The 144,179-nt window shown below is 44.0% G+C and overlaps 1 protein-coding gene across 1 annotated transcript; it reads right to left on the minus strand.

Annotated features, from left to right (window-relative positions):
• Positions 1-616: 616 nt before the first annotated feature.
• On the minus strand, positions 617-109,092 carry LAMC1 (laminin subunit gamma 1). Its single transcript, XM_080917791.1, has 28 exons — positions 108,328-109,092; positions 41,409-41,713; positions 36,847-36,977; positions 34,086-34,252; positions 30,787-30,975; positions 29,951-30,068; positions 29,469-29,567; positions 29,242-29,378; positions 28,662-28,784; positions 28,387-28,576; positions 27,880-27,992; positions 26,087-26,308; positions 25,788-25,976; positions 23,335-23,580; positions 22,780-22,933; positions 22,193-22,335; positions 20,729-20,907; positions 19,759-19,915; positions 14,822-15,027; positions 14,098-14,177; positions 12,217-12,354; positions 11,206-11,350; positions 9,717-9,866; positions 9,414-9,528; positions 8,263-8,462; positions 7,245-7,403; positions 5,103-5,202; positions 617-3,408 (listed from the first exon to the last, which is right to left on the minus strand). Exons 1-28 carry the CDS (start codon positions 108,737-108,739, stop codon positions 3,152-3,154), a joined length of 4,824 nt encoding a protein of 1,607 aa, XP_080773917.1. The 5' UTR covers positions 108,740-109,092; the 3' UTR covers positions 617-3,151.
• Positions 109,093-144,179: the final 35,087 nt, after the last annotated feature.

Below are 144,179 nucleotides of genomic sequence, written 5' to 3' on the forward strand. Positions count from 1 at the left end.
AACATGGCAGGCCAGTTGGCTACAAGCTTGAGCAGTCTCCGGTCTCTTCTCTCGACACAGGAGCACAACGACCCAGATGATGCACCAAGTCCCACTTTATAAAGGTCCTGGAGATTCAGCTCGTGTTCTCAAGTCTATACCGCAAGTGCTGTACTCAGTGAGCCACCATCCCTGTATCCCCACGGCCTCGGGTTCAGGGACTGCACACACAAACCACCGCACCCACATCCTTATAAGCAGTTTTAGACACTCAGGGTCCGCATTTGCTTCTTGCTGTTCCCAGGCCACTTTTGTGCTAAGGGCTGAGTTAACACTCACGGTCTAGCTCTGTAAGAGAAAGACTGCTAACTTCTGAATGACAATGAAGATCACAATTTGATTAACGTAAAATTATAAAGAAATAATTTTTTTTAAAGGGAGGGCTATAGCTCAGTTGGTAGAGTATGGGCCTAGCATGCTGGAGGGCCTAAATTCAAGCCCATTACAAGCAACAGCCAGCCAGCACTGGGGGGTTCTCTAGGAAACAAGCCAGTCAAAAGCACCACAAGTAGATGTCCATCTATTAAACCTTTTAAACAGCTAATGTTCTAGCACCACATTTAGGCCACACAAGATATGAAGGGTTACAAATATTCAGATTTTATTATAAATAAAATACTGTTTTCTTTTTAAACATAAAAAATGCCAAGTGTTGCGCTTTCTTGACCTCCCTGGGCGGGAGACTGTAGAGATTAAGGCAAACTGCTCAAGTGAAGGCATGCTTAAAGGGCCACAGTTGGAATCCAAGGAAACTTCCATGGGGGCGGGGTTGGGGGATAAAACAATCTCTTCTGTGTGTGACACCCAGCTACAGCAGCCACCCTGTCCATTTTATTACAGAAAATACAGATTATTGGAACTATACAATAAAACAATGGCTGTGTCACAGGAGTGTGATAAGGTATCATTTTGTAAATAACTTTCATTTTTAAAAATAAAATTCTGTTTAAAAATATACCACAAAGATGGAGAAGACAAACCAAAACACCCCACTCACCAGCACCTCGGACCTGCTGAAGTAGAGTTGACCCAAAGGATGCTATGCTGGTGGTCTGTTTCAGCCATTTTCTTGCAACTGTGACCAAAATGTTAAAGCTGGTGAGCTCGTAATAGAGGAACTAGCCAATCAGCACTGAACTTGGTAAGGCAGCACCTCTGCAATAGTAGAAAAGGCCTCGGAGGAGCAAGTGTAGAACCTCAGGGATGCCAAGCTGAGAGAGAATTTTTGGTAATCTCTGAATGCCCAATGGAGATGGAGACAGGCTGAGCAGAGCCTCCTCTCTCATCAGCAGCACTGTGCTGACGCCTTCAAGTGCTCAGTCATCACATGCTCCCTTACAAACCTGACCCGTGTGGGAAGGTTCCATCAGCAAACGTTCCTAATCCCTTTACCCTGTTTGCTTGGCTACTGCTCTGGGGCAGGCACTGAAAACCACAGGGAGCAGCAGCTCAGAAGGTCAGAGCTACAGGGAAGAGGGCCCTCTTCGGCCAGGCTGTGGAGGTGAGCAGGCTGAAGGTGCTGCAAACACAGGTAGAGGCAGAGTAAACATGGGGACCAGGCATGACTCGGAGAGGGATGGAGAGGAGGTTCCTGAGCCAGCAAGAAGGAAAACTGGGCAGAGACGAGCTCCGACAGTGCCATTCTGAGAGGACCGGGAATATTTACATAAATTCCTTACTCTATAATCATGATAAACAAAATCCATTCACACAAAAAAATATAAATTTCAAATAATTAATAGCACCAGTGTGTCAGATAATAGTTTCTTTCCCCCGCTACGCAAAGTACAAAATTGCATAGTGTTAAAGGCTAAATATAAGTCTCAGAGGCAGGTAGATAGGAGAAAAGGGGCGTGTGGCAGGGAACTGTCACAGTGTGGTCATAAGGAAACCACAGAGCTGAGGATCAGAGGTTGAGAAGCCCACTAGGAAATGCCAGGCATGGGTCTTCCCTCTCCACACAGAGGAAAGGCTTAGAGTGGGCGGGGCCACAAAGCGCAGGAACGAGGTGGGGCTGAAGGCCTTGAGAAACACTGTGACAAACATTGATGTGTTTTGAGGAGTTCTAGAAAGGATGGAAACTTTGGAGGAGAACTGGAGCCAAGGGCCAAATGTCACATCTATCCAACAGAGAAAAAGTAATGCATCTACAGAATCCTGATGACACCAGTTGCATCCAGTTTTATCTGCTTCCCAGAGAATACAGGGAAAGGAGATTTGCTTTTCTTTCATTGGGACATTGTCTTTCTTAAAGGACAACTGTTTTGATAGATATCTTGACAATAGTTCCAAGACTAAAACACTAACAAAGCTCCAGGAATTAGTAAGGTTTGGGGGAAAAAACTTGAGTGGTTATCACATCTCTGTTTCTTCTGCATTAAGTCCTGCTTATAAAAATATCAAAAGCTACCTAGTGTAGTGGTGTGTGCAAGCTGCCCATCCAGACTTTTTGTCAGCTGCCTGAGGATTTGGAAACCGTTCATCTTCCTAATCAACTGATACAGGAGAAAATTCTAAGCATCTTTAAGCCATGTTCTCTTGGAGACCCACATGTAACTAACTACACTGTTACCCACAATGGCTCAGTGTCCTATACTCAAAGAGCCAGAATGTCTGTTGGATGGCTACCAACATTCTAAATGACCAATACCTTTGGCACAGGATGTTTATTTCCTTTTGTTTCAAAGAGGAGGCAGAAGATGCAGATGGGACATACCGACCATCTCAATGCTACTGTGAGGAGCCAAACATTTCCTTCATAGAAATATGAGTTCTGAGATAGGTCCTGCTGGTGTTGAGAGAGGGGGGGACTGGATCTGCCCTGGCATACAAAGGTTCACATCATGTGGTATGCCACTGGAAGATGCTATGACTTCAGGCAGACAGGGAAAGTTCCGGTAGGGTGCTCATAGGAGTGGAGGAGAGACTTTATTAGGCAAAACCCTTTGTTCCTGGTTAAGGATGTTTAACTTGCTTCTCTTTAAACTCTGACTTTTCTTGGGTCAAAAGGACAGTGACAGAGAGCAGCAGAGAAGTGGGGGTCTGAAAAGTGTAATTTTTGTGTCAAGGCACTGAGGCCTCACAGGGACACTGCCTTACAGCCCTCCGACCACTAGGGCTTCTCAATGGATGGGGTGTTGAAGCAGCCGGTCGGTAGGGTCTTCTTGATGTCCTCCAGGTTGTGAATGTCCTTTATGATCTCTTCTATGTCTCGGTTATAGTCCATGATGGCCGCCTCCTGCTTTCGAGCCTCATTTTCCAGGTCAGACACCTTCCTGTCCAGGTCGCTGACCTTCATCTCATCTTTGGCTTTGTTCAGGGAGCCTTCGATCTCGTTGAGCTTGTTCAGATCCACTGTTTCCAAGTGTCCTGTAGAGTCAGGAAGTGCACAAAAGAGAAGGAGCTCATTCCGTGAGAACTGGAGCTTGACTCCTAAGTGCCTCTGTTCTGTCACTGCTGCAAAGGCAGCCTGACACGCAGGCACTGCCGTGTTCAAGAGCCTGAGTGGTACTGATCTACCCACCATAAGTACGCAGAGTGTATCATTAATACTAAAACTTTTTTTTTGAGAAAGTGTTTTTCACAGGATATTTTAATTTTTAAATATTTATTATTTACCACTGTGCCTGTATGTGTACAAGCGTGTTGGCATGAATGCCATAGCATGTGTGTGGAGGTCAGAGAACAGCTTGAAGGAGTTGGCTCTCTCTTTCCACTATGAGGGTTCCGGGGATTGAACTCAGGTTGTCAAGCTTGGCAGCTAGTGCTTTTATCCACGGAGCCATCTCTCCAGCCCTCAGAGGGTGTTTCTAAGTGCACAAGCACCTCGCTGATGCTGAAGAAGTGAGTTGGTAAAGATTCAGTCCTCTGCAGGTTTCTATGTGTGATGTAGGTATAATCTGTGAAGTATCTCAGTACCATCAGAGAATGCCAACGTGAGATAGAAGTATGCATCCTCAACTCTGAGGTTTCAGGGAGACCAGCTTGGGGGTCATTTCCTGATTGAGTTAGACACTACTAGGAACCTTCTGATAAAAAATGACCAAGGTTGAAATGCCAAGGTAATGTGTGCAAAGCTTTGCTCTAAATGTAGCAAGAAACAAATAAAAGTTTCTTTTGGAAGAAGATGCTCTATGGAGAAATCAAATCAGGCAGAAAGAAGAGCCTTTCCTGAGCCCAGTGTGCCTCACTGACTCTCAGATGGTCAAGACTTATGTACACCTGTATTCATGCAACCTAACAGATAAAGTGAGGTGTATAAACCCGGCCTCAGCTTGCTCTCATTCTAGGTTCCTCTGCAGCCACATCATTTTTATTATTGGTCTCTGAAACAGATAAAATATTATTCCTTTCCCATTTAAGGAAAAAAAAACATAAAATACCCGGCCTTCAGCAGCCAGTCTCTTATAAGAAAGTCCGGTGACAAAAGGACACAGGTACTAAAGAAGATGTGCTTTCTACCAAACTGGGTTAAAGCTCAGCATGCTTATATGTCCTTGAAAACAAAACAAAATAAAAGTTTTGCTCTCTTTTAGTGTGAAAGTTTTCACTTCATCAAACTGTTCTTTGGCTGGCGAGTGGAGAAAATTCTGCGCTCTGAAGTGCAGTTAGCTTCAAGTATCATTTTACTCTACCACTGAGCCTTTCTTTTCAAATCCCTTCAAGACGCTCCGCCAGTGGGCGGAGCTGAGGGGAAATGGCTGTTTAATTGCATGCTGGACCTTGGCCATACCTGCACCCCTCGCTGGCAGCTCATCTGCAAAGGAGAAGACTATGGTGTTCTCCTCAGGGCTAAGTCCAGAGAAGGCACCTTAAGAACTTGAACTTAATGGAGTCCCCAGCTCACTTTCACTCTAATGGACAGCCTGTCAGTGTTTCGACAATGGGAGCTGCCCTTACAAGGTTTGGCCAAGCAAGACACAGTGTACAGGTGTCTCTACATAAGAAGAGCTGAACAAAGCGTTAATACAGATGCATTAACGAACACTTTTAGAGAACTCGCACCGATGTGCCTCTGAACCAGTGCGCTCAGGCCTGTGAGCTGAGGCTGTTCCTTTACTTACCCAGCTGCTCCAAGAGCTCGGTCAGCTGGCTAAGGAGGCTGCTCACAGAGTTTTTGGCTTTTCTGGCATTGAGATCGGCTTCCTGAGCAGCCTGGGAAGCCTGCGGTGGACGAGAATAAACAGCATGAATTCCTCTGACTGTGTTTTCTTCTTCTCTAAACATTTCCCTCCGGTGAGCCAGTAGGTCTATTTTCAGACGTGTTCCCCTTTTCTAAGTGATGAATCAGAGTCTCTCACTGTGGGGTTTTTGGGGTGGTATCTTCAGGTGGAGGATGTTATTTCTACTGCATAGAACAGTATACAATTTTTTTTGGTTGTTTTGGGTTTTTGTTTTGTTTCTTTGAGACAGATTTACTATGTAACCTAAGTTACACAGTAACTCAAACACAAGGTCCTTCTGTCTCAGCTTTGCAAGTGCTGGAACTATACTACCGTGCCTGGGTACCCTTAGTGACATATGTAGTCAGGAAACCAATACTATCTCATTTTCTCTCTTCTCCGACTCGAGAATATCTGGGGGCAAACACATGATAAAATGCATTAAGTCGAAACAGGTTATTATTTTTTAAGTACAGGTTGAGTGTAGGAATTATTATTCTAGAATGTGGATATTCTTAGGGCCCTGATTATTAGAGGTGTCTGAGTCTTGGAGAGTTTTCTCCAGAAAACAAGGCTTTTCTGAAAATTCTCTGCTCTCTCTCTCCCTCCCTCTATGGATATTTGCGGAGTTGACCAAAGGTAAACATATTTGGGAAGGTTCCACGAAACCTGAACAAACACATAGGGCATGAGTCACAGGAGGCAGCAGAGGAAAAGGAAGCATCTCCGTATCAGAAAGCAGATGCTTCCCTAACAAACCCAACCAGGACAGAAAGGAGTGGCTCTGCACTCCTGGCCAGCAATTATTTTTCCTAGTTTGGGGTCAGGACAAAGCAAACATTTGGGGATCAAAACATTGTGAAAAATTTAAAAACAGCAATAAAAAAAATTAACTCAGCTCAAATTGCAGCTGTTCTTGGAATCCATGCAGGCTTCCTGTGAGTTTCTAGCACTGAGACTCAGGACTGTGCTGTGTCTAACCTGTGTTTAGCCTTTGGCATCTTCTAGAAAGAAACACAACCCTTCTGGTTGAAGAAAATGTTAGACTTGGGCAATACTAGTTGAATTCTGGGCTTTCAAAACTGATATAATTACAAAGAGAGAGTATGTAGGGGATGACTGCTGTTCTCAAAAAGCTGTGAACCAAAAATAAGGAGAGAAACTTACTTTTCACTCTTTGAATTAAACCCATATGTATCCTTTATTGTTTTCTGTGCTTTAAATACAATGCTTCCCTCAGGGTGACATCCACAGGGCTGACGGTGGCTGAATAGGCAAGAGGACTTGCCACTGAGAAATGTTTTGTACAAGGAACTGGCCTCCGCCTCTAGTGAGTGAACAGCTGGGAAAACTAAGAAACTGGGTTTTCATTGCAAACCTTTAAAAAATCTACCCTATCTATGAATTATCCATTCAAACTACATTAAAAAACATCACATACACACAACTGTGCTTTGTTTGGGTTTTGTTTTGTTTCAAGTGTTCTGGAACTGCAGGTGCGCGAGAAGCTTTGGGACAGGGCAATTGTGCAACATCAACACCTGGCAGAGAAGCCAAATTCTTTGTCTTCTATGTAAGCTACTGACCCAATTCCTGACCAGGAAACGCGATACAAATTGAACCATGGAAAAGGTGTTGGGGGGTCTTTTCCGGTGAGCACTTACCTCTTACCATGGGGGGGTCCTTCCCAGTGAGCACCCCTCTCTGCCTCTTACCATCCCGGGGGGGGGAGTCTTTCCCAGTGAGCACCCCTCTCTGCCTCTTACCATCCCGGGGGAGAGTCTTTCCCAGTGAGCACCCCTTTCTCCCTCTAATCATCCGGGGGGGGTCTTTCCCAGTGAGCACCCCTCTCTGCCTCTTACCATCCCGGGGGGGGTCTTTCCCAGTGAGCACCCCTCTCTACCTCTTACCATGGGGGGGTTGTGGAATTCTCTGCCTCTTACCATGGGGGGGGTTGTGGAATTCTCTGCCTCTTACCATCCCGGGGGGGGGGATCTTTCCCAGTGAGCACCCTTCCCGGTGAGCACCCTCTCTGCCTCTTACCATCCCTGCCATCATCATGTCCTGGTCGGCATCATCTTGTTTCCTCTTCAGCTCATTCTCTGCTTCCTCTAGCTGCCTCAACATGCCGGTCACCTCATTATCCAGATCTGTAACTTCTGCGAAGGTTCTTTCCGCGTCTGCCTTGGTACTGGTGGCATTCTGGGTATAGAAGAAGCAACTGCTCACAGAGGCAAGCCAAGGATCCCAGAGCAGCTTTCCCTGTTCTAGAGCACATTTCTGCTCCTTTTATGTTCTGTAAAATGCCTCAGGGTGCAGCCCAGAGGAACTTCACAGGACAACTCTCATCACTTATTAGGTCCTCATTAAACAAACTACCGTCAAATACAACAGCATTTTATACAGCTTCTCATCTGTGCTCTCTTCTTTAATCTTCAGAATTTCCTGTCCCATTACAGCCATGTTTGGCTGAGGTCACACACAGAACAAACACAAACACATCTTCGAACACTTTCTGCCGCACTGTAGGGATTACACTCTTTCACTCGGACATATGAGAAACTCAAAGGTTTCCTGACCATTCTTGTGGGCTTAGCATCATGTACAAAAGACCTGAAATATGAGCATCTCAGGAAACCCTTTTAAGGAAATTAAAATTTTCTGTGCTTCTCAGACACTTAAGTTTAAAACAAGCCCTAATCTTTCCTTAAAATAAGTAAGATGGGTCTTTAAATAAAAAGTGTTGGCCTAAAGAAATGCCTCTCTAGAGTGAAGAGAGCCTGTGCAGTGCTGGCCACAGCAGCTCCAGGAAGGGTCTGGAGATTGCTTACTTAGGAGAGAGCAGGAACTGTTGTGGGCGGGGTCTCTGACATACACTAACACCACCCTATTCACAACTCAGACCCCACACCAAGACAGTCAAGTCCTCTTCCTGATTCGCTTCCTTCTGTCAGCGTACCTACATGTTCTCATTAGTACTGGAAAGAAAAAGACAAGGATGGTTCCAGAGAGTTCTGTGTGAGATGCGCGAACAGGGGCTGGAGAAGACAGAAGCGCTCACCTTCTGCACAGCGCTGGCGATCCTCTCCGCCTCATGGGCTTTGTTCTTGGCCTCGGTGGCGTCGGCTGCGGCATTGCCCAGAGCCAGCTGTGCCTCCCTTGTCTTGTCGTTGGCTTCAGCTATGGTCCGGTTGATGGCGGGAATTCTCCTCAGAGCTTCTTCAGCAGCTGTCTTGTTATCATTGACACGTCTGTCAAAATCTAAAAGGAGTTCAAGATACGAATTTAAATTAAACTGTTGAGAAGAAAAACCTTTCACGAGACTGCAATTGGCTTTTGTTTTATAATAGATAAACAAAATAAAACAAAACACCAAATGACCATGGGGTGAAATCTCCAAAGAGGAGGAAAAGAGCACTGTGCAGATTTTCCAGGTCTCAGGTCCCACAAATGCGCATCTGTTTCTCAGAAGAGTCCTACTTGAGAAGCCACTTCCAAGCAGAGCCCGAGCGTGTCACTGCCGTAGTCAGTGTCTTAGTGTAAAGTGTGTGTCAGGCTAACTTGTGAGGCAGAGCTGTGAACAGGCCCGCTGACACCAAAGCTCCCGCTTGTAGCTAGCGTGCCTGCGAATCTTCCTCGTTTATTGGGTCTGTGATTGCTTTTACCAGACGTGAATCAGTCCCTCAGTGGACTGGGCATGTATCAGAGTGTCACTGTGTCACAGGTAAGTCAGCTCAGCAGGCAGACTATGGTGACACGTGGCTTTTGGTCTTCAGTGAAGATGGAAGGAACAAGATAGAAGCATCCTGATTTTCCTTTCAAATGCATCAGCTCCAGGTTTAGTGAGAGATCCAACCTCAATAAACAAAAGTGGAGGGCCAGCAAAGAAAACACCTGAAGTCTGTTTCAGGTATACATACATGGGACATACCCACACATACAAACATATATATATATATATATATATATATATGCATACGCATCATACACATACATGCAAACACACACACACACACACACACACACACACACAGAGTGTAGAGGATAAAATAAAGATGGTAAAAGATCATGGCTAACTACTGAATCTAAACAGTCTACGGGAATTCCCACTCTATTCTGGTTTGAGAGAATGCTAAAAACAAAATGGAAACAGAAAACGAGTGACCGCCTCCTTGGAGGGCATGCAGAAGGTGCTGCTCTCTGAACTCATACCTTTCAGATTGTTGAGAATGTCATTGGCTTCTTGCAAGGTATTGCGTCCCTTTTTAGCAGCTTCTTCAGCAAGAGCCTTGGCAGCATCAGCTCGAGCTAGGAGTTGGTCAGCGGTCTGCAAATGCACAGCAGGTCAGAGGACAAACCTTCCCGGGTCAGCCTTTCCCACTTACAGACAAGCCCCTCCCAGCTACAGCCCAGAGACTGAAGCATGCAGAGGCCACGTGCCAGACATGCTAGGCTCCCGCCCGAAAAGGTAAATTGTCACCTCAAGAAATGCAGCCAGCAGCAAATCAAACTAACCTGCTGTTCAGCTTTTCCCTTCTCTAGAAGATTCTTTACTTCATTTTCCTTTCCTCTCATGTCTTCCCTAAGGTCCTCATAATCCTTTAGCTTCTGGTCAATCAGACGGTCCAGATCTGCAGCTTCTTTCTTGATTTTATTTGCTTCATTCTGTGACAAGCACGAAAGGTCATTGCTTTTAAATGGAATGATGACAGTCTAGCCACAAGAAGCTAGCTCCTTGGGGTCCCCTACCTCTCCCTCCTGCCACTGCCCCCACGATACCCCCAACCGCCACCATCCAGTCAGTCTTATCTCTCCACATTTCACACAAATGGACTCAGGTGGCATTAGGTGTCCGAAGAGACCTCAACCTTGTGATACCAGTTGGCACCTCAGATAGAGGCAATGAGACAGTACATTTCAAGTGTAGTATTAAAAATATTGATACGGAGCCTTTGTTTGAGGAGCCACGGTTAGAATGAAGAAGCGGAAACTTCTCCTTTCTTTGGAAAGTTGGTTATGTCAAACGATGTTTTGCTGGGGCACGCGGATGAAAGCAAACACGTGCGAGAATGTTTTCCTGAAGCAGACACAGGTGAAAGGACACCTGATAAAAGAGTGTAATAAGTATGACCCCACACACAGCGGGAAATGAGCATTGGTTTGGTTTGCTCTGCCTCGCTACTTTTCATTAATGAAACACGTGTAGTGGTTTGCCTCACGGAGTGTTGTTGAGCTCAACGTGTGCTAATGCCACCATTGAGAAAAACTTGCCCGAGAACTGTTGATGAGGTTCCTGTGGCCTCTCCTTAGGCCAGTTGGTGAGCCTGGCAGTTTCCTTCGGGATTGAACTACAGCTGTCTGGTGTCTGCCTGCTGAAAGGACTGGACTGCAGCTGCTGAGTCATACTTGGTGTTTGCTACGGGACTGAACTGCTACCAAAGACTGAGCTTGCCCCTAAAGAACTATTGCTGAACAGGTCCACTTCCACCACATCCTAATAACTTTTCTCTTCCACTGCCTCTGCGGGGTGATGGCCTAGAGGAGAGGTCAAGCCCTTATTAAAGTCAGTTGCAAAAATTTATGCCTACAGAACGAAATAAAACACTACCAACTCCTGAATATTCTACCTGCCCCTGAGGATGCTGGTAGCTCTTGCAGGCTGGTATGGTTCTTGTTTCCTAAGTTTCTGCTACATGATGCCCAGGAGGAAGGCTCTAGCCAGACTGTGCTCCAAGTAACTCAACTATACCACATAATTGGATTTACACGGGGCATCTAGACAAGTATTCACATTCACCAAGTAATCTTTAATCCTTCACATCGATGCTTCTTTATCTCATTAAGTTCTATTTTTACAGGTGAACGTAGAACTCGCCTTTACAAGTGAGTGAGTCAGGTGCAGGTCTAGAAGGGAGAGGCAGGGCACTGTCAAAATGGGTCTTACTCAGGCTAGAGGAACAGGGGTGTGATGGGGTTCCAGTGACCAGGGCCTCTGCACACATACCTCCAGTGCCTCAGAGTCCACAGGAGTCAGCTGGGACACACTGGCATAGATCTCTACGGCTTTGTCACCTGCTCGCTTGGCTTCCTCATGGACTCTGGCAGCCTGCTTCTCCAGGTCCTGAGAGATGTTTTTTGCTTGTTCATACCTAAGAAACAAATGATAGAACTCAATTTTTAAAAAGCTGTTCTTTTTTTAATATCTTTTTTTAACTTTATTTTAAAAAACAAAGATAAAAGAAAAAAATTTTAAACATTTTTGCATAAATGTATACTTTTTAACATCTTAATATTAACCATAAACAACCTAGTTACTATCACTGGGACATCTTCAAACACCTCACAAGAAATGTTGTGCCAAAGCTCATACTCTGATAGCAACACTTAGCTTAAAGTTACATTTCAGTTTTTTCAATTCTATTTAGCTCACTGTATACAGACTGGCCATCCCTAACCCCAATTTCCAACCTTAGTTTTTAGCACTACTATAATACCACAGGAGGAGAATTTCACACCTGATCCCATGTGAAGGCTGCTCTCAAACTGCAGACACACTATAAATGTAACTATGTAACATTTTCGGCTTTGTGTAGGCCAACATAAAGGAACTGTGTGTTTATACTTGAATCTAATCCATAATCTCATATATATTCAAATGTTCAAAAATATACCGCTTAAGTCCCATACACTTCTGGTCCCTAACCTTTCAGCTTAGGGTCATTCAATCTACATATTCTCCCTTTAGGTCTGTGGAAAGGATGGCAGCTCACCATACTTTCTCCGCCTACTCTGGAATTTCCTCTCTCCAGTTTCTATATATGAAGAATCTTAAGTTCGTGGCTAGTGTACTACCGTCTTGTGCAGTTACAGAGCTTGGTGTGGCTACACATCCCCTCCCCCAGTCACACTACCCCTCTGAAAGCAGGATGAACCTCATGTGCATGAGTGTAACCCCAAATCCACAGCACTATTCATCACAGAACAAAACTGTGAGCCACGTTCCAATTACACTCACTTCCTGTTAAGCTCTTCAATCTCTAACGCAGTTTGATTTTCTCCTGCCAGGGTCCTCAAAAGCAGATTATATGCCTCAGCCGAAGTCTCGTTGGCTGTCTTTGCCACTCGTACGATGTCATCGGCTTCCTGTTTATGACTGCACATGTAGGAGGAAAAATAAAAAAAATAGCCATGAAACAAAGCATGCAATAGGGAAAGAAGGAACGTTTAGGGACCATTACTTTGTTACATTTACATATACTAATATAGGCAGAGATCTAGGAATCCTGCAAAGACCCATTTGGAGCTGCACAATCATTTCAGGCAGCTAAATTTACAATAAGCATTTGTAAAATGAGAAAAGAGTATTTTCTAAGAAAATCAGTGGCACAAAACTTCACAGGGACAAATGTGTGTTTTCTTAGAAAAACTGCTTTTTGGTGGGTGTGCTGTGGTAGCTTCTGCACATAAACTAGCACTGAGGCAGGAGGATCAGAGTTCCAGGCCAGATGAGTTAGGAAGTGAAAATGTCTCAGAGCACAGGGAGGGGATAGAAGGAAGCAGGCAACTAACTTCAGAATACTAGTAATTTACATTTGCAGGGTGCTAACCAGAAACCATGTACCTAGTCAGCCACATAAAGCCTGGGCTTGATCTTTATCATAAAGTCTTCTGGTTTACATGCACAGTCTCTACACAGACACTACAGAGTTGCTACGGTCACCGCACAGTCTCCATGGTCACCCAACAGTCTCTAAAGTCACCGCACCGTCTCCGCGGTCACCGCACTGTCTCTACGGTTACTACAAGTACTACATAGTGTCTACACAGTTACTACACAATCTCTACACAGCTTCTCTGTTTCAACTTTGCCTACGCTCCCTAATGACTAGCAGAAGAAGCAACACAAATAGCAATGACTGCATCAACAGGGACGTCAGCCACGCGATGCATTTTAGCTGGGTAGCATGCTAATGGATTTTCCGCTTCTAACGTTCCATGTTGAATTGTGGCACCCGTTCTCCTTGGCATAGAAACTTTCATCCAAAGTCCTTGCATTAACCCCAGCAGATCAGTAAATCTTCAAAACCTAGCTTAATTGAGAGACTCCATGTTGTCAGCTATCTTCCTTTATTAAGAAAATCCAGCTATGAAACTATGAGTGTTCTGCAAAGCCGACCACACGGCTCACACGTTTGCCCTTACCAGAATAGAAAAAACCCTTCTAAGATCAACACAACCTCGAAGCTGTACAACGGCAATGCTGCTGCTCTGTGCATAGGGTTCCTTCTGTGCCCCACACGACTGAAGGCCACTGAGTGTTCTCGACTGGTGTTTCATACACAGACGCTGCTCTCAACCATGCTTCAGCCATTTAAAAATTTTTTTTTAAAGTTTGATACCTCCTGCAATTTAAAGCCTTCCAAAAAATTTATCTTCTAATTAATTTAAAAGTGCAAAAAACAAACAAATCAGGAACAAAATGGTCAGTGTCCTTTGGTTTACAATCAAATGTGTAATGAGTTAGTGTTTTTTATTAAGATCTGAAAGTTGAGCATTTGTTGAAAAACGAATGGAACTTTTTAAATTAATAACTTCTGTTGACTTTCTCAGAGATCTATATATTTGAAGAGTTTAAAGACAAAAATATGATCTATGAAAATATAAGTATAATTTTGTTCTAGACTATTATATTCTAATACTTAAGGTAAATATTCTAATTTCGAAGTGGAAAAAAAAAAAGAGTATGCACATCTGGTAACATTCCAGAGAGGGTAGCCGTCAGTGGACAGTATCCGTGGGAGGGACAAGGCGACACACACATGTCATCTGGGGTGCTGTGTCTGAACCACGAAGCTTTACCCACAAAGCCTGAACCGCGAAGCGCGCTGTAGCTCACCGTTCTGCAAGCCTTCTCGCTTCTTCTGCCAAGAGGGTCATGTTGTTCGGCTCCCCTGTAGACTCTGGCTGAGTGATTGACTGAGGAGGAAATAAAACATTCTCAAAAGACTGACTTAAGTTCCATAAGGCAAGCATTAACACTAAGTTTTTGTTAAAATCTTATGCAAAAATGCTTTTTATTTTTGGAGATCTTTACTTCTGACTGTCACCTTTGACTGGAAATTATTTCTATTTTGAATGATGCAGAAGAGCCAAGTGAGAGAAAGAACCTAGACAGCTCTGTTTTTATCCAGTTCCTTCTGTTTCGGGGCAATTGCTGAACTTTGACCCTGAAGTGACCCCCTTAGGCTCCTGTATTTGAACACCTGGTCCCCGTTTAGGAGAAGCTATGGAACCTTAGGAGGTGGGTCACTGGGACGGGCCTTTAGGAGTCTGTTCTGCTTCTGCCCCATTCTTGGCTTCTAGATCTGCCTGCTATATGAGAAGCCACCATACACTCTGCCCTACGAACAGCTATCTCGGTGCTTTGCCCACATGTCTTACCCTGTTTCTGTTCACTTTGCCACAGCAAGGAGAAAAGCAACTGCTCCAATGATCGCGAACAGCATGGCATGGCTCTCCTGCTCCAGAATGCCAGGTAGGAGGCTGGAGACACGCACACTCCACAACAGCTACAAATTACCCAAGGACCCATCCAGCCCACCAGAACTTGAGTCACTCACCACGTTGGCAGCAGCCATTTTTGCTTTCTCCAGCTCCCTGGAGGCGATCTCGATCAGCTGCTCTGTACTCTCCACTCGGGACCGCGCTCGATCAGCCAAGATCCCAGTCTCCTCGATAGTGTTCCGGATGCCCTGCAGCCGGCTAATTTGGCTGTGCAGACTGTTATTTACTCTCTGAAGGCGATCCATCAAGTTTTGATCTACATCTGAAAGGGCATTGCAGAGACAGTCTGTAAACGATCTGTCCCCTGCGTGAAGCTGTGGCACTGTATCTTTAACATCCCCAACAGCATCTTTTAGACACATCTTCCCTAGTATCTATTGTACCACATGCTTTCTTGGTTGCCAGCCTCACTGCACTCTGTCCCGGGTGACTCCTGAGTGCCTTTCCTACCCATCACTGGGTCCACAATCTTACACAACAATCAGCAAAGCAGAGACAGACAAGCATGCAGATGCTTGACGAAGAAAGGCAAAATTATCGTTATATTTGACACCTGGCATATTTAACCATGACTATATACGATTAACGTACTGTCAGTACTAAAAGCCTAAGATAGGACTATTAAAAAGGACATTTGAAACAGACACTAGGAATGGTGCAAGCCTTTATTCTCAGCACTCAGGAGGCTGAGGCAGGTCACTCTCTCTCTGCTCTGTGTGTGTGTGTGTGTGTGTGTGTGTGTATGTGTGTGTGTGTATGTGTGTGTGTGTGTGTGTTCCAGGCCAGTCTGGTCTACCTGGGAGCTCCAGAAGAGCTAGGAATACAAAGCAAAACCTGACATGAAATAAAACAAAACCCTAAAAATGAAACAAAACAGATAAGCAAACAAACAAAACAGCCCACCTAAAACCTGGAGTGTGGCAAACTCAACTTCTCTGTCCTTTAAACTAAGTATAGTTTCTGCCTGTCCCAGCACATTAAGCAATTTTCAGTTGAATCTCTGCTTCTACATAGACGCTCATGTTGAATGTGACTATTCCATTCTTCTTGAACCTCATGCTTGGGTCCTAATAAATCAAGCAATAAATATAAACCTGTGCAAATATATAAAGCCTGCCAGTATTAAATTCTCATGTCACGAGGTTTTATTAATACAGAAAATTTCAAGTTCTATTCAATTTGACTAGTTCTGGGAACAGAAAAGAGCCTAGAAATAAATCCACACATCTGCAGCCAGCCAGCTTTCAAAAGAGTTGCTAAAAACATGCACCCGTTAAAGGTTAGTCAGGAATAATGAAAGGTTAGGCCTGGGATAATGGAATCACTGAAAGAAAACAAAACTGCTCAGGACACTGAAATTGGCAAGAATTTCTTGGAGAAGGTCCCAAAACATAGGGAAAAAAAGGGAAACTAGCCATCAAGTTACATCAAACCGAAAGACTACACAGCAAAGGGGGCCATCAAGTCTGCAGACAGCCACAGACTGGAGAGTGCGCATACACAACCATACACCATGCAGTACTTAACACGTTCAAGCCCATTATTAGTCAATGGGCAACACTCGCAAGCGGACGTTCCTCAAAAGAAGACATACTAATGGACAATGGGTACGTGAAAAACGTCTTAATGGCATCAATCATTAGGAAATCCAAGTCAAAAGCTCAGTGAGAGAAGCCCTGACCTCAGTCAGCATGGCCACTGTCAAGAAGACAGGCTAGAACAAGCTCTGGTGAGGACAGGGAGCACGGGAAATCCTGCACACTGCTGATCCGGGTGTGCGTTCGTGCTGTCATGATGGAGAACATAACGGGAACTCCTCAGACTAAAGCACGATCCAGTAATCCTAATGCTACAGACATGTCCCAGGGAAAGTCAAAGAGACAGTGGAGTCCCGTCATAAAGACATGATTTTCCCATGAATATACGTGTCACTGTATGTTCAATCTAGTACCTGAACTTAATTTTAAAAAATTGAGCGATTTTAATTTCAGTGTGATGCTGTGTTGAAATCTAAATTTTCTAAGGAATGTAAAAGTATGGAAGTTCCAAGACAGGATCAAATGAAATGTGTTTGGAAAACAGCAACTTGACAGTAAGGTTCTGGCACACACATGCGAAGCAATGTCTTGAACCCATGCCTAGCTGCGCACTGGACCCTGTTCAGAGGACGCCCTGCACAAATCTTTGATAATCAGTTTTTAAGAACCTATGAAATAGAAACAAATCTGCCAACACTGTGAGAGCAGCGTGTATGCTTTAGATCACCACTGTCACTCACGCCCGTTCTCAAGAATGGCAGAGAAGACAGCAGAGACACTCACTGGGACAGTCAAGTCAACTGTCTTTCAACTCGCAATGTCTACCTGTTAGCCCTAAACGTTATGATCTTCCAAATCTGCAGTATAAGCACATCTCAACTACAGTGAGTATCTACAGTCTCAAAAGCCAAAGCATCATGAAGGCATCTCATTCTTGGCAGTTGGAACCTAAGCAGGAAAGGTCAGCTGGGTGTTCCCAGAACTGAGGGGCCTCGGAAAGGGACTTTAACCCCAGCCTCGGAGAGGCTCCCAGGTCCAGGAAACAACCTACTGTGCATCCAGCCAGCAGAGCCGTCTACGTGGGCACAGGAAATGTGGTTTCTCTGGCCAGAGGATGCTCTCAGCAGCTCAGCTACACCAAGAGGTGTGGAATGATGGTGTCCAGACTTGCTGCCCTTCTTTGGCCCAGGGCCCACTCCTATGTGCTGGTGGTGTTGGCCCAGAGCTCTCTATCACATCCTGGTGAGCCTAACTGGGACGTCAGAATATGACCAACCTCATGATATTTTGTATACAGCACACAACATGTGGACTTATTGTTTTAATAAAGCATGCCAATGGAAAACCACATGCCAAAGTGGCTGACGAAACGAACGTCATAAATGGGCAGGGTGTCCCTTCGTCCTGGGCAGTGTTTACCACTTAAAACATACACACAACCAACCCCAAATAAATACATAGAAACATCTAACATTAGAATAAATCACTGACATCTTAAGTTTTTCAATATCTAAAAAGGTCTCGTGTGGCCTCTCATTACAAAAAAAAAAACAACAACAACAACAAAAAACCTTTGCCATAACCAGATATATCCAGTTACTTCCTTTCCTAGTTCAATAATCATAAAAAAAATCAAAATTTTATACATTAGTGATATTTATATGAAGAGAACAAACAGCATACTTAGTTTCTGACCTGTATTCTTGGACAGGCTGACTTCTCCATGTAACTCCAAATGAATACATATGTATAAACTCAAAGAAAAGTTGGTTACTGTTGTCCCATGCTTGCTAACTTTAATGAACACGTATTATGTTCATGTAGGAACACACACCAAGTGGGCTCAGTTTAATGAGCATCCTGCAGATGGGAGACTTTATTTACCTTGTCACTGGCACTGAACTCAGAACCAGGCTTACTACAGAAAAGAGTTTGCCTATGTTTAAGGGGAAAAGGCCTAGTTTAGAGTAAGGAATACAAACAAAAAAAAAATTAAATGATCTAAAAAGCAAGTATATGGGCCAGCCGGTGGTGGCACTTGCATTAATCCCAGCACTAGGGAGGAGGCAGAGACTAGTGGGTCTCTGAGTTCAAGGCCAGCCTGATTTAAACACAGAAACTCTGCCTTAAACAAAACCACACACACAAAATCTAGTATGTGATTTAAAATAACATTTCAACTTCAAAGTTTTTAAAAACAAATTTTTTTTGAAAGTTGACAAAGTGTTTTAAAATAAATTGCCTTCTATGTCTTAGGCAATTCTTTATTCAGTCTTATCAGATTATATGCAAAAGCCTGAGGTAAGTGCGGAAGACCTCAGGATGGTGTGGTACATACAATGTGTACTTTTATACAACGCAGCACATTAGTGTGCAAACCAAACAAGTTTTCATTGCTAAGGTCTATTTTTACAAACGCCAAGTACTGCATATGAAAGAGCCAGCTGTTCAACCGATGCTTGAAGACCATAATTTTTCCATTCTTAGAGTCATGCTGAAGACAATAAGGATACACACAAAATAAATTCCCACTCTCTAGAATAGTGGGGGAAAAATAAAAACTCTAATGTTCTCCTTAAAGGTGTTTCTTAGGAAGTTGGTTGCTGAAAATCAAACACTCTCTCTCTCTCTCTCTCTCTCTTTATCTATCTATCTATCTATCTATCTATCTATCTATCTATCTATCTATATATATATATATATATATAAGTGATATTTTAAACTTAGAACTATTTGTATATAAAGGAACAGATTCATAAAATACTTTAACCCTAAACATCAAATAGTTTTTGACATAGTGGGAAGATACGTCTGTATATTACATCCATTTATTCATTATATATGGGGGTGCACTGCAGTTGTCTTCAGACACACCAGAAGAGGGCATCAGATCCCATTACAGATGGCTGTGAGCCACCATGTGGTTACAAGGATTTGAACTCAGGACCTCTGGAAGAGCAGTCGGTGCTCTTAACCACTGAACCATCTCTCCACTCCTGTAAGTTGGTTTTTAAAGTGTTGCTTTTAAAATAAAATAACTTATAGCCAGGTAGAGAAGTTCATGCCTATAATCCAAGCACTTTGGAACCTGAGGCAGGAGGACTGCCACAAGTTTGAGGCCTGCTTTGGATATATATCGTGAGTGCTAGGTCATCCTAAGCTGCAGTTTGAGACTCTGTCTAAAATATATATTTTTAAAGAAACCATATTCTTCAAGTAATTTAAAAACCATGATTTTGCTTGGCAGTGACGGTATACACCTTTACTTCCAGCACTTGGGAGGCAGAGGCAGGAGGATCTCTGAGTTTGTGGTCAGCCTTGTCTGTAGAGTGAGTTCCAGGACAGCCAGAACTACACAGAGAAATCCTGTCTAGAAAAACAAACAAACAAAAACCCTGAGAATTTTACAAAACTATGCAAATTAGAAATGAGATCGCCCAGTTTGATCACGATACCTTTGACTTCCTGAGCCTCACGGAGGAGGTCTGTAACCTCCCTCTCTGCTTCCTTCAGTCTGTCCTCAAAGGCTTGATCTGTCACCATGTCATCCCCAGTCCCAAGGTTTGCTATGAGGCTCTCCAACTCCTGGAGTTTCACTCGATGCTCAGCAACCTAAGGGGGAGGGAAGAAGAGAGGTGGGCTGAGCATGCTGCAGCAAACGGGAGCTCTGTGAAGAGGAAGGTCTGTGCTGCTTACACACAGCGTAGGCTGTTCCTCTGGCTTCCGAGGGCAGCCCTTTGTTCCCGTATACAGCTGTCCAGCTCTGACCCCTCCCTGACCATCATTTAGACCTCTGCTGGGCATCTCAAAGTGATCTCTAGAATCTGTTCTCCCTGGGGACTTAAAACCAGCTCCAGCAACAACCCCAAGGCCCATTCCTGATTCTTTTTCTCTGTCCTGGTCCCTCAACACACATATTTATCTTACCCATTTAAGGAGTTCCCCTTAAACCCCACCCTGATAATCACCTTCACACGGCAGTCATGACACACCTCCTACTGGACTTCGGCACATTCCCACTGGATTTGGAAACAATTCCCTAAACTCCCCAACAGACCACACAGTCCTATATAACTTGCCACGACAAAGTTCCTCCCAGGGCAGGATCTAGGCCTTTGCCTACCACAGTTCTCTCATGGCCTCTCCTCTGTACCCTTTGGATCTCACATCACAAGAGTTTCCTTACAGAGGCTTCCACAGTTTCCCCCAGTTATGACGGATTCCTATTCCTTCAGCTCTTTTTCTCAACAGTTCTCTTACGCATCAGTTCCAGTCACCCCTCACTAGAGTGTACGCCTCTGAGAAGAGAGACCCAGTCCAGCATGTTCACCCTTTTCTCCGGAGCTCAGAGTGGACCGAGTTTCTACTTCGCATCCACTGAAGGAATGAGTGAATGAATGAACGAGTGGATGAAAGCCCCCTTACTTTATCCTTCACCAGCCGGTAACAAGCTGGGCACTCCTGGCAGCCAGGCCACGACCGATTGTAGAAATAGTTCTCTTCACAGTGGTCACAGCGACTGCCCACAAAGCCTTCCCTGCATTCACAACGGCCGTCGTCTTTACACTGCAGCGAAAGGGATCCTTCACGGTGACAGTCGCAGGCTATGAAAGGAGAAGACACATCATTTTGAGTACTTGTGAGAAATTCATTTATGAGATTTTAAACGGATAAGTCCACGTAGCAGACAAGATAGACGTTTAAAAGGGAAAGTAAGTTGTGAAGTAACGTGGCCACACATTTTATGTGTGGTATGTGTGCACACACGTGCATGTACATACCTGCAAAGGTCAGAGCTCTACACTGGGTATCTACCCTCCTCCATTTCTGTTGTTATTTATTTATTCTTTTTTTCAGACAGGGTCTCATTATCCCTGGCTGGCTTGGAACTCACAATGGAGACCAGAAAGGCTTTAAACTTACAAGAGCTCTGCCTAATTTACTTTTGAGTCCTTGACTTAAGGCAGAGCCGCCGTCCCTTTGCCAGCAGTAAAGGTGTGTGTGTGTGCCACTGCCTACCTCGGCACTCGCTACAGATACACACCCACCTTCTTATATGGGTGCTGGGATCTGAACTCAGGCCCTCCTGATGGAAAGGCAAGCACGCTACCAACTGAGTCTCCTCCCCATCCCCTTGGGGCACATTTCATGTAATAATTACACGAATGTCAGGCGTGGTGGGGAATGTGCCTCTGGGAGGGAGAGGAAGTGAGGGCAGCCTGAGCTACACAGAGAACACACACACACACACACACACACACACACACACACACACACACACACACACACCCCTTTCTCATATGCTTCAGGAATTCCGCTCTACTTTCATCTTTCCCCTGCTTCAGTTTCTCTAAGAAATAAGAAAAGCTAAAAGCTAACACTTCCTGCATTTCTTCGCGGTTTGTTTTCTCACTTTGCTCTCTGATCTGAGTCGATGGCTCATTCGACATTCCACAGAAGAAATGAAGGAATTCAGAAAGGAAAAAAAAAATCCAAACTGTTCTGATTTCCAGGCAAGTGTTTATGCCAAGGAGAAGCAGATGTTTATATGCAACCAAACCAAATAGGCTCCCAGGGTGGAAAGCAACCACTGTAAGCCAACAACGGCTGGGCAGAACCCATGGCGGTTCCCTTATCTGCAGTGACAGTATCATCAACAACAAGTCTTAGTAAGCAGAGTGAGCAAGCTCAGTACTGAAGGGGAGATTTTCTTTCCTTTAGATTAGAAAACAAGATTACAAGGAGGAATAAGTATAAAAAACTAGGAGACATCAACATGGTGACAAAGGAATCAAGGGCCCTTGATTTCCAGGGTTTTCTAATATTCACAGGTCTATTCTGTGGCTAGGGAGGCTAACGGGCCTGTAACACACTGTCACCAAGTCTTACGTTTGCAGCCTTCAGGTCCAAACCCAAAGTGGTTGGTCTCACAGCGCTCACAGTGCTGACCGGTGATGCCAGGCTGGCACTCACACTGCCCGGTGCGGATGTCACACTGCCCGTTGGTGGAACCCAAAGCGTGGCAGTCACACCTGCAAAGAAACACAGGACACTTCCAGGGTAAGAGGAGCAGAATGTCCGCAGCATTCTCTGCAGAGAGGCTGCACGTTAAGGACTATGAGCCAGTGTTAAGGGCCGTTCCCTTACGTCCAGGCACTCTGCGTGATGTTCAGAGCTCTCTGTCAAGCCTCACCTACACCAGCCACGCCCACGGTAAACCCGACTGACCGGGAACTGGACGGATTCCCAGCCTGCATCCCTGATGAGTATGTCTCAGAAGAAACCTTGCAATCTGCATTTTCAAGTGTCTGACGCACCAGGACTGCCACTGAGCTATCCCTTCTGTCCACTACTTAAACCCTCTTACACGAGACACTGAAAACAGTTCCTAAACCTCAAGCCAGCTGTAAAGAGTAAGTTGGAAAGATGTTCTTATGCCACGGACAGCAAGGGTCACTTTACACAGACAGTCTCACCTCTCGCAGCCTTGCCCGCTCTGCAGGTTGTAGAAGCCAGGGTCACAAGCACCACAGTCCCGGCCAGACACATGAGGCAGACACTGACACTGCCCGGTCACTGGGTTACAGCTGCTCTGCTGCTGAACTGTCCCGTAGGGATTGCAGGCACAGGCTAGGGTGGGAAGTCAGAGAAAAGACACCTGAACAGGTTCTTTAGGCCTGTGTCGTCTTGTACAGAAGCTACCCAGATAGTATGGTCTTAGTAATCTGAACAGAAATATGCTATCCATTAAAACACACGCTGACTTTGTAAACATAGGGTGAAAAAAAGAACCATCTTATTAACAGTTTTTAACTATTACCTGAAGAACGATAAGCAACAAAACGTCAGCCACATTATTAAACATGATAAATTAATTCTTCTGTTTCACTTCTTTTGGTGTGGAGAGTAGTAATTATAAGTTATGGAAACGGTGCACACCGAATGTGTGCAAACTTCTGTAAGCACTGAAAGACCCCACACTCGATGTGCACATCAAGGCGTGTGCGTGACTTATCTGGCCAGTGGCTAACCTTTGCATTTGTCCGCTGGATTGGAAGCCAGGGGATTCCCGAAAAACCCTTCTCTGCAGCGGTCGCAGTAGAAGCCAGCCGTGTTATAGATGCACTTCAGGCATTCTCCGGTCAGGCGGTTGCAGTTGCCAACCGCATTGGGGTCTATGTTGTCGTTACACTGACACGGGCGGCACAGCCTCACAGGCCCGTTGCTGCCCAGAGGGTCTCCAAAGTACCCGTCGTCACAGAGCTCACATCTCTTGCCTGGGAATGAGAGGATCCGCCGTCAAATCAAAAGGTCAGAGGCATTCCTGCTGTAGATTGGCAAGGTCTTGTGGTGTGGTGTGAGCAGGGGACCCAGGCTGGGGCACGGGGCCAGAACAGTACAGTGGCTTTCACAGACTTCCTCAGTAGGACAGTAGTCCCAGGTTTGCCTACCTCATTTCAAATTCTCTGACGATTAACCAAGATGATGTGTTAAAATTTTTGGTAAATGAGACAAGCCCAAGGCTTACCAGCCTCTGCATTCCCAAGGAATAGCATATCCACACAGCTGTTAGCTGACCTTATTTTTACCTTATAAAAATGTCCACTACCCTAGTCAAGCACTGTCAGCTTATGCTAAACTCTAGAAGAGAACGGGGTATCAACCATGTCTGTTTTGGAGTTAGAAACTCAGAGTCGGGCTCTCTGCACCATCCTCAACGCTCAGCTCCATCCCTCCCCACTTCCCTGCCACTGTCAGCTCGAGATGGGCTCTTCCATCTGTGCAGCCAACAGGGCCTAAAAGAGCCCAGTGCTTCTCACAAATGAGGTTTGTTTGCTAGCTCACTAAACAACTGCTGGTGGGCATCTCCTATCCACACCGGCGGTCTTCCAGGGTGTGAGCAGGTGAGTGTGGTCTCTGCTCCCATGAAGCTGCTACTGCACTGTGGGGTCAGCACAGACTTTAAGATGCAGACAAGCACAAGGACCAAACCCAGTGGCTGAAGCGACATTTAAGGCGAAGGCCACTTAACACTGGGGAAGAGGCAAGAGGATTAGAATTCAGAAGTCTGTCAGGGGAACACCTATGAGGACACTTTTGAACAAGGTTACACACCGAAATAGAACCAATTCACCCAGGCTGAGCTATGGTGACAGAAAGATGTAAACTCAAGTGCAGTGACAAACTAACAGACAAGCTGTGTGTGTGTGTGTGTGTGTGTGTGTGTGTCTGTGTGTGTGTGTATGCATGTGTATGCATGTGTGTGTACATGTCTGTATGTGTTCCTGTGTGTGTTTATGTGTGTGTATGCATGTGTGTATGTGTTCCTCTGTGTATGCACGTGTATGTGCGTGTGTGTGTGTGTGTGTGTGTGTGTGTGTGTGTGTGTGTCCATATGCCATAATAAGCCCAGGGCTTCGATACAGACTTGGAAGCCTGAAGAGACTGGATCAACAAATTCATGTGAAATTCTCCAGCTGAAATAAAAAGGTGATCAAGGGGTACCCAAGAGGAAAGAGAAGAAAACCCAGAAGAGAGGGAGGTCAGAGCACAGACCAGGAGATGGCCATACTGTCCAGCACAGCCGCGACACTGACTACTAGACCTGACAAACAAAAACAAGGGTCAATAAGCTGGCTGGAGGTGGGGCAGAGGGGAATGGGGGACCCTCCTGGCCCTGCTGTGGGCAGCCACCAGGCTCCTGCAGAGCCATTGCCACAGGAGCCCCCAGGCTGCATTCCAGCTATAGAGCCTCCCCTGATAATGTAGCTAGTCCGTATGCAATCCATACTTCAAAGCTTGAAACACGTTTGAATCAGACTAAAACAGAGATACCAGGTAGCCTCTATTGAACTCATTCCAAAATGCAGTTTGCTTTCATCTTAAAGCCTAGGGTCAAGGTTCAAACCCCACACTCCTTACACGCCTTGAACAACTAGCATGCTGTTCAGCCCTGGTTTTGTCTTCCTGCCCTTCACAGTTAAGGCAACGTAAGCTAACAAGGGGTAGTCTGCCAGTGAACCCAACGCTTTCTGTGACCCTTCTGTGGTCACCTAAGACAGATATAACTTTATTTTCTTTGGGAAATGAATGGAGGGGCCAGAATAGGAACACAGGTCTATCCAAAGCTTTTTTAAAAGGCTCATGTTTCCAATCCAATGTGGGAGGCTTCAGAGGAAGAATTTAAAAATTGCTACTTGACGTTAACAATTCCAGACAAGCCAGCACCGAAAGCCCAGTTTGGGTTCTTACTTTATGAGAGGTAGCATTACAGTGACAGTTCTATTTGGAGTCACAAAGTTGTGTTGCAGCCCCAGCTCACCAGTGCCTTGGATACGGCACTCACTGTTGCTGTACCTTTCTTAGTCACAGCAAACAACAGCAGACGTCCCATCTTGGGGGTTGTGAGGTCACCCGAGGAAGGCTGTGTAAATGCTGACAACAGTGCAGAACTCTGCAAGGATGGGGAGCAAGGCAGACTCACCCGCAGTGCCAGTTGGACAGTGTGTGCACACCACTTCCTTTGTCTTTGGGACAATGGCACAACTTGAGCCCCCAGGGCAGGGACAAGGCTGGCAGTCAGAGGAGGTGCCCAGAGTTGAGTCTCCGTAGTACCCTTCAGTGCATTTCTCACAGTGGGGGCCGGCTGTGTTGTCTCTGCAGTCACAGACACCTATTGGCAGAGTAGAGATAGATGATCAGGTAAGTAACAAGAAGACAGTGAATGTCACTGCTCACGGCAAAAGGACCTGCAGGACCAGCGGTGGCCTCAGGCCTTCTTACCTGTCTCGGGGTCACAGGTCTCACTGTGTCCATTACAAGTACAAAGCACACATGGGCTGTAAGGTCCAAGACTTGGAGTTTCTCTTCTGTAGCCTGGGAGGCATGTCTCACAGAACTGCCCCCCGTACCCCACTGGGCAGGTGCAGGACTCCACCCACGTTGCAGGGACTCCAGGCCCAGGACGAGCACTTTGCAAGGTGACATCATCCAAATACCCAGCACCTGTTTGTGGTATAGAAAGAGAGGTCATCAAGCCTGAGGTGCTCATGAGTAGACAGACCCACGAGTGCAGACAAAACTAAACTAACCATCAGCTTAAGTCATTCACCGGGAATGGCAACCAGAAAATAGCATCCAAGACAACCATGCGGTTCAGGGTGCACGTGGAGTGGAGGTATGGTAAACCTCTGTATATGTAGAAACATTATCTTTCTCTCACACACACACACATACATACACACACACACACACACACACACACACACACACACACGACTGTATAGCTCTGACAAGTGTGCAAAGCCATTATGCCACGTGCTCCTGCATTTCCATAAGGAAAAATAATGCTACTCTAAGACCAGTGGTCCATTCAATCTAGTAGAACCAGCTGCTATGTTCTAAGGGTGTAAAGCGGGTACATTCCTCACATGTTACAAAACATGACTTACTGTTTATATCAGTCACATGGAAATTGACCACCTAGGCCGAAGGAAACTTGTACTGCTGGCTTGAACTTAACTTTTAATAGGTGCATGGCTTTTTTCCAGTCAGATAATGAGTTATGATGTACTTCCAATCTCTAAACATTCTTCTATCTCCCTGGCCTAAAAATATTCTCCCTTCATTCTTGCTCCTACTCCCAAATGATAACTCATCTTGTTTCCACTCTTTCAAACTTCTTGAAGAGAATATTCTCTATTTCACTTTCTCATGTTTAAAATCACAGTTCAGAGTCAGCGAGACTTTGCTCAGTTTCCACACTAAGCCAAAGCTCAACTCCTCCCCAATCCCATCTAAAACCTAATGGTGCTCTTGTCCTAAACCTACAATTATTCTTTCTTCTCCAAGTTTTCCTTCGTGGGCCTCAGGGTACAGACCTCAGCTGTTTCTAGGATCCTATTCCCTTTCTCTGTTTTCTGCCATTTTTCCAAGTTCAAAGGTAAACTACCAAAATGTAGACGACTTCTAACCTACATCTGTAACCCAAACCTCTTCCAAGGGCCCAGATCCGTATTAGTAATTACTTAAAAAATATTTCCATCTGGACACTAATGCAGGGATTCCAAAAACAAGCAAACAAACACACCAACACGTCCAAGTTACCGCCTTTACCTTACCCAGGAGGGGGAAATTAAAAGCCCTCCTTAGTTAGTTCTTGAAGGCATATTTCTAAACCCTTGTTTACACAAAATTAAAGCAAACGTTTACAGGATAACACATAGTTTCTGATAATTTAGCCAGTAGCTCACATCACTTGCTAATGACATGGTAGTAAACAAAAAGAAACGAAGGATAAAGGCCATGCAAGCTGAACCAGTAGTTAATAATAAGACTGAGAAAATCTATATACAATGGCACTTCAATTGGCTTATTAATTATAAAATAAGAGTGTCACCAATTTTAGTGGATGTTCTCCAGATCCTTGAAGACAGTTTCAAAGTACATTTTAACATACAGCTGATAAGACTTTGCATTAGTGTGAACACATCAGAACAGAGCCTTCCTTTACTATGAACCCTGCCCAGGCACTGTCTCGTCTTAATGAACTCCTGAATCAGTAAGTTACAACTTACTCCTCTCACTGTATGTACCACGAATCTTGATAGAGGTCAAGTTGTTTAGGAGCTTCTGAAATTCAAACGGGGAGAGAGCGGGCCTCCAAGGGTAATCTGTTGCTTCGTGGAGCCTAGAGACAAAGAAAGGGCACGTAACTTCCGTAAGGATAGTTTCTTGCACCACAGGGAATACTGACAAGCTAACCAAATAAAGAGAGAGCTCCGCCAGCTCCTCAGTACAACTAGAAAAGAGAAAGATGGAAAGGGCTCATCTCGATAATCGGAAAGGGTTTGTTTTTTTGTTTTTTTTTTTAAACAGAGAATTTTGCTGTAATCCAGGCTGGCCTTGAGCTTCTGGCAATCCTCCTGCCTCTACTATTCTAGGACAATAAGCATGAGCCACCACATCTAGCCCAGAAGTTTTTCTTTAACACACACTTTGAAGCCAAATGAACTCAGATAAAACAGAACAACAGAAATCCACCTTCTCTTTCTCACAGGCCTGGGCTGACAGAACAGTCTCACCTGAAGATGTACTTCACAGTGGTCTCACTAGGGTAGGAGTTACCCTGAGCGATCAAGGGCACGGATACTCTCAAGCCAGCTCCTTCGAGCACAAGATCCTCTGCAGAGAGACGAGTGTCCCGCCTGTCCACTCGGAAGGAGAAGGAAAGGTTCTGCCCATAACTCAGGACCTGGTTCCCCAGGAACTTTGCTGGAAGGCAGACATTAGGCTGGGTCAGAGTCTGAGGCCTGAGAGAAGAGCCCAGAAAGCCATGTGGCTCTGCAGCCGCACTTACCAGGGGCTATGAAGTACCGAGGAAAGTAACTGTCTGAGATCACGGCAATATCCTGCCTGTCTGAAGACCACTCGAGAGACGCCTCCGAGCCATCCCTCTGTTCCACACGCCAGCCATCTTCATCTGCAGGTAGGAATGAAGACCCAAGCACATTCAGATGACAAACGTCCTCTATGCAGGCCCCATAAAACATATGAAACCTCATCTTCTATAGAGAAAATCACCACCAGAAAAAAGCAAAAAACAAAAAAACCCTGACCCTACAATAGAACCTATGTATGCTATCCCCTGAAAGACACATTTTGCTTTATTTTTTATAAAACATTATAAAACATTTATAGTCACTGCTTGCTACAGTACATTCTCTAAAACTATATGTATGTTCTCATTAAAAGGCCACACACACACACACACACACACACACACACACACACACACACACACAAAAGCCACAGGTATTAATAACATCAAATGTTCCTAGAATCAAAAATCCTCCTAAGTTACTGATTCAAAATACCCATATGGATAAGGTCTTGGGAGTTCTAGAAGTCAGTGAGGTGAAGGGTAAGGGCTAAATTACCAATCTGAAAGGTGGAGGAGATGTCATAAACACTGTAGCCAACAGCATTTGTGCACACGGAAGAATGCCCGAAGCAGAAGCAGGGTGTGCACCCCTTAGGATTAGAAGATTCCAGATTAAAAAATCCAGGTTTGCATCTGAAAGAGATGAAGGCACGGTCAGCACTGCTGTCTCAGGCAATCTGGTACCAAGAGACACACAGCACTACTGGAGAAGGCTGGGGCTACCTCTCGCAGCTGAAGCCTTCAACGTTCTCTTTGCAGACACATCGTCCTGTTTCAACATTACATTCGTCTGTGCTGCCAGAAGGATTGCAGGAGCATGGCCTGTGTGAGGGGAATGGAAGTAAATAAAAAAAAAAAAAAAAAAAAACCGAGAGGAAAGAAGCCCCCCCCTTAAAGTTGACTTGTTTCATACAACAGCAGATTCTACACACGGTGCAACTCTAAAGGACGGAGTGAACTCATTTTGTTTTTATATTTGGATTTGGTTTCAGTCAAGAATACTCATCACCTGTGATGAAACCTAATACTGTTCACAATAACTTAAAACTACTAAAAACCACTTTTTTTGTACTCTCCAGAACCCCGGGGCATCATCATGTGTAGTCTGGAAGCCTGTCGCCATTCCTCCTGGGAACGCGTCCCCACGACAGTCACTGCTTCCCTGTGCAGATTCAGGACCAGTCTCGGATTCTGAAAACAATTACCTGCATCCTGCCTCAGTGAGGGAATGGAACCCAGGCTGGCAACGGTCACATTTGTCACCCATAACTCCGGGCTTACAGCTGCACCTGCCGTAACTGTCACACTGTGTGCTGAGAGAACCTAAAATGTAATGAGTTCATATTCAACCCCAAGCCTGGGCAGATGAGTATTTACAGCCAGTGTCAACGCAAACAACCAGGATCGACAGTAATACCTGAAGATCATTATGTCTTCTCTAGATGACCAGAGAGAATAAGGACTGAATTCCAAACGGTAACTGTAAATCACAGTTTTATGAGCTATAACAGTCTAGCATTTCAGGCACACCCCAAAGTAAGTCTTCCCACCACTCTCGAACAAAACTGTTCCCAACGGGACAGTTCACACAGACAAGTCACCTCTCTGGTAATCAAATGTTCCTTAGGGCCCCTGTCTAGAATTTAATATACAAAGGCACAAACAACAAAATATTAGCCCAACTCTCAAAGAAAAAAAAGATTACAAGAGTCTAAATGTTACACATCTCTACACACACACACACATACACACAGCTGTACACAGTTCAGCTCTCTAAGGACATCAGACTAAACAAAATCATTAACAAGAAGAAGCCTTTCACAGTCAAAGTTCAAACAGTCTCTATGACCCAGCTGCCAATTATTTACAGAACTGCTACTTCTTCTATACACACGAGACAGAGCGAAGGAGGCGGAAGGAGGCATCTGTAAGCCAGAACAGCATCCGTGCTGCCACATCTAACTGTGCGCATGCCCAGGAAGCAAAGCTCTCTTTCCTGGGGGTTCAGGAGGCCCCACCCAGAGGGATGGATGGTACTCACCAACAGGGCTGCAGTGGCACGGAGAGCAGGCTTCGGTGTTCCCCAGGCGGAAGAAGTTCTCCCGGCACCTCTCGCACTTGGCACCGTCTGTGTTATCCCGGCAGTTGGTACAGTGGCCACCATGTCCAGTGGAACGGTACAGTTCAGGGTCAAAGTAGCATTCTTGAGATCGGCCATTGCAGTCACAAGCTAAATATACAAGTTATGCCAGGTAAGTATACCTTTGAACAGAAAACGTATGTGTGCATCTGGGTGAGTGAATGCCGTGTGTGTGTGTGTGTGTGTGTGTGTGTGTGTGTGTGTGTAATGCCTGCAAAGGGTGTCAGATACCCTGGAACTGGAGTCGGGCAGTGGTGAGCTCCCAATATGGGTGATTTATTGGGAAATAAACACTGGAAGATGAATGTGTTCATAACCTCTAAGTCATTACTGTAGCCTCCAAGACCTATATAGCTCTAAGAGAGCATTTTAAAAGACCCCTAAGAAAACCAAACCACAGTTTTCTCTATCTCTGTGACAGGTAGTATAGAATAAAAGTGACTACCGGGTACATTGTTTATTAAAAAACCCAGTATGGCAACACATTTAGAAAGCCCAACCATCCATCACTTTACTAAGAAATACCCATCCTTATAAAAAAAAGAATATATAAGAACTCCTATCCTCGGAAAATCTGTCTCCCGATGGCTGTTCATACAGAAGAGCCAAGTCAAATGATCATTTTTCTGGTTTTGTTTGTTTGTTTTTTGAGACAGGATTTCACAGTGCAGTGTTGGCTGGTCTAGAACTCACTACGTAGACCTGGCCTTGAAGCCATATATGTGCCTGCCTCTGCCTAACCAGTGTGCCCCAGGGATAACAGCGTGTACCACCACACCCATTTTCTAACTCTTTATCCTCTACTTCTAGTACTAACAGTAAAATAAAGTTAATTTATCACTGTGATGGTTTGCATATGCTTGGCCCAGGGAGTGGCACTATTAGGTGTGGCCTTGTTGGAGGAAGTGTGTCACTCTGGGGGTGGGCTTAGAGACACTCCTCCTAGCTATCTGAGGATGCTTAGCCTGTTCTTGGCTTCCTTTGGATGAAGATGTAGAACTCTCATCTCCTCCTGCACCATGCCTGCCTGGATGCTGCCATGCTCTTGTCTTGATGATAATGGACTGAATCTCTGTAAGCCAGCCCCAATTAAATGTTGTTATTTATAAGACTTGCCTTGGTCATGGTGTCTGTTCACAGCAATAAAACCCTAACTAAGTCAATCACACATCTTTTCTTTGAACATTTTGCCTCAACATTTCAAACTCATTAAGACACCAGCTTCCAAGGCAGAGAGAACTTGAGACTTGTAGGTTTAAATCACCATGTCTGATGACACAAGCAGAATTACAGGGACATTAGACACTTCAGATCCATCTACTGGGGAACCATAAGTAGGTCATCTGTTAAACACAACCACACTTTAAAACTAAGTAACTGGCTGGCCTTGGCAGCATGAACTCAGAAGTCCATTTTCTATGTGTTTGAAGCTAGACTGGTCTCCACAGTGAGTTCCAGACCAGGCTACATACTGAGATCCAGCCTCCAAAATAAACAAACAAATAAATATTTGAGTCTTCAGTCCTGCTTCTAGTGAGATGATATTCTCACACTTAAATCTGTCCAAAGCACATACAAGCTCTTGGCCATCACATAAAAACAAAGCTTTGCTTGATTTACGATAAATGCTTTTTAAACTATTTTAAAAGATATTTAAATATATATTCTCTTTCTTTGTACAATATATTCTACTACAGAATTATATTACAACTGAAAACACTTTCAGAAACTCAAATTGTTGGAGCCAAGTTTGCTAAGCTGGTGCTCCTTTTCAGTAGCTGCTGTACAGTGCCTTCCTCTTCACTTGCTATTTCTCTCCCCCAAGCTGTTCCATGTCACCCTGCAGTCAGCCTGGCTTCTGGAGTAGTGGTCCAGTGCTGGGACCATCAGGCAGAACAGGTCTCATGTCCACCCTGCTCCACCCCAAATCTACAGCATGTGCTGCACCTCTCCCAGGAACAGCTAGGATGAGAGGAGACGGCTGTGTTCTGACTGTCCTGCTACAGTCAAGTCACCTCATCCAGAAACTACTCTGAAGGGTTAGTCCTGAAGAGACTATGGAGGAAGGGCAAATCCAGTGAGCTCCTTATCAAAGCCGGTTAGCAGCAAGCTAAGAGCATTTTGCTTGTTCTTACTTCCTAGATGAACTAGAAACATAGCAATACTTTCATGAACTGTACATGCAATACTTTCAAACGCACGTGTGTGTGACATGTGTTAGGAGTGATTCATGTACCTCTTTCTCCAGTCCTCACTTCCAACATCCAGTTACATTAGTGTGTTAATGATTAAAGGAGCTCCCTGGAATGCTTAGAAATGCTAGAGGAGGCTAGAAAGTTTATCAGCAGCTCTAGGGTTTGTTGAAAGAAATTAAAGATGAATAATACAATCTGCTCAAGACAGCTCAATAAAAACAGTCCTAAGTCAGAAAGTAGTTCCTTTTCAAAGGGCTGTGATAACTGTTCTAAGTTCCAAGTCCTTCTCTCAGTCCTTCTATTTCCTATGAAGAACTGGAGACCGTTGCAGTTGCTTTAAAGTTTGTTCCTATAAAGCCTTCCACCGTCACGACTCTATGCTCCCTCTCTGGAGTCCTCTCTCCGCGCAGAACAAGCACATTATGAAGGACACACGTATTAACGTCTTCATTGTGACCTTGTATTAGGGCACAGGACCCACCCCTTCTCCCAAAGCCACCCAGATTTGCAGGGCGGTGGCTGGGCAAGTTCTTCCTGCTATTCTCATTGGTCTGATAAAGGAAAGGTGAATTAGTCAGGTATGACACATGCTAACCAAGCTGACTGCTCGAGTGAAGGAATATGGACGAGTGTACTTAGGGGGATACACACCCACAGACCCCATCAACTCTCAACAGAAACTGTCTAGGGGGAATAATGTCCGTACATACGTACAGGTTTTTCTCTAAGATGGGATAACTATTCACACAGCATCTTCACTGTAACCAGATAGTGAGGAATGGTTCATTCTAAAGGGCCACAGTGACTACAGAGGCACTACTTTGGTCCAGTATTTGAATCTAATCAAACTCCTGAACCTTCGAGATTAAGCTTCCTAGCTAATGTTCATAAAGGAAACAAAACCAGTGGGGCTTATTCACAACCAACTTCTACCATTCTACCAACAATCTCATTTTCCAGCTTTAGTCCTTAAGACACAGGGCAGACGACAGCAGCGGTACTCACGCAGACACTCGCTGGCGCTCTCCGCGGTTGCCCTCCTCCACGGCCGGTCATTGAAGAATGGCAGGCACTTTTCACAGTCCACTCCGTATGTGTTATGTTTGCAGTTGCACACAAGTTTGTCAAACTCGTTCTTTACACACTCGCTGGCATGTCCGTTACATTTACACCTGGAGAGAAGAGAGACAGGAATCACTAAGAGTGGAACCGCTGTGAGGTCCAAGGAATGATGCAGAAGACATGTGTATATAGCAAACCAAAAGCAACCTAAGCAGTCTTTGAATTGTACCAATCAAAAATAGTTTGGCAAGGGTAAGCTGAAACACACACACACACACACACACACACACACACCAAAAATACCAAGATGGGACATCAACTAGATAGGAGAAAGTCCTTAACAGTTTCTGAGGCACCAGCAGGATGTTTTCTGGAGTCAAGTCTGCCGAGAAGCAGCAGGAAGCAATGGCCAAGAACAGCATAAAGTCTGACACCAGGCCATGTGGGTTTGAAACCCTTCCCTATCATTTACAGTGTACCTGAACCTCACCTGTGAAACAGAGAACACCAAAGCTTCTCTCAGAGTCACTGGGAGTCGCTCTATTTCTGCTCACAGAGGACTGCACAGAACACAAGTTAATACACGTATCAGTAATTCGCCCTAATGAGTGCGCCTCCGACTGAAGGAGGTGAAACGCTGATTTTGATGCCCCATTTCCCATAGATGTCCAGTCGTTAGATGGTCCCCTTGGGCCCTCTGTGGGCACAGATGGCTGAAGGATCACCCAGATGAAAGTACAGCAATGAACTGAGGGCCGAAGGGAACTTGGAGACGTGAGCGTGGCTGGAACAGTCATGTCTCTCACTTGCTTCCTTAAAGACAGCAGTTCTATAGCTTCACCGACATCTAAAAATGTCTGCACACTGGGATCATTTTCACTGTGCAGAGATGAACTGGCCTTGATAATTCTATTCCTATCCTTCTCTAAGGCTCCTGTCCTTGGTCATTATACAAAGTTCATGTGTCCCAGGACCTAAAACTGTACAAGTCTATGAGTAAATGCATCATCCACTCCAAGTTAGCCCATTTTCTTAATTTATCGGTGGTAGCACTGTTCTCTTGATCATTAGACCTTAAGATCATCTCAGACTAAAAACCTGGTAAATTTGCTTCCACAGTAAAATGTATCTACATGTCCCACTCCCTCTGCATGGTAGCAGGTGTGTGCTGTTCCTATCCAGATTCTACAGCATCAAAATATGGATGGAAATTCTACTGGCCACGCTGTCTTCACACCACCTAGGACATTTCTTTTGAACTGGTTCTGCGGGTTGGAATATAAAGTAATGGGCTTCGAAGTGCCTTCCTAGCAATCTATTGTACCACTAGCCTCTACTCTCGACAAACACTCGTCTTCCTCACCATATTACAGCCTTACGCCAAACACTACCCAGTTTCTCAGTGGTTACATTTCAAACCTACCTCACTGAGCCTGCCAGGAAAACCACACACAAAAAGAATTTTTCTGCTCTTGAGATCTCATGAGCTAACACAAGAGAAGAAAATCTATGATTCTTAGCCTGTTGTCTCTGGCCATAAAGCAATCTTTCTGGTTTACAGTTGCGCCAAGATGTCTTCTTCCCATCAAGTTAACACAGCCATCCTCCTGCCTCCAGTCTTCTACTCAAATCTCTGCCCAAATCCTACCTGTCCTTAAGGAGCCATCCAGACCCTGCCTGCTCCTCTAGTCTTGTTTTGAACACACAGGTGTATGAGCACAAGCTGAGAGCCCAACACCCTCCCCAAGGGCTTGGGAATGGAAGCTTCTGGATTCTTGAAAGCTTTCAAAAACAGACTGCTGTATCTCGGGAGTGGGACCAAGTCACAGCATGAATTTCATGGCCCGGAGGCAACTTTACACAACACTTGGGAAGTAGCACTTTGACCATCCACTTGTGACATCACATGAATACCAGAAAATATTCTATTTTGTAACATTTCAAGTATTGTACGCTGGTTAGTTTTCTGTTGCCTTGGCACGGGCATGGGGAGGCTAGGAGGACCCTCAATGAGAGTGAGGCCTCTATCAGATTGACCTGTAGGTAAGCCTGTGGGCATTTTCTTGATGAATGATTGATGAGGGGAGGGTCAGCTATTTGTAGGCAGTGCTATGCCTAGGCAATGGTCCCGGATTGTGCAAGAAAGCAGGCCGAGCAAGCCAAGAGGAAAAACCCAGTAAGCAGCACCCCTCCGTGACCTATGGCTTAGTTCCTGCCTCTATGCTCCTGTCCTGCTGGAGTTTCTGCCCTGACTTCCCTCAGTGATGAACTATGATCTGGGAGTTTTAAGATGAATAAATCTTTTCCTTCCCTAACTTGTTTTGTTTGGGTCAGGGTGTTTATCACAACAACAGAAAGCAAACTAGAATACCTTGAGATAGTAGCTCAATCTGTACTTCAAATTTTGCTTATTTAAGTATTATCCTTAATGCCCTCCTAAGATCCTTGAAACTCAAGGCTTCTCCCTTAGGCAGCAGCTCTGCAGAACCCATTACTGGATTCTACACTTAAATGGCCAAGAAGTGTAGATTTATTAACAAGGCTTAAGAAAACCCAGTTGCTTAGCTTCCAGAATGAGAAGATCTGGTAAGAAAAGTCTTCTAGGTTAGGGCTTGTCTTTCCAGATCCACACAGTCCCTAAATTCTAATGCTATAAACGAGCTATCATCAAAGTCCTTCAAGGCAGATTTAACAGTTCACTCACCTTCCGCCCACAGCAAAGTCTGAGATTGCATAATAATAAGACTTGAGGACTTTGGGGTCGTTAAACACTTCATCTCCAAAGGTGTTCAGGCGATTGAGTGTCACTCTGATGTCCGTGGCCGTCACCCATTCCTGCCAGGGAGCAAAGGGAAGGCAGACACATGAAGAGCAGCGGAGGAGCTGACGATGAGAAGCACGTTTGAGAAAATCCTCTAAACAGTTCCTACGCTAATCAAGATCGTCTTTTGCTAGATCAGCAAACTACTGAACTATCGTTAATTCCCTGATGTTCCCCTCCCTGACTGTTCCGTGGTTAACACCGTCGCTTTACAACGTGGTGTTTCCAAAGGTAAGGACACTGCTATTTCTTCCTGAGGTGACTGAAATGTGTGCGCATACTGACCCAAGCCAACTGAGCGCAGTCTTGCTTGTTGTGATCTTTTGCACAATGTCACCTCCATCAGGTCTTCCATGGCCATTCTTAAAATTATCACCTCTTCACTGCTTTGCTGATGTCACCCACTTCCACACTGCCTACACTACCAGACTGAACGTCTCAGAGGGTAGGAATCTGTGTCCATTTAGTTCACTGCAGGGTCCCTCATGCTTGGCACAAAGTGAATGAATCTATGTCTGATCAAGTTGAAAGGTGTATCGTATGGACAGCAGACAAGAATAGAAGCTTCACTACTGCCCTGGTTTTTATGATATCTAAGCCCTTATAATAACTGTGCTTCCACTGAGATAACTTTATCAGATGCTTACAGAGTGGCTATAATAACAATCCAAACGACCCAGTCTGCCAGTGCCACGCCCTGTGCCACACCCTTTCCATGCTGACTCTGAGCTTGCATGTACAGAGGAGACTACAGTCAATTCAACTCAAGTGGAGGCTCAACAGAGACTATTTGTGATGCCAAAGAATTTGTCCTTACTATGGAAAAGCCTGTTCTGGTCTCCTGAACATGGAAGACCACAAGGGAAGAGAAAGACTCGGCTCTCAGTTGAGCTGCCTGGTGAGTGAGCCCAGACCCAAAGATGGCACTTCAACTCAAGTCCAGGAGACTCTTGGGCACTGTGTCAGACTCACCCTCACAGATGTACAAGCTGGGGGACTGAGGCAGGCATCTCTGCTGCCAGAGGGCTCTATGAGACTAGCACTCCCGATAAAGAACCACTGCCTGAGGCTATGCCAAACACCTGGCAATAAGGAGAGATCATAAAAGCTAATCTTCGGGAAGCATCGAGTATAATTAGGATGGAGAAGATGATTTCACTGCATCCATCCTTGGAACTCAATAACAACTCCCACTCATGACTATAATGGCAGGAATCTGTTAGTTGTCCATAACAGCTAAACACGCCTCTGCTTAATGCTAATAATACCTTCCAAGGCTTCATCTTTACCACAGCCCCCCCCCATCTTCAAAGGAGAAGGAAAGCTCACAGGGTGCCACAGAGTCAACTGCCTCCAATATCTGGGGCTCGACTGAGCAGAGTCCCAGTGTGGGCTCTGCCACTTACACCTGGAAGCTGGGACAGTTTACATCCTCTCTGAGCTCTAGTTCAGATGAGGATCTATAAAGAGGAAGATAATAAAATAAGATAATGATAAAAAAAAACCCAACTTGTGGAGTTACGAGGGCTAAAAGACTTAATATATCTAGACATCAGAAGGCTGCTCAGGTACCTACGGCTGAAAACACAGTGCCTTACAGTATAGCTAAGTGTGTAACAGAGGCTGAGACCCACAAATCACAGATACTCAGCCAGAGAGACCAGAGACCTTCTCTTCTGTCTCCTCAGTCTCCTCCTCTCCATCAGAAAAAAGGCAGCTTACTCTGATCAGCTAGACATCAAATCTGCTCACCCAATTTGGCCCTGCGCTATGAGAGCCAGGGCTCTTACATCCACACACACATAATTAAAGCTACCACACAATGAAATGAACGCTCAAGGCATTTTTGACATATAGTCTCACTAGTTTCTACAACATGAAGAGCAGCAAACTGCAGAAAGCCCTACAGGGGAGCTGCTCAGGACAGGCTGGTGGGCATGCCGGCAGCAAAGGGGCCAGAAAATCAGTGACAACCTCAAACACCATTCTTTCCTGGTCCCACTGCAGACTCTCCAGGTCAGGAAACACAATCAATCAGACAAAGAAACCAGTGCGGCAGACTGGTCTGTTATATTGTCTCTCCCGAGGCTTTCTTTCTGTCTCCAGCTTTTTCGTCTACCTAAACCAGCTGTCCTCCCTGCCAAATCTCTTCTCTGCATCACAAGAACACTTCTCTGAAAGGCGTCGCTAATGGATTTACTTTCATGCCCGACAGCCTCAGAGAGTACAATGTGTGGGGAACTGGACACAGAAAAATATGTTCTAATCAAATCAGGTGTCCTTGAATATAATAGTAAATTACGGAGCTGGTGAGATGTCTCAGTGGGTAAGGATGTCTGTTGTCAAGGCGGATGACTTGAGTTCAGTCCCCAGGTCCAACATGGCAGATGGTCTTGCATGTTGCCCTCTGACTTACCAGTGGGTGTACAGTGTACACCTGTGCTCTTACATACACACACAAAATATGTAAATGTAAAATAGTAATTATAAAAAATTCTAGAGACAAAAACTGAGAATCCAGAAGTAGAAAGCCCAGAAGAACACCTTTGATGAAATGGGAGTAGCATTTTCAAAGTCATAGCTGGTCCTTCCTTCTCTCCTTGGTCAGTGAATACAGACTGCCTCCATTTAGGTACTAATGTGACCACGCAAATAGATGTGACATCAGTGTCTATATCAACATGCTAAGGAGGACACGGGATCCTCGGTCTTCCATGACCACATAGAAATCTGAGCAATACACAGAGACTCCGTATGAGGGCGTACAGGGATGTGCACACAGAACAGAGAAAAGGGATCCTTGATTTGTTCCACTACTAGATGAGGAAAGGTTTTTAGGGTGATTTGTAAGTACAGTGCCAAGGTACTGTTATCCCGCTTCTAGAACTCAACTTCTCAGGTGATGAAGAAAGCCTTCTCACAGTGACATCAACAGCACAGATAAGTGTCCTCCTCTGATGAGGAAAGAAGACAATCTTAAATACTTAAATACCTTCCATCAGCTGTTCCCTGTTGCTAATTTTAAAAACATACCTTTTAGTTTGTCAAATTAAGGAACAGTTATGAAAGGATGCAAGAAAAATGGAAGATTATTTCAACTACCTTATTATATTTACTTGGGGGATGGGCAGACCGTGGGAAGGTTCAGCAGGCAGAGGCACCTCCTGTCAAGTCTAATGACCTCAGATCAATCTCTAGGACCCACCAGGTAAGAACAAACTCCCACGCAGCCTTCTGACCTACACACATACTATTGTGCTCTCACACACACATAGACACAAAATAAATTTCAAAATGTAAAAGAATTAAGATCTTTTTTGAGGCAGATTTTATGTATTTTAGGTTGGCCTTGAACCAGCTACGCAGAGGCACTGGTGAGTAAGCAGTCTACCAACTAGGGTGTACACTCACAGTCTACCAACTAGGGTGTACACTCACAGTCTACCAACTAGGGTGTGTACACTCACAGTCTACCAACTAGAGTGAATACTCACAGTCTATCAACTAGAGTGAATACTCACAGTCTACCAACTAGAGTGAATACTCACAGTCTACCAACTAGGGTGTACACTCACAGTCTACCAACTAGGGTGTACACTCACAGTCTACCAACTAGGGTGTACACTCACAGTCTATCAACTAGGGTGTACACTCACAGTCTACCAACTAGGGTGTACACTCACAGTCTACCAACTAGGGTGTACACTCACAGTCTACCAACTAGGGTGTACACTCACAGTCTACCAACTAGGGTGTACACTTACAATTTACCAACTAGGGTGTACACTCACAGTCTACCAACTAGGGTGTACACTCACAGTCTACCAACTAGGGTGTACACTCACAGTCTACCAACTAGGGTGTACACTCACAGTCTACCAACTAGGGTGTACACTCACAGTCTACCAACTAGGGTGTACACTTACAATTTACCAACTAGGGTGTACACTCACAGTTTACCAACTAGGGTGTACACTCACAGCCCGACACCAAATATCTTTGTGAAAAAGTCAGAAGTGAAATGTTCCCTCCTAAAGAACATAGACTAAACTTAGAACTCTTTAGGTTTAATAAGGGTTGTAGGAGTGTGGTGGCTTACACCCATAATCTCAACACTGGGGAGGTGGAAGCTAGAGGGTCAGGGGTTCAAGGCCATTCTCAACTGCATATGTGGGTATGTGGGCAGACTTTGTCTCAAAAAACCACTTTAAACTAATGTGTGTTTTGTAAAGGTTACACCCTGGGATACATTTTTAGGAGGGAAAAAAACGTAAGAACACATGTTCCCCAGGCAGTGGGAAGAAAATGACTTTTTTTCACTTATAGATAACACACAGGAGAACGGAATGAAGTCTAGCTGCCCACGTGACCACTCGCTTGGGTTATTTTCATAGGATTATGGTCAGGGCAGAACAGCCGGCTCCCACACCACCCTGTTTGCTGACCTGTAGCACGGGGCTGTTATCAAAGTTGTAGGCACTTGGCCTTCCTTCCAGAGTTGAAAAGGCCACGTTGCCGCCGGTGAGAGGGGAGATGTCACTGAATTCATCAGTGCACAAGGCCTGCTGCTCGTCCCCTCCTGTCCTGATGAAGCCACGGTTAGCCTTCGAGTACGTGTTCTCACAGGAGCCGCTGTAGTACTGGTAAGGAATCCAGGGCCCGTCTTCCCGGGTGCGCTTATAAATGGCGAAACTCTCAGGGCGGCTGGTGTGGAACTTGAGACGCACGTAAGTGATGTCAAAAGCCTTTCCTACGGAATAAATACAAAAAAGTTGGATTAAGATAAGAAATGACCCCGTTCCTAATTAGGTTTGAGGCTTGAGGAAGAGGAGCCCAGCGTTACAGGAAAACCTCAGGACAGCGAACACACTAGCGAGCCCAGTAGGCTCTTCTAAGCCCGGAAACTGCACGTTTCCTCACAAAATACAGTGTGCAATTGGTTTTTGACATAGGCCATGAAAATCGGTGGTATAAGTGCAGCACCAATACATTTTAAGATAAAGCTAAATAATGATCTCACCCATCCTTAATGCTGGTGCTTCAATGAACAATTAATTAACACAATTTTCTTAAAAATCTAAAAACTTTTGGAATGGTCCTCTGGGAACTTTAAGCACATTCAAAACACTCTAGTTAATAAAGGGCAAGGTTTTGAATGCACGGAGTGTTTCCTTGGGTACACTGTCCTCAGAAGTACTATCTACCCTAGTGAGAAGAAGAGTGTTTGGGAGGTGAACAGGAAAGGAGAAAACTCCTCAGTCAAAAGCTCACCAGAGACATAAAAAAGAAAAAGGTTATGTCTGAAGATGTCCGCAGGAGAGCATGGGAGACGTAAGCTCTGAGCCACCAAGAGCAGGAGGAGGAGTCATGTGGGGCCAGCCCTCTAGAAGAGTCAGTGGGTCAGGAAGTTCTGGCATGTCCAGGGCATGGCCAAAGGTTTGGGTGGCATGACCTCAGACAATACGCAGCTATTTAATCCCCACCCAGGCTCTTACAACACATTTGCTTTGCTACTTCTCTGCTCTACCAAAGACATACAGTGACCACAGCTGGGTCAATGAGTATTTGTGTGGCACAACTCCACATTCAGTCCTGTGCTATACACTGCACACAGGGTGTGTACAGACCAACTCTGCTCTCAAGGAGATGGCACGTGTCCCCCGCCCCCAACTCCCCGAGTGAATCCCCTCTTAGAAAAAAACCACCTTGACCTTCTGTGCAGAACAGGGGACGTCCTCTAGTGTGCATACAGGCCTGACCCTCCTACCCAGCTTTTCTATAGTAAGACTAACTTTCTCAACTGGTCCAGATCACCGAAGGGATTTAATAACTCTCTCTCTCTCTCTCTCTCTCTCTCTCTCTCTCTCTCTCTCTCTCTCTCTCACACACACACACACACACACACACACACACACCTGAACTGAAACACAAAACTGAAGCATTCAAGAACACAGGACTGGGCTCTAAAAAGCCTTTGTGCTGGTCTGGCTCCCTCACTTACTAGCTGTCCGATTTCTCTGTAGCAATTTCTCTTTTCATAAAGATAAGGACAATCCTGCCCATCCACTCTTGCACATCCTTGACCCATTATAAAGTTCTATGAAGTACAAAGCAATGTTATAATAGAGTTTATGAAGACAATTCTTGAACCAAGGGCTCAGATCTATTCATACAACTGACTGAGGGACTACTTAGTAATTATATTCACCTTAGAACATTCCACAAATGGTACCCACATAGCACTTTTCCCAACAGGTCACACATGACAGTTTCTACAGCTTTGTTGAAAGAACTATTGTCTCTGCTATATCAAATCCGGCAAGCCATGAGGATGAGACGGCTGCATAGTACACACGGTATTCCAGAAACTTACTCTCTAAGACATTCCAATAAGCCAAACAGGATTCTGCATAGGAGTGGGTGGCTTGGGATTCTCACGGGCTTTGACACTGCGTTTCTTCTTTCTCTACCTTCCTGACATCTCAGTGCTTTTTAGCACCCTGACCTATGGCAGACACCTGCAATAAGTCTGCATACCAGATCCCTCATGGGTCCATAGCAGCAAAACACACAGCTACACTGCTTGCTGCTTTCAGTAAACTCTGAGGCTTGATAGTTTCCCAGCTGAGCTCTCAGCCTCCATTCAGAGTAGCTTTTCTCTCTCGATTCTGGCCACAAAAAAAGAGGGAAAGAGCTCTGTGGTAACTTGCTCAAACAGCCACACACACACACACACTGCCGCCGGAATCACAGTTTAAGCTCTGTGGGCACAGGAATGCAGTTTCCTTGTGCTGGTCCTATCGCAAGGGAGGGGCATGGATGAAAGCCACCTATCTCAGGTTTGTGGGGTGTTTGCTGACTGAGGAAAGCGGCATCTACTTCCAAGACCAAGAAATGCTTAGAACTGGTAAAAGATTGTCTAAGCTAAGGAAGTGGCGTGGGTGAGTGTGTGGTTATCACCAGAGGAGCTACACAGCAGCTGGAAGTACAGAGGACAGCTGGGGACGAAAAGGATCACGAGAACAATTCCAACACAAGGTCAACAGTCGCCAGTGAAGGCCTTGTCCCAGGAAGTGTATGTTCAGATTTGACACTATGGCCAGTGTAGAGATTAGAAGGGATAGAAATGAAGAACAATTTCTTCTTTAAGTTTTAGTTTTGTTTTGTAACAAGGTCTCTTTACATAGCTCTGGTTGTCCTGGAACTCACTATGTAGACCAGTTGGCCTCCAACTTAGAGATCTGCCTGCTTCTGCCTCCAGGAGTACAGGGATTAAAAGCCTGCACCATCACGCCCTGCCTGAAGAGCACCTTGAGATGTGGCAATACTCCAGTAGCAATGGCATACTGAAAATGAAACAAGGCCAGGAAGCTACACAGACGTGAATGGACCTGAAGCAGCTTGCAGAGAGTCAACATAGCAAAGCAGGGCACAGAGTGGACCGGATGCCGCTTTAAAAACCACCTCTGTGTATACCTGCCCTCCTACATCCTCATCAGAACAGCTGCTCCTCATCCCAGGAAGTGCAAGATTATGAACAACATTTAAATTTCTGGATTAAAAGCCTCCAAATGGAAAGAGGTGAAACCACAGAAGACAATCAGTGTTAGAAAAGTGGCTGATAAACTCACCCCAGATACGGGAGATTTGAGACATGCAAGTCTTCTAAACAAGAGGGAAATCTCTCTAAGGCAACAAACAGGTTGTCAGTGGTCTGATGGGCCAGAAGGTAGTAGGTTAGACATAAAGACAGGATCCCTTAGGATGTGGATACCAAAGCTTTAAGGGACCGGCAGAGACTTAGGAGCAAGTGTGTTGCACAGACATATAAGATGACAAAGCACAGAATGCAGGAGTGACCAGAAAGAGGGGGAGCCAGGAAAATAGACACCAAGGAGGGACCATCAATAGTATTGAAATCTGCGAGGAGGTGGGCTGGGGTTAGTAAAAGTGCCTGCTGCTCAAGCATGGGGACCCAAGTTCAAAGCCCCAGAGTGCACACAAAAAGCTGGGTGTGACTGTATGCACCTGTAATCTCAGTAGAAGAACAGTAGGACACCTAGGGTTGCTGGTCACTCAGTTCAACCTATCAGTGAGCTTCAGGCTCAGTGAAAGACTCAGTCTCAATGTAGAGGGTAGAGAGGCTGGAGAAATGGCTAAGCCAATACCAGCACTTACTGCTCTTCCAGAGGACCTGAGTTTGGTTCCTTAAACCTGTATCAGGTGACTCCAAGCTCTCTTCTAGCTGCTTCCTCGGACACTAGGACACGGACGGGGACACACACACACACACACACACACACACACACACACACACAGCATACATTTACACAGACATGTTTTGTAAAGATTTATTGATTTATTTTATGTACATGAGCACACTATAGCTCATCTTCAGACTAGCTGTCTTCAGACACACCAGAAGAGGGCAACAGATCTCATTACAGATGGTTGTGAGCCACCATGTGGCTACTGGGAATCGAACTCAGGACCTGTGGAAGAGTAGTCAGTGCTTTAACCACTGAGCCATCTCTCCAGCCCAGTATGTTTTTTAAAAGAAAAGAAAAAGTAGAAAAGTGATTGAGAACACCAGTTATCAACCATGGGCACACTACATGTGTACACACTCACCTGCAAGGGTTCCCCAAACCACAAGCATTAATGTGTACACATATCTGCCATGAGTCAAGTGTCAAATAAGACAATGCCTAAAGAAATGTGTACTGGCGGCAAGCCACAAAGCTTACTGTGCATTTAAAGGAGTTCCAGGGGCAGGGACAGTGGACAGAAGCAGGGAGCGTGGTCATCCCGTTAAGCACAGGATGAAGAAGAGCAGCAGGAGGGACACTAAAGCAACATTCGCCTTTTTAGGCATTAGGTAGGTGCGTATTTATATTTAATGCGGAAGTGTCTGAGTCCACAGAGGGAAGACAAGGATGGGATTCAGTGCTGGGGACTGGCTCTATGGGGCTGGGGTGCGGGAGGAACCTGCCTCGTGACTCTGTCTTACAATTCAAGCAACTCTGGAAGGGACAAAGCTGGAAGAGTTCTGATAATGCTTTCCTGCTCTCAGGGGAGGAGGCAAAGACAGCTGGGAAAGCTGCATGAGGACTGTCTAAGTAACTTTAATTCTTAGTCCATTTAATTCATTATTGCTGTGCATGAGACAGCGAGTGTGGGAACGCCTGTGGAGGTCAGAGGACATCACCTTTTGGAAGTCAGTTCCCTCCTCCCACACTGAGTTCCAGGAATTGAACTTGGGTTATCAGGCTTGTAAACCAAGAACTTTTTGCACACTGAAACATTTTGCTGGCCCACTTAAAATGCTTTAATAGGCACTTGCAAACCAGTCCCCCCAACCCCAATACACACACACAGTAGCCTTATTGGGCAAAGACTGGCCACAGAGAAGAGGGTAAAGATCACAACTTTGTACAGATATTTTAGCAGAAGTATTATTTCCTCCAGCCACCTACAGCATCCTCTTTACTGATGCACCTAAAGGACAAAGAGACACGGAACCTGCTTCAAGGAATTCGGATCATCTTTGGACAACAAAGAAACAGACTCAGTGTGGTGCTGTAACCCTATAATCCTAAGCTCAGGATAAAGCATGAAGATTCTGGAATCAGCCTAAGCTACATAGTAAGACCCAGTGTCCAAAACTAAAAGTTCTGGGTGTAGCTCTGTGGTGTAACACCCACTTATTGTGCAAAGGCTCTGGGCCCAAATCCCAGCAAACACACACACACACACACACACACACACACACACACACACACACACCAGACAAGATCAAGAAATGGAATGGAGGAGCCAGGGCGTTCGATCGGTCTTACTGAGATTATGACCTTAATTGATTGAGACCTTGGAAAACTAAAGCTGTGTGCTACACGTGAGAGCTCCCATGTCTGTCTCTGCGTCTCCTCCTCCTGCTGCACTCCCTCTATCTCTCCAGCCTTCCTTCCTCTTACTGGTCTGTCTTATAATTCCACATTGGCAAAGGAAACACTAATTCATTGGTCTATGGATAGAAAACAAGTCCAGGTTTTGATTTCCAATCCAGTGAGTCTACCACACTATCATTTCATCATGGGATCAAGCAAAACTAGACAGTGTGGCTTTAAGGAACAGAAGCCAGATCAAATGACTGAGGAAATCCTAAATTCTCAATGCATCACCTCCTGTTCAGGCGTAAGAAGACAAGCCATGGGTACTCACACCCTACAGAAAATACTTAGCTTCTGAGAGTCCTGCTGCCCCTCTTCCTCCCCTTCTACATTTTCCCCTTAAACAAACAAACAAACAAACCCCCCCAAGGGCAGATGTTTAGAATGGAACACTCAAAATTAATTCATACTTTCTGCTCTGAATCCTACAGTCCATGCTGGCTGGAGAGAAGAGGAGGGCTGCCTGAACAATGGGAATGGAGCCATGCTTCCAGTGGGGCCGAGCCAAGGAATTCTGCTCCAGCCTCCTACGTGGTAAACTATTTCTAATCTCCCTGAGTAGGGAGAAGCTCTTCCTGTCTTGGAGTTGGATGCAAACACTGACTGCTGGGGAACATAAACGTCTCTCTGTTATGCGCAGTTCAGAAGAATTCCATAAGGAGCCGGTGGAACAACTGCCTTTACAGTTTACTGATGAATGACAATGGCCATACAGAACTCTCCAGGATTCCAAAATGCCTCCCAAGGGCTGAGTCAGAACAAAAGAAGTTCCTTCTAAAGAACCAAATTAGGTGCCAAGGGGTTCACCATTGAAATTACAGGCTAACTCTCTAGAAATCAGACACTGAATGCTCCCTCTGAAGTCAAGACTTGGGAGTGTAACACTAAGATGGTTGTACAACAGTCAATTAGAGATGGTGAGTGTTTAGGCTACTAACTAGGACTCTCCAAACAGTGAACACAAACAGTAGACGCCGAAAGCAACTGTTTGAAAACGTTCTCAGGGCTGTGAGCAGAGAGTTCCCAGGCCGTGTCCAGCTGCGTACCAGCTGTCCCTGTTGCACCTCAGAGATGACTTCACACAAACACAGCCCCACCAATCCACAGTCCAGAGCCAAGTTCTGGGTTTGGGATCTTCAAGCCAACCCACTAGAAAGCACTAGAACAGTTAGTTAAGCACATCCAGGATGCGCTGAGGTGACCCCGGAGAGTTCAGCAGAGTCATCCCTACTCCTGAGAACTCTGTCCTGCGGCTGGAGTGAAGAGCTGATTCTTTCTACTGCCTTAAGTATCGTATCATCCTTCAAATATAATGTTGAAAGGGAGGAAGGATGGGAAGAGGGAAAAGGGGAGCAACTCATTTCTTTCCCTTGGATTTCAGAGACTGTTCTTGGTCTCATCCTTTGTCAAGCAGCCAAATACTATCAGAAAAAGGAGACAGACCCAAAGGACGTACATTTAAATTACTACAACTTTCAAATGGGACAACCCTGACAGTTCTCTAGCAAACAATAATTTTCAACTAAACTTATTATAACAAATACAATGAGGCTACCAATTTGAGAAAGTCTCCTCTCAAATGCATGGCCCAGGCCTTCAACAGCCTTATTTTCCAAGTGTCTATAATGAGCCCTTCCCTTCACATTTGTACCACGTTATAACACAGACACACTAAATGCAGACAATATGGAAAAATGAATTATTTAGATTTCTTTTGTGAAAGTCTGTATATCAAAGGCTATTTATAAAAACAACGGTACAGGCCAGTACGAAGCTAAAGAGAAGAGCGCATTTTGAAGTAGATGATACAGTATTGGAGACGAAAACATCCCAATTTCTAAGAAAATTCGATTTTCCCATAAAGTATCAAACTTGAAGTCTTGGTAAAGAACACAATTCTGACCTCTCCCTACTATCCCCCACCCCCACCCCAAACCACCTGGTACTATCCGCCTGTGTTGCCGAAGAACAGAATCTCCAAAGGCTACATATTCTTCACTAAACTGAAAGACCAAGCTATTGTGACTCAACCTGCTTATTAAACATGGTTATGAAACATTCGTCAGACAGCCACTGCACAGACAGGCTTCTTAACTAATACTAAAGTCTCAAGCGTGCTTGGAAGGTCATTTAAGATAGGTGCAAATTACCATCTGAGACGGACATTTCCAATCTGGGCACCTCCTCCGCCACGTCACGGCACAGCTTCAGCAAAAGAGGTTAGATTACCAAGTGAAAGTCCAAGCCAAGAACTGGCTGGGAGCATGGCTGATTAACCAGAGCCTCGTGCTTACAAGACTTAATGCAAGCCCTGATTCAGGCTAGTGGGTCACAACATGTCTGAAATCTTCTAGCTGAGCTAGAGGAATGAGGCCGGCCCTTCCTCCCACTCATCCACACACTCAGGAAGAAAAACTGCTCACTCTGCTAGGCCAAGTTCAAGCTGTGGGAACCAACTGACATGAGGGAGGCCGACAGAGAAGGCAGATGCTTAAATTTATTAGGCGATAAAGTAAGCAAAAAGGCAGTGGGTCCATGTGCTGCAGCAGCGAGACTTTAAACATGGGAAAGTGTGGGAAGGAAGACATCAGAATGAGCGGGAAGGTCTTTCTTGTTCTGTGCTCTCCGGTCTGCACAGAAGGGTGAAGATCAGGGAGAAGATTGACTGTATCTGAGCTTTGTCTCTTCACTGACTATTTAGTCAGCGAATCACCGCAAAGCTCGCCATGACAAAGTTCTGACAATATTCTAACCTTTCATCCTGTAAGACTACCTTTTACTGGTTGTTTCTGTGGCTCACAATGAACTCGTCCCCTTTCCACTCCCCACAACCATGTTCTACTTGTATCTCTCGGCCATACAATAGATTCCCAGAAAACCATTTATGGCTGAGTACAAAATATCTTTCTCGGTTTTCATGATTGTGCGTTCATTTCTTACCACAGCCACCCACTAGATCAGAGTTAACAGTCCTCAGTCCTCACTGGTCCTGAGCATCGTACAGATCCAAATTCTTCCATTCACTCAACAAATATTTGTCAAATGTTAATATGTGCCAGCTCGTCAATATTCCAAGCGTGAGGCCTCGGGAGAAAAGAAGACACATATGGTGTCAGAGCTCTGCTAGGCTTGGAATAAATAAACACCAATGATGTGAACTGGGGGAACAACTCAGTCACTGCTTGCTGTGGGGAACTTGAAGGACTTAAGTTTGATCTCCAGCACCTACATTAAAGGCCAAACAGGCACGTGCTTACAAAACCCCAGTGCTGTCAGGGCAGACACAGGCTGACTCCTGGGACTGGCTGGCTAGCAATCCAAGCACATTAGTGAGTCCCAGATCCCAGTGAGGGACCCTGTCTCAAAACACAAAGCGTGTGGCTCCTCAGGAATCATGTTTGATGGTGAATTCCAGCCTCCAAATGTACACACACACACACACACACACACACACACACACACTGTCATATATGTCAGACGATAGAAAGCATGGAGGGAGGAATGCTATATAACGTTGATTTGTTGGAAGTGACCTCCCTGACAACGGTGTGGTGACATCAGCACAGACCCTAAGCTGAACACTGCAGCACGTGGGTGAGAAGCCTTCTCAGGACAAATGTTAACACGTGAGCCTGCCATCAAGCTTTAGGGCGTGGGCCGGAGGTCAGTATGAGTAAGTTAGGGGATGGGGCCAGGGACAGCTCTGTAGGCCATTGAGAAGCCCTGGTTCTTACTAGCTGAAAGTCCACTGGAGAATTCTGTACACTTTTCACTTTTACTTATTTATATTTTGTGTACATGTGTGCAAATGCAGCTTTATGCAGACCAGGTACTTGTGAGGGCTGGGCTTAAATTTAAGTTGATAGGCTGTGTGCAAGTGCGTCTGACCACCGAGCCACCTCACCAACCCCCCTGACCGCTACTTTTATAAGACTCACTGGGGCTGTGTAGAAATACTGGCCAGACTGTACATGGATTCTGAGTGGTTAATAGATGAGTTTTAGTGACTGTCTGGCTATGAGGCATAAGCTCTGGCTTAAGCAATTGGAAAGGTGAAGCAGGCAGTTACTGAAACTGTAGGAGTAAACAAAGGAAACTAGGAGCTTGCTATCGGTGCACAGTAAAGGTGCCTGTGAGACACTGCATGGGAATGTCCGGTGAACAATTAACAAGAGTCTGGAGCTGCAGACGTAGCTCTGTGGTAGAGCTCTTACTTCCCTGGCTGGAATGAGGCTCTGGGTTCAAACCCCACTACCACAGAATCACACTGAACAATTCTGAAGTTGAGGAAGAAGTACAGGCAGAGAGAAAAATCTGGAAATCATCAAGAATCAGTGTTCAAAGCCATGGAGCTAGACAAAAATGTCCCTTAAATAAAGTCAGACATGAGGACAGATGTACACTGGGACTCATGAGAAATAGCTACTAAAGAGAAAGAGACTTTGATTTTTTTGAAATCACATCCCCCCTTCCCTTTCCTCCCTCCAAGCCCTCCCTGCTTTCTTTCAAATTTATGGGCTCTTTTCCCATTAATTGCTATTACATCAGGTGTGTGTGTGTGTGTGTGTGTGTGTGTGTGTGTGTGTGTGTGTGTGTCCCTAAACACATATAAATTCATAAATACACCATTCTCAGTCTCTATCAAGTTACTTGTATGTAAATGGTTTCAGGGCTGACCATCTGGATAACCAGTTGGGATGTTTTTCAATACAAGAAACCAGCTGAGTCAATTATTTCTGAAAGAGCAAGAAAGATGGTGATTGAGTTCTGGCCACTAGATTTCACAACCTGGAAGTCTCTACTATCTTGACAAGCGGTTTGGTAGAATGCTAGAAAATTTAAGAAAGCTACTTAAAAACAAGAAAGAATGTTGGGCTGGGTTGGGTGGAGTGGGGCAGGGTGGGGTATGAATTGGAGCCAACTAATAAAGACAATTTCCAAGCAATTTTGTAATAAAGAATAGTAGCTGGATAGAAAAAAAACAAACAAAGGGCAAACTTCCTTTAAAAAAATTAGCGTCTGTGTGTGTGTCTGTCTGTCTGAAGTCTGTCTCTCTTTCCGACCTTCCACACTATGTGTGTGCAAGCACCTGTACCATCTGAGCCACCTCCTTGGTCTCAAAACCATCTTTAATAAGACTAGAACATAACATGCCTTGTACTGATGGAATGACTCGATGTGCCTGGAGTTACAGTGAAGACTGTTTTCCTGATGGGACTGATGGGCCACAGGGAGGCCATCATGCTCCCTGGGCCTGGAGTGAAGCCCAGGGGGTCTAATTACCAAGGATTCTCAAGAGAGAAAGAAGGAATAACAGACATTCCAGGGTCACTGTAAGTGACTCAAAAATTATTTAATATTATGTATATGTATGTGCACCAGGTATATATATGCAGAAGCCCTTAGGTGTCAGAAGATAGTTGTGAGCCACTATTCAAGTGCTGGGAAAAGATCTGGGCTCTCTGCAAGAGCAGAAGGTACTTTATTAATACTGAGCCTAACAGTTCAAAACCGACAGACGTTCCAGAGAGCCTCTCGCATGTACTTAGCCTGCGCCTAGGCCCTCCGCAGCTCTCCACATCCTAGCCCTGAGTTAGGCACCAAACTGGCAGTGAGTATCACCTAAAAAACCTGAAAAAGGCAAATAAACCAGCCTCTCTCTGCTCTTGACTGCAAGTAGAGCTAGCTGCCTCGGGCCCTGCCATTGGACTTACCTGCGATAATGCGCCATAGCCTGGGACAGTGAGCGTAAGTGAGCCCTCTCTCCCCCAAGCTGCTTGTGGGGCATTTTATCTCTGCGACGGAAGCAAGACTAACACATCTGCCCTCAGCGCTTCCATCGCCGCGCGCTGTCTTTAAATGAGTGGGAGGGAGAAGACCTGAGTACACTTGTCACACGGTAGAACGAACGGGCAAACCCAAGCAGTCCTTCATTTTCACAGCATGCATTTCAAGGCAAAATGTGTGGCGCGTATCCACAGCAGACAAATACAAGCCATAAATACGACCATGACCATTACTCAGTATCTACAGGCTTCTAATGACCGGACCAGCTGAGTCCAACCTCCATCACATCTCTTCCCAGGTCAGTTTCCTCAGGGCTGTACTTCTTAGGGCAATAAAAACATACATTTGATGTTTAGAAAACTAAATCTCAGACCAGAGAGATGGCTCAGTGGTTAAGAGCAGTGACTGGTCTTCCAGAGGTCCTGAGTTCAAATCCCAGCAACCACATGGTGGCTCACAACCATCTGATGCCCTCTTCTGGTGTGTCTGAAGACAGCTACAGTGTACTCACATGTATTAAATAAATAAATAAATATTAAAAAAGAAAAGAAAACTAAATGTCTAAAATGTCATGATGTTATCCTTGATATGCAAACATGGGTCAAATTCTTTTTTTTTCCCACAGATTGCTGTGATATTAATACCACCAGTAATTCTCATCGGGAATAGCTTCTGTCTCAGTACACTCCAACAGTTAGAAAGCAGCTTGTCCCTCTACTGGTTTAAGTCAGGTCTCTGCTGGGTAGTGCTGGCAGGCTGGGTGTTTGCTACACTCTGCTGGTTTAGATCGGTGTGGAAATACTGACTTTTCAGAGAAGAAATTTCAGATGTTTATTTTTAAGCAGAAAAAAAAAGTGTATCTAGGAAGTTTAAGGACAAAGTGTGTGATGCTCATATAGACAGATAATGGAGGAAAAGGAGAGAGAGGAGGGAGGAGAGAAAGTGAACAGGAAGGGGAAGGAAAACGAAAGGAGAGTGGAGAATTATATCATGCTGGATTCCAGACCTGATACTCCAGTTTCCAGGTATTCCCCAGCCTCACACCTGCTGCACAATGAGGATTACTTATTTTTATTATTTTTATCATCATCATCATCATCATCATCATCATCATTATTTTGGAAGCATCACTGACCTCACCTCCTGTCCAGCTCTGCATGGGGAATACATGCTCTAAGTCAGGGCTCATACACTGTATAGCCTGAGGCTTCTCTGGTCTACTTCTGTAAAGATTCACTGGAATGAAACCACGCCTACTTGCATGTAAACCATCCCGTGTTGCTTACTGGCTACCAGAGCAGAGATATGTGGAAAACACTGCCCGGCCAACGACAAGGTATCTACGTGTGACTGTCAGATGATCTAAGAAATCCAGGAATAGAAAAACACTAGGGGAAAATCTATCACTATTATTCTGCTAAATGAACACGGCAATAAAGTGACCACTATATCTATAGATCAATGCATGGCTTAATCCTCGTTGGAGAGGCCTCTTATTGTAGATGGTAATTAAGAAGAATGAGCAGAGAGTGAGGACTTGGAGCACTCAGCCCTGAATGGGGTGCCGCACCCCTCAATGCCCAGGGATCTAGATGCAAGAGGCAGCAAGACTGTTAAGAACCAGAGGTGCTGGGTGACGCCAAGAAAACATTTTCCAGATACACAGCGGACTCAGAGAGACTGTGGCGGGGAGTCAAACCCTGTACAGGCCCAGCACTGACCATCCCCAGCCAAGAAGCTAAGAGCAGTTGATAGCTGCAGGGAGAAAATCAAGTTTTCTTCAATGGAATAACACACTAGGTGTATTAACCATACTCCAGGGCAGGTCTCATGCTTAGTAGTTAGTCAACACAAAACACACACACACACACACACACACACACACACACACACACATTCTTGTCTTTTAGGCTTTGGTTTTAAGAAAAAGAAAATGAACTTAAGTGGGTAGAGGTAGCTGGGAGAAGTTGGAGAAAGAAAAAAAATGATCAAAATACATTATGTGAAAATGTTAAAAATGAAATAATATCATTTTAATAGATAAAATTGAGAAAAATAAGATTTCTACTTAGCCTTTTACCATTTTTTTCTACAGAGCACACGGTTTTAAAATCTGATTCACTACATGTGAACTTTTCTTGTAGTACCACCAAAATAACAAAAGACAGAAGTTTATCTAGAATTTTCTAAGATTAATGACAATTTAAATGTGTTTGATGCCTAGAAGTACATATCATTTCACAGAGGGAAAACCACTTCATTTCTTGCAAATTGGCATGCACAAAAGCAGCAAACAGAACTTATTTTAAAAATCAAATCCGAACTCTTTTACTCATACAACTCATGAAAATGAAGCAGGCAAGCAGAAGACAGACAAGGGACATACAACTACGAGGAAAGAGGCACCATTTTCCAGGGTGGTCCCTCCCTGCCCCAAGCAGAGGCGTGAAAGGAGAGTCAGATTCATTCCGTCAAATGGGAATCACGGGCGGGAGAGCGGGAAAGATGACATGTTGAAAACTGTAAATGAAATGGAAAACTCGAACAGACCCCGTTTAGATCTCCATGAGAACCTCCCGCCCTTGGCTTTTGGGTAGGAATTCAGCCTTTCACAAGGCCTCCTTGTCCTTCTGTTCTTCTGAGCGGATGGACAGTTTACATCATGAACATACCCAGCCAGCTGCCATCCCCTTTACAAGTGAGGGATTGTGAGCGGATGCCTTCAGAAGATAAGCAAACAGTCCTCACTTCTCACCCGTGTGCCCTCCCTGCAGGGGCACGATCTCCACGGAAGCCCTTAGAAGTCCCTCATGGTTGCTCATCCCTCCATTTCTCCTAGCCTGCGCTTTCACTTGGTATCTCATTGGTGGTAAAACGGTGGGCTCCCATCTCAGAGCTGTGTTCCGTCTCCCCAGACCAGATGTAAGTAAAGTAACCCTGTATACCTAAGCATGTTTGATTTTTCCAGTGATTAGAGTGGAAGCAGTAATTCATAGGATAGCCTCAATTTACAACCCGTGAAAATCTGCTACAACAAAGAATCAAGACTTCTAAGTAGGCAGCTGGAGAAATGCCTCCGAGGTTAAGAGCTGATTCCAGAGGATCGGGGTTCAATTCCCGGCAAGCACATGGCAGCTCACAACCGTCTGTAACTCCAGTTTCAGAGAATCTGACGCCTTCACACAGACATACATACAAGCAAAACATAAGTGAAACAGAAAAATAAGTGAATTATTGAAAGAGTAAATTGACTTTAAAAGAGGCTTCTAAGTGTGTCTACTGCTACAATCTCTTAAAGATGAGTTTTTTTCTAATTACAGCAATCATCTTTTCCTTAATGAATATTATCATTTCACAAAGTATTCTTAAAACATTCTTCCATTAAAAAGTTGAAAAGACTTGGGCAATTAAATAATAAATGCCCCTTTCCAGAGATAAGGAATGTTCCCTAATAAATCTCCAAATGTATAAACTACACGTATACCAGATTCAGTGATGTGGAGGGGAAAGAGGCCACTTGACAGATAAGCCACACAGCATAGTTTAGGTGGTTGAGCCTTTTATCTGCTTTTCCCTCTGTAGTGAGAGCAACCACTCAGCATGATAAGAAATGTTTCCAATCCACCCTCTGACATATTTCAAACTGACAGGTCTTGGGTCTCCCGCACAGGGTGATTCACACGCACCCACAATGGGACCTTTTCTACCTTTTCTATTTACATCCTGGAGAACTGCCAACACCCTTTCCCGGCTCTCTTTGATCTGATGCCAGAGACTTGGTATCCAAAAGCCACCTAGAAAAGTTCTCTCAGGAGCTGCATGCTGTACAGAGCTGCGGGTGGAGACGGAGAGTTTTCCGGAGCCCACCATATCTATCCATGCAGGTTACCGACTTAACCCAAACTCTCCACGAAAGTTACTGCAAATATTCCAAAGTCTGTCCCTAAACCACATCCTACAACTCTCCAAGGTGCACTGACTCCTTCTGCAGTCCCCCCTTCGTTATTACCCATAAACCACTCTCTTCAAACCCTACCTGTCCTGTCAGGTTCAGCTCACATAAAGCCTGTCTCCAAGAGGCTTTCCATCTCTACTGTCCCTCACTGCCCAAATCATGTAAACTACTTGAGTACTTACCCCTCTGTGCAAGTTTTCTTGATCCAGAAAAGCTAATTAAAAAGCAAGAACTTGAAACTTTTTTTGGCACTTTTTATCATAACATTTTAAAAAAGCTTTTCTGGCAATAATGCATAGGAGAAAAGATACTTCATAGTGCAGCCTTAACACACACACACACACACACAGAGAGAGAGAGAGAGAGAGAGAGAGAGAGAGAGAGAGAGAGAGAGAGAGACAGAGAGAGATAGAGACAGAGAGACAGAGAGAGAACTCAAGCTTAGTTTTTAAAAAATGCCATCTTATAATGCAATCTATTCCTATTGCATTTATTAGAGAAATTGGGTGACATTAATGAACTGAAACCCATGATTTAAGAATGGTATTTGGTAATACCCAAGGCACTGTCCTTGCCACAAACCAGGTGCTCTTGGTGAGTCAACTCATCTACCACATTGGTCAGGGTAGAACTCTATAGTGTGTGTGTATGTGTGTGTGTGTGTGTGTGTGTGTGTGTGTATAAACATATATGTATTGTTTGTATATGAACATATATAGTGTCTGTGTATAAACATATATATGGTCTGTATATAAACATATACATAAACATAAAGCTTGAATGCATCTTTCCAAAACTCCTTTTAAAGATTTTAAAAACAAGACATTAAAAACAAGCAAACAACAAAACAAAACACCCTAAAACCTTTGTGTATGACAGTCTTTAAACAGTATCAAAGAAAAAAAATCTCTCTCCCAAAGGTAAATGGCACAGATTCCACTCATGAACATGGCACCCTGTATTCCAACCCTGCATAAATCAACCGTTTCCACTCTTGTGACTCTGGTTCCAGCTCCCCTCAGCACTGAGCATTCGATGTGACGAGCCTTCAGGGTGGTGGCACGTAAGTTCTCTACTGTCACGGAGGACTGACACCCAGTACTCGGGGTTAGAGTTCTACAACAGCAAGGACTGGACGATGTTTACTACACATATCATGAGCATGGAACTCTTGTCCAGAATCTTTTAAAGACATGAGATGTATTTACATGCTGTATTTTTTAAGCTTTGACACATGCACACTGAAGGATACAGGTTGTGGATTTGGGGATCAGGAAATTTGTCTTGCCCCTGCCTGCCACTCCTTTGAGTCACATGGCTGCTGTTTTGTATAGGAAGAAAACAGTAAATTTAGATGAATGTGGTTTGTGCCTGGTCAATTCAATGACATATTCATTTTACAAACATATTTTGAAACTTAACGTGTACCAGGCATTTGGTTGAGATACTAAAGATAAAGACATCAAAATTAAGTAAAAGCTGAATCTTTACACTAAAGAAATTCTACCTGGTGAGAGAAAACACAAAATGAGGAGACAAAATTATTGCCACAGAGGGTAAGAAGCAATGTTAAGTCCACTAACTTCCTCTTCTCAGTGCAGAAGTCCATCTGCCCCATCCTTTGAAACAGATAGTAATGGCTGGGGATTCGGTCAGTCACAGAGTGCTTGCCTAGCACGTGAAAGGACTTGTGTTTGATACCCATCACGGGACAAAAGAAGAATAAAAGAAAAGAAAGGAAAGAAGAAAGAAAATAAAGATGAATTTTAATGAAAATTTATCAATTCCAAAAAGCTTAGAGCTAGGGAGGTAGCTCAGTCACACAGAAATATGCTTGGCACAGGAGTGCTGAAGACCTGAATTCATTCTCCAGTGCTTGTGAAGAAAGCAGGTGTGGTGGTGCATGCCTGCTATCTCAGTGACGGGGAGGTGGGGACAGGAAGACCCTTGGGCTTACTGGCTAGCCAATCTAGACAAAATAGTGAGTTCTGGGTTCAATGGGGCCTGCAGAGAGAAGGGGAAGAGAAAGGGAGAGGGAGAGAGAGAGAGAGAATGATATTTACAACATAAAATAACAAGTAAAATACCTAACTGAATCTTTGTTTTGAAGACTTAACTAATCCTCTACAACATTTCCACCTATATTTTCTGTTCATCCGAGCTCTGTGAACCCAGATGCCGGTAATCTTGTACTGAGTGAGTTGCAAAAGAACAGAAATTCTACTTTAAGGGTTAAATATCTGCCCAATGACTAAACACAAGTTTTTCAAACAGAAGCTTCTAAGTCTTTGGATAAGGAAAATGTAATTTTTGGTCTCTATACCCACAAAAGGTCAACCCAGCCTCCAAAACAGAGCACTGCCTCCATCGACATATGGCCATGAGGGACAAGGGACAGGTCAGGTTTTCGAATAAGTTCTTCCTATGGGCTGGGGATAGTTCTTCGTGAAGACCTGAGCTAAGACCTCCAGCACCTACACAAATAGGCATGATGATGCACGCCTGTAGTGCCAGCACCGGGGAGGTGGAGAGAGGTGGATTCCTGGGGCTTGCTGGCCAGCCAGCCTAGAGTAGTCAGCAAGCTTCAGGTCCCAGTGTCTCAAAAAACAAGGTGGAGAGATGGCTCAGTGGTAAGAGGACCTGAGCTCAGATCCCTGGAGTCCATATAAAAGTGAGTCAGGTGTGATTATGCCGCCTGTGACCTCAGCACTGGGAGGTAGAGGCAGGTAGACTCAAGGGCTTGGTGGCCATCTAGACTATCGGAAACTGTGAGCAACAGGCTTGCTGAGAGTCCTTGTGTCAAAAACTAAAGTGATGAACTGACTGGAGAAGACATCTCTACAACACCTCCAGCCTCTGCATGTGCCCGCACACATGTATGTACCATACACACACATGAAAAGAGAAAACGAGGTAGAGATACAATATGTAAAGTTAACACTCTGCACCCCCCCCCCCCACACACACAAAGCAGAAACACAGAAGAACGCATTTTCTGCTCTCCTGTCTCTTGCTTGGAAAAGTAAATGTCTGACTCATTTTGAAAATTCACCCATCTACAGTGGAGTTGCACTGAACTCCCACTACTCCTTGGCTCATGCATTCTTCCCTGGGTGAGGAACAAAGCCCCTATTGACTTGAGCTTGTAGGAGGATTAGAATCGCAACACTGCCATGCATTGCATTACTGTGCTGTGATTCTACCCTGATAAGTCAAGGGAGCCTTCTTCCTCCCCCCCCCCTTCCTTTCTCCCTCCTTCCGTCCCTCCCCCCTCCCTCCCTCCCTCCCTGCCCCCTCTCCCTGCCTGCCATCCATAGGAATAGTTTTAAGCTCACCATACTATATCCACTGGCCTTATTTAGCATGAAACCCACCGGAGGATACCTGTCACCATATACAGGCATGCTATGTTTTCCTGGCCCACTTCAACTTAGTGCTGTGCTCGACCTTTCTAAGAATCTGTTAAGAGTCAAACACTCCCGAGTTCTTAAATGTTTTAAAGAGAAAAACTGGACTGTGCAGGACAGAAAGCACATGAGAGGGGAAAACCGGGCTCCAGGAAGAACAGACCGAATGAAGACAAGGGGAAAATCTGGAGCATTGCTCTGGGGTCAGATGTGATTGACACACACCTTTGATCTTAGCCTGGTCTATACAGAGCAAGTTCCAGGCTAGCCAAGGCGACACAGGGAGACTGTCTCCAAACAACAAAGAGCTTTCCTGTTCTGTTGTATGAGTCAGTTGTGCATTAGAACAGAGCTTTTTAGGAGTAAGATTTTAATGCACATGTTTAAGAGGTACCCTGTCAAGTGCACGAATGGAAATATGCGGGGTATGACCTGGGCCAACTATACTAATTACAGATTATGGGTATCGAGATATATAAAAAACTGAAATACACAGAAATTTCCATAAAACCTAAGAATGTAGAAAATTCTAATTTCATATGTGATTTAAAAGATACAAAACTAATATTTTAAACAGACGTAATTATTTCATCTATATCCCTAAAATTTTATTTATTCAAGGTAGCCAAAAATCTTTATTTAAAGCCTACTAAAGAGACAAACAACTGTATTGAAACATAACAACAACAAAGACCTTACCATTAAGTCAAACAATGAATGTTCCTCTACTTAAAACAGTACAAAGAGCAGCAGTGTCCTGGCTAAAGGTGGAGGATGGGACAGGGGTTTAACACGCACAAGCCCTGGCTTAAATCTACAGCTTCAAAAACCAAAACAAAAGCCAAACCATTACCAACTATAAGAGTTCTGCTGGAACTAGCTACTGCGTCCAGTGGAGAGCAAAATTTCTTTTTTTATTAACCATTGCATTCATTTACAACTCAAATGATATCCCATCAGCCCCCCCATCCCATTTCCGCCCTCCCCCCCACCCTTTGCTGTAGGAGAGCGCTCCCCCGCCCACCCACACTCTCCCACCCCACGGATCCTGCATCCCCTCCCCCCACACTGGGTTATCAAACCGCCCCCGCCCCACCCCCCGGGACCAGAGCAAAATTTCTAATCTCAGAAGATATACTAAGCCTGATGAGTTCAGTGGGTCCTATGCCCCAAACACCCCAAAAGCCTCAGTTACGGGAGAAGAGAAGGGACAGAGAAAGTTTAGTTTCCACAGGCAGAGCTAGAGTCAGGCCGCAAAGGAAGACAAACATCAAGCTTCCTCTACAAACCCAGGTGAACTTTTACCCCAACCCACTCCACCCGGCGCCATCTTACTTCTCACCCTTTGCAAGCCAAACAAATAATCCTGTGCTGCCATTTCCCGTGTGTGCATATCATAATCGTGCAGTTCCCATGAAGCAGACCAACTGACACACACACACACACACACACACACACACACACACACACACACACACACACACATTTTGTTTTTTAATTGTAATTTTTTTTCTCACATAATATACCTGATGGCAGTTTCCCCTCCCTCTCCTCCTCCCAGATCCTCCCCACCTCCCCTCCAGCCTCTCATTAGAAAACAAACAGGCTTCTAAGGGACAAAATTTTTTAAAAAGATAAAACAAAAACTAACATAGGGGACCCAACTAAAACAAACAAAAGGAAAAGAGCCCAGGAAAAGGCACAAGAATCAGAGAACCCACTGGCTCGCTCGCTCGCTCGCTCGCTCGCACACCCAAGGTTCACGTAAAAACACTGAACTGTAAGCCTAGTATACTGGCAGAGGATGTGAGGCAGGGAACTCTTGACGACGTTTATTTTTGTCAAGAAGATAGCACCAGGTATCTGCAGCACAAGTCCTCACGGAAAACCAGCCCAGGGATCAGAAAGCTGCTTCACGTGCAGAGAAAAGCAGTCACGGGAAGGTGGACACTCGCAAGCAACAGCGCTTCCAGACAGTGGCAAAATGCCCTCCCCAGCAATGGTCCTCTAAAAATAATCAGAATACTAGTCTAAAATTAGAGCGCCCTCTCTCCCGGAGTGGACCAGAGATTAGCATTCCGTTCCTCACTTGCTCCTCGGTCACCAGTCCGTCTGCCCTATGGAAACGTGCGATTATTCTTACATACATGTATTACACCAACTGCTTCCATCTCATGTTGCACTTAAACATGACCATACAGAAAGAAAGAAAGAAAGAAAGAAAGAAAGAAAGAAAGAAAGAAAGAAAGAAAGAAAAAGAAAGAGTAAGTTGTGATTATTTTATTCATTAGAGGTTTAAATTTCTTACGTTGGCTCAAATTTTGCAATCTAAAGACTCTGTCTCATTAATTTAGCTTTTAGGCTTCAGTGTATTTTAAGAAACTATGTTTCAGAACTAGAAAAATGGCCAAGTGGATAAGAGTATTTGCTGGTCTTTCAAAGGACTGGAATTCGATTCCTAGCACCAAAAACCAGCAACTTATTTAACTCCAGTTCTAGGAGATCCAACACCCTCCTCTGACCTCTGCAGGCGCCAGGCATGCACACGGTGCTTAGACATATATGCAGACAAAACATTCATACACATAAAATGTAAAAAAAAAAAAAAAAAAAAAAAGAACCTTTAAATTTTAAAAAGAACCGGCAATCTCCTCTGTCTTTAATTAACACGTCACCGCCATACTAAAACTCATAAGTTCTGCAAGTAGTCAAGAACAAAAAGTATGACACATTTTTTGCTATGGATAATCATGCTGAACATCTCATAATTTGTAATCATATTTATAATTTACAATCCCATCAAAAAAAAGGATGCAAACTCATACAAGGAAACAAACAAAAAAAAAAATAACATAACTTCTAAAGTTTTAAAAACAATACAATACTACAATTACACAAACTTGAGAACTTGACTGCCCTAAAACCAGTTCCAGAGAGACGGAGCTGCTCTGAGCTATGTAAGCATCACTGAAGTACTGGGCACTTAGGCGGGGAACACAAAAGCCCTTTCTTGCGAAGTCAGCACTCACACCCACTCAAGTCTGCACTGGCCAAAAGGACTAGAGACTAACCCCGGAACCCTGTGTGAAAGGAAAATGCTGCATGATTATCCTGCCAAATACTTCAAAAGCATCCCCGGTCCCTGAGACTCCAGTAATGAGAGATGTGCAGGGCTAATTAGGTTTGAGATTGTTTTCATTGTTAAAGTCCTTTCTTCTACTCTAGGCACCAGAAGCCACCCTGCGCCCCTACAGCTTAATTACATCAGGTACAGACATTGTTAATTACAAGGTGCTTTCCCTCAAAGCACTGCCTTGACTCTAAAGGTCATCGTGCCAAGATTACTCACCTGGTAACTACAATCACCATACCCTTCCTTAACTAGTTGGACACAGAAGAAAACTAGTTCTCTGCTTGAATCTTTAGGGTGAGGCATTAATCGTAAAATGGACATACACGCTAGGGTACTGTCACGGTTTGAACCTGTAACGTCCCCCACAGGCACATGTTCAGAATACTTGTTCCCCAGTAGGTGGTGATATTTTGGGAGGCTGTGGTCCAGCTTGCAGGAGAAGATCACTAGGTGAGCCTTTGAAGATTACACCCAGCTGCAGGTTCCAGTCCTGGATTCTGCCCCTGTGGCCACAGCCCCACCCCTGCGCCTTGTCTTCCCCACAATACCGCACAAAGACCCTCTGAACCATGAGCTGTTCATCCCTAAACTTTCTCCTATCAGGAACTCCACTGTAGAGACACATAAGCTAACAGGTGTGTGAGAGAAACATTTTTTTTTGCATTTACACAAGTGATTTTGCAAATGTTGAGTTATTTTCTGTACAATTTTAACAAAGCCTAATGATTGAGCTAATGACTGATACTTATGATTGAGCCCACAACACTGGAAAATATATCCACATGATAAACCAAGATGGCCGAGGACAGTGGAAGGTGAATAAGTGACCAGATGTTTTGATGGAGGGTTTGATAAAACAAAGGCTGGACATACTGTCTCCTATAAAAGATCAACGGTACAAACAAAGGTGTTGTATAAGGGCTGGTACTCTCCTTGAGGAAAACCATGACTTGGGCTCAGGACTGTTGTTCAACTGCATCCAAACAGAAAGCATCCTTTCTCCTCTCCAGGTCCCTGTGGACCATAGCCTTCCTGCCAATAGAGCTCCATGGAAGACGGTGAGTGAACAAACCACACCTTGTGGCTATCCTCATCCTGTCATCCATCCATGCGCCCGGCACAGACCACAGGCTGAATGATAAACTCCAATGATGTGCTCTGTAGACAACAAATTTGCCTGCTTCCCACACACAAATGTCACTCCAGGCTCAGAATATGCCTTTCCTGAACAGTAGGATCCTGGAACTTCAGAGCCTAAGACGTGCAGGACTTGTGCCTTCAGCGCTACAGTAACTATGCCATATGAACAACAGAACTGTGTGTACACTCAAGAATAGTCAGCGATATGTATGACTCATACTAACTGTATCTGGTTTTAATAACTGCACAACTAATTTTAATTAAATTTCTCATTAAAATAGGAAAACAAAGAGTCCTTTCCAATGCTCTAAGTAATGTCAGCACAACTTTGACCCAAATCAGATAAAGACAGAAGGATAAGAAAATTACAGGCCAACATGGCTTGTGAATAGAAAAAATAAAGGCCTTACAAATTAAACACAAGTAGTAGTTTATTTTCAGTTCTGCAACTGCATGTTTGTTTAATTCTAATCTATGTAATTTTTCAGTTGCTTTCAACTATACAATGTAATTTCCATAATTTTTCGTTCTTTTTTAAAAAATAATTTATTTTTATTTTACGTGCATTGATTTTTTTTTTCCTTAAACACACCAAACAAAGCTATGTTTATAGCAAGGGTGTAATAATTTTTATACCTGAAATTTGAGTCTTCCTCTTTTGGCCTATTGTTCTGCTGGTTTTATTTCATTGTTCCATTTTCTCTTACAAACCCACTTTCCTCATGTGTTTGACACTGAATTAAAACACATATATTAATTATCTGAGACCTAATACATTCCTCCAAAGGAACGTTCAATTCTCGATGCCATGCGCTGAGAATCAAAGCACACTGGCTCAACCCCAGTCCACGGTGACGGCTTGACGGCCATAGGCTGTGTAGCTGAAGCAAAGCTGGTGTTTCCATCCTCTCCTTCCCTGTGCCTACCTGGAAAGCCCTGGACTCTGTATTTCAGACCCTCTGCTCTATGGAGCTGTCAAAACATTCGTAGTTAAGAAAATGTTTTCAAACTGAAAATGTAGCAAGGCTTATTTTTGTGGCTCCTGTCTTTTGGGAATTTGATATCCAGAAATTCCCATCTATTTTGCTAGCCCTCTGAGATCATTCCCCACCCCACCCCCAAAGACTGTTTTCAGGAACCTAGCTGAATATAGTCAGAAACAGAACCAAGTTCTCTCTTGGAACATGTAAAAAGACAACACATTTTGAAATGGATGGTTGGTTATAAATTGAAGTATATTATCAGTTTGGAAAGCTAAGAAAAAGGAATTTTTTATCAGATTCGATATTACTTAATAATAAAAACCCTACTTCATTAAAGCAAAGATTTCAAAGAAAACATTCTAAATCTAACAAAACGTATTTATCAAAAAACAGTAGCAATAAAAACAAATCTTCAATAAAATTATGCATATATAATAGCAAGCTGAAATTCCCCTTAAAATAAAAAAAAAATGTTAAGGACATATAATTCCTTGTTCTTCTGTTTGTTTTTTGAGATGGGGTCTATGTGGCACAGGCTATCCAAATGCACTGTGTGGTTCCTAGACTGGCTTTTTGCAGGGAACTGCTTACCGCAGTCTCCTGAGTGCCGGCATTAATGGCACCAGACCGACGCCCAGCTTTGGTTGTTACACTGAAGACCTAGCCAGTGCCAGAACAAATGAAAATGGGAGTGAGCTGAGGTTGGTGGCTGGTGCCCATGATCCCAGCCCTTGGGAGACTGAGGAATGAGCATTGTTGAGGGTTCAAGGTCAGCCTCAGCTACAGATGGAACTGTCTCAAGACTCCAGAGTCTAAAAAGAATTAGAAACATTTACAGCCATCAAACAAAAGATGCTCAGGCTTTTTACCCAATGGGATAAATTTATAAAACAATAAGATATTATTTTATACCTAAGATTGGTTAGGGGGTAACTATCGGAATGAAACACCACAGAATACATGAGGTAAGAATGAGTTTTCACTGTGTTCCGACCAACGCTCCGCATTCATCCCAGCTGCACATCCTGGGATGACGAGGCTCCACAGACTTGCACACTAGTCTCGCACACTAGTCTCGCACACCGCTGTCTTCTCTTCCGGAGTCTCAAGCCACCTACACCTCTGACTGAGAGTTCTCACATTCTGCAAGGTTCAAACACTCACTAGAATAACATGGATGGCTCCAGTTTGTTAATATGGTGTTGTTATGAAGAACGGACGCAGATCACAACAGCCAAATGAAGAGCTTCAGGACAAAGTGTAACAGAGCTGAACTTATAGAACTCTGTGCCATCTCTTCGAGGAACCGGTGATTTTCTTCCTTGTTTGGTATCAATGTCTTCTAACAACCAGAAACTCACCCGGCCTCAATAGCTGGTTTTGGTCAGGGTTTCATTAAGTACCCTTGACTGAATGGTCCCCACCTCCAGTGGCTCTCCTCAGAGGTCATCTCCGTCACACAGCTGAGTGTCTCTGGTGCCCAGGCCCCACACTATGCAGGATCCCATAATGAGTCCCCACACTCAGGTCACAAATGGCTCCTACCTGAAAATTCCATAGGATTTGAAACCCTGGCAGCAACTGAAGATAAAGGTCAGATATTTATTTCTCAGCACATGCAGTATTGAGTCTGCCCTCAGCACTACAGTTTGTATATGGCATAGATTAGAATGATTCATTTACATTTAGTAATGTTTTCAGACGTAAGGTCCACAAAGTGAGTCACGGTTGGACACTGGGTCGTGGAAAAGCCTGAGAGCTGACACTGACACAGATGAAGAGGTGCATATCCGCCATGTCTCTGCACAACGGACATCTTCTGGATTAAGTACATAACCAGTCCCTCTGATCCGGCATTAACTCAGCCTTGAGTTCTAAAGTATATTTGATTCTTAGTCTTGAGTGGAGGTTGTCCTCGTGTAAGTGAGATAAAGGAAGGCCAATGCTTAAAGTGGATTTAAAAAGGGAAACTTCTATTACAAGAAACCCCCAGGCGATGATGTTACAGTGGGTGCCTTCAAATCTGCACCACTCAGAAGACATTCATTAATCCAAAGATGTTCTTTCATAACACTCGGCTTCAGAAGTCCTATGGAAACGAACCTTCCTCATCTCCCAGCTCCAGGTGAGGCTTCCCCCTGGAGACATCTAACCCTAGAGCGTCTTTGCAAAAGGAATGCAATGCTGAAAGCCCCTACAAGGAGGAGCTCCACACTGGTACATGGCTGCTAAGAAAGTGGACTCTCGAAGCACTCTTTCCAGTGGGATTAAATGTCTCCATACCTTACTTCAGCCTATGGAACAAGCCACCACAAGATTTCATCTACATTCAGAAGCACACATGTTCACACTATCTCAGACATTACCAATCAATAGCAGAGCTACAAGAGTCCAGGGGCTGAAGAGATGGCTCACTGGGTAAGAGCTCTTCCTCCACAAAAGTGAGGACCTGAGTTCAAACCCCAGCACTTATTTAAAATCCACGCGTGGCCACACTGATGCCAATAACAAAAGTACTGTCAGGGATGGGGATGAGGGGACACAGACACGGGCTTGCCGGCCACCAGCCTGCTAGTTCCAGGTTCAGTGGGAGAACCTGTCTGAAAGGAATAAAAGAGTGAGGAACAGAGTACAGTACCTGGCATCCTTCTCTTACCCCACATATACACATATGCACATATGTATACTTGAACATGTGTGTACACACCACACTCTTACACAAGGAGTTCAGAAGGTTGAAAAACTACTTAAGTGCTATGATTTGTTCTTATTTATAAGATAAACTGTTTAGAAAACCCAGTATTTTTCTATATTTTTAAAAAGCATAAGCTGGGGGCTGGACAGATGGTTCAGAGGTTAAGGGTGCACACTGCTCTTGCAGAGAAGATAAGTTCAGTTCCAGCGCCCAGAACTCCAGCTCCAGGAGGATTGGACCCCTGGCCTCTGAGGGCACCAGCATTGATGTGCTCACACCCACACACAAACTACACAGAATTAAAAAGAAATCCCCTCCCCCTTTTAAAAAAAGCATTAACTTGAGTTAGGAGCAAATGTCTATATCCCTGAACCGTGGAGGTTGATGTCACAGAATTGCCGGGAATGCCAGCCTAGGCTCCAGTGAGACCTGGTCCTGGTCTCACATAAAAGAAAAGAAAAAAAAAACTTTTTTTCTCACAATCACTGACATTTCAACTAAGACCAATAAGGTTTCCACTCACCTAATTACTTTCTACAGCGGACAATGATTTGAAGAATTCAGGACCATCATTCCTAGGGAAATCATACAAGTAGGTGCCTGTAAGCCTTTGGTCACAACACTGTCAGCAGTGGACCAATATGGACCCTAGTTTTATGTGTCTTTTGACAGAAATGCCATGCTGAATATATGAACTCATTGCTCTCACTAAAACCCATGTCTGACAAAGCGTACTCACCACGCGCATTCCCTTCCCGGCATACACCGCTACAAACAAGAGACTGTGTCTCGAACTCCGTGGAAGGTGGGGACCAACTCCAACACCCAGAGGTTGCCCTCTGACCTCACACATCTCACACGAATACACACATACACACCAATTTTCAAAAAGATTTGAGATCAGCCTTTTGTGATAAAAAAAAAAAAGACAAAAAAAAAACATAAAAAGAAAAAAATCCAGAAGCACCCTACTTCCTGACATAGAAAACATGATACCCTAACTAGACTGTCTTTAATGTTGCTGTTACTTTCTATAGCGCCACAGCAGGTGGCAGGCTGTGGTGAAACAGGAAATGAGAACAACCACCTCCCACACACTAGAAGACCACCTCAGGCCATATATTAAGGGACCCCATACTTTACCTTCCAGCAGGCCGGCATCTGTAGGGTTTATTTTCTTTCACCTTCCCCACCCACTACTCAGTCTCTTCCACCTGCCCTACAATTCTCCACATAGTAACGGGGGGCGGGGGGAATGCTGCAGATGCCGTTACGGGGGCACTGAAAACTCCCGCTGAAGGTTTGAGAAAGACCCCACCGAATTCAAGCAGAAAAAAAAAATCCTTCAACCTTTGTGGCTTATTAAAATGTTACATCATAAACTGAGTCAAATTACTATCTCAAAGAACGGTTAGCTCCCCTCCCCACACCACTTCCGGTGAGTAAGCTCTCTCTAGTGGCTACCCCACCTACCTGTAGCAATTAGAAACAGAAGTCTGCTCACGTCATTCCCTTATTCAGAATCCTTCCATTTTCCAAAGGACGCGGGGAAGGGGAGACACACTCCACAGCGCGTGGCGTCAACACTGCCTACGTCTCCTTTGTCTCTCACTGGAATTCAGAATACCCGTTCTCCCACCACTCACTCACTCTGGATTACTTATGAATTTAACAAAGCGTCTACCCCGTGCCGGGCATAGACCGTCCCAAACTGACTCAAATGGGCCATTCTCTTCTGATCCGTACTCTGGCCCGTGCTGTCTAACTGAACAATTTCCCACGAACCACGGTAGTGCTAGGAGCTCTCGAATCTCCTCTCAGACTCACACTAGCTGCTGCTGACAGGCGATCATGACAGAGTGGCTGACTGCCTGGGTTCTAAACTGGGTGACTATCTGCATTTTCCTGACTTTCCCAGCAGTCCAGTTGGACTTACCTTTAAAAGGAAGCATTCTTCAACAGTGGCCACCATGCTTTCCAGGTAACAGAGAGATACATCCACATTCTTACAGTCTCCCCCTCCCTCTCCCCCTTCCCCCTAATCTCCTTTAAACAACAGACGAAAGATGTCCTCCAAAGGATAATATTAAGTAAAATAAAATACTATGTAAAAGTAAATAAAACTTACTTTTGCAGAATCTCTCATTACATGAAATAGTAGGACACGAAGGAAAGTTTATATTTCCTTACCTTGTTCTTCTTTCCAACATGCATTAGCACAACAGATAATAAGATTCTTGGGTTTTTGGTCGTTGTTATAAGAGTCTTGTTTATCGCAGGCTGACCTCAAACTCCCAGAGATGAGCTTGAATTTCTGAGCCTTGAGCCTTCACCATCAAATGCAAAGTTCACAAGCATACACTACCATATCCAGTTGTGGTGGTTTCAATGAGAATGGCCCCAAAGGCTCATTTGTTTGAATACTTGGTCCCTGTTTGGTGGAACTGTTTGGTAAGGACTGGGAGGCGTGGTTTTATAGTATGGGGTATGTTACTAGGGGCTGACCCAAGGTTTCAGAAGACTTTCCCAGTGTGCCCTCTACCTCCTGCTCACAGTGGAGACCTGAGTTCCCCCTGTCCCTGCTGTCACACCTTCACTCCACATTCACACACTTTTGCCTCCTGGAACCATCAGCACGATTAGTTTGCTTTCTTTTGTAAGTTGCCTTGGTGATAGTGTTTTATCACACATAGAAAAGTGACTAAGACCCCAGTTTGTGTGGCTCTAGGGGCCGAATCCCGGAGCTTGGTGCATGCGTAACAAGCATGCTAGCAATTGAGTTACATCCCTGGTACACAGAGCTTATTGTTTGTGACGAGGCTTTTCTGTGAATGCAGCAAAAAAATCCAAGTTAAAATGCTTATATGGACAGTTTATAAAACACAACAGTCCTAGCTGGGTAGTGGTCGCACAAGCGTGCAATCCTAGCACTGGGGGGGAGGGGCAAACAGATCTCTCTGTGAGTTAAAGAGCAGCCTATGATGCAGAGCAGAAGCAGAGAATCGGCAGTTCAAAGCCATAGTGAGCTAAAGGGCAGCCAAGGCTTCATGAGGCTCCAAGACAACCAAACAGAAAGAAAGTAGTTCCCTTGGGAGAGGGCATATCCAACAGGTACAAGATCCTGGGTTCAATCCGCAGCACACCATAAACCAGGTGTGATGCCCCACACCTATAAGCCCAGGTAGGGGCTAGCAATCAGATATTCAAGGTCACCCTCTGGTACACAGTCAACCTCTACAAGTGCCACTGAAACCCAGGCTCTCGGCATCTCTAGCCCGTCGCCTCGAGCCTGTCCTGAGTTTTCTCAATTCACCATAGTTAGCTACATTCCAGTTAATGCCCGAGAAAAACGGTGACACAGTGGACTCCAGTGCACCAACACTCCCGTGCACAGACCTATCACATACCCATCGGTACGTGAGAAATCACCATTCTATGCATCTACCTTAACTGTAAGAATAGAAATGCTAGTCTGTAAGCTCTTATTCTCAAATGTGAAGTTAAAAGTCCTGTGTGTCTGGTGAGTTGGTTTTCGTGTTGTTCTGTCCGACGGTTTTAAGTTAGCAGCGAAGGCCCTGGGCAGGAGGGAGCTCATCTGCAGCAAAACCTGACCTGAACTGACACAGAGCTATTTATAGTTGTCCCACAAAAGTATGGGGTTCTCTGCACCTCACGGCAGAATTAGTCATGCGCTCAGTTATGGGGCGCCTGTCCCAGCACTGCTGCGGGAGGAGGGAAGAGGAGGGAGGAGGAGCACGGCCATCATCTTTCTAAAACTAAAATCAGGATTCTGAAGCAAATTCAGTATCAAGAGTGTGGGCTGCTGAACTGTAGACACGCCATAACTTAATAATCTCTCCTTCCAAGTGTCTGTGAGGACAAGGTTGGCTACTGCCAACCCTCAGACAACCTGCTGAGTTCTGCCTTCTTCACCTTTCTGGTCCATTTTCTCCATGTCCATCCCAACGTATATATCAATGTATAGACCTACTTTACTTTGTCTGAACATTATACATGAACGCCATTTCCTGCTCTGACTGTAATACCCCAGGCATTGCTTCCGCTGACTTGAAAATAATAAGCTTGCACTTAAACCCATTTAAGAATTCAAACACATTTTTTCTACTTCTAAGCAAAATAGCAGAGCCAGTCACCATTAAACACTCAGAAGGCAAACACAAAGATCGAAACAGGAAATGAAACTTATGCTCTTAAATGTCTGTAAACATGATTCCCAATTTCAGAAACTTACATGTCAATGATTAAAACATAACGATCCAACCTTCTGTCCTAAGCGGTGTGGCTGAAGGTCTACACTAACCTTCATTGAACCCATTGATAATGTTCTAAAGGACATATAAAGTCATACGTAACTTTCGTTTTCCAAGTATTCTCTAAACAAAATGTTCAATTCAATACTATGGTTTTCAGTCCATCTTGCCTATAAACAACACCAAGAGTCTTCAAAAGCACTTACAACATAAAGGACAGAAAGGAAGTTAAAAATCGAAACGTGATATAAAAACTGAGCTCACAACCACTATGCTGACTGCCACTGTATTCCAGAGCTGGAAAAGCATTCTCTCATTTAATTACCAAAGTAGCCTGATAACAGCTCATGAATGTGGAACCAAAGTCTCAAAACAAAACTCTGCCAAGATGACATCTGAATGCAGATCGCCAGGCTCCGAATCCTCAGCCTTTCAAGACCATCTGATGTTTCAGAAGAAAAGGCCCACAGCACTCTCCTCAGAGCAATGTGCTCCCAGACACTGAACCAAATTTAATGTTCAGGATATCTCAAAGCCAATGTCTGCGGGACAAGTGGTTACTCGCATGTCACCCTCAAGAGGTTATGATGTCCAACTCTAGGAAAACACCGGTCTCTGTGCTGATGTGATGCATTTTCGGATCCAGTTACTGACATCAGTTGGCTGAATGAGGCAGATCAGCAACCTCCACAACAGGTACAGGTGGGTCTCACGTAATCAGGCGAGGTCTTCGAACACAAACCAAGCAAGGTTCCAGAAGGCATTTTACTTTAATGTAGCCTCGACTTGAGTGTTCCTTGAGGCTTGTGCGCTAAATGTCTGGTCCCTAGCTTTGTGTTATAGAAAGTTAACGGGTATTTCTGTAGAGGCATCATGGTGTCCTGGGGAGCAGGGGCCACTGTTGGAGGAGACTGTGGGATCCTGGCCTTTTCATTCTTTTACTTCCCTACCATGAAGATGTGCTTGAGGCCTAACGTAGTAGGGTCAACTGAGCCAAAGTAAAATGTCCCTCTCTGTAAGTCCTTTAAAAGAGGTGCTTGCTATGATAATGGAAAACTGATTAATGCACCCAGAAATTCTGACCAGCTTTTAGTCTTTAGACTGGAGATCACAAAATCAACTCTTCAGGTAATTTTCTATCTGCCTGGCCTGCCCTACAATTACAGGCTTGCAAGCCACCAATTCTATTTTTAAAAATTGCTCCTCCCTCCCTCTCTTCTTTCCTCCCTTGTTCCTGTTGCCCTGGAGAACTCTAATACCTATACTTAATGTATTATATATAAACTTAGCATCAATGCACTAACTTGCATGAACAAGTTAATCTGTTTTTCTGCAGACTGTGAGAAAACCTGTTTCACCTCTGTGGTGGTGTATTTGAACATGTGTATTTAATTGAGGCTATTTTCTGCTTTGTCTTCATCAGAATTAAGTTTGAGCTATGTCTAGATGTGTAAAATTTTATAAGCACGGAGGCGATTAACTGCCCAGTGTGCTGCATTCAAATGCCAGAGAAAACACAGACACATCTGCTCAACTAAAAACCACACCCACCACAGTTAAAGGCTCAACTCTATAAGAGCAAAGTTTGTCCAGTTAGTGTTATGATACCTTAACACTGATTTCAATTTGGGGCCATGTCTTCATACTTGAAACCTGACTATAAAATTTTAAGTACTCATTCGAAGTAGATGTCTACATCATGGAAAAGGGCTGTGTGAGAGGCAAACCCAAGGTGGAGTGGAGGGATGGGAGGGGGATGGGATCAAGCATGACAAGTAAGCAAACCTATTATGAAAATAAAATTCACAGCATTATCTCACATCAGCACCCAGGGAAGAGTCCAAGCAAGAGCAGTGAGCTTTGCTGAGTTCATTTGATGCCTAAGATTGACTAAACTCTTTATAATAATTCAGTCGCCTTGATAAAATGGAGGTGCCTGCTTCCACCTTGCTTGTTTTTGTAATATGCTTTTGCAGAAACAATATACAGAAAGTTTACAAGACAGAGCAAGGTACTGGCTAAAGCAGTGCGAGGAAAGTCGTGGCACGGCACAGTCCCTACTAAAAACAAAGGCTGACATCAAAATTCTGCAGCGCATGAGGGCCAGACGCTGGTACCTTGTGAGGAGAATCTGACAATTCCACACACATGGTGAGCCTCACAAAGCCATGTTCGAAGTGCTCGCCTTCCTGGGCGACTCTACTCAGACAAAAGACCTCCTGCTCTTCTTCGAGCTTAGGAGTTTGTTATTTGCGCTGTGGAAGTTGCTGATTTAGATATTTCTGATGAGGCTTGGGTTTTTAAACTGCTTTGGTTGCTGAAGTCTACGAATTAGCTGCCTCTGAAATGAAGCATAGGTATAAACCTGCCTACTTGCCGGACCAGCCCCAGTCTTACCATGCTAAGAGCAATGCTGAGAGCAAGAGAAAAGTCTTTGGGCTCAACCTGTGAAACAAGCTAAGTCAACGACTCTGAAACTCAGTGAAACTTTGGTAGGTTGATTTCTTTTTTTAATGACCAAGAACATTTAAAAACAGGTAGGCGCACTAAACCGCTATTTGCCATACAATGAATATTGGAGCGAGACGTAAAGACATTCACCAATATGATGTCACAAGAGCCCTATAGTGATTTAATCTAAAACAAAATCTCCTGGAGTTGGAGGGATGGCTCAGTGGCTAAGGGCACTTATTGCTCTTGCACAAGAGCCAGGTTTACTTCTCAGCGTCCACATGACAGCTCACAACCACACATAACTCATGGGATCTCTTCTGATGTATACACACATGGTATAATACATACTCATGCATGTATATGCACAAATACATTTTTAAAAATGTTTGAAACCAAATGAACAAACAAAATCTGCTAGTTATTCTTCAAGTTTCCTGGGTATGACTAAAATATTGCCCTAAACTTACCAGATATTCTAAGTGTGGAAAAACAGATCAGTGGTTAAAGAATTCGCTGTGTAAACATGAATGCCAGCATTGAGATCCCCAGAGCCGTGGGAAGTGACAGGCGGGTATGGTAGCGCATCTAAAATCCCAACATTTGTAAGGAGGAGACAAGTTGGTTATCTAGACTAGCCATAGTGGTGAGCGTTGGTTCAGTGAGAGACCGGATCTCAAAGGATAATGCAGAGAGCGAAATGAAAGCTATTGTAGTTTTTATGGTCATGTGACATCCAAATCTTCATTTTGCAAATAACGCACAAAATTTCAAGATGAAACCAACTAAAGATTGAGACAGAGCTCCCAGTATGAATTTCAGTGCACATGCATAAACATGAACACTACCTGCATACAGTATGTCTTACTGCACGCCTGCTGCATTTGCTGAAGGAACTTATTAACAGTGAGAACTGCTGTATTCAATGTATACAATGAACAGTGTATACAAATGGGTGGGCAACTGACCCATCAGAAAAAAGAAACAGCTTTCCTTTCTTGCCTGTTCCCAGTGATGCACAGTAAGAAATCAATTTCCCAAAGCCTTAAGATCGTCCATTGAGCAGCTACTACTATCTAGCAGGTGCTATGACTGACCATTCAGTACGAATGTCAGTATGTCGGTGAGAACAGCCACCCACTATCCCCCTTCCCTTCTTGGCGGCCTGTATTTACCACAACAGTAGATGACAACAGAGACTGAATGACTACCATTTATTTTTCTTTTCTTTTTCAATTATTTCAAAATACTTTATTTTCAAAATGGATCAAAACATAATCGTGACCCACGTCCCAGCCTTCCATACTGCATTGGTGTCAGCTCTTACACAGACATTCCACATTAGCAGTAATTAAGTTAAGTGCACCAAACGCCTTAATTCAAGCTAAACTTGCAGGTAAGAGTTATAAGAATGGCATCTGCACACGGACACCAGCAGAAGCACAGGCTGCAGGGTAACGGTCCATCCTGCTCTCCTGGGCACAGGACCTGGGCAGAGGACCAATATCCTGCTCCTCGACTTCCCATGGGAAGCCATGGCTCTCCATCTGCTTCATGAGTTGCCACACTGGCTGTGACATTACATAGATGTTTGTCCTCTGGAATCTATTGAAAATAGCAGCAGCAGCACTGGGTGCCCCCACGTTCTCAAACAGCACCCAATCACCCACATGCATTTCAGCAGCTCAGGGTCAGTGCATCCACTGCTCACATGGAAGCTGCCCACAATGACGTCACTATTTAGCTCAGGGTCAGTGCATCCACTGCTCACATGGAAGCTGCCCACAATGACGTCACTATTTAGCTCAGGGTCAGTGCATCCACTGCTCACAAGGAAGCTGCCCACAATGACGTCACTATTTAGCTCAGGGTCAGTGCATCCACTGCTCACATGGAAGCTGCCCACAATGACGTCACTATTTAGCTCTTCCACCCATTGCCCATTCGAGAGAAGCCGGCTGGTTTTCAGTGTGGCACCAAACTTAACACTGAGGTGACAAGCTCCTTTGGAATCAACAGTGGCTATCTGCAAAACCAACTTGCCTTTGGATGTGCTCTGGAGACTTTCATCAGTTCAACTTCACTGTCAAAAGTCATCATGTGGATTCTAACACTGGCAGCATTCTTGATCTGAGACATTTGGGGTTGTTTTTTAAAGATTTATTTATTTTTATTATTATAAGTACGAGTTGTTTTCAGACACACACCAAATGAGTGCATCAGACCTCATTCAAGATGGTTGTGAACCACCATGTGGTTGCTGGGAATTGAACTCAGGACCTCTGGAAGAGCAGCCAGTGCTCTTAACCTCTGAGCCACCTCTCCAGTCCCACACACACATTTGTTTACAGGGATTTGTATAGGTAATCCTCTGTAGGCATCCAAAGCCAATCTTGCTTGTACAGTCAAATCTCGCCCCAGTGGCAGCTAGCCTGCGCACTGTGGCTCTGTGGTTGTAACACTTGATTGTGAAAATGGAAGTAACTCAGGAAAGAGCTTTTAGCCATGTCAGATGCATTTTCAGAATATCTCTGAGATCCGAAGCATTGGAAGCACTCAAAGCATCCTTATTGTCAGAGGAAGAAACATCATTGTTTGTTTGTTTGTTTGTTTTAAGGGGGTCCAGAATGTCCTTAGCAGTAAAGCCTTCATTGTGAATAAGTCAGACTCTTCCTTAGTAAAGCTCTTCATGGTTCTCGATGTGCTTACAGAAAAGCTAGAGATGGAATTAAATTATCGCCATCTCTTACAAGGCTGTCTCCTTGTAAGAGGAAATATTCAAAGGCACAGGGACTCAGAGGCCAGACCCATGGAGAAGCTGCCTCCAAACTGAGAACCTTGAGCAGGCCGCCCCGCCCAACCCCCCCCACCCCCACCCCCCACCCCCACCCCCCCCCACCCCGCTCAGCCCCCCCATGGAGCCTGCTGCAGCAGCAGACCCTAGGTGGCACTGAGCTCTGAGCAGATGGCTGGAGTGTCCCTCTTCAGGGACTATCATCACACAGAAAAGGATAATTTCTGATGAGTGTGTCATGTCATTTTTTGTAAGCCAAGGAAATGAGCCGTTCAGGAATATATCAAACAAAACTAAAAAGATGTAGTCGTGGATAAATTTTAAAAAGAAAAAAGGAAAAAGAAAAAGAAACATAAGTACCCTTCGCCGATAATTATTGTCAACCACAGCACAGTGCCAGGAAGCTGTGCTATAAAGAGACTGTATAGGAGCATCTTGTAAGTGCCAGAGGCGACTGACCAAGTCTTTCTGACTTTCCTCTGGGCTCCTGTCCAGTAGAAATGAGTCTCCTCTTGTCGCTTTCTGTGGTGGCTGTCCTGGGTGAGTTCTGTGGTGGCTGTTGTGGATGGGCCTCTTCTTGCCTCTTTAATAAGAGTCACCATCCAAGTCCCAGCTCTCATGAACTCGCATCTGCTTTTATTGCCACTGTCCCCTCCCCTGTGACTCACAGCACTACTTTTTGAACACTTTTTGAACAGTTCTCTTCAACCAGCACCAACATTCCATTTCCTGTTCTCACGCACGTCATTTGCATCACATACTCAGAAACCTAACACACTGTAGGCACCAAACACAACACTTTTCTTACTCCAGCATTCTGCTTCCTGTCCTTGCACATGTCATTTTCATTGTATGATCAAGAGCTTCCACAAAATGATAATCTTATTTGGTTTTTAACAATTATCCCTTAACTTTAATTCTATGTAAGTCTGTGTGCACTTGAGTGTAGAGCCAAAAAAGGTCATCAGACCCCTGGGGCCAGAGTTACAGACAGTCAAGAGTCCCCCCTCCTCTCAAAAGGTACTTCTTTCTGGCCTCATTTCCATCAAAACATTACTTCAGCATTTCAGTTCTCACTCATCAATTTATAATAGCTTCCATCTTGCTGGGTTTTGCCTATTCAGTCATGAGACAAGGCCCTGGTAAGCCCCTACCCTATGATTGACAGTCCTGTCCCCTACCCTATGATTGACAGTCCTGTCCTCTACCCTATGATTTACAGTGTAATACTAAGAGCACAAAGATGACTAATCTTAGTCCTGTCACCAGGAAATGTAAGGATAATTAAGTGAGTCAGGCGTGTAAACCATTTGTTACGACACTTAGTAACTGCCGTGATGCAAGGGCCAGGGCGCTATAAAAACAATAGAAATTGTGATTCACCATCAGGGAATTAAGAGACAGGCAAACCCCAGTCCAAAGAATTTACAGAAAAAACATGAGACTTGAGTTTGGTCCGAAAGAATGAATAAGACAGATGGAGGAACAGGGCCAATGGGAAATTGCTGCTTAAAATGAAAATGGAGTCCCTGTATCAAGAGATACTGCTGCAGGACGTGACTGGCAGGCGGCAGCAGTGTAGAAAACCGCACATTCGCAAGGACTCATGCTCTACTCAGGAGCCAAGACGGACCAGGCAGCGGAGCGATCCCATAGACTTGCTTCGCAAAGGTCTCCTGGCAAAATCAAAAGAGCCCTGCCATGAACAAGGGACAGGTTCCCTCTGGCTTCCCTTCCTACTGCCAGTCCCAAGACAGTTACAACTGCTGTCCGGTCTCTATGCAATGACGCCATCCACCACATGAACCCATTTCATTCTTACACACTTCTCAGATAAAGCCTCTTACAGTCTCGCTCCAATGGACACAGTCTGAAAGTCGTCACCAGCAGACTTCACTGCAGAATCTGCAGTCTCCTAAGATGCCGCACACCATCCTAGCTTGATCTGCATGCACTCTTCTTGTCCCTCAATGTCCCACAACTCAGGACTTTCTATACCCAGGGCCATCATCCATTAGTGACTGATTTAGACTGCCCAAGTCACTTACTCTTCTACATTCTTAAGATAAAGGTCAAAGGTCAGGTCCTCGGATTACTCTCATTCTGAGTCATTCGTACAAATCACAAATGCTGGCACAGGAAGGAACAAATGAGCTGCTCCAGTCCAGTATTTACCATGATGTATCTTAATGAAAGCCCATCCACAGCTCAGGGGATGGTTCTGGGGGTAAAGCTGCTTGTTGCTATGCCTGATGACCTGAGTTCAGTCCCCAGAACCCACATGACCAAGTCACTGACACATCAGAAGCAAGTCCACAAATTATCCTGTGACCTCTATTCCCATGCCATGGCACACGTAAGCTCACAAGCACATATAAAGAAATGTTTTCATTTTGAGAAGCAGGGAGGAGAGGTAGGGAGATAGGTGTGGTGTCACACATTCAAGGCCAGCCGCCTGGTCTACAGAGTGGAGTTCCAGGACAGCCAGTGCTACAAAGAGAAACCCTGTCTGTGTGAGACAGACAGACAGACAGACAAAGTTTAACACACCCATCAGTCATAAAATCTCCCTCTTCTCTAACAGATTTCTTGCTCTGCTGACACAGCCTCCTCCAAGTGTAGATGCCTCACTCATAAATTATATGACACTTTTCTTCCAAGATTCTAAAAAAAGATACATATACTACAGAATCACCTGTGTTAAGGTTCCAGAGACACAACAAAACATACACTGTTGCAAGGTAGCTACCTTGAGAAAATTTCTTCCACAGGTCCTAACAATGATAAACTGCTATTATCTTACTTGGCTGCTTAACTTGTAGCTGAGAGGCTTTAAAAAAATAAACATAAATATGAGGATGCCCTTTTCATTGGTGGCTCTTTGTGGGCTATTTCTTCCCTTAATTAATCAACTTCTTTCACCCTCCAGGGAAACCAAGTAGGTGGGCAAAAATTCCTGGATACTTTCTGGAAGCTTCTTATACCACCCACATCCTCAGACACAAGAAGCTCTTCAAGTCTAGGTAAACAGTCCTCAGAGACAATTTGGTTAACAAGATGACTTGGAATAAATGAATAAAGATTTGAGAAGAGTCTATCCAGACATAAGGAATGCCCTATGAAGCAGGAAGTGCACAGTAACTAGAGAAACCTCGACCTGAATCCTCAGAACTTTCTAGACTCTCTAGTCACCAAGATCTTCACTTCAGTGACTGTCTTGGGGATAGAAAACAATATGAATCTCTTCTCAAGCTGCAAGAAGAATCCAGAGCAGACACTGGGGGTAGACACAGCTCAGTGGTTGAAAGCAGTGGCTGTTCTCCCAAAGGACGAGGTTTGATTCCAACCACCTACATGGCAGTTCACAAATTTCTATACCTCCAGTTCTAGGGGATCTGGCACCTTCTTCTGCCTCCCTCAGGTACTAGGCACACGTGGTGCACAAACATTCGTACAGGCAAAACATACACATAAAATAAAAAGTAAAAAATGAAAAGACCAGACTTAAATGTACTTCTGCCAAGAAAAATAAAAATAAAAACGGACGAGTCTTTATCAAAAAGGTCAGTGTGTGTAAGGGCAAGCTATGTAAAGATGTACAAAATCCCAAAGCACTGTAAAACTGAGTCACCCACCTCCAAAACTTCCATGCTGCAAGCATAGGTACAGGTGAGCGAAACTCTCACCCACCGACATCTCGCATAAGCAAGCTGGAGACAGAATTCTTGAAATGGCCTCTTTAAGTCCATTTCCAAGAACTCTGCACTATGAAACAAAATGACCAAGAGCTAAGCTTCTGGGAAACAACATCATAGACAAAAAATAAATGTCCTCCCATGTTAAAGGAGAACAGGACAGAGCTTTTTTTTTTTTTTTTTTTCAGATGGGTCAAATATATCAGTGACAGAAACCGAGTTATTTTTAGACAGCAATGTGGTCTGCCATTATTTCCAAACAAAAGCAAATCTTTCTAAAGGTGACTTTAGCTTATGACTCAGTTACTTAGGTATTGAATTGCATGTGAAAATACATGGTGTGCTTGGCACATATTTATAAAACAGAAGAGAAAAACTTCAATGGAGAAGACAGCAGTCTGTATCATAGGGGAAGGGAAGATGTGGGGACCACTGAGATGGCCCAGTTAGTAAAGGCACTTGCCACACAGCCTGAGGTCTTGATTGTGATCTTTGAAAGTCACATGGTGGACAGGGAACAGAAAATAGTTCTCTGATAGTCACAAGTGTGCTATGAGCATTTCCACACATAGACAAAATGAATGAAATTATTTTAGGCCAGGTATAGTGAGACAATCCTTTAGTCCCAGCATTTGGAGGCAGAAGCAGGCAGACCTCTGAGTTCAGGGCCAGCCTGGACTACCTACTGAATTCCAGAACAGCTAGGGTTATGTAAAGAAACCCTATCTCAAAATAAATAATGCTTTTTTAAAAAGTATCTCTCTCAAGAACCCATCCCTGTTTCGGAACCTTCATTATCCCCAGGGATTTTTGCTAGGAGGCTGTGGAAAGGCACAGACAGACTAATAGATAATAGTAATGTTGAAAATAAACATATGATTATTTATCTTGTGTTATGGTCATGAACATAATTACTCAAATACTGGGCTGGGAGACGACACCGTGGGTGAGAGAGCTTTCTGTGCACATATGAGAACCTGAGTTAGATCCCCAACATACAAGCAAAAATCTGAGAATGCTGTGTGTGCCTGTCCCCAAGAGAGCAGAGACAGTCAGACAGGTCCTGGGAGCTCAGTGTCTAGCCAGCCCAGCTCCAACAGTGAGCTTCAGATTCGGTCAGAGACCCTGATCCAAGTCAATAACAGGAGAGGAAGACACTACATCTGGCTTCTGCATGCATACACAGGCATGTGCACATACATGTTTTACACACACACACACACACAACCACTCAAATATACTACCTGTGGATTGAAATAAAACAGGCACACAAACCCAGAAGAGGCTCTCTGACCCATGAAGCAGACGCATAATCACTGATGGCCGCTTGCTCCGTGTCAAACACTGCAGAAACACTTGGGATGCTTTTGTTCCATTGTGGCCTCCCACTGATCCATGGAGTACCATGAAGTATGTACCATTGTCACTGCACGGTCACAGAAGAGAAGACCAAGCTTGAGGCTGGCGCCCTTGGCTGTGTCAGCATAGCCATCTGTAGCAAACGCTTAGTCTATTTCCATAGCACCTCACAAACTGCTGGTTCTCACTAAGCACAGGAGTGAGGCAGAAACAAAGGCATCGGAGGGACACGGGGGTCCTGAGAAGAGAAGAGCTCTTCCCTCCTGGTCTGCCACCCATCCGAGGGGCGGAGGATCTCTCAGGTTCCAATGGTCCAAATTTACACTCTCATCTTCACAGTCTGAGACAAAGATGGTATGCAGTGTGAGCAGACACTGAATCTTACAAATTCAACGCCTTTTCATCAAGTGAATATCAAGCTATGAGAGACTACAGCGTAGCACAACTTACTTGCAATAGTAAGGTAACCTTGAACCCTGAGCAGCAAAGACTTCCTAAAACACTCAAAGAATTTATTGACCTCTAGTTTGTTACCTAGGTTTATCCCTAATAAAATCCCACTATCTATCAGCATCCTGGCAATTGTAGCTACTGGGACACCGAAAATGGCCCCGAATGTTATAAATATATGAATAAGAAGTGTCAACTTCCAAAGTGATGAAGAGTTAGACTTCATAGAAAACTCTGTTTGATCAGGGTGTGATGGTTTTGCATAGGCCCAGGGAGCGGCACTATTAGAAGGTTCGGCCTTGTTGGAGAACATGTGTCACTGTGGGGGTGGGTCTGGAGACCCTTCTCCTAGCAGCTGAGCATACCCCGTCTGTTCCTGGCTTCCTTTGGATAAAAATGGAGAACTCTCAGCTCCTCCTGCTCGATGCCTGTCTGGATGCTGCCATACTCCTGCCTTGTTGATACTGGACTGCACCTCTGAACCTGTGAGCCAGCCTCAACAATTAAATGTTGTTATTTATAAGACTTGCCTTGGTCATGGTGTCTGTTCACAGCAGTAAAAACTTAACTAAGACACAGGGTCTCTCTCTTATGTTGCTCTGGCTGTCCTAGAACTCACCATATAAACTAGGAGGGCCTCAAACTCACAGATATCCACCTGCCTTTACCTCTTCCTCTGCCTCTGAAGTGAAGGGATTAAAGATGTGCAGCACCGTGGCCTGAAAACACTTTATTTGTAGAGGCTGAATCACAGACTGATTTCGAGAATGGGTTCTGGCTCCCCAAAAATGTATGGTCTCTGCCTGAGGGTTCTCCTTCTGGGACTTTTCTCCTTTCAGGATGCGCAGAAAAGTAAATTAACCTGAATTTACCACCACGTCTTAGCTATCAAATGCAGTTATTCACAAAGCCAGTGGTATAAAAGGAACTCCCCAAAATCAATAATCTTAAAGTAAAAAGAGAACATGATAAAATCACTCAGAACAAAACTGAAAACAAGCCACCAAATGAAAGGGCCTTGGTAGACACTAGCAAACTTGAGCAAGCATTTGCCAAGGCAAAACTGGTACACTGAGGAATAGAAATCGAAGAATCTCACGAACCCAAAATTCTTCCCAACTAGAAAGTCTTTATTATAAAGCTTTCAATTACACAAGTTCTTCCTAAAGTGTCCTGCCCAGATTTATCAACATGATCATTAAGAGCACCGTTCTCTTGAAGGTTTAATCTCCAGAGGGGACTCTCGCCATTTAAACATCTGTAACCTAACTTTGTGTCTTTCAATTAATCCATTCCTTTGAATTACTATAATTGGAGGCAGGGGTTAAGACTGACCTTTAAAAGAGGGGGCGGGGATCAGGAAAAATAGCAAATACCTGTGTGCAATATTAAGATATGCAAGAATCATTAGGTAAGACTCAGTTTGAGAAACTTGTCCAAATTATATTACTAGCTAGGAGGTGAAACGCAAATATAATGGCATAATATTAAAAATAAAAATTGCCATGAATTCGAAAGAGGGGTATATGGAAGGGCCTTGAGGGAGGAAAGGAAAGGGAGAAATTATGTAATTATATTATAACAAAAATAAAATAAGGGCCAAGAGAACAGAGTCCGTACTGTCAGCACCCAGCAGGCTCATAATTACTCAAGAGCACTCAGGAGGATCATTGAATTCAAGGCCAGTCCAGCTAATAGTGCCAGACTTGCCTGGGCTCCATAAGACAAACAAGAACTAGTTTCTCAAGCTTTTCCACTTGATGTGCTGTGAGGTCCTAATGAGGAACTGGACTTTAGTATTCTCATCCTACAAATGTAAACACACAAACCTGGAAACCATGGTGTCTGCCCTCCCAAGGAAGCAGAAGCCCACAGCAGCCAAGCTCCGGAACAGCAGAGTGATCACTGTGCGGGGCCTCCTGGGGCCTTCACCTGTGTTTGCATTAGCAAACCCACAAGATCAAGACAATCATTCCTTGAGTTCCAGTCTCTGTGCACATCACCCCTCCAAATATACTGCGTTCTGTCTGGAGGAGAAAATGTAAACATAGCAAAGGTCACGCAGTCTAAATAAGTTAATGAACACCACTGTGCTCGGCAAATGGATAGTAGCCTTCTCTCAGGCTGCTTATCATCAGCTGAAGGATTAATCCAAGACACACACCAGCGGTGCGCACTCTGTAAGAGAAGCTAAGGTAAGTGAGATGAGCACTTTCCGTAGGAAGAAGAGTGTGGTGTGGCAGAGGCTAGCAATGACGTGCCTCTTCAAACGACCGACACAAACATGCCTGAAGATGGTGGGGTTTCAATGCAGACTAGCTGGGCAGCAACCAGGAAGCCAGGGTTCGCTCTGACAGCGGGGGTTTTCACTAGGAACCTACAGACACCAGGAACAGGAGGACATCTTGTTCTCTTCCAGTCCCCAGTGACAGCCCTTCCAAAACTCACCCTGCACCTGTCTCCCACTCAGAAGGCAGAAGAGGATACCAGCTGGGAAGAGCTGGAGCTCCCAGACACAAGATTCCTGGGCTGGTAACTCACTTGAAAATGTCTGCCAAGCTACGGTTCTCACACACACACAAAAATGCATAGCTTTGGGACATCTCTGGCTCCTCTCCCAGAGCGTTGTAGCTGAAGCCAAAGAGAAATACAACTTCTCCAGGGAATCCACAAGTTCAAAAAGGAACCCTTCTAGGAAGGCATAAAGGCAGATTCCCCAGCCCGGTAATGCCAGAAACTTCCTGACTGTTTCTACCTCTTGTGGCACCACAAGTTCAAGCTCACAGACTTACAGCAACCACCATTTCTGTATCTTACATGTGGCGTCGGGAACTTGGGAAAGGATTAGTGAGCCGATTCTGCTTCATATGGCACTGACTGAAACCACCTAGCAGCTGGCAGCTGGACTGTGCATATCTGAAGCTTTAGTGAGGACAGAAGGAAGGCTAGACACAGTTGGGGACACACAGAGTGTCCCCCTGAGCTTGGCAGGTGCATGGAAGTCACACTTTGGTTTGGTTTGCAGCAGCTCAGCCTCAGGGAGATCAAGGTGCAGGCTTCCAACCCTCTCAGTGGGGCAGCTGATGACCTATGAAGGCAGCTGTGGGCCAATCCATGCACAAAAGGGAGTGCATGACAGACATTTGCAGCCATCCTAACAGGCTACATCAGAGCTGCAGCCCTGGAGAATGTGACCCACTAACTAGGAATGTATAATCACGGATGAAGAAAAACTCATGAGACTACCCCACATCTGAAAACGGGAATTTTCAGAGCAGCAGATACTCTCATAGCACAGGCAGGAGGATTGCCCCAAGTTCAAGGCCACCCTGCAATATGTAATGAGTTCCCCACACCATCCTGGAAGTCACAGAGCCTGTCTTAAAAGTGCCAGTAAAACCAATTTTAGGAGAAAGAGACAATAAGACCGACCATGCAGATTACACAGATCCAGTCTCCATGGAAACCCCAGAGAAACAGAGGGACTGGCACATGCTGAGTGCAGCTGAAGCGACAACAGCAAGGCTGCAGGAAGAGGAAGCTGTTCCACTGGTAACTCCGTCTTCAGTTAACACGCACGTGTGCACACACACACACACAAACACACACACAGTACTGAATTCGTGGGAAATTGTGTATAATAAAATCTGAGAAAAGTATGTTTATATATACAAATCAAAGTTATGTTCTAGACTCAGGTAGTTAGAATCTGGTTTCTAATGGCACAATACCCCGTGAGAACTGCAGGTCCTTTGCTATATGGGACTGCTTTCTCTCCTTCCATACCCGGACCTAACTGCTCCTAACGGGACAGTAGCATACTCCTCTGGCACTTCTCAGGACCTACAGACGACTGGGCCTACCTCTCCTCAGAACTTAAAATCTGATTCAGAGACACCATATGCTGTGTTGTCTGAAAGCCTGTATCCAGCCTCAACAATTCTGTCACTTGTTCTTTTTCTGTTGTTCTTGTCTGCAGAGACAGTTCTCCATCTGTAAATGTAGCTGAGGGTGACCTTGAACCCCTGATGCTCTTGCCTGTATCTCTCCGAGCAGTTGTGCTCAGTCTGCCATAACACCCAGCAGGATTCATCACTATCTGTACCAAGCCATTTATATTCCATTGCTTTTCAGACTATAAATAAGATTTCAGAATTTAGAGTTCTGAATATGATTAGCAAGAAGACATAAAACTATTATTTTTGTGGATGACTGCCTACACATAAAACCTGAAAAAGTCTAAAGATAAATGATCGAAATAAGAGAATTAAACAAATCACTTGAAGACTCGTATTTTAAAAGTTACACTTCTCTGCATATTGCTACAAAGAACTATGATTTACTCTGAAATTAAATTAAGTCAGCAATAAGAAGTACCCAGGAATGAATCCAACAGAAAAACAAGACTATTGAGTGTGAAATTATGAAACATTATTGGAATTATTTAAAAATATGTAAATTATGACACTTATTAACAAACTCAATAATATCTAAATATTAACACAAACCAAATGGTCATAAAATCAGTATGGATTAAATCAAAATGCAAAGAAGTTTCTGAGGAACCTCATTCTAGAATTTACAGGGAAGAGTCCTAAATATAGCTAAGATCTTTCTAAAATAGAATACATCTGAAAGCACTTGTACTCGCCAATAAGGAAAATGCACACAATGAAATCCCAAACCTTAGATCTTAAAAAGAAACAAAGATTTCTTACATAACACACAGAATGGCTGACTGCCAAAGAATGTACTAATAAATATGGTCATTCTGAATTAAGAAACTCTGCCCAACAAGGCTAGGCAAAAGTCTTAGTGGTTAAGAGCACTTGCTGCTCTTGTAAAAGACCTGGGTTCAATTCTCAGCATCCACATGTTGATTCATATCCATCTTGAACTCTAATTTCAAGGAATCTGATGCCCTCTTCTGACCTCCAAGAGCATCAGGTGCACATCTGATACATAGACATGAATCTAGCAAAACACTCACACATACAGTAAAAAACGGGTGTTTACAAAAGAAAATATCCAAAAAATATAAGAAAAAAGACAAATCACATTCAGACACAATGCAAAGCTGCTGCTGGATCAGTAGTGGCTTACCTGAAGAATGCTATAAACCAATAAAGGCAAAAACCATGAGGCAGCATTCTACAGGAAAAGAAATAGGGAAGATCCAGAAACACATGGAAACAAAACTTTAGATGCAAAACACTTTGACACAATCTTATTCTAATGAGTGGGTACGTTTAAGAATTTTCAGTGTCAGAGGTAGACCAGCTAGCTTGCCAGCATTGCTGGCAGGCATCCAAACTGGTACCACCCCAGGAAAAAAAATGAGTATTATCTCATAAAACTGAAAACACACATTGTTGTGACTGAATCAAGTTGCAGAGACTCTCATATGTGAGTACTAGAGGCATGTGTGAGGATATCCACAGGAGTATTACTACACAACAAACTCTGACAGCAGGATGATCTGGCTACACCGTAACCTTCACTGCATAGGAGGGAGAAAGAATGGGCCACCTTTAGAAAAGCTGTAGAAAGTAGAAACTGTAGAGGCTTCAAATTACCCATGACTAAGTACATAGTAGCATTTTTATAAGGCTCAAAGCCAAGCAATAACACTGCTCTTTAGGAAGAGATGGAAGAAAAAAAAAAAAAAAAAAAACCAACCTCTTTCAAAAGCAAGAAATAAACATAAAATTCCAGTGGAGATTAGGGGAACTTCTAAAGTTTCCACCATCTTTCTAAGGAAGTTTTTATTCCACAATCTATTAAACATTCCCGCGCACTGAAATTGTATGCTGAACAAGCAGTCATTTAACCTTGTACTCATCTCTAAACAGACAATTCATACTAATCAACTGTAAATCACATTATATTTAAAAAACAAGGAAACTCTTAGATGCGTTGATCTGTTGCTGGTGAATGCTAGAGAAGCATTGTGGGTAACTAGAATTTCAACTGTGAAGAATAATCCCCAGGGTCACTAGTGCTCAGGATTAAGAATGAATACTACAATATAATAACCTTTAAAGGATAGGAAAAGGCTTTAGTGATCCTTTGAAAATAAGCAGAAGCCGTTAGTGGATCCTGGCACTAAGGAGGCAGAAGCAGATGGGTCTCTGTGAGTTCTAGGCCAGCCAGGACTAAACAGACAAACTTGTCTCAAAAACACACACAGAGAGAGAGAGAGACCGAGAGAGAGAGAGAGAGAGAGAGAGAGAGAGAGAGAGACAGAGAGACAGAGAGAGACAGAGAGAGACAGAGAGAGAGACAGAGAGAGAGACAGAAAGAGAGAGAGAGACAGAGAGAGAGAGAGACAGAGAGAGAGAGAGAGAGAGACAGAGAGACAGAGAGAGACAGAGACAGAGAGAGACAGAGACAGAGAGACAGAGAGAAACAGAGAGAGACAGAGAGAGAGACAGAGAGAGAGAGAGAGACAGAGAGAGACAGAGAGAGAGAGAGAGAGAGAGAGGCAGCAATTTAGAATATATGGATGTGTGTATATGTTTGTTAGTTAGTCTGTGTGTACTACTGGGAGAGACAACAATGCTGGGAACCAATCCCAGGGCCTGATGATACACACTAAACACAAACTCTATGAATTAATTACATTCCCAGTGCCTAGGACATTATAGTTAACGAAACAGAAACAGAAAGCCTTAGCCTGAGAAATTTTGCTATCCTAAAAAAAGAAACTTGGTATTATGAGTCCTCAGGAAGAAAAAAAACCAGAGGCTTCTTAAAGGAAACAAGTCTACAGTTGGTTTCAGTTCTTTTCTTGTTCTGAGCGGAAGTTCAACAGAGCAAACGCTTAGGCAGATCTCCCTTTGTGCACGAGTCTTAAACTGTGAGAAAATAATTCTGTGGCCTGTCTCCAACACTGAATGAATGCAGCTCTTTCACCCTTCCAAAGCCAGAATCTGGACATATTTAACTGTTGAACTTAGCTATGTGCTTCACCGTCACATTTAGAATGAAAACTTCTGATTCATCACAATGGAAGAACAGCCGAAGCCTCCCATTCACAAGGCCAGCACCTAAGCTTTAACCCACTCACCCAACAATTCCGGCAAATGCAGCTCCTGTCCCTAACATGGTCAATATTGGAGGAAAAATGGAAAAATGACCAATATACTCAAGACTCACTGGGGAGACTCTCAAAGGACATGTAACCCCCAAGAGCCAATGAGAGCAACAATACACACTGGTTATCACACCGGTGAGAGCAGAGACTCCTCTACAAAGAAGGGATTTCATTCCCAAAGAAGGTGGGCCAGTGAGGCTCAGAAGATCACATAGGAGGTCCAAGTAAAGGGTTAAGTTTCTGAGCAAATGAAGAAAATCAAACCAAGAAACACGTAAGAAACAGAACTGAAAGAAGTCAATTCAGAGATCACAACCCTTTAGAAAGCACAAAGAAGGTGAAAGAAACCTACTGGTATGAGCAGTTAGGACCACTCTAAGAGTTCCTAGAAATACTCATTTTCCAAAAAAAAAAAAAAAAAAAAAGGGGGGGGGGCAGAGAACACAGACATTCTTCAGACAAACAAAACCCACTTCTAACTCAGAAGGTGTCTCAAATGAAGCAACTTTAACACACCAGACTCCCAGCAACAACAGGAAACGGTAGAGATGAAACTGGTCCTCTATAAAAAACCGAAGTACAGGTCTGTGTGTAAGTGGCATGGTGCTTGCCTATTGAACAGGAAGCCTGAAATTTGGTTCCCCAGCAGCTCATAAAACCTGCAATCTCACACCTAGGAAGTGGAGGCAGGAGAATCAGAAGTTCAAGGCCGTCCTCAGATACATAGTAAGTTCCAGTATGAATCCAGACTGGGCTACGTGAGATTCTAGCTCAAAATATAAAAATAAACCATTTTGTAAAAGTCAACATAATTTTTTAAAAAACTGGACTGACAGAAATAAAAATACATTTCCTCTAAAGTATAAAATTTTTATATTTAGTAACCCATTCACCCAAGTGAAGAATAAGTCTATTAAAATCCATCCGTGCAGCTGGACATAGTTGCACACATTTTTAATCCCAGTCCTTGGAGACAGAGGTGGGCATGTCTATGAATTAAGTCATCCTAACCTACTTAGTACAGCCAGTTCTAGGCTAGCCAGGGCTTCATAATGACACTCTTTCTTTAAGGAAAGGAAGGAAGGAAGGAAGGAAGGAACGAACGAACGAACGAAGGAAGGAAGGAAGGAACGAAGGAAGGAAGGAAGGGAGGGAGGGAGAGAGAGAAGGAAAAAAAGAGAAAAGGAGGGAGGGAGGGAGGGAGGGAGGGAGAAAAGGAGGGAAATAAATAAATTCATCCCTTCAGTGTAACAGAAGTTCAGTTTTCATTTATTTTATGTGTATAAATGCTCTGTTTGAATGTTTGTATGTGTGCCATGTGTGTGCCTGGTGCCTTAGAGGTCAAGAGAATGCATTAGAATCCCTGAAACTAGAGTTTAGATGGTTGCTAGTCACCACGCGGGTGCTGAGAACTGAACCCAGGTCTTCAGCAGGAGCAAAAGTGCCCTTAACTGCTAAGCCAGCTCTCCAGCCCTGCAGAAGTGTGTATTCTAAAGTTTTACCATATGCTTAGATAATAACCAATTCATAACTGCTGGTTTTCTGTTTATACACCACTAACTGGAATAGTGGGACAGCTTACAAGTGTAACCAAATGTGCCATGAAGCCATAATTTTTTTATCTATGACTCTAAATTTTAAAAAGTTTTAAAGCACAGATGTTTTGTTTAATACAATACATCCTTGTGTGAGACTATCTTGGTCTTTAATAGCCCTATTTCATGCAAACATACGTCGCAGCCAAAACATTAGTTATTGCATATACAATATATATATATATATATATATATATATATATATATATATATATATATATATAGTAATATGTAACCATTTTGCTAATTCTATTATGATTTTATATATTCCTAAAGCTAAGGTTCCAGAAAGGAGACTGTGGTCATGTGACCAGTGGATGACCTAATGAGTGGTGTTTCTAAAACACATTTGGATTTTAAAACAGCTGTGATTCAACTATCATTGCTGAAGGTAAACAGAATCAGAAATGTTGGCTAAATCAAGACTTGCCCTGTCCAGAGGTAGCCTGCCAACATGTGGCTCTGACACAGATAACCTGACCATTTAGATGTACACCAACCCAGGACGATCTCAGGGTCAAGACAGGGGCTAAGAGAATGAAAAGTGGAACCACCACATTAAAAGGAGAATTCTGAGGCTGGCAGACTGTAGGAGATAGAGGGCCTCCTGGGAGATTGTGTCTTCTACCCATGACAGGGAAGCTGTACCAACAAAATCACAATGACGGGATTATCTAAAAAAGACGTGAAAAGAAAGCAGTAGCAGCAAATAGGCCAGCATGAATGGGGGGAATCTCACGGCCCCAAATCCAGATGCATAACTAAAGGCAAGCAATGGTTGCTGAGAGCTTGACTGACCTTCTTCAAGGACAAACCCCATACTGGGTCACCCAATTCAGAGTGTGGGTAACAGTAAAGGGCTGGCCTCGAACTCATAAACTCCTGCCTCTGCCTCCCCAGGGTTGGAACTAAAGGCATGCACCACCAACTCCTGGTTAATAATAACTTTTAAATTAAAAAAAAAAAAAAGAAGTGAAGTCTGCAAAGGCAGGGAGTGGTGGTCATGCTGAGGTAGCAGGAGAAGGATGGAGGCCTTCCTTAGGAAGCTCTTGGACGATCTGATGAGAAGGGATCTCAGAGGAAGACTCCACACACTGACCACACAGGAGCTGGTATGCTCTGCCGTCTGCTAAAATCTGTTCTCACGTACTGATCTTAACGCTTAGACACACATTTCTCAACAGCGAGAACCTAGTAAGAAGAGAGAAGTGTCCGTCCCTCAAAATTAACCGTACACAAGGAAAGCATTCTAAGGAATGGCTAATCATGAATAAAATCCCACATCCCAGATCACCCTGAACCACTCACCATAGACCAACCAGATGAAAAAAAAAAAAAACAGTTATCGATGTCTTTTAGGTGACTTTATTGTTCAGTTCACAAGGCCTTTGTGGACAACAAGCCACACCACACACTTCATCCCATCTCACACATCCAACTTCAACCCTAACAGGCAACTCCATCTTAGGAAAATATAAACAAACTGCTGCTTCTTACTGTCATCTGTACACTGTGGTCACAGTAAAACAGAAGAAGCCACTGAAGTCACTCATGCAACAAGCTCTTCTGAGTACAGACTGGCAGATAGTGGATCCCATGCTGTGTTTACAGAAAAGACACAGAGTCAGTGGAGAAGATGGTGGACAGCCCCTGTTAATCTTCTCTCCCTAATGCCCAGCAATGTATGGTGCCATTTCCACAATAGACATTCTAAATATTCATTAGAAAGGCTAAGAAATCACTGAGTCTATGTCATCTTTGGGGAATTCATCTACTGGGGTAAATCCAGGAGACAGTACTGCACCCCTCAACCCACAGGCCTGTAGCCTTTTTGAGAAGGCCCTTTATTTGTGGGACATTGCCTCTGAGATGTCTCATATCAACTGTCTGTCCTTGTAGTCTTTGTAGGACAGTTGGCTCATAGAAGGTCCATGCACTGTCTGCCTATGTTGTATTTGTAGGACAGTTCCCTATGAGAAGGTCCTCATATGCACTCTCTGCCCTTGTAGTCTCTGTAGGACAATTGCCTCTGAGAAGACCATAATATGGACTTCTCGTCTTTGTAGCATTTTTATGACAGTTGACTCACTGGAGGCCCTTATTAGGACTTCCTGTGTTTGTAGCATTTGTTGGACAGTTGGCTCGTGGAAGGCCATCATATAGACTTCCTGTCTTTGTAGTATGGCGGTTGACTCATAGAAGGCACATATATGGACTGTCTTTATTTGGATGACAGTTGCCTCTAAGGAGGCCATAATACGGACTTTCTTCCTTTGTAGTATTTGCAAGACAGTTGCCTCTGAAAAGGCCCTTATATGGACGCCCTGTTCTATTAGTATTTGTAGGACAGTTGCCTCTGAAAAGGGCCTTATATGGACATCCTGTTCTATTAGTATTTGTAGGACAGTTGCATCTGGAATCTATTGAATCCTCTGGAATCTATTGAAAATAGCAGCAGCAGCACTGGGTGCCCCCACATTCTCAAACAGCACCCAATCACCCACATGCATTTCAGCAGCTCAGCGTCAGTGCATCCACTGCTCACATGGAAGCTGCCCACAATGACGTCACTATTTAGCTCTTCCACCCATTGCCCATTCGAGAGAAGCCCCCTGGTTTTGAGTGTGGCACCAAACTTAACACTGAGGTGACAAGCTCCTTTGGAATCAACAGTGGCTATCTGCAAAACCAACTTGCCTTTGGATGTGCTCTGGATACTTTCATCAGTTCAACTTCACTGTCAAAAGTCATCATGTGGATTCTAACACTGGCAGCATTCTTAATCTGAGACATTTGGGGTTGTTTTTTAAAGATTTATTTATTTTTATTATTATAAGTACGAGTTGTCTTCAGACACACACCAAATGAGTGCATCAGACCTTATTCAAGATGGTTGTGAACCACCATGTGGTTGCTGGGAATTGAACTCAGGACCTCTGGAAAAGCAGTCAGTGCTCTTAACCTCTGAGCCACCTCTCCAGTCCCACACACACATTTGTTTACAGGGATTTGTATAGGTAATCCTCTGTAGGCATCCAAAGCCAATCTTGCTTGTACAGTCAAATCTCGCCCCAGTGGCAGCTAGCCTGCGCACTGTGGCTCTGTGGTTGTAACACTTGATTGTGAAAATGGAAGTAACTCAGGAAAGAGCTTTTAGCCATGTCAGATGCATTTTTAGAATATCTCTGAGATCCGAAGCATTGAAAGCACTCAAAGCATCCTTATTGTCAGAGGAAGAAACATCATTGTTTGTTTGTTTGTTTGTTTTAAGGGGGTCCAGAATGTCCTTAGCAGTAAAGCCTTCATTGTGAATAAGTCAGACTCTTCCTTAGTAAAGCTCTTCATGGTTCTCGATGTGCTTACAGAAAAGCTAGAGATGGAATTAAATTATCGCCATCTCTTACAAGGCTGTCTCCTTGTAAGAGGAAATATTCAAAGGCACAGGGACTCAGAGGCCAGACCCAAGGAGAAGCTGCCTCCAAACTGAGAACCTTGAGCAGGCCGCCCCGCCCAACCCCCCCCTCGCCCCCCCCCCTCCCGCCGCCCCATGGAGCCTGCTGCAGCAGCAGACCCTAGGTGGCACTGAGCTCTGAGCAGATGGCTGGAGTGTCCCTCTTCAGGGACTATCATCACACAGAAAAGGATAATTTCTGATGAGTGTGTCATGTCATTTTTTGTAAGCCAAGGAAATGAGCCGTTCAGGAATATATCAAACAAAACTAAAAAGATGTAGTCGTGGATAAATTTTAAAAAGAAAAAAGGAAAAAGAAAAAGAAACATAAGTACCCTTCGCCGATAATTACTGTCAACCACAGCACAGTGCCAGGAAGCTGTGCTATAAAGAGACTGTATAGGAGCATCTTGTAAGTGCCAGAGGCGACTGACCAAGTCTTTTTGACTTTCCTCTGGTCCAGTAGAAATGAGTCTCCTCTTGTTGCTTTCTGTGGTGGCTGTCGTGGGTGAGTTTTGTGGTGGCTGTTGTGGATGGGTCTCTTCTTGCCTCTTTAATAAGAGTCACCATCCAAGTCCCAGCTCTCATGAACTCGCATCTGCTTTTATTGCCACTGTCCCCTCCCCTGTGACTCACAGCACTACTTTTTGAACACTTTTTGAACAGTTCTCTTCAACCAGCACCAACATTCCATTTCCTGTTCTCACGCACGTCATTTGCATCACATACTCAGAAACCTAACACACTGTAGGCACCAAACACAATACTTTTCTTACTCCAGCATTCTGCTTCCTGTCCTTGCACATGTCATTTTCATTGTATGATCAAGAGCTTCCACAAAATGATAATCTTATTTGGTTTTTAACAATTATCCCTTAACTTTAATTCTATGTAAGTCTGTGTGCACTTGAGTGTAGAGCCAAAAAAGGTCATCAGACCCCTGGGGCCAGAGTTACAGACAGTCAAGAGATGTGGGTGTTAGGAAAGAAACACGGGTCCCCTCCAAGAACAAATCTTACCATCAGCTGCAGGATCACCTCTCAAGCCTCATGATATCCTATTTTAAGTTCGATCTCCATCCCCTCTCCCCCAAAAAATACCTCTTTCTGGCCTCATTTCCATCAACCTAAGAATTTTACATTGCCAAGGTGCTATCTCTTATTCCTAAAATGATCATACATTTTGGAAATCTGCAGGCAAACTATTCCTGCCTTCAATTACGGTGTAGGCTGAAGGCGGGAAGTTGTAACTTCCTAGTCTGTGTTCTCCCTATGCCCTTCCTATACTCTTCTCTTGAAACAAGTAGGACATTTTCATTCTCTCTGACATCACTGGATGGAACATCACTAAGAATATATCTTATGTTTCTGTTTTTTGCCAATGGGGTGGAGAGGAGAGAAACAGGGATGGGACCTTTTAAAACCAAAACTCACTCACTCCCTCACCCCACCTCACCTCTGTGCAGCAAGGAGTGCCACCCTGTCCCCCAGGAAAAGAAACTCATCAAAGCATTTAAGTCTTCAGTGCTTTTTATATGGCGGTGTAGCCATGCTCTCCACACAAGACAGACAGTTGGTGGGGGCTAAGTAGGTCTGTCTGTCTGTAAGGAAGCAGAAAGGATGGGCAGAAACACAGACATTCATGTAGGATCTGGCTAGAAGTGTTGGGGTGTGGGTTGAGTTTGTTGGTTTGAATCTTCAGTTCAGGGTGAAGTGAACTCTGACAGAGGGAGCACAGACCACCGCAAACACAAGTCCTCAGGGCAGTTAGGACCTGTTCACAGCAATAAAGCCAAAGCAAAAAACAGTGACCTTCAAGTGAACCTTAGCGCAGCTTGGCAAATCTTCATCAACGGAAATCAAGGTGAACGGCAGGCTCTGGGGCCTGAAAGATGGCAACGGTGACAAGGGAAAGTTCCTGGGGTACAGCAGCTATCTCTCTAATCAGTCAATCTCAGCAAACTGGAGGAATACACGCACACAAAGCCACATGGAAGGAGCAGAGAGAAAGACTAGAACTGGGGATCAGTCAGGCCTTATCTTCAGTGACGTCAGATAAAGGGAACAGTTGAACTGAGCTCAGCAATTCAGTGACCAGAAAGTAGTGACCAACGTAGGAAGTTAGATAATTCTAACATTATAATCACATTTTATTGTCCACCCTTCAGAAGAGTAGATGTATACTTTCCCCTTCCTATTAGGAGACATTGACAAAACCCAGAGCCTCATTCTGAAATTCAATAAATTCCTTCGACATTCCAAGAGGCCTAAGACTAAATATTACACAACTAAAGAACTCCAAACTTAAAAGTTGTCCCTGTAAGAGAGTTTCATTTACAAATCAGTATAACGCCCTCTTAAAAAAAAAAATCGGAAAACTCCAAATCCAGATTTTTTTGAGCAGTCAGAGGCTTAGCTCTCTGACAGAATTACGTGGTCCCTTTCCCACTTTAAGGTCTCGCCGTCCTCTTGCCAGGTCTGCCCTCAGGTGACAGAGCAACATCACGTGAACAAAGCCTGTGAGCCCAGGATCCCACCAACACCCATTTGTGTGGCCACAGGAAAACCACGAATCATCTCCTTCATTCTTCCGGTATCAGCTCTTGAGACCGAAGAACTCAGAGGCACCCGGCACAGGGTCATTCATAACCTGCCTTCTTCACGTGCTCTTAGCTTTCTTCTGCTAGCCGGTATACAAACCAAATCCAGCCGGATTACTCCACTAAAGGCGAGCCACGCCTTAACAATCACCTGATTATTTTTAGTATTTCTGTTCTAATTTGTATTTCCACCATTTATGCTCAAACAATCCAGCCCTTCAGGATGGTCCTTCATTCATGTCCATTAGCTTTTTGCAAAACCCAAGAAGCTTTTCCTGCCTGACTTCTCTCGCAGGGGCAGGCACTCAGCAGGCATGCACCCCAGCACTTTGATCCTTCCCACTGATGGCTGACTCTGTCTTAACCCCTCAAACACATTACAAATTCCCTCAGGGTACAGCAAGTGTCTTCAATATCCATTACATATTCCAAACCCTTAAAGAAAAAATTTTCTCCCTGGCTGCCATTTAAATAATGTCTTTGTTCAACAAATAGAATCCTAATGCAACAAGCTCAAGACATTTTAGGGGGTGGGGGGCGACTCCTCACACAACTAGTAATACGTTAGAAAGCTTCACACACTTCTCCAAGAAAGCCATACAATTGTACCTAATAGACTTCACCACAAATCACCCCCTAGTACAGATTATGAAGATTAAGTCATCACAGCAGAGAATGCTTGCAGGACAATTCGTTTTCACCCTGGGAATCGGAAAACATATTATTTAGAAATGAATAAATAAAATAAAATAAATCCTGGCCTTACCAACAAACACGCACATCCTAAATCTGTAAACGGAGCTTACAATTTTACATCAACCTGGAGCATCAACCCAAACAGCAGCCACCACTTCAAATGACAAAAACCAAGAGAATGCTCACCCTGCACACCCTGCTCTGCATCAGAGGCTGGCCTTCAGAACAGCTCCCCAGGCTGGCAGTCAGCTGCAATGGGCTGGCTCACTGGTTTTCAACGGATATCGGTTGGTAACTATTAATGCCAGCGACTTTCAGATGAAAACAAAAGAGAAATAGCTATTTTCTCTCCCAAATAGCTTGCCTATTTTAAGCCAAAACTAATTCCATACATAAATGACCTATATATTATGCACTATAGTTAGTTAAAAGCACATCTGTAATCTCAGCAGTTGGAAACTTGGAGCAGGAAGATTGCTTCAAGGTCAAGGCCAGGGTGAGCTACATAAATATAAAGTGAGTCTGAGGCTAGCCTGGACTACATAGCAAGATCCTGTTTCAAAAAGAACAGAGGAAGGAAGAAAAGGAAGAAAGAAAGGAGGAATGGGAGGAAAGGAGGGAGAGGAGAGAGGGAGGGAGGGAAAAAAGGAAAGGAGGGAAGGAGGGGGAAGAGAAGGAATAAAAAACATGAAGACCTCTTCTGAATCAAGTTTTCCACCAATTTTTCAAAACAAAAAGATGAGCTAAAAATGGGAGAAATAAAACAATAATTCCCTGTTGCCTTCAGCAAAACAGGAAGACACTCCACAGCTGGAAAACAAAGGATGAAAGAAGGGAGCTGAGGGACAGGAGCCCTCAAGTTTGAGAAGAAAACAAAGCACATCCCTAGTTCACCTCCCAGCCTTGCCAGAGGTGCTCCTCCCACAAGAGATCTGAGCATGCACTGTCCAAGAAAGAGATAGTGGCTTTATTTGATTTCATGAATATGTAGCTGCAGAGGGCACCAGACTGACTGGGTCCAGTTATTTTAGGCTGGCCCTGGAAGACTGCAGGGGAAGAGATGCCGATGGGACTTCAATAAGCTTTCTGGACGCCTCCATTAAGCCCAAACGAACAAGCGTCTAACTTTATCATCTTACAAGAGAGGAGCTTGCAAATCCCAGAAGGGCCTGTTTACAAATCTCAAGGCAAGTCACCAAGACCAGGCAACAGACCCCTGGTGCACTGCCACCTTGAATCCTTATGCTGAAATTAACCATGTAAGGTAAGACAGGCTCCTCCCTTAATTTTAAGTCTCAGGAATTTGGGGCAGTGAAAATAAACAAACAGCTCTGCTCTAAACTGAGACACTTCTCCCTAAAACCCAGAGGATAGCAGCAGGGCTGCCAATCAAGTCCAGCTGGAGAGGAGCCTCAAGCACAGGCAGCTTTTGCTCCGCTTCCTGTTAGCTCTCAGCGTCTACCAGATGACAGTCTATCTGCCTGAGCACCTCGACACAGGACTACAGTCTGCTCTCCATCAACCACACCCATGGCCCAACCTGCTCCTCTTCCTCTGTGTCACCATGCTCATCCACGCCCACCGACAACTCAATCAACTACAACCAACGCCACACATGAGAAGCAAGTGAGAGACTCCCATACTCTTTCCCTCCGACGATCTCATAACCCACTACAGGGAGCTTTCCAACGACAGACAGGTGCATATATACTTTTAGATAAAACTTGTTCATGACCATTTGTAAAAAAAAAAAAGAAAAACGTTAACAAGACAATTTTAACATATGTGTGTGTGTGTGTGTGTGTGTGTGTGTTTTATAAATTTTAGGAATAGTTTTCTCATATAAATCGACAGAGACTGGGGTCTGGGAGACGACTGAGCACTTGCTGTTCTTCCAGAGTCACGTATGGTTCCCAGCACCCACATGATAGCTCATAATTGTTTGTAACTCCAGGTCCAAGGGATCCACTGTCATCTTCTGACCTCCATGGGTTCCTACGTATGAGCAAAAGATTCAACATAAAATAAAAACACCTACGAATTTTTAAACAGGCTGACTTTAAGTCGCATTATAGTCTTAATTCTTACTTTAAGAAAGACAGACATACATGGGAGCTGGAGAGATGGCTCAGTGGTTAGAGCACTGACTGCTCGTCCAGAGGTCCTGAGTTCAATTCCCAGCAACCACATGGTGGCTCACAACCATCTGTAATGGGATCTGATGCCCTCTTCTGGTGTGTGTGGAGACAGCTACAGTGCACTTGTATACATAAATAAGTAATTTTTTAAAAAGGCAAACATGAAGGTCGGTATGGTAGCTCACATCTGTAGTTTCAAGCTAACCTAGGCTGCACAGTGAGTTCAGGTCAGCCTGGACTACAGAGATCCTGCCTCAGAATACAAGATAAAATAAAATGACAAAGTCCTTTCAAAATTCTGTGTTAGTGTTTCTAAAGTTATAGAAATAGAATTCCTATGTCCCACATTTCAGATTGGTTACTACCTTGGGAAAGAGACGGCACTGACAACACAGGAACTCCATCCACAGGACGGCTCTGAAGAGGAGGAATTCACGTGTGATCCTCTAGGGCATGTGTAATTCATCCCACCACCTACTGCACATCCGCCAGACACACGTGTTCAGCTTCCATCCAGTTAAGTGGGCCTTCTCTGTATTTGCATCTCTCAGTGAAAACTTGCTAAACCTAACAGAGGTCACCAACACTGCAGTGAGGGCCAGTGAATATTCAGCTTCCATAAGAGGCAACATAAAGTCTGGCCCCGTTACTCAGCTCTGCCTTGGTAGTACAAAAGCTACTAAGCCATAAACAGTGTTATTAAATGAGTTTCATTTTGTTCCAATAAAACTTTATGTGTACTACAATTTGAACTTCGTGTAATTTTCAAGTCTCAAAATATTTTTATCCCTTTGATTTTTTTTTTGTAACCAATTTAAAAGGCACAAGCTACTCATAGCTCAGCTGTTCGTACAAAACTAGATGATATGGCTAAGACAGATATGGGGTAAGAGGGCTCTAGTTTTCTTACCCCAAAAACCTAGAAACACAGATTCCGTCATCTAGAGCTCGGGTTGCCAGGAAGCCAGGTCCTAAGAATCACAATCCACCAGAAGTGCTCAGGCACAGCAAGCAATTAGCAAGGGCGAATCTGATTTACATGATGGCGAAGTGCCAGACATACCTTCAACGTGTATGACTATCTGGGAAAAGTGCTACATGCCTGTGAGCTCAACTTCCGAGGATGAGGCAGGAAAACGGCCAGGCACTTCAGGACAGCCTGAGCAGCAGTCAGACCCTGTCTTCTTGTTGTTATTGTTGTCTTAGGGTTTCTGTTACTGAACAAACATCGGGACCAAAAAGAAAGTTGGGGAGGAAAGGGTTTATTCAGCTTACACTTTCATATCACTGTTCATCACCAAAGAAGTCAGGACTGGAACTCAAGCAGGTCAGGAAGCAGGAGCTGATGCAGAGGCCATGGAGGGATGTCACTTACTGGCTTGCTTCCCATGGCTTGCTCAGCCTGCTTTCTTATTGAACCCAGGTCTACCAGCCCACGGATGGCACCACCCACAATGGGCTGGGCCCTCCCTCCTTGATCACTAGTTGAGAAGATGGCTTACAGCTGGATCTCATGGAGGCATTTCGTCAACTGAGGCTCCTTTCTCTGTGATGACTCCAGCTGTGTCAAGTTGACACAAAACCAGCCAGTACACTATATATATGTACACTGTAGCTATCTTTAGACACACCAGAAGAGGGCATAAGATCTCATTACAGATAGTTGTGAGCCACTATGCAATTGCTGGGATTTGAACTTAGGACCTCTGGAAGAGCAGTCAGTGCTCTTAACCCCTGAGCAATCTCTCCAGCCCCAGTCCTTGTCTTAAACTAAAACAAAAAGAAATCGCCAAGACTTTCAATAGGACCTCGAGACCAAAATAGGCAAGTCAGGAAAGAGATAATAGTATATGATGTCAAATACTGACCAAGTGGTTAACAGAAGGCACAATCCAGACCAGGAAGTGGGGACAGAAAGAGGGAGAAAGAGAGACCTGGAAGGAGTCTCCCAGGTATAAGCCTGGGAGAAGTGCTCTACAAGGAAGGACAGCCTTTCTGCTCAGAAGTGATAAAAAAGAAACCTAGTCGTTGAAAATATGCAGAGCCTCCAGCACCTACCCAACAGGACAAAGGCTTTGCAAATCTTGCCACCGAGGAACTTTTCACTCTGGAATTCTAGGAAAGATATGCATTTTAGATCCACTGGTCATTCTGAAATATGAAATATGGCCACTCAGCTAGTGACTGTTCCCAACTTCCGATGGGTTGGCTTGGATTCGGGAGTTTACAGTGAAGACTAAACAGTGAGGACTTGGGAGACACCAGACTAGATTCTGACTTGACCTCTTCCTGGGTTACACCTAATTCAGTTCCCTTGACCAATCCTGGGAAGGAACAAAGAACCACAGCTCTGCGTTAGCTCCTCAGACACGAACATTAACAACTTTTCTGCAGGACACTGTTGCCAGGTATAATGCCCTATAGACTGGGCACACTACATGCACTTTCAAGGTATGCTTTCAGGCTGCAGTGGCTTTGCTAAGGGCACAACCCGGTAGAAAATTAAAAGAGATCTTCGTAAGGAGTGATATGTGAAGCTGAAAGATAACTAGTTTGTCGAGACAAGGAAATAATCAGGTAAAAGTCAATGGAGTCTGCACTGGGTTTGAGTTGAACAAAGCAGTAAGAAGAAAATTTAGTTTTAATCATGGCTCCATCCAGCCATCCCATAGTAATCATAGCCAGGTCTCTGGACCTGAAGCTAACCTGAAAGAGACCGTTATATTTGCATATGGTAAATGAAGGCTATTCCATGTTTCCTCGAGGAATAGTGTGTAAGAATCTGGGAATGTAAGTAAAAAGGAACAACAGCCTATGGAAAAAAACAGAGAAAACCAAAGCACTCTGGATCTCTGAGTCCATCTGTATGGGAGCTTTTATTTTATGTATGTGAATATACTGTCGCTCACCAGACTCACCAGAAGTGGGCACTGTATCCCATTACAGATGGTTGTGAGCCACCATGTGGTTTCTGGGATTTGAACTCAGGACCTCTGGAAGAGCAATCAGTGCTCTTAACCACTGAGCCATCTCTCCATTCCCCGTGAGCTCTTATTTTAAAGGATTAAACCAGACATTCTTAAAAACTAATAGCTGCAGAGAACAATCTACTAAGGAGTCCAGGACTCACCTGTCCCAGGACTCTTAAGATCACAACTACAGTACTCTCACAGTTGCCTTCATGGGGTTACAAGAAATCTAACCACTGACAATCTGGAAGCTTTAAAAAAAATGCAAAATATTAAAGACACCCTTGCTAAAATGAGACAAAAGCATCACAACTTTAAATTCCACTTAGAGGCACAGAAGCTCTTAGGAAAGGGCCTTCAGTCTTCCGCACCTTTCTATCGGGCTCTGTGGTATGCATTTCTCAGGCATTTTAAAAATGTTTACGGAATATCTGGCGAAACACGAGATGTATGCACACAGCGAGGGGGCATGATAAAAAGCAAGCATACCCAGCTTCCTGAAAGCACTGAGGAACAAAATAACCAACGCTACGCCTCTGACACCAATGTGACCAAGGTGAACTGAGGCAGAGGGACACCCCAGAGCTCTAACTTTCCCTCTGCTGTGTCTGTGTGCTTTCTTCCGGGTGCCTTAGACTGAGGGAGAGGACTTTGCAGGGAAAGCAGTGAACTGCAGAAGAGGAGCCTAGCCAACAGCAACTTTTATCAACCCATTCAGCAACCACTGGCCATTAAAGAACAGCTCCTTGACTAGTCAAGTTGAAACCTGCAAATGTAAATCAGGCCTTTTGAGAGACAAACGAAAATAGTGTCCCCTCAGGGTGCACAAATACCACAGTGAAGTCACCTGCTCAGCAACTCCCCAAGCATAAGTCATGGCCCATATGACAAAGATTTTTTCCCAGGAGCAAAGGAAACTTTGCTGTTTCTTTCCTGTTAAATATTAATACGCACTCATAGGAGGACCAAATCACTGTGTGTTGATTCTGATTTACACACACACACACACACACACACACACACACACACCACTTGAAACAGATTAAAGAACCTCATATATGCACCCTCCATCCCTGAAACTGATGAAGTGCTTGGGAACTGGGTTGTAATGCTAACTTTGGAAATTCCATAAAGTTCGACTGGGTTGCTTATATAAACAGTTTCTTAACCTAATTGTTTTAAAAATGAGAAAAGGTTACCTTCATGCAAGACCAAAATCCTACCTGCCAAGTTTCCATCCACAATGATTACTAAATTAATTAAAGGAATTGTTTTTAAGAAAAAAAATCAAATCCTCAGCAACAGTACTTTCAATGAGTCCCAGATGTTGTTAAAACTTTATTACAGTGTTATTATTAAATGTAAATGCTACACTTTTAAATAGCAACTAAGTAATCAATACCAATTATTCAGGAGAGATCTTAAAGCTAAAAAGCAAAAGAAGATTTACTTTTAGGGAAGGGGTGCCTGACTGAGTCTCTCCACAGCAGGCAGGAAATACAGTTGTCAATCTCAAAGCAACATTAACTCTTCATATCCCAAAGATGGGCTGTGCTCTGAACCCTACTATTACTACGCATTGAAGTTTAAAAATGGAAGTTGTCAGAATCCATACTTGTTTTCCTGGAATTTTTTTTGAACCTCAGGTGATGGGTATTGTATACAAAGACCTAACTTATACCTGCCAGATGTTAATAAGACACCTTCCTCAAAAGGTACCAGTTAAAATGAGCGTGCAATCCGGTATATGAACATTTCTGAGGGATTACATAAAAACCTGCCATTGTGGTCTCCTGAGTGTGGAACTTAGCAACTTAAGGCAAATTGACTATTTGCTAGATTTATTATTTGAATATACCTAGCCACATTTCATTTTCATAATAAAAGTGACTTATAATCATTGCCAAGACATATATATGTGTGTGCACATGTGCTCATGTATGTATGTATGTGTGTATATGTGTGTGTATAATTTTTTAACTACTTAAGTATGATATAGTATTTTTTTTTCTCTAAATTTTGAGACAGGGACTCACTACGTAGCTCTGGCTGGTTTGGAACTTGCTATGTAGGTAAGGTTGGCCTTGAATTCCTAGAATCCACCTAAGCCAGCCTCCCAGAGTGCTCCAGCACACCCAACCCTGGACTTGACTCCTTTTCAAGGTTTGCAGTGGGTAAAGTTCAACATGGAAAGGCAGTCTGGTGAAGTGCGGGCTGGGCCCATTTTCCCCCACTGCTCACTGGAGTTTCACATGCTCTGGAGGGGCAAGGCACAATATGCATCACTTGGCTAAGGGTATGTGAAATGTGAACTGGATGGGAGATTTAATGGATACACAAAACAGTCATGGTACTTGACTCCATGGGAAATAATTAGTTAGCTACAGCCCACAGAGTAACTGGAGCCAAGGAATGAATACGCTGAATATCAAAACTCTCAATCCTTACCCTTCTTCCCTAAATTGTTGAGCATAGCATTCATGCCTATATTCCCAATCATTAAAAAAAGAAAAAAGAAAATAAAAAAGAGGTGGGACAGAAGCCAGAAACATCAACTCCCAGGGTACATAAAGCTCTCCCTTCCCCCTTACTCCACCACACATTTTCTCCAGGACTTCATTTCCAACAAGCACAGTAAGAGTTTTCATAAATTGTCTAAAAACGTGTAAATAAAGCACAAGTGTTTACTAGGCCACTATGAAAACATTTTAAACCTTTTCTTAAGAGTAAACCCACTGGGCGTGGCTGCTCACACCTTGATTTCCAGTACTGGGGAAGCAGACGCAGGCGGGTCTCTGAGTTCGAAGCCAGCCTGGTCTACATACTGAGTTCCAGAACAGCCTCATTTAGCAACCAACTGAAGAATTCTTCAGCAAAATCAAATACAAGCATACAGAAAAGGTCATGTTGCTGTCCTAGCTCCCAACAGATGCAACCTAGCTGCTCTTTCCCTAGCATGTGCCTCTGCAACAGAGAATTTACCAGAGAGAAGTCTGTCTCCCTCTGCAATCACCTGAAATAAACCTCAGCTCCTTGTGCCTAGAAAAGGAGGAAAGCAGAGACTGACAGCTTATTGTTCAGAACTTTTCAACTGCATCTCAGGCACTTGGGAGACATCAAGGCCTTGCCTTTTTTTTTTTTAATTTTGTTTCTTTTTTTTAAATCTGAAAACGAACTAAGCAAGACTTCAAGGGGATTCAGAATTAAATTTTAAAACGGTAAAAACGTTAAAAATAACTGGACATAAGTTATAGAACAAAAAAAAAATCTGAAGATACTTAAAAGAACTCCCAGAGATCTTGGGAAGCCTGGAGTATCCCCCACTGTCTTGAGAAAAGCATCAGTCCAAGATATCACTTTTTTACTTCTAAATAGTTCCATTGCCTTTTCGAAACCTAACTCATTCGTTTACTTTATTACTGAAAATCGGATGTCCCACACTGTCATTTATGAACTTGTTTTCAAAAAGCTCCATGTGCCTGGTGACTCATCTACAAATAAAGAGGCAGTATAAACTACAAAGTATCACAGAGGCAATAAACACTGCTGTTCTAAAACTCATTTCACACACAGGGATTTATAATTTATTTATTTCTCTAAGTCATATTCTTTTTCTGAAAAAAAAAAAAAAAAAAAAAACCCCTGATAATATAATGTTTGGTGTACTGAAGAGCAAAGGGGGGAAAAACTACGAAACCACGACCAAAGAATTCTCTGCCTACAAAATGTCCCTTTCAAACGTCCCAGATGTTATTAGCGATGCAGAATTGCCATGCCTTGGACAGGCTTGGGGCAGTTTGCTCTCTTCAGAAGTTCTCTAGTACGAGGACCTGATAAAATCCAGTGGAATGGAAGGGAGGTTCTACACGTAGACGCCAGTTTTTCACACTTAGTGTTGCACAATCGAACACAGCAAGGGAATTCTCGGCTCTCTTGTCTGACTCAAAAGTAAAGAAAACATCCCTAGGTAAGGCAGGAATTTTGATCCATTCAGCTAATCACAGCCTTGCTCACCGTCTCTAAAACAGCCCCGTGAACTCTGAAACATGCATGTTTCCACACTTGCTTCGGATCAAAGCAAAAGGGAAGACATCCAGGAGAGCCTTTGAGCCTTTTTACACCGGAACAAAACTGCGGGCAATTACAGTGTCTTCATTACCTTTTTGTTTTCTCCCTACCAGGATTAGCAGTGAAACAGCTCTTAATTAAGGCTGAACAGCTCTGAAGAACAGTAACTTTAAAAGTGAACTTCTGCTTTAATTACACATAGAAATACCAGCAGTAAAGGCATTTGCTCCCCTCAAATTCCCTTATCGGAACTAAGAGCAATCATTCTCAACCCTGGAGACAAGTGCTTGAAGGTGGACCTTCAAGATGTGCTGTGATAGTCCTGCCCTGCTAGGATGGGTGTTTCATTAGCGCCTCGGGGGAGAGGGGGTGGGGGTGTTGGTCCTAAATCCTAACTGCTGAAACAGAAAAGAATCAACGAAACAAGAATCCGGTTGGGTTTGAAAGAGTAAGAAAAAAGAGAGATGCTAATGTGGGACATGGTGGCCCTCACCGGATGTTCAAAGCAAGATGAATTTTAGAAGCTGGAGAAAGGAATTTCTGTGTGTGGCCCACGCTGGAAAACAGACGCTCAGCACGCGGCTAGACAGGCCCCTCAGGCGGGACCAGCGGCTCCATGGAAGCAGCCCCGGAGCTAGACTGTGAGCGAGTAGTGGGGACAGGGCTGTCTGTCATTGCTTACCTAGGTGCAGCGTGAGGTTGATGGAGTTGGGGTACTGCACCCCGGCCAGCATAGTCTGGCTCTGCCACCAGGTGGTGTCGGCCTGGTTGTTGTAGTCGGTCAGGAAGGCTGCCCCGTGTTGCAGGTGGAGCTGGCCGGCGTCGCACAGGTGACAGGACTTGGTGACTCCGGTCACCCCCGTCTGCACGCAGTACTCCTCGGGCGGAGTCCCACACGTGTTGGTAGCCACCACGGTCACATTGAAGGCGGCATTAACAAACTCGGGCATACAGCGCTGCGGCCGGCCGCCCTCATCCGCGCACTCGTCCATGGCCGCTCGGACACAGCCCGCCACGGCCGCCAGCACAGCCAGCAGAGACCACAGCCGCCCCTGGGGCTGCAGGGCCAGCGCGGCCCGCTCGCCGCCCGTCATCCCGCCGCGCGCGGGCCCTCGGCAAAGGCTGGGGTGCCGCGCTGCACTCGCCTAGCGGCGTGCCCCGAAGCCGATCCTCCGCTGCGGGCCGAGGCCGGACTGCGGACCGGGCTGGAGGCCGAGAGCCGGACGCAGAGCCGATGGGTGGGCGTCCAAGCGAAGACTGCCTCCGGGTGCGCAGCCTGCACTCTGCGCCGACCCCCGACTTCCGAGCGCGCACTCGAGAGCGCGCCGCAGGAGGAAGGAGAAGGGGGTGGGGTCTGCCCGGTGGGGTGGGGTCTGACGGTGGAGAAAACCCAAGACCAGCCTCCTCAGCAGCTCACGCGGGCCAGGAGCACCCCGCCCTAGGCGTCCTCCCCAGCGACTCCCGGCGGCGGCAGGAGCAACCACTGGCTCTCCGGCCCTGGAGGGCGGTGGGCCAAAGGAGCGAGATGGGCGGCGCGGCAGCAAGGGGCGGGGCGCTGGGTGGGCGGGGCAGTAGAGTCGGAGGGCGGGGCGCGAGGTGGGCGGGACCAGCAGCAAAAGGGAGGGGGCTCGAGATGGAAGAGGCGAGGGGTCAAGGAGGAGGATGGGCGTGACTAGAGGTGGGCTAGGCGAGGGGGCAAGAGGGAGGGGCCCGAGGTGGGCGGAGAGGGAGCGTGAGTGAAGGAAGGAGGGCGGGGCGTGGGGTGTGGGGTGCTGGGCGGTGCATGCTGGGAGGGCAGGGGCTTCCTCAGTTGGGAATCCTCATCCTGGTCGTGGTCCTAAGAGGATCTTGCCCTAGAAGGTATGAGGACTAAGAGAAAGTTCTTAAAGGAAGACGCAGGTGGGTGAGGTGACTCGGAATCTGTCTTTTTGACTTCATGAGGACCCTGGCCCAACCAGATGTCAGTCCTTACAGTATAGCCCCAGCCACTACCTGCCGCTGGGGCCTAAACGACGCGGCAACGGTGCGGTGGCCTGCGTGACCTCGCCTTCCCCAGCCATCCCTGGCATGCCTCCTGTATCGCGGCCCAAGCCCTACCCACACAGAGGGGAGAGATCCCGAGGTGTCCAAGGGACTGGATCCCTGCGAAACACAGGGCTCGGTCTCAGCTTCAGAGTCAATTTTGTGATTTCCTTGCTCTAAATTAAAGTATGACTGTCATTTACCCCGGCAAGGAAGGAAGTGAAAAGGCTGGGAATGGAATGACATTTCCCCCTGGATACACAGACCCGCTTTGAAATTCTTCCATTCTGTTGTTTGTGTTTCCCAGTTTGCCTTTAAAAGACTCGAAATTATCTGGATTCTAACATCCTCCTCTTCGGACCTGCTGAGTCACAGAATATTGTCAGTGCCAGAATGACTCAGTTCCCAGAGCCCCAGCCAAAAGATCATGAGTTTTAGTCCCAGATCAGAACTACCTGCAGTGATGATAGGACCAGGACGCAGGGGAAGAGAAAGTGCTCTGAAAATGAACCCGCATGGCACTAGCGCGCTGATCCCAACCCAAGAGGCAAAGCAGACCCACAAAGCAGAAGTAGGTCAGTCATCTTTTTAAAGTAAGGATACTGATATCTATAAGGTGGGTAAAGGCACCTATCACCAAGTCGGTGACCTGAGTTCAGTCTCCTGGAAACACATACTGATTTCCACACCTGCACCATGACCTGTGTGTGTGTGTGTGTGTGTGTGTGTGTGTGTGTGTGTGTGTGATATGACACATAAATAAATGTAATATTTTAAAGATATGGTATGGCAGGAGTATGAAATATAAACAATACCTGACGATAGTTAGGGTCAGTGTTAGAACCACAAGTTTTAATTAAGAGGGTCCAGGAGGGGCTGCAGAGATGGCTCAGTGGTTAGAGCACTAACTGCTCTTCCAGAGGTCCTGAGTTCAATTCCCAGCAACCACATGGTGGCTCACAACCATCTGTAATGGGATCTTACGTCCTCTTCTGGTGTGTCTGAAGACAGCTACAACGTACTTATATATAGTAAATAAATAAATCTTAAAAAAAAAAAAAAAAAAAAAAAAAAAAACAAGAGGGCCCAGGGATAATGGACTATTTCATACCGGACTGAATGCATCCACCTGACTTATTGGATGAGATGGTAGAGATTAGGTATGCTAAGGGTCTCTAACTCTTTGCTCCTGTAACTCTTTGGAGAAAGAAACATGGAAGCTAATAACACTCTAAATCAGTAGTTCTCAACCTGAGGGTTGTGACCCTTTTGGAGGGGGTCTAATGCCTTTCACAGGCATTGCCTAAGACCATTGGAAAACATATTTACATACTATTCATAACAGTAGTAAAATTACAGTTATGAAGTAGCACGGAAGGTGATTTCATTTAACTGTGTTAAAGCATCCCAGTGTTAGGAAGGCTGAGAACCATTGTTTTAGGTGGCTGAAGCAAAACCAGTCTGTTCACATAACCCTGGAGGGGACAATGTCTCCGTTCAAACATGCTAAATAAGCTAGTATGTGTCCTCGCTGCTTTCTCTTGGCTTCTGATGTCCAAAGTTAACTCCAAGCTGTTACTTATGGTATTTGCTCTGTAACTTCAGCACAAGACCTTCATGTGTCATTTGTAAAGCACAGGAAGGAGCTTGAACCAACCTCTACATCCTATTGCTCACGGGGATATGTTAACGAAACAAGTATTATTTTAAGCATTAAATTGTATCCAGCCAATATGCTTGATGATGAAAATTAGTTTCATAGTATGGGTGAGGAGTGGAGAGGGAGGAGATGAAACGGAGTTTCACTCAGTAGTCCAGGCTGGCCTGGACCCCACACCAATCCTCCTGCCTCAGCACCCCCAGTGCTGAGATGGTAGGCATGACTCACCATACAGTAGGTTATCATTTTTTGAGCTTGATTCAAACACACCAAAGACTTTGTAACACAATTTTGAAAACAGTTGGAGAGATCTGAATACTGGATGTTGGATGGTAACAAAGTGTTTGAAGTTCCTAGATGCACCACAATTCCAAATAAACTTGCTATTTAACAAAAAGAAGATAAACCAGTGTGATGGCACCTCACCAGAGTGCTATCCCAGTGTCTACTAGAAGCAAGGCAAGAGGGCCTTTGTTTCAGACCAGCAGGACCCTATCTTCTGCATCTGCCCCCTCAGAAAAGTATATAAGATTTACTGTAGTTAACACAGTTTTCTTCTTTCTTTTTCCTTCCTTCCTTTCTTCCTCCTCTTCCTCTTCCTCAACACCACCTTCTCCTCCTTCTTCCTCTCCTCCTCCTCTGGAAAAAATTTCAGAGCCCTATTCTTTTATATACACATTTTTAACTACTTTGAAACTTCATTATATACCAAACAAACAACATGAAAGGAAATTTGAGTTCAGGTTTCTGAAAAGATACTCTTAATGCCCACCTAGGCACCAGTGTCTCTATGTAGCAAAGAAGGAGGAATCATGATACCTCTCCCCCCAAAGACCCTTCATCTCCCAGTTAACCCTCCAAAGCTTGATCAGGATGCTTCTATTGCCTCTTTATCATAGAAGACACTGAGCCACAAGATGAAGTAACCTCTGATCCCAAGTAGGAAGCAAAATAAGGACCAAAGGCTGCCTTCTGACTCTCTCTGTGCACAAAGGTCCCCTCCTTCCGCTGTGTAAAGGTCATGAGAGAAACAACGGTAAAGGAAGGGCTGTTTTACACAGCCTAGGTTTTTCAGGTTATCAAGTAGAAGTTTAAAAATGGGGGGGGGGGGAGTTAAAGTGGTACTGAAAAAGAATTAGAGTTCCAGTAATTACACATGAAGAGGGAAATTTAGGCTTAGAGATTCTGCCGGTGTCCTTAGTACAAATCCAAGCTTCACAAGAGGTCTTGTGCTACTCAAAAGGACAAGATTCTTCCTTCATGAGGCAGAGTTTTTCAACCCCATTCGGGCTTATGTACCAAATTCTGGCTGTCTTAAATTGTGATTCTAGTTTTACAAAGGAGAAAAACAAACACATCGACATTAGAGTCAAAACGACCTTTGTTACAATATATAAATGCAATAAAAAGGAAGAAATTGCAGAGCCTAATAGCAAAACTCATCCTGACCTGAACCAAAAATTTACCTCTTTGAAAGTTTATTAGTATATTAACCTGATGTGAATTGTGTAGATTGTCCTGAAGCTGTTTGTATTTTAATGTTAATCCCACTTCCCCAAGAAGGGCTGACTAGTCACGTACTCAAGAGGTGACTTCATCTGACCCTTCCCATTTTAATTAGTAAAATAAAGAAAAGCCAGTGACTTGATGGGGAAAGGGAGAGAGGAGAGCTCTGAGGAGGTCAGATAGGAGGGAGAGGTCAGGGTTGCTTCCTGGGGCCTTTTGTGCTGCCATATAAACTTTAAAGATTCTATTTTTATATCTCCATGAAAATTGGCCTTGGATGTTTGATGGGAATTGCATTAGATCTGTAGAGCCGACCGACGTAGACAGCTTTCCTGCCGAGCCTTGGTCTCTATCATAGGCAGCACTGCCTCTCACCCGATAGTAAAGTCACACACATTAGTTCCCACACATGGTCAATCATGCTATAGAATCTTTACATGAATCTTTACATAGGTTTGATAACTCTGACAGATATGATGACATCTATACTCTGAATAAGTGCTTTGCGTATCAATAAGATCACAAATTTTATTTCTATTTCAAAAAAATTTAAAACATAATTTTAGGCATAGTTGAAAGGATCTGTATTACATAGGCATTGATAAATATCATTGCCTAAAAATGCATGTATAAACTTAGTTGTATTCTGGAAAAAAAAAAAAAAGAAATACCCGTACAGATAAGATCAGCTGAGGGAAAGTAAAATTCAGTTTACCTTAAATTATGTACATACATTATTTCTCTTGTGGCTAGATTCTAGATTATTAAAGTTGAGTTAAACTCTAATGTTATACACTTAAGGACTGTGTGTGCTTTTCACCCTGAACTTGTTCTTAGATAGGCACTAACCACTTAGGACTACACTGTAAAAGAGACACCCAATAGAAAGGACCTCTGTGACATCTATAAGATGTATCACTACACAAGGCCGGTAGGCAGAAGGAGTTTTGTAGAGTTTGAAACCCTCACCACTCCCACTCATGAGCTGGTAGCGAAGTCCAAGCAAATGGTTGAAGTTTGGGAAATAAAACCAATGCAATGTCTGTTGAGGGGGGATATACATCTTACTCTCTGGGGACTGGCACCCTGGCCACAAGTACAGATGGGGAACAGATTCATAAGGGTCTGTCTCCCTGAGGCGTCATTGCCAGTTAATGGTTGCTGGGGGACAGGAAGTCATATTTTCCAGAGTGCAGCCACTGGTAAATTGCTCATGCTCCAGTAAATCTCTCCCTATCTGCGCCCAGCGGGTCACAGGCAAAAAAACAAGCAGAAAACAAAAACATAATAAGAAGTACAAGCGAGATTTGCTGGAAGGAAGGTGTTCAAGTGGGAATGGGGGGGGCGGGTGATGAAGACAACCAAAGACATCATATACATGTATAAAATCATCAAAGAATGTTTTTAAATATTGAAGCCAGAAGTCAGGGCGGACAAGATGGCTCAGCGGGTAAAAGCACAAATCTAATGATAAAAGTTCATCCCTGGAGCCCACGTGAAGGTGGGAGAGAGTCAGTTCTCCTCTGACTTCTGCAGGTAAACAGGCTGTGCGCCCCTCTGACAATAACAAGACATTTAAAGCCAGAAATGCTTCCGTAAGACAAAGCGAACAACCCTTTAAATTATTGCTGATGGCTGAGCAGGTATTTATGGCCCCGCCCTTCTGCATGTGTTGGCTTTCCAACCCTTGAGGTGGTTTTTGGAAAGAAGGTTTTGAGGAGCAGTAATTAAGTCAGAACATGGGAGTGGGTTCTAGGCTGGTGGGATTAATGTTTCTTTAAGAGACCAGAGATCTGGTTTCCTCTGTGCTAACCATGTGAGAAAGCAGAAGCCTCGGGGTCCATTGGCTCAGTGTCTAGGTCTTAGTTTCTAACCCATGGAACTGTGTGGTGTTGTGGTTTTTGGTTTTAGCTTTGTTTGGGACATTTTGGTTGTGGTTCAAATTACCTACTTTATGGTTTTGTTACAGCAGCCTAAAGAGGCCAATATATGTTTAAATTTAAAAAGCAAAACCAACAACAACAAAAAAAACCCACTATTGTCCATCTTTATAGAAACACATCTCAGAAACTGTGACTGTGTGTGTTAAAGATTAGCTTGCTTTTGCTTCTTAACCAGTTGTGAAACATAAAAGTATGAGTGAATCATCTCAATATGCTGAAGTGTGTCACAACCAAGTAGTCATAGTCCTCAAACACACACCACCAGTTCACCAGTATGGTGACTCAAGTGGGAAGCTGAGGTCAGCCCTGGCTGCAGAAGACCCTGTCTCAAAAAAGAAGCACACTCGAGCGTGTGCATGTGTGTATGTGTGTGTGTGTGTGTGTGTGTGTGTGTGTGTGTGTGTGTACAGGTACTTTTATTAGTGTGTATATGTAAATAGCTTTAATTCTTCCTTACAACTTTATTTTAAAAAACAGATACATGTACAGATTTTTTTAAAGCATTTTGGCGTAAAACTATATGATTATATTTTTGTCAGTACTTGATTTTTTAAAAGGATTGATAGTGTGCATTGAAATCTTACTAGTTACCATAAGCATAAAGTACATGTAAAACAGACCGTAACATGGAAATAGTTATAAATATCTTTTTAACAACTCAGTAAATAAGCAAATACACACACTAATAAAACTAGCTCTGTTGTGGTTTAAGGTTAATATTAATTGGGAGTTTTTACCCTGCCTTTGATCATTCAGTTCCCAGATAAAAGACACAAAACCTTTACATTTATAATAAGCCTTAACCACAGGAGAGCCAGGCAAATATCAACCTTCCGTGCTATTTTGCCTACTTCCCTACAATAACCCCAAGTTATAACTTGCCATGTCCTGTCTGGGCCGCTCTTACTCCAGTTGGGCAGCCCTCACAGCCATGTTTTCATGACTCACCTACCCCATGGTGCCTTCTCCTACCCTCATCACCTCTCTCTCTCCTTCCTCTCATGGTCCTACCTCAGACCTCAAGCCCAGGAGCTGAAGCTTCACCAACCTCTCTTCTGCCCAGCTATGAGGTGTAGGCATCTTTATTCAACCAGTAGTTTTAAATTAAGAAACAAGTTTTGCACAATAGCTGGTAAAGGTGAGAGTTCACTCCTAGGCATAGACCTTCTGTACAGAAGACTAAACTTCTGTGCCTGTAACCTAAAGGTGTATCTCAGCTCTGAAGTCTTGGAAAACTATAAATTTTAGTAAGTTTAGGAACAGATTTTTGGGCTGGAGAGATGGCTCAGTGGTTAAGAGTACTGATTGTTCTACCAGAGGTCCTGAGTTCAATTCCCAGAAACCACATGGTGGCTCACAACCACCTGCAATTTTATCTGTTGCCCTCTTCTGATGTGTCTGAAGATAGCAACAGTGTACTCATATAACTAAAATAAATCTTACCAAAGAAGAGGGGGTTTTATATGCTCAGCATTTATAGCATTTAAACATACTTATGCAAGTAAGATGTATGACCTAAGAAAAGTACTTCTGCATGCTGAGTATGAAGTCACTAAGCAACGAGATCATTTTATTTTGGTTGTGTTAGATTGTTTCTTATTCTGAAGACACTTGTTATAAAGTCTCCATCAGCCTTACCTAGGGGATAAATAACACTGAAGCTGTGAGGTTCCAAAGACACAATGTGTCTCCGGGTGTCCTGGGAGGACTGCCCCAAACAACACTTCCTCTTAGTATATGTTCAGCAGGTCCAAGGCCAGTGACCAGCAAAATGTAAAGTTAAGGGCTTCCGAAAGTCCACTCCTAGGGAATGCCTCTGAATTCAGATTGCCTGGACTTAAAGAGCAAGACTGTTGATCAAGTTCATCCCCACCATGAGGGAAAAACAGGAGCTATTCAGACAGTATTTGTCTGCTAAACGGGTCTCCATCCATCTTTCACTCCCAAGAGGCTCTGCTCCTTGACCTAAGTGGTGTGATCTTAGAACTCAGGAGGCTGAAGCAAGAGGACTTGCAAATTCAAGGCCTGCTTGGGCTACATAGTGATTTCCTGACTAGCCTGGGCTACAAAGTGAGACAAACCAACAGCCATTGTGGACCTTTCCTTCATCGTTGCTAATACTCTCTGTAGAATACAAGACTAGGCATCTGGGAGTTAAGAATTTGAGAGAAAAAAAGGAAGAATTTGAGAAGATGCAAGATCTCAAAAATAAAACTCGGGCTTTCAGTCCTATGGAATTCACTTTAATTTGCAATTCAATCAAGAAAACGGAATGTCTAGCTGGAAATAGTGGCACCTGCCTGTAATACCACCTACTGAAGAAACCGAGGCAGGAAGAAGGCAAGTCTCATCTCAGTATAGGTCTGGGGAGATAGCTGTGTGGGTAAGGCCTTGTTCTGCTAATGGGGTATTAACAATCTCCTCAGAGACTAAACCACTGCATCCTGCAGGAAGCTCCTTACACAGAATGGTTAAACAAATCAATATGGCTTCAAAAAAGTCCCTGAAACTGACCTAATTCATTAATCCCCCTCAGACAGAAGAAAGAGCTGAGCTGCAAAGAAGACTGAAACTAGACCATCAGCCTGTTAGGGGTTAGACCAACTAAGTCACCTGGAAAGGACACTCTCCAACCTCCTGAGCTGCCTGCAGGCTGAGCAGAATGCTCCAGGTTCCCAGCTTTGTGAGCTGTCACCATGCTGGGGTGGACCTTGGAGATGCAGCTGTCTTTGAGTCATTTCTGCTCCTGTAAGTGACCTCTCACCTATATTCCTGTAAGTAACCTTAATAAGGCTTATTGGTTCAAGTTGAACTTTGGTGGTATCTGTACTTTTTTCTGTTGTGGGCTTCCTATCTGGAGCAAAAAGATGTGTGTGCTGCATCTAAGCACAAACATATGTCACACAACATGAGACCCTGAGTCCGGATCCTTAGCACCCATGTCAAAAGGCAGGCGTGTTGGTGCACATCTGTTCCCCTAGTGCAGGTGGGGACAAATGGGTCTCCAGACCTTGATGGACAGCTAGACAGTCACTGAATTCTGGGTTTAGGGTGAAAGCCTGTCTAAAAAACTAAGGTAGAGAGCAATAGTGAAAGATACCAGACTTCTGCACCCCCCCCCCCATATCTATACAGACACTTACACACATGGACACACAGGAGTGCGTGTGCACACATTTGTACATATACACAGACATACATGCACACATTCATACATACACTACACAGATACACACTGTTCATAATACACTACATAGACACAGACACATACACACACATTCATACATACACTACACAGACACATACACACACATTCATACATACACTACACAGACACATACACACATTCATACATACACTACACAGACACATACACACACATTCATACATACACTACACAGACACATACACACACATTCATACATACACTACACAGACACACACACACACATTCATACATACACTACACAGACACACACACACACATTCATACATACACTACACATACGTACACACAGATACATACAACTTTTGAAAATGTTCAGTGGGTAAAGACACAAGCTGCCAAGCCTGACAACCCAAGTTCAGACCCCAGAGCCCAGAAGAAGAGACTAGACCCTCACAACTGTCTATGACTGCACAAAGGCCCATGGTACTTAAGTGCCATACAAAATAAATAAGTGTGATTTTATATGCACTAATTATTCTTATTAGAAATTCTCTGCATTTACATTTCAGATGTTATCCCTTTCCCACAATCCCCTCTCCCCTCCATTGAGATGCTCCCTCTCCCAACCACCCTCTCCCATAAGTGTAAATCTTTAATTACAAGAAAAGAGAGGACTAGATGGGGCTCAGTGCCTTCCTAGTATGCACAAAGTCCAGGGTTTAATACCCATTACTGAACAAACATGTTTTTAAAGATTAGTTTATTGTACGTGTATGGGTGTTTTGCCTTCATGTATATCTGTGTACCACAGACATGTCTGATTTCCAAAGAGACCAGAAGAAAGTGTCAGATGCCCCTGGAGCTAAAATTAAGAGAGTTCTTGGCTGCCATGTGGGTGCTAGGAACTTGAACCCCAGGTTCTCTGCAAGAGCAACCAGTGCTCATAACCACTGAGCCATCTCTCCAGCCTCCCCCCCCCCAAAAAAAAAATTGTTCCGAAGGGAGAGAATCCAAATGTAAAAAGCATGACAAACTCAAGATAGGGTGGTTCAAGTGCCTCCTAGGTGCTTCTTGGCTTGAGTAAGAGAACAATAGGAAAAGTATTTCTAGCTTCTGGTGGGAGTGGCTGGTTAGTGGGTGACAGTCCCTGAAGTAGGGAACACCAGGAGGACAACAGTTTTCAGCACGTTCAGCTTGCACATAGCATTGTGTTAGATTCAAGATAATCCATAGTGTCTGAACTTGAAATGTTTAGCTCTTTTGTGGGAGACAATCCACTAGAATTCACTGTAACAAGAAGCGAAATGCAGCTATGTAATAAATGAAGTTTGACGCATTAAGGCCACACCCTGCAGCAAATAAATACAAAGTGACTTAAGCAGCACTGGTTTGTCTGGTACAGCCTCAGAGAACCCTTCACAGCCATTCCAGAAACGTAGTATTTTTAGTTCATTTCAGCACAAGTCATTCCTGGCTGCCTACAGAAGACAGAGTTGGGTCATATCCTGACTCAGGAGGCTTGGAATTAGCTTTTTGACCAGAAGTCATATGGTTTCATCTGATTGGGAAACATGGGACACCAAGAAACAATATAAATCTCGGTGTTTAAGAGACGGAGGCAGGAGGATCTTGAGTTTGTGGGCAACTTGAGGGAGGGAAGAGGGAGGAGAAAAGTTAGTACTTTTATGTTACTGTGACTGTTAAGATTCTTCCAAACATCACCCCACAGATACCTGGCACTATAAAAGGGGCTGCCTGCCCCCTCCTCACTCACTTTCTCTTTTCTCTTGTTATCTTCTCTCATTCTCTTTTCTCTTGCTCTTACCCCTTTGTCGGCCCTCTCCCGATTCTCTCCTCCCCCCATGTGCTCATGGCCAACCTCTACTTCTCTACTCCTCTTCTCTCTCTCTCTCTCTCTCTCTCTCTCTCTCTCTCTCTCTCTCTCTCTCTCTCTGCCCCTACTACCCTCTTAACTACCCTATCCCATGCCCTGAATAAACTATTCTATACTATACTGACATGTGGCTGGTCCTTCAGGGGGAAAAGATGCCCAACATGGTTCTTCCAGAGGTACCCCCTTCCCCCATACCCCACCACACTGCCATAGAATGTATCCCCTATACTTTCTTTATCTGTTTCTTAACAGTGACCATAATCCAAAATAACATAACAGAGAGTTTACAGTTGCAGAGGGAGAAGACGTGGTAGGGAAGAATAGCAGCAAGAGGCTATCAGGATTAAAAAGCTGAGAGCTCATACCCTCCTCAACTACCAGCACTAAGAAGAACGAAATGAACTGGACATAGTGAAAGTATGCAATCTCAAAGCTCACCCCGGGTGATGCTCTTCCTCCAGCAAGGCTGAGCCACAGAAACCTCCCTAAACAGCTCTAACAACTGAATGCTCAAATACCTAATCCTAGGAGGATATCTTAGAGTTACTGTTGCTGTGATGAAACACCATGACCAAAGCAACTTGGGGAGAAAAGTGTTCATTCAACTTATGATTCCAAATCATAATCCATCATCAAAGGAAGTCAGGACAAGAGCTGAGACAGGGTAGGAACCTGGAGGCAGGACCTCATGCAGAGGCCATGGAGGTGTGCTGCTCACTGGCTTGCTGCCCATGACTTGCTTAGTCTGGTTTCTTATAGAACCCAGGAGACCACCAGCCTAGGGAGAGTCTCACCCACAGTGGACTGGGCTATCCTACACTGATAACTAATTAAGAAAATGCCTTAGATTCCAATCATATGGAGGCCTTTCCTCACTTGAGGCTTCCTCCTTTCAGATAACTCTAGCTTATGCCAAGTTGACATAGAATTAGCCAAGATGGGAATATTCTTCATTCAAACCACCACAGGGAGTTTATTGACACCATAGGAGTGATTAAATATATGGGGACTTCCTTCACCAAGCAGCCATATTTGTGCTGGAATTTGAAAGCACCTTAAAAGTATCCATTGGAAAAGGAAGATGCAAGACCTCTAGAGAAATTCACAGGAAGAGACACTAGAAAATAAAAATCTAGAGAGACTGCAGATGTCTGGGGAAAGGCAAAAAGAAATTAGCAGTTAAGGAGAGGATTTTCAATGAAGTAGAGTAGAATAAGATTATGAACTGGGCACCTGGGAGACTGAGACTCAAGTTTGAGGCTAGCCTGTGCTACATAGTAAGTTCCAGGTCAGCCTGGTCTGTTAGCAAGACCCTGTTCCAGAAACAGTTCCCGGGCTGGCTGCGGTGGCCAGCCTTTTCCAGCACTTAGGAAGCAGAGGCAGATGGGTCTCTGTGAATCTGAGGACTGCCTGGTCTACATACCAAGTCCTTGGCTAGCCAGGGCTAACTAAGGAGACCTGTTTAAAAAAACAACAACAAAAACCAGTTCCCAGCCTCAAAGCCTCAAAAAGCTGACCACTTCCTAAATCTGACCCTGCCTTCAGAGCTGTGGAGTGAACACTTGGAAAGGGATAAAGTACTTGTCTGTCAAACACAGAGTCCTGGGTTCCGTCAGCAGCACCTCACTAACTGGGTGTGGCAACAGTCTTGTAATCCCAACACTGAGAAGGTAAAAGCAAGAGGAACAGGAGTTCAAGACTATTGTGAGAGTTCAAGAGAGCAAGTTCAAGGCCAGCCTGAGCAACATAAGACTCTCTCAAAAAAGTGGGGGTAGGGAGCTTGAGATAAATACTTAAGTTTGTGGGAAACAACAACAAAACCAGCCCTTCTCTGAGGATGCACAGACGTCTGATGGTAGCCAGGGGAGAGTCTTGAGATCACCGCCATCCCTGGGTATCTGTAGATGATCACTGGTTGCTAGGAAAGGGAGAGACTATCTTCTTCAGTAGCGTTGCTAAGTAAATAACCTCTCACCCATTCTCCTGCGAGCAACTCTAACGGGGGGGGGGGGCATGAAAGCGGGAGGGGTCTAGGAATAAAGAAAAAGAGATTAATGGGATGGGGGAGTACGGGACACAAGAGGGTAAAGGGGGTGAATATGGTTGAAACATATTATGTACAAGTACAAAAATGTCATAATGAAATCCATTATTAGGTACTAATAGAAACAGGACATCAGGAGTAATGTCACATGCCTTTAGCCTTTAGTCCCAGCGCTAGGAAGGAAGAGGCAGGAAGATCTCTGTGCAGTCAAGGCTGATCTACATATTGACTTCCAGGCCAGACAAGGCTACCTGTCTCAAAAAAAAAAAAAATCAAACAAAGCAACGCAGCAATGGCAAAGGAGGTTATTACAATTCAGGAGAGGAGATTCTATTCTGATCAACAGGCAAAGATAGCCACTGGTTGTTTTTAGGTTACACATAACTGTTAAACTGGTGAGGAAAAAGGCCAGACACAGAGGGGAGGCAGGAAGCAATGAGGGGATAGCAGGTCCATTCCACAGGAGAGAAGGGAGGCGAGGGAGACGGAGCTTCCGGAATGAGCTGGAGGTTTTCAGCTCAGTCCCGTGGATGTTGATGCCATTAACAAGGTCGGAGGGACAGGACAGTCTCTGGGGCAGACACACGGGAGAAAATAACTATTTCCACACTTAGAAACTCAAGTTCCCGGATCGTCATCAGCAAGCCCTGAGTAGCAACAATATCCCTTCTTAAAAAAAAAGCCCTTGTCAGCGGAAGCAGGGACTTTGTTATTGGCTAAAAGAAAGCCCCCTTTTTTTGAGTCGCCTACCCAATGAATCCGATGCGCTCAGACTGTGGAAACATCTGGAGTGGCCGCGTTTCCTTACTGAGGCCAAAACAAGTTAAGTGGTGTGCAGCAATATCTCACCTCCGCCCTGCAGCTCTCTTGGGAGGATGCAGCCCATATTTACTAAAATAATGTGCAGAAAACAAAGATAGCACAGAAAGAAGGTTCTGGAGGCTGTTTGGGATTAGTTTTCAAAATAATTCATAAAAAAAAAAAAAAAAAAAAAAAAGTTGACCGTGACTGTTTCCGAATTCAAGATTGGCTTTGTCCTCAAATACACTTTTTAAAATATTCGTGAATCAATTCAGCTTGTAGAGAATTGTTCTGTAATGAGAAAGGACAACTCCTAGATGGCTGGTTGTTTTTTATAACTTTCGTAAGTCACTTGACCTTTTGACAGAGAGGTCCTTGATTGTGAAACAAGAATGTTTAACTCTTAGGAGAACAGCATCGGGACTTGTTCAGTCCAGGACTCTGAAATAAGCCTGTGCCCTAGGGGAGAAGGTATTCACAAACACTGAATTCGAGTAATTAGTGCTATTTCTTCTGAATAGAATCATTTGCTGTCATTACGGTGAGCAAACCTCCATTGTACATTATTGTTGAAGATAAAAAGAAAAAGAAATGTGATCGTTCCCTTCAAGGAATTCCCAATGAACTCAAAGGAGTACAGTTTCAAAAATGGCCAAAGGAAATGCTAGAAGAAAAAAAAAGGAGGGGGGTGGATCTGTTTGCCTGACAGCTGAAGACGCAGCTGGCCTAGCATGTCCTGAGGACGTGTTTCTCTCTGAAGCACAGGTAAGTTACCTGAATTAATTACAAAAGCATCCAGAGGTTTGATTGGCTCTTTTTTCAAGGAATAATTCCAACAGCTGTCTCTCCATGTTGCGTAAGGAAAGTCATGTTTTCCGTTTAATATTTTATTTATCACAAGGCAGTAATGTCTGAGAGAGTTGGTCTGGATCTAAACCACTTACATTTAATTATTGATGTGTGACTTGGACAAGCTCCTTAGTCATCTAATGTGACTTCTTCGTCTGTAAATGGGACTGGTAGTAACATTTTGTGGAGGGGTTGAAAATGACAAGCTCTAAAAGTACTTAGAAGTGGCCACAGCTGATGAGCCCAGGAGAAATGCACACCGCACATGGGTGTGTCTCAACTTTTCTTTCGGTTTTTAACAACCAAGCTCAAGTCTATGCTAAAATCTCTTCACAATAAACTCCAACTGTGCTTCATTTAAAAAGAGATAAAGTTCTCTGGGGGCTGGAGAGATGACTCAGCAGTGAGCTAGGGTACTGTTCTTCCAGAAGACTGGAGGTGGAATCCCAGCACCCACTTCCAGCAGCTGCAGAGGACTCAACACTTCTGGCCTCTGTGGGTACCTGCACACACATACACACGGGGAATATTTAAAATAAAAACGTTTAAAAATGGTTGGTACAAGCAGCTGAGGAACAGAGTCAAGAAAGGAAAGATTCTTGTCATGTCTTTATTGAACTTGAGGTTGACTTGGGCTGAAAATAAAATAGCTCTTGACATTATTTCTGTATGTCATCCGTTGTCTCTGTCTCTATGTTTGTCTGTTTGTCTTTCTGCCTCTGTCTCTGTCTGACTGTCTGTCTCTCTGTCTCTGTCTGCCTGTCTCTCTCTCTCTCTCTGTGTGTGTGTGTGTGTGTGTGTGTGTGTGTGTGTGTGTCCCTTTTGTTTGAGAAAGAGGTTCTTGCTCTCCAGACTGATCTCAAAACTCAAGATTCTCCTGCTTAAGCTGGGATTTCAGGTATACTGCACGGCTTTCGTTTAAGGGGTTAAAGGGTTAAATCAATAAGATGAGTCTTCTCACAAGCTCCTATGGTATTTGATGGATACATGTTTCCTATGGCAACAAGCTGAGAACTAGCTCATTCTCCCTGATAGAGAGATGGGTATAGCATTCCTATCTGGGTGAACAGATGCTGTCCATGCAGAAGCCCCGTCCTGCGTTCTCAGCAGTGAGCAAGTTCCTGCTGTGTCCGAAGGCTTCTGGACTCCAGTGATGGAGATGTACCAGACGTTCCCTACAAAAGGATATCTCTCTGTGCCTGGAAACTGCCTTAAGAAGACAGAACATACTTGGTGGTTAACATGTGTCTCAAACAACCTATAAAGCCACTGGTGTTAAAACCCACAGTGAAAGAAGGCTGGCGGTGGCTTCCACTGAGGAGACAGTCTCTAGTGTCTGCGTGGATAATTTAGAATTCTCTATAGCCTGTGCCAAGCCTAAAGCAGCAAATCCTATCAAGGACCCAGTTTTATCACAAAGACATTCTCTCTTCAACAAATACCTATTCTCTTTTTGATAAATAGCTCTTAAGTTTGATATCAGACCCTGATAACGGCTATTTGACTTTAGACACACAGAGATTAGCTAGTGGGGTTGCTTATCACCAGCTGGGTGGGCTCTAACCGAAAATAGTGCTCAGGGGTCGGGAGAGGCCAGCAGCATTCCATCACTGAGAGATGCAGAAATTGAGAGTTTGGTCTGATATAGGTCCTTAAACCCGAGGTCCTCTCTTTAGCCCCAAACACATAAACACAATAAAGTTAGGAAGAAAATCTCTCCCCAACTGACAGTTTGGACTAGATACTAAGCACTGCTGTGATATTAGGTGCACTCACAGTGGCCCTGGAAAACACTCCCCTTCCTGCTGAGGAGAATTTTATTCAGAAGTATAGTTACCTGCTTCCTTGGGATCCCCTGACAGCCATCAGAGACTTGTGGGTATGACCCAACAGTTTGGCTGAATGGTCAAGAACTTGGGGAAACATGAACATTGAACATTAGCAACCAGAACATTTGGGCAAGCTACTGATGGTATCCGAACTTCTTAGGCTAGATTCAGAATACGAGGATATGTGTATTCCCACCAAACACTGGTAAGAGAATTCAGCAGGTAAAAGCACTTGCCACAAGTCTGATGAGCTGAGTTTGATCATGGAGCCCCAAATGTTTGACCCCCATATATATGCTGTGTCAAATGAGATAAACAAACAAAAAAATGAACACTTGAATATAGCCTGGGGGTGGGCAGAAAATATCATTCGGTTCTCTACCTCACCCAGCAGAGCATTTGTAAAATCAATTGAGCACATGTCTGTCAATCAACTCAAAATCCCTCCTCAATATGCTAATGAATGCTTCCTGGGATCAGGTAGAAGTGAGCTACAATAATAATAATGGAGACTGTATATGAGCACAACAAAACAGACATCTCCTTTGCTGTGTTATGTTGCTACTGCTAGATGCCTGTCCCAGTTAGCTCGTAGTTTAGGCTGAAAATATGGTGGCTTGAGCAGCACACATACATACACAAACACATGCACACACACACACACACACACACACACACACACACACACACACACACAAAGAGGGATATATATCTCACCTATACCAGCAGGCAGGAGATGTGGCACATGTCTGTCCTCTCAACTCTAGGGCATGGCAACTGGAGTTGACTGTCAGCCTCAGTTATACTGCAAGGCCACAGAAGACCTTGTCTCAAAAGCATGAATCACCGAATAAACAGTGAATTCTGGTAGGAAATGCTGGGTAATATGGGGCTTCGATTATCAAGGCTTTTTCCTCGTCGTCTGCCATTTCTAAGATGCCATGGTGTAGCTTACTTTTCTGGATTCTATTTTGTAGTTTAAGGTGATTGCTCTTGCTCTCAGGTCCCCATTTTAGCCAACTGACGTCAAAAAGGGGGAAAGGAAATCCAGAAACGTTCCTTTAATGTGGAAACTGAAGAATGTCATAGACCATTTGCTGTAACTTAATTATGCGGTGGTCCATGCGGAATGACCCCAGCACTGAGTCTGAAAAGGTTCCTGCTCCTGGGAGCTGACCAGGAATGGAGATAAGTCATGGTCAGAATAACTAGATTTCTCGTTACCTCTTTTTTTTAAAAAAATATTTGTTTATTTATTTTATGTATATGAGTACACTGTAGCTGTCTAAAGATGCACCAGAAGAGGGCATCAGATGCCATTACAGATGGTTGTGAGCCACCATGTGGTTGCTGGGAATTGAACTCAGGACCTCTGGAAGAGCAGTCAGTGCTCTAACAGCTGAGCCTCCTCGTTACCCCTTAGCACATTCCTGTCAACAATACTATTCCCAGGTTTACTACAGGTCTTACCCCTCACCCTGATAACCACACTTACAACACTATGAGCAGATAATTCATTCTATTCAAAAGAACAATGAACTGATATTAAGATCTCTTTATCTCCCCTCCAGTAAATGCCCCTCAGTGTAGGCTGGCCTTACAGGGTAGTGGAAGAGTGAGGTGGACTTAGTGCTGAGCCGAGAGTTGATGTGACTTCTCCCAGGGCCACAAACTCTGACCTTAGGGACCAAGGTAGTGAGAGTGGCATTTATTTCTACACTCAGTGAATCACAAAACCTTTGCTTTTTACCTTTGTAGCTCTGCGCTCTGCTGGGTTTGAAGTCTGAGTGCCCCCAAAGGAAAGTAATTCCATTGATGAGCCCATTAAATAAAGTTTAGAGAGGAGGAGGATATTTGAGACTCATACCTGGCGCCTTCAGAATTCCCCTGCCACAGAATCGTTCACAAATAAGAGATGAGTGTATTCACGAAGATGACTGCTTATGAACATCACACACTGGGCCAGGAAAAAGTGTGTCCAGAACTAAAGATATCCTCTGCTATTCCTCTTGGTACTAAAACTTGACGGGAAGCATCTCAACACAGACTAGACCACGAAGGAAACAAAACACAACACAACACAACAAGACAAAAAGACCCAGACACTCCAAAAAGCAAAGGCTTGCTTTCACCCGTAGGAAAAGAGTCCCAGCATCTGTAGACTAACCGAGGTCACAGAAACACAGTACAGAAAATGGAACAACTGCTGATGAGTACTAACTAGTCTACTTGAGCAGCATAAGTTGTAGAAATTAGACAATGATAACTGTGTGGAGGGTGTTTTGTGTGTGTGTGTGTGTGTGTGTGTGTGTTACATAATGAGCTTGAAGTTAGCCTGGGATCTGTGAGCCCTTGTCTCAAAAACCATAAACAAACAAACAAACAAAATTCTGTAATAATGGTCTTTTAAAATTTTCCTCCCCCACTGTTTAATATAGTCCGTATTCATGGCAGTGATTTTATTTAATTCACAGGTCGTACAGTATTAAGGAGAAGGGTTATGGATGTAGTAACCCAAGATTTTGAGTCGTTCGATGGGAAGATGATGAAGATATTTCCATTAGTACAAACCATCCCAGCAGGTGTGTCACGTTTCATGGAGATGGAAGATTTTGTATGAAGGGAAGGAAGAAGGTAAACAGGGGTTAACAACAGGGCCATGTACACACCCAGTGCAACTTGTCCCAGACTGTCTCTGTAATATGACGGTCAGCTAGAAGCCATTTGTCCCTGAATCCCTGGGGCCAATGCTTCCAAAGTCAGTTTTTTGTTTTGTCTTGTTTTTTTACTATGTATCCAGTGTTCTCCCTCCGTGTGTGCCTGCACACTAGAAGAGAATGCCAGGCCCCATTGGAGATGGTTGCGAGACACCAGGTACTAGCAGGGAATTGAACTCAGGACTTTTGGAAAAGCAGCCAGTGCTTTTAACCACTGAGCCATCTCTTCAGCCCATCGCTTTACCCATGAAGATGCCTTTAAGGCATTTGACTTGGGATTGGATTCACTAAGGTTTGAGGCAAGCTGCCCTTGGAATCAATGAGTTCCACAACAGCAACTGTGGATGTAAGAGGCTGATTCTCAGGCATCTTTCTGGCTGAGCAGGAAACAGTTCAGCTGAGCAATTTTTCTTAGAGCAAAGTATCTGGTTCTGGCAATAGCAATTGCGGAAGTAGCCACCCTGACCGTCACTCTGTGAGAAGTCCTGGAGGCTCAGTCTAAAGGTGACTTGTGCTTGCAGTGGTGTATAGATCTAAAACTTCCTTTGGATTTGCAGTAACTGGAATATGTTCTCTACACTGTTGAGAACAAACAAGCACAGAACATAGGGGATCCAGAACATGAGGATGTTTCATAAGTGAACAAAGGAGTAAATGTTCTATCTTAACAGCTGTTACCAGATGTAGGGAGCAATCAGGCCAAGTTGGGATAGAAGAGTGAGTGCTTCGAATATTCATATCTTCTTAAAACCCACACACTGCAACCTAATCCTCAAGGCAATAATATTAAGAGTGGTGTTGGTCTCCAAGAGATGATTTGATCTTCAGAATTCTTCCAAAACACTGTGAGAAGATATTGCCAGGAAACACTGAATAGGAGAGAGAAATCAAGCTTCCATTAATGTTCTATGTACAGGTAGGATGTCTCAGCCTTTGGTGCTGTGGACATCTTGTTCCTGTTGTTTGTACATTCCTGTTGGAGGTATTTTGTCACAATATTGAAGGCTGCTGTAGATAGTGTGGTCTGGGGACAAAGATATACAGGAAGAGAAAACATTTGGTTTATGTTATGTGCACCGATCTCTCATAATAATGCATTTGACAGCCTAGTTCTTCGCCTGTTGCACATACCTCCCTTCAAATGCACCCAGAAAACTCACAAACCCCTTTATCTCCTTCACAGCCCTTGTCAGGCTAAACAGACTCTCATCTCTAAACAACAGTCTAACTTTCCTTGCCCCTGAAAATAATCAAATTTGGACAGTTTCTATTCAAGTGTATTCCTAATATGTCTGGGTATAAAGAATAGAAGGGCCAAACTGGCCTGAACTGGTTTTGAGTGTATGCAAAGCAAGGCAAACATGGTGTTTTCTATGCAGTAGTCTTTGAGGAAGAATTCCCCTATTTACCAGCTTTTGCTTATGCAGAAGATTAAAGTCAGACGCAGTGCGGAAAGGAGCATGAAATGTACGGGGGTGGGGGGGGAAGGCATGGCCTAATCTATGATCAGTCTAACAGACAACCTCCCAGACAGCGTCCCTAGGAACCGGCCCTCCTTCTGCCCTCACACAGTAACGGAGCTCTGCTTTCACTCAGCTGAGAGCAGTTCCAGATGCTTGTGAGCCTCGCATCCCAGATGCTGGGAACTGAACTCTCGTCCTCTGTGAGTTCAGTGTGGGCTCTTAACTGCTAAGCCTTTCTCTGGCCCTTGTCTTGCTTCTCTTGGAAATCTGTGTGAGCCTTTCTTTTCAGTTTTTTAAATTAGATGCCAAGAGCCTGGATATACCTGGTCCATATTCTGGCCACCAGTAACAACAGCTCATAATGAACAGATCCTAAAATGGTAAAGATCACCGTCAGCTTGAGGCCAACTCTGGCTACAAAGTTACCAAACCAGCCTAGTCTGCAGAGTGAGATCTTGTATCAAACAAACAAGCAACCAAAAACTATGTTTGTATCTGAATAGAAAAACATACAACTAAAATCCAAGGAAATAGTATCTATTCCTAGAGCTACATTTGAGGTAGAGAGGACACAGTGAATGCTGTTTGCTATTTTATTTTAATGTTTTGTATATAGATTTTATATAAATACAAAATTAAAATTTAATATTTTGAGTAAAAAAAAATCAAGGAACTTTTGTTTAAAAATTAGGGGAAAACAGGGCCATCAGGGTTGCTCCCTGGGTAAAGGTTATTGTCACCAACATTTGTGAATGGAGTTCAAGTCCCAAGACCCATATAGAGGAATGAAAAAGTTGACTCCTAAAACCTGTCCTCTGATCTCCACGGGCACGTGCATATCCACGTGTATGCTCACACAAAAAGAAATAGATAAACGAATGAATGAACTAATTTCTTAAATTACTGGGACCTGTAATAAAACTTCCAATCAGCGATAGAAGAGTAAGGTGAATGAAACGGGCTGATAACAACCAAAAGTGCTCTCAAAAATGAAAAAATGGGGACTGCAGAGATGGATCAAGAATACTTGTTGCTCTTGCAGAGGATCTGGAACCAGTTCCCAGCCCTCACATGGTGACTTATAAGCATCTGTGTACATCTAATTCCAGAGGATCCTACGCCTTTTTCTGGCCTCCTTGGGTACTACTGCACAGACATACACAATGCAAAACACCCATCCACATAAGATACATTTTTTTGTAAATTAAGTAAACTTTACATTGTTGTTTGCTCATTTATATTTTCAAGACGGAATTTCTCTATGTGGCCTTGGCTGTCATGGAACTTGCTCTGTAGACTAGGTTGGCCTCCAGCTTGTAGCTATCCCCCTGTCTCTGTCTACCAAGTCCTGGGATTAAAGGCATGTGCCACCACTACCTGGCTCCTTTAAAACAATTTTTTTGATGGTTCTGTGTTTAAGAGCCCTTGGTGCTCTTCTGGATAACCTGAGTTCGGTGTCTAGAACCCATGCTAGCAGATGCTCACAGCCATTTGTTCTCCAGCTCCATGGACTCTGATGCTTCTCTGCAGGCACCTGCACTCAAGTGCACATACCCACATGCAGACACATGCCTGAAAAAATTAGTCTTGCTGGGCAGCGGTGGTGCATGCCTTTAATCCCAATGCTTGGGAGGCAGAGGGAGGTGGATCTCTGTGAGTTCAAGGCCAGCCCTATAGAGTGAGTTCTAGGACTGCCAAGCCCTGTGTCAAAAACCAAAAACAAAACAAAAGAAATACTTGTTTTAATTGATCTTTAAAAGTTTTTAAATAAACTATCTTTAATTTATTTAAAATTTAATATTAATAAAAATTCGCTGACATTTTCATATATTAAACAACATATATGATCATATCCATCCCCAAATCCCCTCTACCATTACTCCCCAGGCATCTCCAACACATTCCCTTCCCAGCTTCATGTTCTCTATCTTGTTCTTTAACCCACTGAGTCTAATTAGTGCTGCCTGCTGAGACTAAGTTTGTTGGCTCAGTCTTGCACAGGTCTTGCCAGTAACCATAGCAACAATAGGTTCACAGGTGCAATCCCACAGCATCCCTCCCATGCTACAGTTCTTGCATCCTTTCCACCCTCTTTTTCAGGATGTTTCCTAAGCTCTGGTGTGTGGGGTCCGGGTGCTGGGAAGTGAAGACATATTAGTCCAATTTAGGGCTGGGCACTCAGTACTCACTTTCTCTCAGGACTTTGACAAAATTTAAGTGTCTGCAATGACTGGTGAGTGGAAATGTTTCTCTGGATAAGGTTGAAGGCAGTACCTACCTACATGTATAAACATTAATATTTAGAAAGCAGTTTGACAATATGTCCATTTGGCAAAACACCAGTAGTAGATTCCTTCCCAGCCCCCACGATTCTTAACAGATATTGAAATACTCAACTTTATGTAGAAAAATAAAAAGCCCAGGAGAGTGAAAACAATCCTCTACAACAAATGAACTGTCAGAGGTGTCACCATCCCTGATCTCAAGCTGTACGACAGAGCAATAGTAATAAAAAAACTATGCTGAGGTACTGGCATAAAAATAGACAGATTGATCAATAGAATTGAACTGAAAACCCAGAGGTAAAACCATACACCTATGAACACTTAATTTTTTGACAAAGAAGCCAAAATTATAGAGTGTAGAAAAGAAAGTATCTTCAACAAATGGTGCTGGTCTAACTCATCTTAGCATGTAGAAGAATGCAAACAGATTCATACCTTTCCTCCTGCACAAAGCTCAAGTCCAAGTGGATCAAAGACCTCAACATAGAACCAGATACACTAAACCTGATAGAAGAGAAACTGGGGAGGAGCCCTGAACACACTGATTTCCAGAGGAGACAACTTCCTGAACAGAACACCAGTAGCTCAGGCACTCTGATCAACAATTGATACGTAGGACCTCAGAAAACTAAAAAGCTTCTGTAAGGCAAAGGACACCTTCAAAACGGCAGCTTACAGATGGGAAAAGATGTTCACTAACCCCACATCTGACAGAGGGTTGATAGCCAAAAATATATAAAGAACTCAAGAAACTAGACATCAACAAACCAAATAACCCAACTAAAAACAGGGTACACATCTAAGCAGAGAATTCTTGACTGAGGAATTTCAAAGGGTCGAGAAACACCTAAAGAAATGTCCTTAGCCATCAGAGAAATGCAAATAAAAAATGCCTCTGATATTCCATCTTTTACCTGTCAGGATAGCTAAGATGAAAAACACATGCAACAGCTTACTCTGACAAGGATGTGGAACAAAGGGAACGCTCCTTCATTGCTAGTAGGGGTGCAAACTTGTACAGCCGCTTTGCAAATCAATACGGTAGTCTCAAAGAAAATTGGGAAACAGGTCTATCTAAAGACCTAGTTATAATATTCTTGGGCATATACCCAAAGGACTTTCCACCATAGCAAAAGGACATTTGCTCAACTATGTTCAGCTTTATTCTTGATAGCCAGGAATTGGAAACATGGGTTTCCATAGGTTTCATGGTTTCCATGTGGTACTGTGTTGGGAAGAGAACCTCAGTGTTCTTTAGGAATGACTCTTTTTAAAAAATATTTATGTATTTATTTTATGTATGTGATTATGCAGTAGCTGTCTTCAGACACACCAGAAGAGGGCATCAGATCCCATTACAGATGGTTGTGAGCCACCATGTGGTTGCTGGGAATTGAACTCAGGACCTCTGGAAGAACAGTCAGTGCTCTTATAGCTGAGCCATCTCTCCAGCCCCAGGAATCCAGGAATGACTCTTTAAAACATGTGTGTGTGTGTGTGTGTGTGTGTGTGTGTGTGTGTGTGTGTGTACACACTATCCATTATGTAGCTTAGGTTCTTTTTTTAAAAAATGTGTGCATATGTATGTGTATAGTGTGTATGTGTGTGAATGTGTGTATGTGTGTGTGCTTACAAACTTAGATACATGTGTCAAGATGCAGATGTAGAAGTCAGAGGACAGCTCTCTGGTTTGTTTCTCTCCTGACACTTTGTGAGATTCTGGTACTGAATTCAGATCATCAGGGCAGCACACAAGCTCCTCTGCATCACACTGGCCCCAAGAAGCATGTGCCACCATACATAACTTAAAAAAAAATAATCTTATGAAAAAACAAAACTGTCTCATTGAAAGCACCAATGAAATGAGAAAGACCCTCGTCAAGAATGACCAAGGAAAGGATGGGTAGAAATCATTAAACATTAGAAACAGGAAAGAGTTGGTTCCTCTGCTCATGGTCCCCTGTCATCAGTGGCCTCAGGCCATTATCCACATTCATTTGGGAAGTGTTTTCTGGTTCACTGGTCCTGTTCTCTTTGTCTGCTCTTGCCCGTGAGAGTGGCTCGTTATTCTATAATAAATTCTGTATTCTACACCATACTTTGGGTCTTGTACAAATTTACTGAGATCCAAGGGGAGGTGGGAGGGAGCTAGGTCTTGCTGACACCATCAGAGGACAGTTTGTTTCTGATACTCTGTCCTGTTCTTCCACATCTCCTTGTGAACAGCCGACAGGATCCAGTGCCAATCTTATGAAAATCTTCCTTTTGTAAACCATCCCTGAGGTTTACAAAATTATCTTTGTAATTCACCATCTTACTAGAATACAGCCAAGTGTAAAGCCTTCTTTTTATTGATCATCCCACAATTATCTGTTTATTGTCTGCTGTTATTTTGTGAAGGGGTCTCATTCAGCCCAGGTTTGCCTTAAGCTTGCTACATAGCTAAAGATGACCTTGAACTTTGAATTCTCTTCCTTTCATTTTTCCCGAGTACTGGTATCACAGGTGTAAGCCACCATGCCTTATTTATGTGATGCTGAGAATCATGCCCAGGGCATTGGTCATGCCAGGCAAGTTAGTACCAGTCGAGTCATTTTCCCACAGGCCTGTTTTATAAATGTTTGCTGTTCTAACTTCTGTCTCTGAAGCCTTTTATCCTCAATAGGAGCTGCTGTTCTGATTTTTTGGGGGGGGATGGTTTTTGAGATAGAATGCTGTTATGATATAGCGCAGACCAGCTATGAACCCGAAATCCTACTTCCAACCTCTTAGATGTTGGAATTATAGATACATAGCTGGAGTTTTTCTTTATTTTATTATATTATTATTATTATTATTTGTGCGTGTGTGTGTGTGTGTGTGTGTGTGTGTGTGCTGTCACACATGTGGCACGCCCTCTCATCCTTGTAGTGTATGTGGTATGTCCTCACATCCTTGCACAGTGTAGAAGGTGGAGGACAAGTTTGAGAAGTTGGTTTTGCTCTTCCATTTTTACAAGGGTTCTGAGGATTGAACTTAGGTTGCTAGGTTTGTTCAGCAAGCACCTTCACTCACTGACCTACTTCGCTGGCTCAACAAGTTCTTTAAAAAATAAATTACCAGGGGGAGGGGGATGGGATTGTGGGAAAGGGATAACATCTAAAGTGTAAATGCAGAAAATTTCCCATAAAAAATTTTTGGGAGAAAAAAACTGAATTCCTTGTACCTACATTTCAAGCGTTACCCTTTTATCTAACTTCTGCCAACCCCCTTGCATTCACACTCATAAGAGCTAATTCACATATTTAAATTTTCATAATTTGGCACTCATTCAGTTACCATCTATCTGCCCCGTCTGTTATTCATTTGTTCTTTGTTCTTGAAGCAACGTCTTCCTACGTTGCTCAAAGTGGCCTCAAATCTGCCGTCCTCCTGCCTTAACTTCCTGAGTAGCTTGGGGCCACTGGACTTGCTTTGTTAAAGCATTGTAAAAAGTATTTTTGGCTACATAGACGGAGCTTCTTCTGGACAAGTCTCAAGCAAGCTCTCTGTTGAGAGGTTCTGAGTGCTGGGCTGGAATGTCCTCACCTGGGGACAGACAGTGAGGGAACTTCCTCCCAGGTTGTATGCAAACAGGCAGTCAGTTCTCACAGCAAGCCAGCAAGCCACGGAGCCATGGACCACAATCCTCCTCATCTTTCCCTGGAGACTGTGGCTGGATTCACTGCTAATGGTTTGGCACGCTCATGTTAGCTTAATGAAGATCTTTGAGTCTTGTAACACCTAGATGAGATAGATCTCTTCCAGGACAGGCAATTTGATCATTTGATATCTGCTAAACAATGCCAGCCACAGCACACAGCACACATAGGTCAGAGGATGGCTCTAGGAGTCAGTTTTTCCTTCTACCATGTGGGTCCCAGGGATTAAATTCAGCCCATCAGATCTGAAAGCAAGTGTCCCTACCCTATGACCTATCTTGCCTGCCTATGTTTTCTCTGTGCTTGCTTTGTCATGGTGGTTGTTTTTGTTTTGTTTTGGACACAGAGTTTCAATCTGCAGCCCAAGCTAGCCTGGAATTCACTGCTTCACGCTAGAAGCCACACTGAGGATGCTTTGGGGCTGGAGAGATGGCTTAGTGATTTATAACATGTTACTCTTGCATTTGATGCCCAACACCTCCATGGTGCCTCACAACCATCTGTGACTCCAATCCAGGGGGCCTAACTAGGAACGCAGTGTATATACATAATATATACATACAGGCAGGTAAAACATCATCCTTATAAAGTAAGTAAAATAAACATTATTTTTCAAAGGGCATGGTAGACAAGAATAAAAGGTATGAAAGGGCTATTTGTACCAGTTGTTCTGTGGACCACTGGAGACATGCACCTCTATGTCAGCTTCCCGTGGTAAAAATGGCACGCTCCAAGCTGAAAACATCCTCTGATGTGGGCAGCCTGGCACCCACCTTCTAAGACATAAATACCAACCTGATGACATATTCTGGCACAAATAGCATCGCTGGTAGTCAACAGTCCCCTCTAACAGATGGCTTTTTCGGTGGTTGATAATATATTTTTTTTTATGTAGACAGCAGCTGCTTCCTCTACCCAGACAAGGACTTCCTGATAAGGACAAGAATCCTATTTTACAAGCAGAAGAAAACCAGCCAGGATCCAGAAAGTGGAAGAAACCCGAATCCCCAAGAAAAGAAGAACACTGGCTGACCCCTCCTCAGTGAGATAAGGACATAAATATATTCTTGGTGTAGTTGGTTGGCAGTTCCCATGTGAAGCCTGCTAAGCCCGTGCTTTCTGAGACCAAATTAAATGCAGTCATTCCTCCTCCTCTTTCCATCTTTTCTTTGCAGACACTAGTTTGGTTTTTGGTTTTCTGGGACGAGATCTCTCTATGCATATGTAGTCCTGGCTATTCTGGAACTCATTTTGTAGACCAGGCTGGCCTTGAACTCAGAGGTCTACCAGCCTTGCCTCCCAAGAGCTGGGATTAAAATCGGGTGATGACTGCACCTAGTTTTGCTGTTGTTTTGTTTTTTCTTAGTTTATTTGGGGGCATGGGAAGGAAAGTTGAGAAGGGACTAAAGGCAGGAGAAGGGGACGTGGGGGGGGCTACCAGCATGAAATTCATGGAAGGGGGGGTTGAGGAAAGGAGAAAGGGGGAGAAAGGTCAGAGAGAGAGAAAAGGGTCAGAGAGAGCCGTTGTTTTTATTTAACTTATTTCTTTCCTTTTTCCTTTCTATTTTTCTTTTCCTTCTTTCATTTATCTTTCCTTCTTTTCTTCCTTCCTTTTCTTCTTTGTGTGTTTTGTTCTGTTCTCAGTCCACCCTTATTGGCAGCAGAGAGTTTTTATGTAGCCCGTGTGACTCTGATGTCATATAAACTTCTCCACAGACAGTCACGACTTTTACTCTATCATTAAGTACTGTAAAGCGATGTTTCAGCCCTACATAACGCTTTACCAAAACCTCGGAGACTTTTGTTGTTGTTGCTATTTCTTTGACGCGTCTCCATCTTCATTTAATTTTGAGTTTGTGAGGGGTCTCGTGTTTTTGTGTAAATGGGCACAGGAATGAATTTGTGTGCAGAGGCCAGAGTTTCATGGTAGGTATCATCCTCGGTCCTTCTCTACTTTGTCTCCTGAGACAGAGCCCCTTCACGGAATCCAGAGCTCACAGTCTAGTTGGCCAACTTGCTCTGGGGATCTTGTCTCTGCTTTTCAGCACAGGGGATTGTCGACAAGCTGCTAAGTGGGTGCTGGGGGTCCACTCTTCAGCTTGCATGTCAAACTCTATCTACTGAGCCTTCTTCCCACCCCACCCTACATCATCTTTTGAGTAGTTCCTTCCTTTCAAGCACAATAAAACATTCCAGGCTTATCTGGTTCCCTCCTGCAGCAAGCTTGGAGTCAGACAGTTTTATGAGAAGTCCTAATTCCTCCTGGCGGAAGGAGACATTTAGAAGCCATTGTCTGGATATGTGCTGAATGTTTGGCGAACTGGTTGTTCTGCCCCAGACTTAGGAAATGTGGTTATACCTCCAACATCTATCCACCCACCTACCTATCTCTCTCTCTCTCTCTCTCTCTCTCTCTCTCTCTCTCTCTATCATGTATGTATATATCCATGTTTATCATATGTACGTACACTGTAGCTGTCTTCAGACACACATCAGACACAGAGCATCAGATCCTATCACAGATGGTTGTGGTTGCTGGATTTGAACTCAGGACCTCTCTTAACCACTGAGCCATCTCTCCAGCCCTTATATCAACACTTCTGATTCCATTCTAACAACAGTGTTCACTTGGGTCCATTTTCTACCTTTCCTTGATAGCGAGGCATCCATCCTTGTTCATGGTTTTTATTATTTGATTGGCTTTGTTATTGTATAACCATCTTCCCATTGTTCCTGCTCCGTAGTTAGCTTATTCCAGAAACAGCAATAAATCCGGGCTAGAACAAGTCAGGGGCACCAGAAGAAAGCTGTAGAAAAATAAAACTATATTACTAGTAACCAAAATTTAAATCTTTCTTCTGATTCCAGCACACAATAGTTGTGAAACTGAACTTACACGATGGGTAACTTTATCCCTGGACTTTCTTTTCTCTAGATACGCGCCCCCATTCCATACCTTATCTCTCTATGTGCCCATGTATGTATGTATGCGCTGTTTGTTCGTTTGCTTGTTTTTAGGGGGTGAAGGTTCAGTGAATGTGTGTGTGTGTGTGTGTCTGTGTGTGTGTGTGTGTGTGTGTGTGTGTGCATGTGCTCCATGTGGAGTCAAAAAGACAATCTCAGATGATCTCCTTCAGGCACCGTTCACCTTTTTATTTAAGACAGGCTCAGACTGGCCTAGAATTCTCCAAGCAAGTTCGTTTGGCCAGCAAACCTCAGGCATCCCTCCCAGTGCTGGGATTAAGAGAGCATGCTACCAAGCCTTGCCTCTTCTTCTTCTCCTCCTACTTCTTCTTCTTCTTCTTCTTCTTCTTCTTCTTCTTCTTCTTCTTCTTCTTCTTCTTCTTCTTCTTCTTCTTCTTCTTCTTCTTCTTCTTCTTCTTCTTCTTCTTCTGACTCTTCTTCTTCTTCTTCTTCTTCTTCTTCTTTCCCTTCTTCCTCTTCCTCTCCTTCTCCTCCTCCTCCTTCCTCTTTCTCCTCCGTGTCCTCCTCTTCTTCCTCCTCCTTCCTTTTCTTCTTCTAGTGCATTATGATTGTGGGGACTGAACACAGACCCACAAATCCTTGTGAACACAACACAAACACTTTACTACTTTACTGGCTGACCTGTTCCCCAGAGCTACATATTCTGTAGGTTACTCACTCATGATCGATACAGTGTGAGACCCTGCCTTGGGGGTGTGGCCCAGGGGCTAAGTAGATGGCTGCCTGAACTTCCGTCACACACATCTCCCCTTATTGTTTTTAAATGTATCATAACACATAGCAGGTACCTCAGAATTTTAATTTATTACTATTCATCTAAATTGTTAATTTTAAAAGCTAAATGAAAACTTTAATACAAAAACATATTAATTCTCTGAGAATTTCATACATTGTCTTTTGGTCATATTTGCTTTTCCTAAATTTGTTTCTTTATAAAGCACAATTGAGTAATCCTATTTTCTAAATATACATTGGCTGAATTTTTTTATAGAGGAAGTAATGATTTGAAGGATTTCAGAGGAAATGAGCTTATTTTTATATATTCTTAAGGTTTTCTTTTTTAAGCAGTCCATTGTGTTAAACATGTAGCATAGACTTTTAACAATGACATTTCCTTCCCCTACCCACCACTGTACTTATTCCCTTGGCAAGCACTGACTTGAGACTTCCAAGGCCTACAGTAGGAATTAAATCATTCTGCACCGAGCCCAGGAATCAAAATGAACACAAGGTGCTGGGGATGTTGGCTCAGCTGGGAGAGTACTTGCCAAACATGCGTGATGGTACCTATGTTGTAGCCCCAACTTTCAGAGAGTGTAGGCAGGAGGATCAGAAGTTCAAGGTCTTGCTTGGTGATGTAGTAAGTTAGGGACTAGCCTGAGCTGTACGAGGCCCTGTGTAGAAAAGGAGACATGGGCCGTGGAGAGCACACAAACTTCAGACCTTTCAGGACTAGGCAGCACTGTGACTCTACCCTGGTGAGGACTCTGGTAAGAGCATAACAATAGGTCCAGTTCAGAAATAGAAAGATGCTAAGACTTACAAAGGAATTTTAGAACCAAGTAGGTCTCTGAATGGCTGGGAAAACGAGCAACCTCACCATCCCTGGGGATAGCGTAACAGACAACATAGACGTTAGCATGGTCAGGATGATGGAGTACAGAGGTCTGTGCACAGCGGGGACCTGCTACTTCAGCTGGGTTAGCACCCCACAGGAGAGACATCCTGTAGAAGACACAGCTTCAGATAAGGCAGTGACGGCTGGCGGTATCATCGCAGAAAAGTGAGAAATCTCTTTCCTTCCACTTTTTCCTGCCCTCTCACAGTGACTCCCATTTACACGAACCTGCTCAGCAGTGAAGGAGTGTATTATAACCAGAGAGAAAGGTGGGTGTAGCTTACAGCTATAAAACCAGCACCAGAGAGGCATTACCAGGAGGCTTGCTGTGAGCTCAAGGCCAGTCAGGGCTACCATGGCAAACCGTATTATAAACAGAGATATCGAAGGAGAAAGATGGGGAATATGAGGATTTTTCAAAACTGTTGGGAAAAAATTTAGATACAGATTCACGAAATACTGTCAACCATTGGTGGAAGTACATCATTACTGGGAGCCATGGTAAAGCCATGTGAAGAGATGCCTAAATTAGTGGTTCTCAACCTTCCTAGTACTGCAACCATTTAGTACAATTCCTCACCTTGTAGTGACCCCCCAACCATAAAATTATCTCATTACTATTTAATAACTGCAACCTCCTGATGTTATGAATTGTAATGTAAAGATCTTATATGCAGGATGGCCTTGGGCGGCTCCTGTGAAAGGGCTGCTTGACACCCACCCAACACACTGGGCTGTGACTTCAGGTGTATAACCACTGCCCTAGGTGGTTTGTAAAGTTCCACCATTCTACCCTCCTCTGGCTCACACGCTGAAGTTACACTGGCTTCTGCTTGTTCTTAGACACCACACACTTCTGCGTTGCAGAGTGTGTGCTGGCCACCATGGTCCTCTGATCCTTGAGTCCTTTGAGGACTCAAGTTAAAAGTTTCTAACCCACAAAGAGTTCTTTCTCCTGTCTGATTAGTTCCACTCTGTTATTGTCTATCTCCTTCAAATAAAAAGCACATCTTAAAACATTGTACTTTACTCTTTTTTTGAGACAGGGCCTGACTATCTTGCTCAGGCTGGTCTTGAACTCACAGATTTAGTTGATTGTCTGGTCTCAGATTATAAATTGCTAGGATTAGGCTCTAAGTAAAATGTATTAATTATACTTTATTACGTTTAAATGTATTTACTGTGTGTATGTTTATGCACATATTTATTCATATATGGATGTCAGAGAACAACTGTGGGAATCAGTTCTCTCTTTGTTCTATGTGTGTCCTGTGGGTCCAAGGCTTAGCAGTCAGAGGCTTTACCTTCTGAGCCATCTTACCAGCCTTTAAATATTTCTTAAAAACAGATTCGCTGTCTGTCTCTTCTATGGGAGCAAGCTCTTGCCCAATCTTTGTATCCCAGCATCTGGCAAACTCAAGAAGTTACTAGAGCTGGGCATGGTGGCTCAGTCCTATAATCCCACAGATAGGGAGGCTGAGGTTGTGAGTTGAAGCTAACTTGGACTACAGAGAGAGCCCCTTTCTCACAAAACAAACAAGCTTGATAGAAAAGAATTGGACTCACATCACATCTCAGATATGTCAACGTGAATCATTTACCATCATTTGTAAAATATGGGTTGGCCCCGACAGTAGATGTTCACTAAGGTGAAGGGGTTGGTTTCCTTTAATAAATAAATCCCTGTCTGGTGCATCCAATCTTGGTCAGCTTCTCCTTGGTTGAAGACGGTTGGTGGCAGATTCCAGGATACCATTAAAGCCATGTTTGAAATTTCATCTACTTTCTAACTTGGCCACACAGCACACAGTACTGATCAAAGTTCAGGGAGGAAATGAGGCAATTATTTTTCTTGGTTTAGAATCTAACTGAACATCCACCAAGGGTCTCTGTTTGGTTGGGTGGGTCCAGTTTTATGAATGAATGCCTCCTTTTCCAGCAACAATAGGGAAGAACCCAGCTACTAGTAAACCGTGAGGCATGACCTTCTTGGCATAGTTATTGCCAGTAATCTACAGCAACTATTAGGTTTCAGTTCCTACTATTGGGCAAAATTTTAACAGATGTTAATAAAATATTTCCAAAGTTCGTAAAAGCAAAACAAAACAACAAGAACCAACAAACAAACAAACAAAACTCCATACCCACAGTTTTCCTGGGGAATGTTTTCATTAAAAAAAAAAAAAAGACATGCTTGCATATTGAAAAATGTAAGCAATTCTCTTGAAATTATTATGAATTCACAATTTGAAAACCAAGAACATTCATAAGTTTATTTCATTTTAAGCTTTTGAAAATGAACTGAAATAATTTGTAAAACTTAAAGGGAGGCCTACTGTAATCTGTAAATGCTGACTTCCAGAAGTTAAACAAGTTACAGACCAACCTGAGCAACTTGTTTGAGAGAGAGAGAGAGAAAAAGACAGGCAGACAGACAGACAGACAGAGATAGAGACAGGATGAGAAGGAAAAAAAGAAAGAATGAAAGAATGAAAGAAAATGTGGAATCTAGAAAAAAGGAAAGGAAGGAAGGAAGAAAGGAAAGAAAGAAAGAAAGAAAGAAAGAAAGAAAGAAAGAAAGAAAGAAAGGAGGAAAGGAGAAGAGAGGAAAGAAGATGGAAGGGACAGGGAGAGGAAGGAGGAGAGGGGCGGAGAGGGGCGGAAGCAGGCAGTTCAACAGCAGCTGTTGAGCAGGATTGAACTGATAGAGTATTTTCACAGCTGGATGTCAAAGGCAACTGTCTCTATTCTATTTTTCAAACTCCCCCACCCCCATCTACTAGTTACTGTAACTGCACAGAGAAGGCAGAACAGGCTTGTCTGACCTCAGTGTCCTCAGAGGCCAGGGAGTTCCTAAAATCCTAAAGAAACGCTAAAATGAGAAAAGTAACATTTGTTTCTTCTTCCAAATGAAGGTAAACGGAGGCTCCACTCCCCACCCCCTCACACAGATCTAAATTCAAAAGGTAGATGGTAAATAAGCCTATAGAGAGCTCTGGCAGAATCTAGACCGTGCCTGTAAAGCACCACACAGTCCCTCATTGTCCCGCTGTGTTTACTCTCTGGTTAGAAGGAATCTCCAAAAAGAGTTCACCCCATTCTGGGCTTTTGTTCACAGAGGTATCACTATGAGCCGGAATGTGGGTGGGTTTTGAATTTGTAAAAGCATGATTACATTTATCTAAAATAATCCTGTCCTATCGTCCTGGGTCTTGAATTCAAACTAGTCCATTTGTAAGCATGATTCTTAAGCAAACACAGTCACTGTTTAAAACCCCCTTGTGTTGCAATTTAAACAAAGGTCATAAAACCCCACATTCCCGGCTTGTGTCATTTCTGATTCAGTCTGCTATCGGTTTAGATACCTCGTTCTCCAATTGGAGGAGGGCTCATGCTGTTTTCCCCCAGTCTGTCAATTTTTAAGAAAAGGCCTGAATTGCTCTGAGGCATCTGGGTCTTCAGTTTCTTTTTTACTGATAAGCAAAACACGTCTGTGGAACGCCCAGGATTCTAACACTGATAGAGAGGCAGCCTCTATCCGACACTCTTCTGAGACTCCATTACAGTGACAAGGGCCAGAAGAGTCTCCAAGGACTGAGGTATGGGGAGCCCTTAAGAGCAAACTCTCCTCAGTGTTAACTTTAAGCATTTTTATGATACTTTTTTTTGAGACAGGGTCTACTCCTAGGAGTACCTTAGTTGGTAGGACACTTTACAGACACATGCTTCACCCCTTACCGAATTTTTAAAAACTAACAATAGTGACACATGCCTGTGATCTCAGAGCTCAGGAGGCAGGGACAAGAGCTCAAGATCATCCTCAACTACACGGAAAATTCAAGACTAGCCTGAGCTACCTTGACTATACGGACCAGCCTCGGCTACCTAATACTATGCTCTAAAAAGAAAAATTATATACATATATAAAGTGTACCCAGGAAGCTGACAAATGTCTTACAGTGACAACAATGAGAAATGCAATGGGACAACTCAAAAAAAGGCCACTTGACTCTGGTGGCAAACCTCTCCGTAGAGCTGACCCTAATTTAAGCAGCATATTCAAATTGTT

The sequence above is a fragment of the Micromys minutus genome (genome assembly GCF_963924665.1).
Source record: "Micromys minutus genome assembly, chromosome: 6".
In the NCBI taxonomy this organism is placed as follows: Eukaryota; Metazoa; Chordata; class Mammalia; order Rodentia; family Muridae; genus Micromys; species Micromys minutus.

Bases quoted from the DNA above. Each gene is read 5' to 3' on its own strand.
- LAMC1 (XM_080917791.1), bottom strand. From the start codon at position 108,739: ATGACGGGCGGCGAGCGGGCCGCGCTGGCCCTGCAGCCCCAGGGGCGG. The intron at 28,577-28,661 runs GTAAGTGCGGCT...TCTGCCTTCCAG, and splicing joins TCGGTACTTCATAGCCCCTG to CAAAGTTCCTGGGGAACCAG. The intron at 25,977-26,086 runs GTAAGAAGGCCT...CTCTGCCAATAG, and splicing joins GACCTGTGACCCCGAGACAG to GTGTCTGTGACTGCAGAGAC.